General features: G+C 38.9%; 13 protein-coding genes and 1 pseudogene across 19 annotated transcripts; 8 read left to right on the forward strand and 6 right to left on the reverse strand.

Annotated features, from left to right (window-relative positions):
* Positions 1-8,999: 8,999 nt before the first annotated feature.
* LOC121050061 lies at positions 9,000-9,755 on the forward strand. The gene has a single exon (XM_040508630.1). It carries the CDS (start codon positions 9,000-9,002, stop codon positions 9,753-9,755), a length of 756 nt encoding a protein of 251 aa, XP_040364564.1.
* Positions 9,756-13,457: 3,702 nt separating this feature from the next.
* Positions 13,458-17,265, reverse strand: LOC112174489 (annotated as a pseudogene).
* A 19,467-nt stretch (positions 17,266-36,732) lies between these two features.
* On the reverse strand, positions 36,733-38,128 carry LOC112172491. Its single transcript, XM_024309852.2, has 2 exons — positions 38,060-38,128; positions 36,733-37,824 (listed from the first exon to the last, which is right to left on the reverse strand). The coding sequence occupies exon 2, from the start codon at positions 37,587-37,589 to the stop codon at positions 36,918-36,920; it is 672 nt and encodes a 223-aa protein (XP_024165620.1). The 5' UTR covers positions 37,590-37,824; positions 38,060-38,128; the 3' UTR covers positions 36,733-36,917.
* Positions 38,129-38,280: 152 nt separating this feature from the next.
* On the forward strand, positions 38,281-41,561 carry LOC112172492 (peptidyl-tRNA hydrolase 2, mitochondrial). Of its 3 annotated transcripts, XM_024309855.2 has the most exons (9): positions 38,281-38,444; positions 38,736-38,948; positions 39,712-39,772; positions 39,920-39,956; positions 40,280-40,357; positions 40,465-40,537; positions 40,835-40,874; positions 41,144-41,240; positions 41,305-41,561. In XM_024309855.2, exons 1-8 carry the CDS (start codon positions 38,403-38,405, stop codon positions 41,191-41,193), a joined length of 594 nt encoding a protein of 197 aa, XP_024165623.1. In that variant the 5' UTR covers positions 38,281-38,402; the 3' UTR covers positions 41,194-41,240; positions 41,305-41,561. The 3 variants fall into 3 exon arrangements, with proteins under 3 accessions (XP_024165623.1, XP_024165624.1, XP_024165621.1); XM_024309856.2 differs by having other exon boundaries at positions 38,739-38,948; positions 41,144-41,561; XM_024309853.2 differs by having other exon boundaries at positions 38,282-38,444; positions 41,144-41,561.
* A 122-nt stretch (positions 41,562-41,683) lies between these two features.
* On the forward strand, positions 41,684-44,286 carry LOC112172493 (protein NONRESPONDING TO OXYLIPINS 2, mitochondrial). 2 transcript variants are annotated; one of them, XM_024309858.2, is made up of 3 exons: positions 41,684-42,063; positions 42,211-42,329; positions 43,889-44,286. In XM_024309858.2, exons 1-3 carry the CDS (start codon positions 41,942-41,944, stop codon positions 43,912-43,914), a joined length of 267 nt encoding a protein of 88 aa, XP_024165626.1. In that variant the 5' UTR covers positions 41,684-41,941; the 3' UTR covers positions 43,915-44,286. The 2 variants fall into 2 exon arrangements, with proteins under 2 accessions (XP_024165626.1, XP_024165625.1); XM_024309857.2 differs by having other exon boundaries at positions 41,727-42,063; positions 42,211-42,386.
* Positions 44,287-50,458: 6,172 nt separating this feature from the next.
* LOC112172838 (GATA transcription factor 12) lies at positions 50,459-52,186 on the reverse strand. The gene is made up of 2 exons (XM_024310334.2): positions 51,693-52,186; positions 50,459-51,436 (listed from the first exon to the last, which is right to left on the reverse strand). The coding sequence occupies exons 1-2, from the start codon at positions 52,038-52,040 to the stop codon at positions 50,642-50,644; spliced, it is 1,143 nt and encodes a 380-aa protein (XP_024166102.1). The 5' UTR covers positions 52,041-52,186; the 3' UTR covers positions 50,459-50,641.
* Positions 52,187-61,069: 8,883 nt separating this feature from the next.
* Positions 61,070-67,978, reverse strand: LOC112172131 (casein kinase 1-like protein HD16). Of its 4 annotated transcripts, none has more exons than XR_002925233.2 (20): positions 67,454-67,978; positions 66,930-67,040; positions 66,766-66,839; positions 66,588-66,657; positions 66,430-66,485; positions 66,247-66,318; positions 65,759-65,853; positions 65,597-65,663; positions 65,286-65,415; positions 64,988-65,206; positions 64,744-64,886; positions 64,487-64,661; positions 64,213-64,303; positions 63,976-64,133; positions 63,681-63,869; positions 63,397-63,584; positions 62,776-62,848; positions 62,611-62,688; positions 62,390-62,522; positions 61,070-62,015 (listed from the first exon to the last, which is right to left on the reverse strand). XR_002925233.2 is itself a non-coding variant. In XM_024309327.2 (16 exons), the coding sequence occupies exons 1-16, from the start codon at positions 67,724-67,726 to the stop codon at positions 63,525-63,527; spliced, it is 1,983 nt and encodes a 660-aa protein (XP_024165095.1). In that variant the 5' UTR covers positions 67,727-67,978; the 3' UTR covers positions 62,998-63,524. The 4 variants fall into 4 exon arrangements, 1 of the variants encoding a protein (XP_024165095.1); XR_002925232.2 differs by having other exon boundaries at positions 62,776-62,861; XR_002925234.2 differs by having other exon boundaries at positions 62,776-62,887.
* A 1,850-nt stretch (positions 67,979-69,828) lies between these two features.
* LOC112174056 lies at positions 69,829-70,803 on the reverse strand. Its single transcript, XM_024311756.2, has one exon. It carries the CDS (start codon positions 70,715-70,717, stop codon positions 70,130-70,132), a length of 588 nt encoding a protein of 195 aa, XP_024167524.1. The 5' UTR covers positions 70,718-70,803; the 3' UTR covers positions 69,829-70,129.
* Positions 70,804-77,612: 6,809 nt separating this feature from the next.
* Positions 77,613-78,089, forward strand: LOC112171773 (lachrymatory-factor synthase). Its single transcript, XM_024308904.1, has one exon. It carries the CDS (start codon positions 77,613-77,615, stop codon positions 78,087-78,089), a length of 477 nt encoding a protein of 158 aa, XP_024164672.1.
* An 811-nt stretch (positions 78,090-78,900) lies between these two features.
* On the forward strand, positions 78,901-79,644 carry LOC112168860 (lachrymatory-factor synthase). The gene has a single exon (XM_024305779.2). It carries the CDS (start codon positions 78,977-78,979, stop codon positions 79,481-79,483), a length of 507 nt encoding a protein of 168 aa, XP_024161547.1. The 5' UTR covers positions 78,901-78,976; the 3' UTR covers positions 79,484-79,644.
* An 8,369-nt stretch (positions 79,645-88,013) lies between these two features.
* On the forward strand, positions 88,014-88,843 carry LOC112172019 (lachrymatory-factor synthase). The gene has a single exon (XM_024309176.2). It carries the CDS (start codon positions 88,088-88,090, stop codon positions 88,592-88,594), a length of 507 nt encoding a protein of 168 aa, XP_024164944.1. The 5' UTR covers positions 88,014-88,087; the 3' UTR covers positions 88,595-88,843.
* A 758-nt stretch (positions 88,844-89,601) lies between these two features.
* LOC112172018 (monoacylglycerol lipase) lies at positions 89,602-92,263 on the reverse strand. Its single transcript, XM_024309175.2, has 6 exons — positions 91,777-92,263; positions 91,457-91,566; positions 91,047-91,111; positions 90,816-90,905; positions 90,643-90,735; positions 89,602-90,423 (listed from the first exon to the last, which is right to left on the reverse strand). The coding sequence occupies exons 1-6, from the start codon at positions 92,133-92,135 to the stop codon at positions 89,989-89,991; spliced, it is 1,152 nt and encodes a 383-aa protein (XP_024164943.1). The 5' UTR covers positions 92,136-92,263; the 3' UTR covers positions 89,602-89,988.
* A 13,615-nt stretch (positions 92,264-105,878) lies between these two features.
* Positions 105,879-106,798, forward strand: LOC112173434. The gene has a single exon (XM_024311053.2). It carries the CDS (start codon positions 105,981-105,983, stop codon positions 106,593-106,595), a length of 615 nt encoding a protein of 204 aa, XP_024166821.1. The 5' UTR covers positions 105,879-105,980; the 3' UTR covers positions 106,596-106,798.
* A 1,775-nt stretch (positions 106,799-108,573) lies between these two features.
* Positions 108,574-109,272, forward strand: LOC112171774. The gene is made up of 2 exons (XM_024308905.2): positions 108,574-108,662; positions 108,799-109,272. Exons 1-2 carry the CDS (start codon positions 108,636-108,638, stop codon positions 109,270-109,272), a joined length of 501 nt encoding a protein of 166 aa, XP_024164673.1. The 5' UTR covers positions 108,574-108,635.
* The last annotated feature ends 6,185 nt before the right edge of the window (positions 109,273-115,457 follow it).

The raw sequence follows: 115,457 nt of genomic DNA on the forward strand, positions 1-115,457 counted from the left end.
CCTCTTTATTCCATTCCTCTTGCAATATTCATTGAATTCACCTGAAGTGAATTCCCCACCACGATCTGTCCTCAAACACTTAATGGCCAAACCAGTCTCTTTCTCCACACAATTCTTAAAAAACTTGAAAGAAGCAAATGCATTTGATTTTTCAACTAGGAAATTCACCCATGCTTTTCTACTGAAATCATCTATAAAGCAAATCAGATACCTTTTATGACCGTTGGAGATCGGAGAAATCTGTCCACATACATCTGCATGAACAAGTTCCAACTTCTGGGATGCTCTCCATGTGCTCCTTTTAGGAATAAAGTCTCGGTGTTGCTTACCCTTCAAGCAATCAGTGCATACAGTGCTAGATTCAGAGAACTTAGGCAAACCTCTCACCATTTCTTTGAGCTGCAGAGTCTTGAGGCCTTTATAACTTAGATGACCATATCTACGATGCCATAGATGAGCTAGGTCTTGTGCGGTTGCTTGAAGACACACTTCCGTCTTTGTTTGCATCTTAGTGAATTGAGTGTTGGATAGCAGAACGAACATTCTATTTGCAGTCATGTCGGTTTGGATGGTCAAACCTCTTGATGGATGATAAATTCTGCATTTGTTTGACTGAATTAGAATGGCTAGCCCTCTTTCCTGCAGCTGACCTATACTGAGAAGATGATTCTTCAGTTCTGGCACATAAAACACTCCAGTTACTATGTGATTGAGACCATCGAGAGACAATCTCACAGTACCCTTTCCAACTACACTCATCTTCATATTGTTTCCTAGCTTGACCATCTGCTTGAACCCTTCATCCAGCTCACAAAACAATGATCGATCGCCACACATATGGTTACTACAACCTGAGTCAAGAAACCATACGTCATTTCGACTTGCTCCATGCATCTCTACGTAAGCCATGAGAAGCATTTCTTCTGTATCATCCAACACCGCATAATTGGCTTGTTTATCCCACTTTGGACACTCATATTGATAGTGTCCAAGTTGATGACATTTGAAACACTCGACGATGGCTTTGTTGTAGGGTTGACGACCCCCTCCTCTGCCTCTTCCTTCTCTGAACACAGCTCTCCCACGTCCTCTTCCACTATATCTCTCTTCATGTGTTACTTTGAGTGCCTGCTCTTCTCCATGACTCTTATGAAACTTCTGTTCATGCACAATGAGTGAACTTTGCAGTTCGTCAATTGTGAGTGAATCAATATCCTTAGATTCTTCAATCGAGACAACTATATAGTTAAATTTCTCGGTCAAAGTCCTAAGGATCTTCTCCACAATGGTAACTTCTCTCATTTGCTCACCATTACTCCTCATCTTGTCAGCAATAGCCATAACACGAGCAAAATAATCAGTGATAGTCTCACCTACTTTCATCTCCAGAATCTCGAAATCTCTTCTCAACGCTTGTAGAGCCGAACGCTTCACCCTAGCATTTCCCTCGAACTTTTTCTTCATAGAATCCCATATCTGCTTCGAGGTGCGTTTCTCCAGAATTTGCTCAAGAATTGTCCTGTCAATCGCCTGGAACAGGTAATTCTTCACTTTGAGGTCTTTAGCCCTCAACTCCTCCAATTGCTTTTGCTGCATCTCACTCAACGCTGCTCCTGCCTGTGATTCTTCATAACCAGTCTCAACTAGACTCCAATAACCTTTAGATCTCAAAAGGTTTTCCATAATCATGCTCCAATGGTCGTAATGGCCATCAAAGTGTGGTATGGCAGGTTGCAGGAAATTCTTCTCTTCACTCATTCTTCTCTTGTTTGTGAGTCACTCGAAAGACTGCAGCTTTCTTTTCTCAGGCCCCAGTGGGGGGCTCTGATACCAGATTGTTAGGAGTTATTGATCTCACAAGATAGCAATAGATCAAGAACACAAGACCAATCTGAGAGAATGACTTAGTTTATTTGAGATGCAATATGGCTATATATAATAGCCTTACAAGATAAAACAGAAATTCAAATGCAGCCCACGTTATCAGCTAAAAACGTGGTAACTAAACTAAGAAGAATTCAAAGCTGTAACAACATCCTAAGAGCAAGTTCACCCGTTGGGTTACCGGGTCACTTACTATTCACTGCTTTTTAGTGTATATTTTCATTCTCTGGGTCACGAAATACACTGTTCTCGTGACCCAGGGCACGAAATACACTGTGCAGGTCACCATGGTGACCTAGAACACTGTACATGGTGACCCAGGGCACGAAATACACTGTGCTCGTGACCCAGAGAGTGAAATTAACACTAAAAAGCAGTGAATAGTGGGTGACCTGGTGACCTAACGGGTGAACTTGCTCTAAGGACTAGGACATTTGTTAACAGAATAACAAACTCTAAGCCATAACAAGGTAGAACGCTTGGCGAGGAACTGATCAAGGCCTTTATGACACGGGGAAGAAGGAGGCGGCGAAGGCGGTGATTGCGGAGGCAGAGATGGACGAGATGGTGAGAGTTTTGATGGATGCGAATAGGCTTAGGAGTGTTACTGTGGAGATTGTTGGCACCACAAGTTTGTAACAGGTCGCTTTGTTTCTTGAAGGCCTGGCCCAATTTCATGTTCAGAACAAGAAGGATCGGATTTGAAAAAGAAATAGGCAGAGCTCAATAATTAGGGAATACTAGAACTGATGTGCTAGTATTGCACCACTATCTCTGTATCCTAATTTTTGGTGATCATTTGTAAATGATTCTGATACTAATTGATTTAATACAAAGAAGAGAAATGGCCCAATTGGAATTTCTGGTAATGCCATGAATTTTGTTGGAGCATATATGATATTGGTATGCTACTCCCATGAGCAGAACTTCAAATAGAGAAGAAGCATATATACGTTAGTAGCATCTGTCTTTCTGTACTCTTAAACATCAATATAATTGATGACTAATGTAGGAAGGTACATGGTGAAACATATTGCGTATCAGTAAATAATCAGCATGCTCACAAGAAGCAGTGTTCATGAAAAGGCATAGTTGTTTTCAGTATTTACAACATTAATACTCCGAAACTTCTTCTGTGAAGACTTTATAAACCGTGTTACATCCAAAGCAGAATCGCTCCTTCAGTTCAAGAACACAACTTTACACGACTGCAAATTGACCATACACACCAAGTTGCCCACGAGAGTGCTTTTGGCATATGATCGACGATCTTTCCCCAAATTTACAAGTACGTGACAGATTCATAAATTTTGCAGCAATTGACGAGACCTCTAATGAAAAATCACCATCTCTTATCATCATTGTGCCTTTCCTAGTTGCTGAAGCTGGCCCTTTTTGATCATTTGTAACTACTGGTGGTATCTGTAGAATATTGGGCTGATAGCCACTAGCAGATTTCTTTTGATAAAATTTCTCTAAGATCTCAAAGGCCATCTCTTCTGTTTTCACCTGGTTGGTCTTTTCTCTAGTTTTTAGAACACCCATCATACTATTTGCCTATGGAGTAGGAAAACAAATATACATGCAAAATACTCCTCTTAGTACTGCATCAATGGAACCAGCACAATATTTTCCTCCATTCCTTTACAAGCCAATTGAACTCTGTGAAACAACAAATTTACAACGTAAGAAACAATTATAGCCTCATCGGTCTAACTACATATGAAGTTGAAAGCAATTTTTTCTTTCCAGCTCACTGAACTCAAAAGGCATGCACTTTTTATTGACAAGGGTAAGCAGTGATCGCTAGGCCTAAGCAAGGAAGCCTCAAAGAGACATACAATTCTAATTCAACTATCAAACCAAACAATGTACATCCTATTGAAATCAACAACTAACCAAACTAGTAAGTAACAACAGCACAATTGAGAGCACCAACACCCGAACTCTTTTGAGCAAGTTTAGTCCACTCTGTATGAAATGAGCCAGGGCGATCAACTGGGGTATTGAACCCCGCGGCCACAGCCAACCCCACAACTCTTCTCCATGCAGCTTGCCTCCACACCATTTCCATGGCAAAGCAATTAAAATGCCCATATGGAAATCCATGAAAAGACACTTCCCAAACCTCAAAATGATTTGAATTCCAAGAAAATTAACCCACCTCCAAAACCTAAAAATTCCCAGGCTGAAACCAACCCATCTCCATGGTCCCCTTATTCAACTCATATTCATCTCTCCTCTTCACCCCATTCACATGTACACGAGACACTCACAAAAAATTAAGTAATTGAAGAAGATATGAGGTACAACAAAAATTCAGCAAGAAAAAGAGAATACCTTACCGATGATAATGAACTAACATATCGAGAAAGTTTGATAAGTTTGATTTTGGTGAATTTGGAAATGGAAGGGAAGATGATGAATTGGGTGGGAGAAAAGAGACGGCGTTTGTTCTTCCCATATCAAACCACCTAGAAACTCGGCGCGATAATTGAAATTCAACTGAAAATTTAGAGCATTTTCCAGCTATGCTGCCGTGGAAAAAAAAAAAACATACATGTCAATTCCCGAGTGGCTGATCGTATAAGTGACGTGGTGGGGGTGCCCTACCTAAGAACTTCTCATGAAAACTCTGTCCTGCAGTCCGCTCATTGTTCCAGGGCTTTACTCTTCTGAATGAGTTGTGCATGTCTCACTTTGTTTGAGATGCATCGATCACAGCGGCAGCTTCTTCAGGAGTTTCAAACTTTCACCAGCAAGGAACCTATTAAAGCAATTCTCGATTGACCAGCTCGATCGCATCGACGCATCCTTCTCCCATTAACTATTAGGCTGTATAGATGATTACAACTTGAACCAACTGCAACACATTCTATGAACAACATTTCCTTGATGCTCATAGACTCCCAAGCCTTCATGGCATCAATTTATTTGGCTACTTCACAAGGATTATCTTTTGATTGGAAGGGAGATATCCAATTCAATTTCAACATCAAATAAGATGCAATACATGGCTAGCTAGCATATGGTCTCTTTGATTGAAGTCAAAGATACAAATGGTACTTCTTTCCGAGGCAAATTTATGTTGCTGGTGTCAAAATATAGGAAAGTTTTAGCAATGAAAAACCAGTCAGAAATCTTTGGTCTTGCCTAACTATCTCTGCAAGTCGACACTGATTGAGAACCTGAGTTATATATTCAATCATAATATTAGTCAAAAACTAAATATACCACCATATCAGTCTTCTAATTTTAGTAGCGCAAACTAAATTTTTTTTGATCCTAACCTCCTAGATTTCTTGATCTGAATGCTGTTGCAAAGGATCCAGTTTATATCTACCTGATAATGCTAAAGAATGTGTCATTTTCAGCTGGACACTAATCTGGTTGGTAAAGCCGTCACTGGCACAGGAACGTTAAATTGTGTTGAGAATATATACATCCCACATGGGAAAAATGGGACATTGCTTATGAGTTTATAAGGGTTTGGGTCACTCCATCCATTGCCAATTGGTTTTGGATGTGAACCCCAGATTACTTTATCATGGTATCAGAGCTGGTTACCCACGTGTGCATGCCTAATGGCCACACGGGCTCCACGTCACCCAAAAGTTGTCAACGTGTATGGCTTCAAAATTTGCCACACGTGCGGGAGCGTGTTGAGAATATATACATCCCACATGGGAAAAATGAATGGGACATTACCTATGGGTTTATAAGGGTTTGGGTCACTCCATCCATTGCCAATTGGTTTTGGATTAATTGGTTTTGGATGTGAACCTCAGATGTCAACGTGTATGGCTTCAAAATTCGCCACACGTGCGGGAGCGTGTTGAGAATATATACATCTCACGGGAAAAATGAATGGGACATTACCTATGGGTTTATAAGGGTTTGGGTCACTCCATTCATTGCCAATTGGTTTTGGATTAATTGGTTTTGGATGTGAACCCCAGATGTCAACGTGTATGGCTTCAAAATTCGCCACACGTGCGGGAGCGTGTTGAGAATATATACATCTCACATGGGAAAAATGAATGGGACATTACCTATAGGTTTATAAAGGTTTGGGTCACTCTTTTCCACGTATCGTTAATCTGCTCCACATGCAATAAGAACTACGAAACATTTGCATTCATTTGCGACAACTTGGTGCTATGCAATAAGAATTACGAAACATTTGCATTCATTTGCGACAACTTGGTGCTAATTTACGTCATACACAGATCTATGTACAGTTACTGATCATCCCAATCTTTCATCCTTGATGTGATGTTGTACCAATAAAAGCTTTGTCACGTTAGAACACCCTGTCCTAGTCTGTGCATGCACTTCCATCACTATTCATCATTTACACATCTATTTACGGTTTTGAAGAATCGTCCCTAGTCGTCATCCTCCTCATCCTAGTCGTAAGCAGCTAGCTAAATTCAAGTACATGTGCTGCACCTGCTCACGGCTGATTGTGCTGCTCCATTTTGCCTTGCTGAAACCACTGTCGGACACTATCCTCAGCCAGTGATGCGCGCGACATGGGCAGCCCCAACAGCCAGCTCACCTCGCTCGGATGGAGTGAGCTCCTCCTAACACAACGGGTGTCGATATAACACCCAATACTTGGAGATACACAAACAGCAGGTGCTTGTAGGGGTAGACAACGTCAGGGCACGAGCATGTTGAATCGGTGGACAATGTGATAGTGTACACATTTTTGGTGTGTCCTAAAACGAAGAACTTGGAACCAGAGCGGTGCAGGAGGCGGATGTGCTGGTGGATAGCTCGCTCCACCCGGTCTTCGAAAGGTTTGTCCGGGTTGCGCCACCGCGGCATTGGAATTGAAAGACTTAGGCAGCTGTGAACAAGCAAATGTGTTTGAAATGTTCGATTGATTAGGGAATTATGAAGTCGGAAAAATGCAAAACCTTGACTTGCAATCCACAAGATCACTTCTCCTAAAAATACAGAAATGTAATTATAAGAAATCAGTCAACATCGATCGAACAAAAGAAAAGTAAAACTACAATCTATTCCACTTTGAAGCCAAACTAAACGATTGAAAGGGTAAAAAAAGCAGATATAATTGACAAGAATCCAAAGCAAGAAAGAAATCCAGTGGTAGTGCTTCCACTTGACAAGTAAAACAAAACGATACCAACAAACTCTAAGGACTTCTTCACCTTGATAACTGTTCGGAAGCATCTTGGTGCCTTTGCACAGCAGCCGTTTCTCTTCTTTATTAACCTTGTTTGGATCTTCTTCTGTTAGGGTTTTCACTTTTCAGCTTTTATATAGTCATTTATTTGGATCTTCTTGTTTGCCTTGGGCTGGCTTGAACATTTGTGACTCTGTGCTGTTCCTCTTGTGCTCTTTTGGGCTTTGATGAACAGTATGTTGAGAATATATACATCCCACATGGGAAAAATGGGACCTTGCCTATGGGTTTATAAGGGTTTGGGCCACTCCATCCATTGCCAATTGGTTTTGGATGTGAACCCTAGATTACTTTATCATGGTATCAGAGCGGGTAACCCACGTGTGCATGTCTAACGGCCACACGGGCTCCACGTCACCCAAAAATTGTCCACGTGTATGGCTTGAAAATTCGCCACACGTGCGGGGGCGTGTTGAGAATATATACATCCCACATGGGAAAAATGGGACCTTGCCTATGGGTTTATAAGGGTTTGGGCCACTCCATCCATTGCCAATTGGTTTTGGATCTGAACCCCAGATTACTTTATCATAATTGGTTTTGGATGTGAATCTCAGATTACTTTATCATGGTATCAGAGCGGGTTACCCACGTGTGCATGCTTAACGGCCACACGGACTCCACGTCACCCAAAAGTTGTCCACATGTATGGCTTGAAAATTCGCCACATGTGCGGGGGCGTGTTGAGAATATATATCATCCCACATGGGAAAAAGGGACCTTGCCTATGAGTTTATAAGGGTTTGGGCCACCCCATCCATTGCCAATTGGTTTTGGATGTGAACCCCATATTACTTTATCAAGTACACAAAAAGATGATACTTTGATGTTTTACAAAAACTATTATCACAAATACCATCACATTTGGATAATATTTCTATGTAAATTGATAATCCAGTTAGCAGTATCAAGTCGATTTATGTCATTTTTAGTTGACTTGTTATATAGGTTTAGTTGACTTGTTGTATAGGGGTAACTGGAGTAGCATCCGATTTGGATTTGGATTGGTGTCGAAAACAAGCATTCATCTTGCAACTAAACCTGGAAATGGAAGCATTCATTCATTCCACATGAAATTCAGACAAAATTCCCACACTAAGAGCTATGCACTTCTATCATTCCATAGCAAATTTACATCATCTACTACCAATTTATTTACAAGCAAACAGCAAATGCTTGCATGGTGTTACAGGGTCGGGGCAGCTGCATTTAGGGTAACTTGTTATATATATGACAGCAGTGTACACATTGCCAGTGACGCCCAAGATGAAGAAGGTGGCACTGGAGCGGTGCAGGAGGCGAATGTGATGGTTGAGGGCTCGCTCCACACGGTCATTGAAGGGCTTGTAGCTGCTGGACCGCAGTATTGTTGAATTGGGGGAATTAGGAAGCTGTGGTAGATGAGGGTTGGAACAAAATTAGGCGAAGTGTTTTTGGTGTAGGATTTGTAGGTAAAAATGTGGTTGGATTCTTTGTGTGAATTTGAAGAATATACGTGAGGAATAGCGGGAGCGTAAAGTTGGAGTGTTCTGTTCTCGGAGGCAAACCGTCGAACACGTTATGGAGCACAAAGATGAAAATCAAGTTTTTCATTGAATCATTTAATCTCTTCCTCTTGCTGGTGAATTAAACATCACCCTGCATGGATTTGGTACGAAAAATGTTGGGCTCTCTCAATATGATTACTGATATTTATAGGAAATTATTAGAAAGAACAAACTATCTAGATTGAAGCCCAAAAGCCCAAAGGAAAAACACCAGCCCCAAGGCCAGTAGGAAAAGAAAACCTTTTCCTAATAGTAATAAATTTTTTGGTAAAGGTGGTTTCTAGACTCCTGTATAAACACCCCATCGCCGCCCCGCTGAGGAACATAGAAAAGCAGTAGTCCCCAGAGCAAGCATGACCACCATATTTGAGAGACGTGAATTTAACACCGGCGTTTATCAAAGGTATGAAAACAGAATGTTCCGAAGCAAATCCTGCGTGGACGTACTCCCGATCAAATTCTTCCGGTGGAAGACATATGCAGACCATAACCCAGATATCCAAGATTTTGACGCTGAACCAGCAACTTTCTTATTTTCAAAAGTTCTCAAGTTGCGGTTCTCGAGGGAGAGGGCAAGTGGAAATGCAAAGACAACGATGGAGAGACTTGCTAGGTATCAAAGGGTCATAGCTGGGTCTCCCAGGGAAGCAAACAAGTTAGAGAACAAGTTGGGTAGGTACCTTACCACAACTTTGGGAATTCACGAAGATGATCAACCGTTTACTATTGTAAAAATAATGGAAATGCTCCGAAAAGCCGTCCCCGATAAAGTTATTGAAGTACACATGCTGGAAATGACATTTAGAAGTACGAATTGGTCCTTTCTGTGGGGCTTCGACGAGGATGGGGACGATATATACTACAGGGCTAAGCTGGTTCCTGCTCCGAAATCATTCATCGAGTCTCTGGAGGAAGTGAGACTACTTGATGATGATGATAATCTGGAATTGCTTGGATTGGAGTGTCCTATTTGTATGCAGGTGTTTGCAGATACCAGCATTACTCGGTTGCCATGCTCACACTATTACCATCGAGATTGCATTGTCCAGTGGCTCCAGATCAATCATGTCTGTCCCACTTGTCGACACCCTAATGCTCCGATGAGTTGAGTTGATGCCCCAGGCCATCAAGGGAAGGAATCTAGCCACTACCTTGATATTGAATTTATTTCTATGTTTTTGCTGCCTTGATCATCCCATCTTTTGTATAATGAAAAATCCAATGTTAGAACAAATTTCAGAATGTTGCTCGGTTGCTACAATCTACATTACATGTATGCTGTTTAATCTTCCCATATACAGTTAATTCTTATGTTTGCTACTGGGATGTATTTGAAACTGCTTGTCACCATAGCTATGGCGCCATTTTTTTTGAGTTTTTTAAATTCGAAAGCCCACCCTTTTACTTTATATTCAGCATGCTAAATGATGGTTCATAGTCTTGTTAGGAGTGCTAGGAATTTGACTAGGATTGCAACGCAGCTTGGCTTACACCTTGAGTGATTTAGGTATAGCATTTTAGCAAGTCATATCTCTAGCATGGCTGTGGGCTCTATGCATCTCTGCATTCGCTTGATAGCTATAGATTGCTTTGGCATGTTTGTAAATTCTTTTGTATCTAGCAGCAAGCTCATATTTTACAGGGAGTTCACCTTTTGTGGTCATAGCTGTAGGCTATGCTTATTTGGCACTTGCCTGGGTAATTTCCACTTGGGACACCTCTCTGTACATCATTATTAATGCTGTGATTTTGCTTGTGGCTTGACTTTGGCATGGCTTAAGATATACAAGCTTGTGATCTCTATAAGATTGATTTTCTTGTTTGGCTTGAATGAATCTTTTGGCTATATTTTATATGTATATTTTGGGCACAAGCTCGTGGGTTTGTATAAAACTCATTTTAGTTTTGTATTCAACGATTCTTATTTATCTTGTAGCCTTTCTTATTGCTTCTAAGAGAGCGGTATCTTCATATGACTAAGAACGAATCGTCTGTTTGGCACAATGAATCGACATCCCTGGAACATCCAGACAGGCAAGCGTATTGATTCCTTCTTCTTGGATTGGCTGACTGGTTTACTTTATTGTTGTGACTTGATCGGAGGCAGCTAGGGAATAAGTAATCGAGGCTGGTGTACAGATCCTTATAGGCCATATGTAATCAAAATTTAGCAAGGATTGTCAAAGGAGAAGGTCATGTGATATGCTTGCAATAGAAAATTTCTAGTATGAACTAATGTTTTGGGAAGTGGCATGAAAGAGCGGTTGAGTCAGGAAGATTCAAATAGATAAATAAGTGGGTGTACAAAAACAAATAAAAATATATATAGATATTAGGAGTGGTGATGTTTGAAAATGGAGCACCTGGTTGTTGTGAAGATTCTTTTGTGTCTCATTGTGATTCAAGGAATAGTTCATCTTGAGGCCCTTTTCCATATCTTTGCATCATGCCATGAACAATAGATTAAACATTGCGTGATCGTGAGTAGATGAACAAGAAGCAATTTATGCTCGAAAGTTGAATGCACCACAGCGTTTTTGAGGCATTCTTGCCTCCACCATTGATTAACGTGTGGTTTTCACAATATATGCATATAGGCATTTATTTAAGTAGCTTTGGTGGGTTACTGTCTCTAGTGTTTAGTGATACTAATTAGCTAGTGGAACCAACTATAGATAGAGCTAGATATATACCTGCCAATTCCAAAGAGCTGTATGGGACCAATACTGAGGAATGAGCACATCTGTAATGTTAAAGGATGGGTTTTGCATTGCCTGATATGCCTAGTGCACCGCTCCTATATCAAACAAGCTTAACAAAAGCTGAGTAGTTATTCCTGCATTAATCTTAAATAACAGAAATGAAAAGAACAGAAAGAAACAAGAAACATTGAGAAACTTGAGAGAGATTTATATTCTCTATATATCTACCAGGGAAGAAGAGGGTCCAGTTCGAAAGCATTCGGAATTACCAAGCCCAAATAAGGGCCACTCTTGTTGGCTGGTCGATCAAAGAGATTGTGTGAGTCAGGAACCTTGGCATCTGCCTTACACTCCTCCAGAACAAATAAAAGAGATTGTGTGAGTTACTTGTATTTACTTATTTCTTTATATTTCAATATCCTTGGTATTTAAGAAACTTTGGAAGTTATGGTTGCTCTCTATCTATTTATAATCAATTTTAGATTCCAATATGGTATTTCCTCCTAATTTATCTGATCTGGCAGATACGAGGGTCCGTTCAATACATTTGTTGATGAGATTGATGCCATAGCGACTTATCAGTGGTGGGAGGGAGCAATGTACATCATTCTTGCTGTTCTTGCATACCCCCTTGCATTCTCATGGCAACATGCAGTGGCGCCGAAGATTGAAATTGCAACGCCTGCGTGAATTTGTTCGATCGGAATACGACCATGCCTGCTTACGGTCTTGTCGTTCACGTGCTCTTTATGAAGGAATTAAGGTTAGAATGGCAAATTTCTAGTTTCAATTTGCCCTGGTTCATAACACGATGTTGATTACAATGAACTAATATATAAGGATGCTTGAAACTAATTTGATGTGATTAATTCAACTAGAATGTGTAGGGGAAATTGATCTATATGCTCTTCAGTAAGATTATTTATCATTGCTTCCTTCACGAGCTGTTATGTTGTTAATATCTGTTCTTTCCCCTTTCTTTGGAACCTTTTTTTTCCCCCTTTGTATGCTTTGAAACTCTTTCATGGATTGTTTATATGTATCGCATTGTTGATTATTTATATAATCAATAGTAAGCCTTGTAATGTTTTGGTTATAATGCTGTTAGGTAGCTGCCACTTCTGACTTAATGCTAGCTTATGTGGACGTACTTCTTCCTTGGTGGGGATGAAAAGAGAACTGATCTTCCTCCTTGGTGGCCATATGTAATCAAAATTTAGCAAGGATTGTCAAAGGAGAAGGTCATGTGATATGCTTGCAATAGAAAATAATGAACTTTGAAATGCTGGCAGGTTAGGACCAAAATGTGTTGGAATGGACTGGGTAGCAATGGTTAGGGTAAATTGGAAGGGATCCAACAACCTAGGTGTGAGCTAATTTTTTTTTTTGTTGAATGAAAATTCCATTAATAACCAAACAGATTACATGAGCTAATTATTAAGAGATGGCTGGTGAAGCAATTTGTGGCCACGATGAGAGATGTATATGTGTCCTGCCCATATAAATAAAGAAAAATGCAGATTAACGATGAGAGATGTATATGTGTTCTGTCCATATAAATAAATAAAAATGCAGATTTTGCTTAGCTTGATGGGTTTGGTAATGCTAGTCATTGTTTGGTTGATGAGGCTTGCATGTATCTTGATAATAAATTGTTGAAGCATGAATCTGTATATATCTTGGCATGTAGCGTAGGCAGGAATGAATGTTTATAGAAAATTATATTTGGTTATAACTAATTGATGATTACAGTTATTTTCTTGCTACATATTACTTGTGTAACTTTTGTCTGAAATCTGCTTGGCCTGGATTTGATTTGGTTTGTGTAGCTTAGACTTGCTTGATTAACAAAAATTTCTTTGCTCGGCTTGACCTTGTTTGATTTAAGCTGTTCACAGCCATGCTTGGTTGAGATTTGAGCTTGTGTTTGCCCCATTGCTTACGATGATGCATTTAGAATCAAATGGACTACACAATCAGTATGGCTAAAACAATTTTTTTTTTTCTAGTAGTTTAAAAGAAATTTCTCGTATCTATACGAAGCAACACTGAGTTTGAAATATGAACTACTATTTTGAAAAGTGGTATGAAAGAACAGTTGAGTGGGCAGTGACAGAAATTTCTCGTATCTAAACGAATAAAGACATCTCCATGATCATTCGAATTGTGTATATGTGCAATATCAATACAATGATATTATACACACACATGCATTACCTATACTTTTTTTATAGTAGAACTGAGACACTCTTTTACTATCTCCTGAATCCTTTTCTTCAACAGCTTTTCTTTAACACCTTCAAGCATTTTTGATAGAACTTTTCCAACCTTACGAGCTTCGCAGGATCTGCTGACTCTAGCATTCTGTCCCATTCCTTTCCAATGTCATGAATGCCTGAGTTCTGCAAGGAGATCGGAATATCCTGCTCTTCCAAGGGTTTTCCAAATATTGAACCATGAAGTATGCCAGCATATCGTTCCATCACTGCGAGTTTTGATTGAAGAAGTTTCGTTTCTTCAATTGCTGAAGACAAGGCTTTTTCTGTTTTGGTGACTCTTTTAGAATTCTCTTCCGCAATTCTGTCTCCCTCCCCAACACTATTTAGTTCTTCTTGCTTGAAATCCTCTGTAAGTGGAGGCCACAACACAACAGTGGGAGAAAAACAGTCGATTGTCTTGCCATTTCCGAGAACCCCACTTCTTCCTCTCCCCCAAGACCAAAGCTTATATCCATCATTTGCTACAAGAACAGTATGGGCAGCACCACATACAACTTGGACCGGCTCCTGAAATTTAGACCCATTGGATCCGTTACAGAGAATCTGTAAGGGAGAAATGGCATCCCCTGCATCTGTCCCAGTAAAACTAGCATCTGGGCATAGACCGAGACCCTTCTCCATCCCCCATGACCACACATCTCCTGCAGATGAAACTACACTAGTGTGGAATAAGCCACAGTCAACAGAGATCAGATACACATATTGTGGCAATTCTTTCACAGTTTCAGGAGATGAGGCACTTTGGGTGGTTCCATGCCCAAGTTGCCCATTTTCTCCAAGGCCAAACGTCCAGCACATGCTTTCTAATGTCTCACTTGGTCTTTTCTTGTGGGTAAGCAAAGCTGTGTGATAAGCCCCACATGCTACTTCATAAACCGCAAATATGGAGTCCTCGTTAAAATCTTCTACTATTTCAGGACGATTCCGGTTCTCTTTATCCCCAAGGCCTAACTGCCCATGATTGTTACTACCCCAAGAGAAGCATATAAGATCTTCACCTTTATATGTTTCTCCAGCCGTGACTAGGGCTACTACATGCTCATTTCCGCATGCTACCTTCACAACCGTGTGGCCATGGAAATCCCACACTGGGGTTGGAGTGAAACTGCTCACAAGAGAGAACCCACCTTCACTACTGCTGCTTTCTGGTGGACAGTTGCCCCACATCCAAAGGGTACCAAGATTATCTATTGCTAGGGACATCATTCCTTCAGCCTTAACAGAACAAACCTGATGTAGACATAAGTGGCAACAAAAAGACAGCATATATCAGGCTCTTATCTTACTCAGTTCAAGTTGGCAGCGATAATACAATTCTTCCATACCTGTAGTGGCACTTCACTCCTCGTTCCAGAGCCCAACTCAAGGAATCGCTCTAGCAAGCAGGGTACTAGAGAATTTTCTCCATTTACACCAAGTTGGCCATCCGTTCAACAGTCAAGGAATTAAACAATGTAAACAAGGGGGAAAAAAGAGCTTATGATGCCACTTCCAGAACTAAATCCTGTTATGAAGGATACAGATATTGTAACCCCAACACCAAATGGACCCATCATCTGCAACAACAAAAGGACAGAGCATATGAGATCATGTACACCGTTGAATTATTTCATTGTGCTGTCAGTTCAAAAGTAGATAGGCTAAAACCCTTCACAGACATATATTGTTGAGTTCTGATCATTTATCCAATTTCAGCTTAAAAATTGCTCACTTGCTCCCCTAACAGTTTTTTAACCCCATTTACCCAAAACACTCTAAGAGATTATTTCCCTAATACCCAATTAATTCTTTTTTTATTCTTTTTATTTATTTTTGGGGCACTTTTGCCCTCTCCTTCTTTGTCATTTAGAGAGAGAAGTGATAGGAGACCTTGTCGGACTCCGGTGACTAGTGGCCGGCAGCGGACTCCGGCGACCGGTTACCGAAATCCCGAATCCAGCTACCGAACCGGTGACCGGATTCCGGCATCAGATTTTATTACCCCCCAATAATACCCAGTAATCATATTATTGCCTCCCAATAATCGTATTATTGCCCCCCAATAAACATATTATTGCTCCCCAATAACAAGTGTATTGGGGATCAATAATTAGTGAAAATGAATATGTTTTGAATTTTGAAAGCTTTCAGAGGTTTATCCAAATAAATAATCTTATTATTGCCCCAATAAACATTTTATTGCCTCTCAGTAATCTTATTATTGCCTTCCAATAATCTTATTATTGCCAAGCACATCATAATAAAAAAAGCAATCACTACTGGAAAATTTTCATTCCATTCTTAGAGTTCACAGTTTACCACAAAATATAAAATTTGACCAATGTTGTGGGTAGCAAAAAAAATAAAATAAAAATAAATAACTAGAAATTGATTTGGGCACCCAATCACCATCTTCGGCGGCACCAAAATCCAGACTCTGCTTCCCAATTAATCACTCACCGTGGCTTCATCAGCGTAGTTGACGTGAGAGAGAGAGAGAGAGAGAGAGAGAGAGAGAGAGAGAGAGAGAGAGAGAGAGAGAGAGAGAGAGAGTCTGATAGGAGGTGAGAGAGAGAAGTTTGTAATTTATTAATTAGACTAGGAATAAAAAACTCTAAGTGGAGTAAGTGGGCAATTTTTAGGCTAAAATTGGGTAAGTGGTCACGGCCCCTATATATAATCCTGAACGGTGTCAATTAAACCAGTGATTGCATTTACAGTAAGCACAATGCACAAAGGCAAATCACAACACCTAAAAGTAATAATGTAGATGATCTCTATCCACAGGTCATGCAAAGCAGTATAGTAGGCTTGAACTTGATAATCTATAACTCCATTCCTAGGCTCTATAGTTGAATAACTTTCCATGCCATCTAAGCCCAGTAAAAACTTCAGACAGGCAAACTAGCCGGATTTGTGGATGCAAATAGGAGAAAGCTATAAACTTTAACCATCCAGCGGATTCTTCAATAACAATAGAACAAGAAGAAGCCCATAAGTCTTATCTTATGCAACACCACTATCTCATCATCTACTAATTTCAATGTCTGCCACAAACATCTGCTAAAAATTTCAAGAATCAAAGACTCAATAAACTCAGAACAAAGATCATCAAAACAGGTAGTAAAGCCTATTCCAGCAATCACCATGGCTAAAAGATTGATGCTTGTCACTACTCAAAGCTAAAACTGACCAGCCAGAGCAAGACTATGGTAAGCACCAGCAGCAACTCCCACAAATTTGAGCCCCTTTTCAGGTTTAAATTTGACCCGAACCGGACAGAGCTCGTCGGATTGCGAACCGGTTCCGAGCCGCCCAAACATGCCTCTCCCCCATGAATACACATACCCATCACCTGAAAATCAACCCCACAATCATTCAAACTCAAAATTCATGAAATTCTATCATCATGCTCTCTATGTTATAGTCTCTCCTACCTGTGAGCGCCAGAGTGTGAGCTTCTCCGGCAGCCACCGCCACCACTTTACGAGCCAAGTTGCCTCCACTGGAGGGAGACAAGCTGACATCATCGCTCTCCTCCATTAAGAAATGCAGAGCTCTATAGTCTATACTGAAACTGTTTCCGCTCACCTGGTGTTTGACACTACCAATGAGAGACGAAGAGGATATGCTCTGGAAAAATGTAGTCACTCGTATATATACTACTCTGGGAGCATAATAAAAAAATTGTGATATTTTGGCCAAATTTTGGCAAACCATCATGAACCTATGACTAATCGCACCGCATGGTTCTTGTTAATTACGTCTTTAATTTGGTTGATTAAGTATGATATAGCTATGTACCTGATAATGCTAAAGAATGTGTCATTTTCAGCTGCACACTAATCTGGTTGTAAAGTTGTCATTGGCACTTGATCAGAAGCTAAGGGGCCATGTCGTTCAGAAGTTTATCTTAATTGTCTAATTCTGTTCTTCGTCAAATACAAATCATTCACATTGTGACTCAACGCGGAAAACCCTCATACGTATCGTTAATCTGCTCCTCATGCAATGAGAATTACGAGGCAGATGCATTCATTTCCGTGAAGTCGGTGCTAATTTACATCACACACAGGTCTATTTACAGTTACGTACTGATCATCCCGATCCTTCATCCTTGATGTGATGTTGTACCAAAAAAAAAGCTTCGTCGCATTAGATCATCTTGTCCCAGTCTGCGCACTTCCTTCACTTCATTGATAATATATATATTTACCGTTTTGTAGGACTCTATACTGAAAGTGTTTCTGCTTATCTGGTGTTTGATCCAATACAGATGAAGAGGTCTATATGCTCTGGAAAACGTAATTTCACTGATACATGGGAAATATACTACTCTGGGAGCAATTAAATTTTTTTCTTTTTTTGTATTCCTTAATCAAAATTTGTCATACACCTGATTCCATTCATAATTCTCATTCTGAACCACCAGATGCAATGAGAATCTCAGAAATACAAACCTATAGGAGGCAATGACCTGCAAAAAATGGCAGTAAGTAGCTCTAGACCACAAACGACATAGTTGGTGGAACAATCACTTCACATCAGAAAAATTCAGGAGCCAAACCTAGCTTGTGGAACAAAGACTAATTGACCACAGATCAACATCATGGAATGTCCATCAGGAAGTATAGGGGAATTATTTTTTATTTCTATTAATCTCATAATGAGGTTTAAATAGAATTACATCAAGTATACACATGGTAAACATTTAACACCTACACTAATCAATCAACCATCAATCCTAATCGGAACAGCTAGCTCATGCAACAATGTCAAGCTCTATGAACCTCAAGATGAGCAGTTGTTCTTTCTCCTGGAAGATCTCCTCAAGAATTCCGCAACCAACTTCGAAAATGCAGAAGAGTTTTCCTTAATCAGCCGAGCAGGAGAGTCATACTCCACAATCCTACCTGTATGAACCGAAATGTGAACGAAATTCAGTCACTAATGCAAGCCGTATCAAGTTCTAGATGACATATATTCCTACTGCAGTATGTGTACTATATGTCAAAATTTTCTTAAGATGGACCATACAAGTTTTACTGTTTTATTTCTCATAAACTGTTTTCGAAAAATTTTACCGAACACATTCTCAAGTCACAAAAATGCCAAGTACAATTCATTGTTTTTGTTTTGTGAAACAATTTTTCAAAAATCGTTTTGTAAAATGTTACCGAACATGCCCTTAGGTTTTGATATATTGTTTCTAGTAAAATGTTACCGAACATGTCCTTAGGTTTTGATATATTGTTTCTAGAATAATAGTTCAAACACAAGAAATCAAGAATATATTTTTGAAATTGGCAGAGCTGTGCCTCCTACAATTTCCCTTTCTTTTTTACCTTCCTATTTCAATTTAGGTTTAATCATTTGTAGGCTTTTGGGCTTTCTTGTTCAAGGGATGAGTTCTTATTACTTTGTTCTTCCTATTTTGATGAGCGTATCACAGGGTTTCTAGAAAGAAACCAATCAAGAAACAAAGATGAGCGCATTCAATTTCCCTTATTTTACTTCCCTTAATTACGTAGCAAGATTAACACATCATTACTAAGCCTATTGAATATGCAATCAAGGTATAAAACGTTATCCTATCAATAGCACATATGGTGAAACATACTCAATGCATTAAGATTGAATGGAAGTTTGATCGATAAAGCGCACAAGTGTGGAGCACCTACCTTACATGCAATCGGATAAAATACTATTGTATGATATTGAAATTATACCAAATGATTTAAACATCACATGCTGCTTGAATTTGCTCCTAATGGATTATGTTTTCTGATAGGCTGAGGTTGTTCAAGCTGTCCATGAGCCAGTGCAGGGGATTCGAGAGTTTGTTCAAGCTGTCCATGAGCCAGTGCAGGGGAGTCAAGAGCTTTTTCAAGCTGTCCATGAGTCAATGCACGAGATTCATGCACTTGCTGGGGGTCGTAAGTCTATTTTCTAGTTAAGAATTTCTTTGCACAGTATATAACGTAACCATTATTCATAATAACATTTAAACGCTGATAGGCTGTAGTTGTTGGGATTGATTAGTACGCTAATAGTAATTATTTTCTATCAAATAAATAAAATAAAAGGTTGAGAATGAGATTGATTAGAACGAACAAAGACGCCATGGAAAGAAGGAGAACTCATCTCTTGAGCAAGAACGGCAAAAGCCTAAAAACGATTGAATCTAAATTGCAACATGAAGGTACAAAATAAAGGGAAATTTGGCTTTTTAGGTTTATAATATAGGTTATTCTAGCATCAATCTAGCTATGATCGATCTCTTTCATTCTCCAATATTGCTTATAATAGTTATGATACATTGCTCTTGAGTAAATTAGGTTTTTGTTTAAGTATATTGGTATTGAGAGAGATTGATGAGAGAATTGTGTATCATTATAGATAATAGGAGCCCTATATATAGGGATTACAAAGTGCATAATCTAATGTTACAAGGAATACCAATCCGTGTAGGATTGGGAAATCTAGAACCTTCTCTCCTATTCCTATTCCTAGTTTGATAAGGCACACTAAACTTGATTTTCCTTCAACACTCCCCCTTGTGCCGCTCAAACTTGGTGGTGACGCTTCATCCGTTGCCTCGTTAAAAACCTTGCCAGGTAACAAAAACCCTGTGGGACAAAAATAATCCTGGTCGAAGGACAAAAAGAGCACAACACGTCCTTCACTCTTCGAGATCGAACATGTAGACATCATAACTCCCCCTGATGTCGATATCTCCCCCTGATTGCTACAATCGTGGGAGTTCGGATAACTTTCTCAATCCGATGCTCTTCACATGTTTCTCGAAGGTGGATTTAGGTAACGACTTAGTGAATAAGTCCGATACATTATCCTCTGATCGGATTTGATTCACTTCAATCTTTAGAAGTGATTGTTGTTGCTGATTATAAAAGAACTTAGGCGATATATGCTTGGTGTTGTCGCCCTTGATGAAACCTAACTTCATTTGTTCAATACAAGCTGCATTATCCTCATAAATGCATGTAGGTTCATCTGTGGTAGACTTCAAACCACAACTTCCTTGAATGTGTCGAATTACAGACCTTAGCCATACACATTCACGTACAGCTTCATGTAGAGCAATAATCTCTGCATGATTTGAGGAAGTAGCAACAAGGGTTTGTTTCGTAGACCTCCAAGATATCGCAGTGCTTCCCATGGTAAAGACATAACCTGTTTGGGAGCGACCTTTGTGAGGGTCAGAGAGGTACCCTGCATCAGCAAAACCCATCAAGACATCATTGTCGTTTTGATGGAGGGAGATAGGAGGACGCCGGCCACCATGACAGGCGGCGGTGCCGGCGCCGGCAACATGGCCGGCGGCCATTCCATGGACGGGGGCGTTTTGCCTTTTGGGGTCCGATCCCAATTTTCCGTCATTCCTTTTCTCTCTGTAGGGATAGAATAGGCCCATATCAATCGTACCTCTTAGGTATCGAAAGATGGTCTTTACACCAATCCAATGGCGGCGTGTTGGCGCAGAGCTGTGTCGAGCTAACAAGTTCACTGCGAATGAGATGTCCGGTCTTGTGCATTGAGCTAAGTACAATAATGCGCCTATTGCACTTAAATAGGGCACTTCGGCCTCTAGGGGTTCTTCGTCCTCATCCCTTGGACGAAACGGATCTTTTCCGGGCTCAAGACTACGGCCGATCATGGGAGTACTCGTAGGCTTTGCTTTATCTTCATTAAAGCGCCTTAGAATTTTCTGAGTATATGCAGACTGATGGATCAAAATCCCATCACTACGGTGCTCGAGTTCTATACCGAGACAAAACCGTGTTTTCCCAAGATCTTTCATCTCAAATTCGGATTTCAAGTAATTAGCAGTTTCCTTTAACTCATCCAGAGTTCCAATTAGGTTCATGTCATCGACATAAACTGCTACGATTGCAAATCCGGAACTTGTTCTTTTAATGAACACGCATGGGCATATTTCATTGTTAATATATCCCTTCCCAATCAAGTAGTCACTTAGACGGTTATACCACATCCGTCCAGATTGTTTTAATCCATATAGTGAGCGTTTTAATCTTATTGAAAACGCGCTCCGTGGTTTAGAGCCACTTGATTTGGGTAATTGAAGTCCATCTGGAACCTTCATATATATCTCTGAATCTAGATCCCCATAGAGATATGCTGTAACCACATCCATAAGCTGCATGTCAAGTTTTTCGGAAACTACCAAACTGACAAGGTAGCGGAACGTTATAACGTCCATTACGGGAGAATATGTCTCCTCGTAGTCGATTCCAGGGCGTTGTGAGAAACCTTGCGCCACAAGGCGGGCTTTATATCTTACCACCTCATTTTTCTCATTACGCTTTCTAACAAAGACCCATTTATGGCCAACAGGCTTTACACTTGGGGGTGTCTGCGTTACAGGCCCAAATACCTGTCTCTTTGTTAGTGAATCCAATTCAACCTGGATCGCATCTTTCCATTTAGGCCAATCTGCTCTTCGTTGACATTCTTCAACAGAGCGAGGTTCGATATCATCATATTCTATAATCCCTTTCGCAATATGATATGCAAATGCATCATCAATTGCCATAGAATTTCTATCCATCATCTCATGTACACTAGTGTAATTTATGGAGATCTCTCTATTCTCTGGAGTTGGTTCTGACATTGGAGCGTCCCCCAATGATGTCTCTTGGACATAACCATAATCCGGAATATTCTCATGAGATGGATTATTTATATCGATGATTAATGGATTATTCTGTGCCAAACTCGCTTTCTTTCTTGGGCGAGAATCCATCGAACCTATGGGCCTCCCGCGCTTCCTGGCAGGAGCCGTGGGCCTAGCCATAACGTCACCATCATTGAGAGATGGGACGTTGGCGCCATGCTCATGCACTCTTGAGTTGGCGTCATGTCCTCTACTTTTAGGGACATCAATCCTTGCAGGCACGTTTGCAGCAGGTATGTGTGATCTCGTCACTTTAGCGATATCAGAAAACGCATCAGGCATCGATTCTGCTACGTTCTGAAGATCGAGAATTCTCCGCACTTCAATTTCAGACTGTGCAGTTCGGGGATCAAGATGAGACAGAGTGGGGACAGACCACGACAATTCCGGTCGTTCCTGTTGAACATTGATGTTCTTATCTCCCCTAACGATGGGAAGACTGTCTCATCGAAGTGACAATCCGCAAATCTTGCGGTAAAAATATCGCCTGTCAAGGGTTCTATGTAGCGGATAATCGTTGGAGAATCATATCCAACATAAATGCCTAATCGTCTTTGAGGACCCATTTTGGTGCGCTGTGGAGGCGCAATTGGCACATAAACTGCGCACCCAAATATGCGTAAGTGTGAGACATTAGGCTCATACCCAGTCACCATCTGGGACGCAGAAAAGGGTTGAGTGGCAGTGGGCCTCAGACGAATAAGCACAGCTGCATGCAATATTGCATAGCCCCAAGCAGAAATAGGGAGATTGGTGCGCATGACCAATGCCCTAGCGACCATTTGTAGTCGTTTAATGGCGGCTTCTGCGAGACCATTTTGGGTGTGAACATGAGGAACAGGATGTTCAACATCAATCCCAATGGACATGCAATATTCATCAAAAGTCTTTGATGTAAACTCTCCAGCATTGTCTAATCTTATAGACTTAATAGGATGATCAGGGTGGTGAGCCCTTAACTTAATTATTTGTGCTAGGAGTTTAGCAAATGCAGCGTTCCTGGTGGACAATAACATGACATGTGACCAGCGTGTCGATGCATCAACCAATACCATAAAATATCGAAATGGTCCGCATGATGGTTGAATAGGTCCACAAATATCACCTTGGATTCTTTGCAAGAATGGTATATTTTCTTTGGTGTCCTTTGCATAGGATGGTCTCGATCCTAACTTTGCTAAAGAGCAGGCTTTGCAGGACGAATAATGGGCTTTAGAAATAACCAATGAGGATTTTGGTTGAGCCATGAAGTCACTTTTGACTTTAGAAGCAGAAATTGGAGTCAGGGGAGCAGGGGTGGCGTCAAAGCCACCCTGGAGCCGCAGGGGGATGGCGGCGCCGGCTAGTGGTGGCCGGACTTGAAGGGGGAAGGCGCCGTGAGGCGCAGGTGCTCTTCCTTGATCCAAATTTCGACTTTTACTTCCTTTCGTTCTGAAAAAGGGATGTCCGTGTGAAGTCTTTAATATACGGATCATCATGTCACGACCTGGGTGTCCCAAACGGTCGTGCCAAAGCCTATATGTGTCGGAATCCCATAAATCATCTCTCATGACATAGTTGGATTCAATGACTCAAATAGTGGTTGCATACAACCCACTAGAGCGACACATAAGTTTCTCTAAGACTCGTTTATGTCCGTAGTCATTAGAGGTGATGCAAAGGAACTCTTGTCCATTCTCACAATGTGTTTCCACATGAAAACCATTGGCTCTTATATCTTTGAAGCTCAATAGGGTTCTTCCTGCCCTAGGAGCATAAAGAGCTTCGGTGACATTCAAAGTAGTGCCATTAGGCAACATAAATTGAGCTGGTCCTCGACCATGAATCAATTGAGATGGTCCAGCCATCGTAGTCACAGAAGATCGAGTAGGCGCCATCCATAGGAATAGCTGCCTGTTTCGAAGGATGGTATGTGTAGTGGCACTATCCACGAGGCATTCGAGCTCTCCGGGAAACATACTGAAAAATAATAAAGTTCGAATTTAGAATATGTCCAAGACATTTGAATAAAATAAGTCGATACTTTATTAATGATAGCCAATGATTACATCAAAATTTCTTGACTAAAATCTAATCCAATATAAAATCAAATAGTAGACGAATCGTAGTCACTTAATCCGTTCGGTAATTTCAATTTGGTTGTGACCAGGTAAGGTAAGGCGAGATTTTGGTGGAGCGTTGCTCACTTTTTAAAACCGTTCTCTCATATCAAACCTTGCCTAGACATCACAAGTACTCTTGAGTACGCCTAGAGGGAAAAAAATGAATACAATAAGTCATTTTATTGATTTAGGGCATAATTGCCATTACATAATTCTTGGAAAAGTAAAGGACTATACTAATCAAAATCTGCAGCATCTTTGTGCAATTCTTTGTCAGATTTGAAGTCCGCTATGGTGAGGTTGACGTCGGCATCATCACCATTTTCTTCTATATTTTCGGCAAAATTGGCTTCATGCTCTCTGAAGTCTCTAAATGCCTTATAATGCGCAGCCAATTGTTTGCTTGCGTTGCATTGTTTGAACCAGTGCTCACTAGATCCACATCGATGACACATGTCATTGTGATTTCCTCCCTTTAATTGAGGTGCATTGTTTGCACTTGGGTGGCGTCCCCCATAGGAGTTGGCGCCATTCCCACGGCCCTGGGTGGTTCCTCCATGTCCTGGAGCCCCACGGCCTCCTCTCCCACGTTGCCATGTATTGCCACGTGATCGTCCTTCATTCTGACGAGTACCTTCCTTTGTAGGGCGGTTATATGGACCAGAACGTCCGTTGTGTCCCTTATTCTTAGGGTTCCGCTCCTTGCGCCCTCCTTTGGGTGCATTATTATAATTCGCCTCATGAACGCTCTTAGTTCCGATAGGCCTTGAATTATAATTCTTCACGAGGATATTATCATGCTTTTCAGCTACAGACATAATAGTAATGAGCTGATGAAATCTCGTGATCCGTCTAGTATCAAATTCCGTTCGATATTGCTTTGAGAGCAAAATTGCTGAGACGGGGAAGGTGGAGAGAGTTTTCTCAATTAGTTCTTGCTCTGTGATGGGTTGTCCACAGAACCCCAACATGGTTTTGAGGCGTAGAACTTCTGAATTATATTCAGCTACGGACTTGAAGTCGGCGAATCGTAGATTGCCCCATTGAACTTTCAAGTCAGGGAGGAGGGTATCCTTGATATTACCAAATCGCTCTTCTAGCGCGACCCATAATTCTCTAGCATCCTTGATTGCCATGTACTCCAGTCGGAGTGATTTATCCATGTGGCGCCTCATCAAGATGAGGGCGGTGGCATTGTTCGTAGCCGTACGCTCAAATATGAGAGTAGGATTAGGAGCTTGAATTAAGGGTAGGATCCCTTTTGAAGTGAGGTGGTGCTCAACATCCGTGGCCCAACTATGATATTCCGAGCCAGTTGAGGTAAGTGCAGGAAAGTCAAGTTTCGACATCCTGAAATAAGAAGAAGAAATATATTAGTTTCGGAGTTAAAACTTCCACGACAACTAAATATTAAGATTTCCGAGCTATGCTACCAAGAAATCGATTTCCAAGAAAATTGGATTAGACCGAAACAATGATGTTTATAAGGTCATAAATCGATGCTTGCGGACGCTCTTAGTCCGAAGTCTTACGAACGCTCTTAGTTCGTTAATTGCGTGAATCCCCACGATTCCGCATTGAATCGAACCCACGTTCTATGAAAGGTGGGATGAAGAAGAAGGGAGGTTTTTAAGTCCCCGAGAAAAAGAAAGAATTTCAATTTAGGAACTTTAAAACTTACGCTATTGGATACTTACTTGTTGGTTTTGAATCACGCGCGTGTCGATGCAGGCGTGATGGAGCGAAGGTTTGCAGCGGTGTCGGATTGGGGCTGCAGTGATATTGTAGCGGCAACAAGTTGCAGTAGGTGAGAAAAGGAGCTGCTGATGTAGGTGCGCTGTAGGGGCAGCAGGGGCACGACCGAGATGCAGGGGTAGTGATGCAGGGCTGCAGACGCGCGGGCGTGTGGACAAGCAGCAGCGTGCGCAGGGGCGCGGGGCTGCAGGGCAGCGACGCAGGGGCGTGTGGCTGTAGGTGCAGCGCGCAGGGCAGCAGGGGCTGCTACGATGTGGTAGGGCTAGCTCGGGCTAGGTGGCTTCGGCAGATTTTGGTTTTTGCTTTGTGGCTAGAGTCGTGCTGATAACGTGTTTAAGTATATTGGTATTGAGAGAGATTGATGAGAGAATTGTGTATCATTATAGAGAATAGGAGCCCTATATATAGGGATTACAAAGTGCATAATCTAATGTTACAAGGAATACCAATCCGTGTAGGATTGGGAAATCTAGAACCTTCTCTCCTATTCCTATTCCTAGTTTGATAAGGCACACTAAACTTGATTTTCCTTCAACAGTTTTGATATATTGTTTATGGAATAATAGTTCAAACACAAGAAATCAAGAATATATTTTTGAAATTGGGCATTTTCAAAATTAGACTTCAAATGTCCAATTTCAAGAAATCAAATGGGCTAAATTCTTACCCTCTGGTGATGAGTACAAGTGACCTCAGCCAAACCGTCTTGAACAATTGTTGTACGAGTGTGCTGAAAAAAAATTGATTATGAAAGAGGCATTAACAATCATTATGAAAATCTAGAACCTCACAATCAACATCAAAACACCATCATGAAAGTTAAAATTGCTGCAGATATAGACTTCCATAGGCTAACGCCGTGTGTTTATCCAGCCGATACGTTCGTGTGTTATTATAAGTTTAAAAACAATGCTAAATTTTTTTATGAAACTTGTTGAAGGAATATCGATTTAGTGTGCCTTATCAAACTAGGAGTAGCAATAGGAGAGAAGGTTCTAGATTTCCCAATCCTACACGGATTGGTATTCCTTGTAACATTAGAACTAGTACTTTGTAATCCCTATATATAGGGCTCCTATTCTCAATAATATGACACACAATTCTCTCATCAATCTCTCTCAATACACATATCCTTAAACACGTTATCAGCACGACTCTAACCACAAAACAGAAAACCAAAACTCATTCACAAAGCAGCCCCTAGCCCGAGCTAGCCGAGCCTTCGCTGCAGCCCGCGCGCCCGTGCGCTTGCAACCTTGCACAGCAGCCCCTGCTGCCCCCCTTCCTGCAGCCCTGCGTTCCAGCCTGCTGCCATCGAAGCATCACTGCTGCGCAAACAAACCAACGCACACCCACTGCATCTTTTTCCCGTTCCTGTGCACATCCGTCTTCTTGCAAGCCTCGAAACGTCTAGTTCGGAAGCTCAGATCGAAAAACTTTCTTCATCAAAGTTGTTCGTCTCTGTCTCTTCCATCTAACCTCCGAATTTCAGCCTTATCGGAGTTATATTGAGATATGTACACCAATCGAAGTACAAGCTGTTCAAAACAGAATCTGCTCCGAATTTTCAACAAGTAAGTATTCAAAAGAGTAAGTTTTGAAGTTCCTATAATTCGAAATTTAAATATTTCTTCTTTTCTCGGGGACTTGAAAACCTCCCTTCTTCTACATCCCACCTTTCTTATAACGTGGGTTCGATTCTTGAAAAGCGGAATCGTGGGGATTCACGCAATTAACGAACTAAGAGCGTTCGTAAGACTTCGGACTAAGAGCGTCCGTAAGCATCGATTTAACGAACTAAGAGCGTTCGTAAGCTACGGACTAAGAGCGTTCGTGAGCATAGATTTTGACCATTTAAACATCATTGTTTCGGTCTAATCCAAATATTCTTGGAAATCGATTTCTTGGTAGCATTAAGGCTCAGAAATCTTATATTAGTTTTCGTGGAAGCATTGACTCCGAAACTAATACGTTCTTGCTTTCCTTTCAGGATGTAAGACTTGAACGAGTTCGATTTTACTCCATTGGATTCAACGGGCACGGGATATTTATTTGCCTACAATCCAAGAGCCCTGTTCTAAAGGAACCGCTCAAGACTCACAAACTGAGATAGAAAATTCCAGGGCATTTACCCTGATGAAGCGCCACATGAAGATGGCCCTCCAGTTTGAGTACATGAATGAGGATAACGCTAACAACCTTTGGGTTGCGCCTAGTGAACGTTTTAGTAACATTCACAACTTTCCGAACATAGAAGCACGATGGAATAATATCTGCTTCACTATAACTTTGAAAGAGTTATGAAATATTGTTCGGAGGCTCTCTGCATCATATTATTTATGCATGCTTGTGGAAAAACACAAAATAACAAATTGATTGAGAAAACCCTAACATGACCATAGGAGTCATGACGTTGAGGGTATAGGGTTGGACACCATGGCGCCATTTTTGGCCATGATTGCACTATTCCAACGCCATTGGTTCTAGGGACCATATGTATTGTGTCAATACACCTCAATCAAGAGAGCATCCTCTTCATGATATTTTATGGAGTACCTGATCAATGGTAATACATCGAGCTATAAAAGACTTTAAATCTGGCGATGAAGATAGAATGCCGCAGATTTTTATTTAGAATAGTCTTTTAATTTCCAAGAATTATGTAATGGCAATTATGCCTTAATCAATAAAATGACTTATTGGATTATCTCTTTTCTTCTAGGCGTACTCAATTAAGTATGATATCTAGGAAAGTAATTGAGATTAGTGGTACTTAAGAGAGCTTTGCTCCACCGACATCTCTCTCTACTTCCCTGGTCATATTTAATTGGAATTACCGAACGAATTGAGTGACTACAATTTGTCTAATGTTTGATTTTTCTTTGGATTAGATTATGGTCACGAAACTTTGATGTAATCATTGGCTATTATTAATAAAGTATCGATTTATTTTATCTCATGTCATGGACATATTTTTCGAACTTTATTACTTCAAATATATAAGAGCCAATGGTTTTCATGCGGAAACGCATTGTGAGAATGGACAAGAGTTCCTTTGCATCACCTCTAATGACTACGGACGTAAAAGAGTCTTAGAGAAACTTATGTGTCGATCTAGTGGGTTGTATGCAACCACTATTCGCATAATTGAATCCAATCATGTTATGAGAGATGATTTATGGGATTCTGACACATATAGGCTTTGGCATGACCGTCTGGGACTCCTAGGTCGTGATATGATGATCCGTATATTAAAGACTTCACACGGACATCCATTCTTCAGAACGAAGAGAAGTAAAAACCAAAAATTGGTTCGAGGAGATGCACCTGCGCCTCACGGCGCCAAGACTGTGCAAGACCGGCCACTTAGGGCCGGCGCCGTCTACCCCCTACGGCAACAACATGGCATTGACGCCATGGATCATTATTTGACTCCTCCTTCTACTTCTAAAGTCAATTGTGACTTCATGGCTAAACCAAAATCCTCATTGGTTGTCTCTAAAGCCCATCATTCGTTCTGCAAAGCCTGCTCTTTAGCAAAATTAGGATCGAGACCATCCTATGCAAAGGACACTAAAGAAAATATACCATTCTTGCAAAGAATCCACGGTGATATTTGTGGACCTATTCAACCACCATGCGGACCATTTAGATATTTTATGGTGTTGGTTGATGCATCGACACGCTGGTCACATGTCATGCTATTGTCCACAAGGAACGCTGCATTTGCTAAACTCCTAGCACAAATAATTAAGTTAAGGGCTCACCACCCTGATCATCCTATTAAGTCTATAAGGTTAGACAATGCTGGGGAGTTTACATCAAAGACTTTTGATGATTATTGCATGTCCATTGGGATAGAAGTTGAACATCCAGTTCCTCATGTTCACACCCAAAATGGTCTCGCAGAAGCCGCCATTAAACGACTACAAATGGTCGCTAGGGCATTGGTAATGCGCACCAATCTCCCTATTTCTACTTGGGGCTATGCAATATTGCATGCAGCTGTGCTTCTTCGTCTGAGGCCCACTGCCACTCAACCCTTTTCTGCGTCCCAGATGGTGACTGGGTATGAGCCTAATGTCTCACACTTACGCATATTTGGGTGTGCAGTTTATGTGCCTATTGTGCCGCCACAGCGCACCAAAATGGGTCCTCAACGACGATTAGGCATTTATGTTGGATATGATTCTCCAACCATTGTCCGCTATTTAGAACCCTTGACAGGCGATCTCTTTACCGCAAGATTTGTGGATTGTCACTTCGATGAGACAGTCTTCCCGTCGTTAGGGGGAGATAAGAACATAAATGTTCAACAGGAACGACAGGAATTGTCGTGGTCTGTCCCCACTCTGTCTCATCTTGATCCCCGAACCGCACAGTCCGAAATTGAAGTGCGGAGAATTCTCGATCTTCAGAACGTAGCAGAATCGATGCCTGATGCGTTTTCTGATATCGCTAAAGTGACGAGATCACACATACCTGCTGCAAATGTGCCTGCAAGGATTGATGTCCCTAAAATTAGAGGACATGACGCCACCTCAAGGGCACTTGAGCATGGCGCCAACGTCCACAGTGGTAGTGACGTTGTGGCTAGGCCCACGGCTCCTGCCAGGAAGCGCGGGAGGCCAATAGGTTCGATGGATTCTCGCCCAAGAAAGAAAGCGAGTTTGGCACAAAATAATCCATTAATCATCGATGTAAATAATCCATCTCATGAGAACATTCCGGATTATGGTTATGTCCAAGAGACATCATTGGGGGACGCTCCAATGTCAAAACCAACTCCAGAGAATAGAGAGATCTCCATAAATTACACTAGTGTACATGAGATGATGGATAGAAATTCTATGGCAATTGATGATGCATTTGCATATCATATTGCAAAAGGAATCATAGAATATGATGATATCGAACCTCGCTCTGTCGAAGAATGTCGACGAAGAGCGGATTGGCCTAAATGGAAAGATGCGATCCAGGCTGAATTGGATTCACTAGCAAAGAGACAGGTATTTGGGCCTATAACACAGACACCCCCAGATGTAAAACCTGTTGGCCATAAATGGGTCTTTGTTAGAAAGCGTAATGGGAAAAATGAGGTGGTTAGATATAAAGCCCACCTCGTGGCGCAAGGTTTCTCACAACGCCCTGGAATCGACTACGAGGAGACATATTCTCCCGTAATGGACGTTATAACGTTCCGCTACCTTGTCAGTTTGGTAGTTTCCGAAAAACTTGACATGCAGCTTATGGATGTGGTTACAGCATATCTCTATGAGGATCTAGATTCAAAGATATATATGAAGGTTCCAGATGGACTTCAATTACCCAAATCAAGTGGCTCTAAACCACGGAGCGCGTTTTCAATAAGATTAAAACGCTCACTATATGGATTAAAACAATCCGGACGGATGTGGTATAACCGTCTAAGTGACTACTTGATTGGAAAGGGATATATTAATAATGAAATATGCCCATGCGTGTTCATTAAAAGAACAAGTTCCGGATTTGCAATCGTAGCAGTTTATGTTGATGACATGAACCTAATTGGAACTCTAGATGAGTTAAAGGAAACTGCTCAATATTTGAAATCCGAATTTGAGATGAAAGATCTTGGGAAAACACGGTTTTGTCTCGGTTTAGAACTCGAGCACCGTAGTGATGGCATTTTGATCCATCAGTCTGCATATACTCAGAAAATCTTAAGGCGCTTTAATGAAGATAAAGCAAAGCCTGTGAGTACTCCCATGATCGGTCGTAGTCTTGAGCTAGGAAAAGATCCGTTTCGTCCAAAGGATGAGGACGAAGAGCTATTAGAGGCAGAAGTGCCCTATTTAAGTGCAATAGGCGCATTATTGTACTTAGCTCAATGCACAAGACCAGACGTCTCATTCGCAGTGAACTTGTTAGCTAGACATAGCTCTGCGCCTACACGTCGCCATTGGATTGGTGTAAAGACAATCTTTCGATACCTAAGAGGTACGATTGATATGGGCCTATTTTATCCCTACAGAGAGAAGGGGAATGACGGAAGAATGGGATCGGACCCCATTAGGCATGGAGCCACCGTCCACCATGACAAGGTGGCCGGCCATGTTGCCGCCAACGCCGTCATCACCACCAGGGGTGGCTGGCCTCACCCTATCCCCCTTCATCAAACGACAATGATGTCTTGATGGGTTTTGCTGATGCAGGGTACCTCTCTGACCCTCACAAAGGTCGCTCCCAAACGGGTTATGTCTTTACCATGGGAAGCACTGCGATATCTTGGAGGTCTACGAAACAGACCCTTGTTGTTACTTCCTCAAATCATGCAGAGATTATTGCTCTACATGAAGCCGTACGTGAATGTATATGGCTAAGGTCTATAATTAGACATATCCGAGGAAGTTGTGGTTTGAAGTCTACCACAGATGAACCTACATGCATTTATGAGGATAATGCAGCTTATATTGAACAAATGAAGTTAGGTTTCATCAAGGGCGACAACACCAAGCATATATCGCCTAAGTTCTTCTATAATCAGCAACAACAATCACTTCTAAAGATTGAAGTGAATCAAATCCGATCAGAGGATAATGTAGCGGACTTATTCACTAAGTCGCTACCTAAATCCACCTTCGAGAAACATGTGAAGAGCATCGGATTGAGAAAGTTATCCGAACTCCCACGATTGTAGCAATCAGGGGGAGATATCAACATCAGGGGGAGTTATGATGTCTACATGTTCGATCTCGAAGAGTGAAGGACGTGTTGTGCTCTTTTTGTCCTTCGACCAGGGTTATTTTTATCCCACAGGGTTTTTGTTACCTGGCAAGGTTTTTAACGAGGCAACGGATGAAGCGTCACCACCAAGTTTGAGCGGCACAAGGGGGAGTGTTGAAGGAATATCGATTTAGTGTGCCTTATCAAACTAGGAGTAGCAATAGGAGAGAAGGTTCTAGATTTCCCAATCCTACACGGATTGGTATTCCTTGTAACATTAGAACTAGTACTTTGTAATCCCTATATATAGGGCTCCTATTCTCAATAATATGACACACAATTCTCTCATCAATCTCTCTCAATACACATATCCTTAAACAAAACTCACCCTTATATTGTTTGTTTTGAGAGATTACTTCGGCACGAGCAGCCGTGAATTCTTCTAGAAGCACTGTAGCATTTCATATTTTATTACTTGGATTGTAAATTAATTTAATGGATGAAGTTAAAAAATGGGCTAAATTCTTACCCTCTGGTGACGAGTACCAATGACCACGGCTAAACCGTCTTGAAGAGTTGTTCCAGTGTGCTGAATAATGCCCAATTTCAAAAATATATTCTTGATTTCTTGAAATTGCGCATTTGAAGTCCAATTTCGAAATTAGGTCTGATTGTTAATGTGATAATAGGGTGTAGGTCTGATTGTGAATGTGATAATATGCATGTTCACACCTATTTAGGGTTGTAGGATAAGGATGGGGTGGTTTCACCACCAATTTCTTCCATTGACATCCTCGGAAGAAAACTTAAGTTTTCATCCCAACATCCGTAGTTGCGTTCACTTGCCCTTTTTATTTTCCTATGATAAAATAAGGGAAATTCAATGCGTTCATCTTTATTTCTTATTTTCCCAACATTCACGTTCACATTCCCAACATCCGTAGTTGCGTTCACTTGCCTTTTTTTATTTCAGCCACGATCTTCAATGCATCCAGAAACTCAGAGGCATACATTTTCCAAGTATCGGGATTCCTACTGTTGAGAAATCGATCACAAATGTTAATCAACTCTACTTGTACTGAATCCATGGGCGATAACATTTTACGAGTCAGACCACGAGCCAAACGAGTATGAGTGCGACTAGAAGCCTGCAAAAACAGAAACATTAAATTCCAGATAATTTGATTAATATTGCAACTAAATCAAGAATGGGGAGAGAGAATTACCACAAACTTGTGAACAACGTAATAGTGATATATTGCACATCTCATCCTCTGAAATGAAAGCAGATTCGCATCTTCAACCACCTCATTCCTGATTTGCTGCAGATATTGACTTCCACAGGCTAACGCTGTGTGTCTATCCAGCTGATACGTAAGTGTGTTATTATAAGTTTAAAAACAACGCTAAAAAAATTTACGCACGTGTGTTATTCCTGATTCTGGATGCATTCAATTTCTCTTAAGGATATTGGGATGAAAACTTGAATTTTCTTCCGAGAATGTTAATAAAAGATATTGGTGGTAGAACCACCCCATCCTTATCCTTGTGATTCGAATTCTAGGGTTGGTAAATATGTTCAGACGTGTTTAGTGGTTATTAATTGCTTATTTAACTCTTCCATTAATTGATAGATCAATATAGAACGCTATCCTATCAATATCACATATAGTAAAACATGCTCAATGCATTAAGATTGAATGGAAGTTTGATCGATTTTAGAAAAGCATATAAGTGTGGAACGCATATCTTACATGCAATTCTAATTGTTGATTTAACTTTAGTCCAAAAATCTTACTACTTATGAATTAAGATCATGGAACGCTACTTTCTTAAAACTAGAACAATTAACACAAACACATAAAAGATATCTATATGCACGAAATCAACAATAATTCTTAAACATAATTCCTTATTTTGAGAATGATCGACAAATCCTTTTGAGCAACTATAATTCAGTAAATTTCTTCACTGGACTATTTCAAAACTTGTGATATTTTGGTCAAATTTTGGCAAACCATCATGAATCTATGACTAATCGCACCGCATGGTTCTTGTTAATTACGTCTTTAATTTGGTTGATTAAGTATGATATAGATATGTACCTGATAATGCTAAAGAATGTGTCATTTTCAGCTGGACACTAATCTGGTTGTAAAGTCGTCATTGGCACATGTACGTTGAACTGGACTTGATCAGAAGCCAAGGGACCATGTCGTCGAGAAGTTTATCTTATCTAATTCTGTTCTTCGTCAAATACAAATCATTCACATTGTGACTCAACGCGGAAAACCCACGTACGTATCGTTAATCTGCTCCTCATGCAATGAGAATTACGAGGCAGATGCATTCATTTCCGTCAAGTCGGTGCTAATTTACATCACACACAGGTCTATTTACAGTTACGTACTGATCATCCCGATCCTTCATCCTCGATGTGATGTTGTATTGTTGTACCAAAAAAAAAGAAGCTTCGTCACATTAGATCACCTTGTCCTAGTCTGCGCACTTCTATCACTTCATTGATAAGTGTGTGTGTGTATATATATATATATAATATATATGTATTTATACACATCATTTACACATTTATTTACGGTTTTGGAGAATCGTCCCTAGTCGTAAGCAGCTAAATTCAAGCAGCTAAATTCAATGAATCGTCCCTAGTCGTAAGCAGCACATGTACTTGAATTTATCTCTCTTTCTTATCTCATCCAAGCAAACAGGGCAGCAGCTACCATCTTCAATTCGCAGACTTAGGCTTGGCCTCGATGAGAAAGACCTCTCCTGCTGCTGCTGTTTCTTTCCAAGAGGATGGAGCTGATGAAACCACTTTCGGACACTATCCTCAGCCAGTGATGCGCGCGACATGGGCAGCCCCAACAGCCAGCTCACCTCGCTCGGATGGAGTGCACTCCTCCTAACACAACGGGTGTCGATACAAACACCCAATACTTGGCGATACACAAACAGCAGGTGCTTGCAGGGGGAGACAACGTACGTCAGGGCACGAGCATGTTGACTCGGTGGACAATGTGACAGTGTACACATTTTTGGTGTGTCCTAAAACGAAGAACCTGGAACCAGAGCGGTGCAGAAGGCGGATGTGCTGGTGGATGGCTCTCTCCATCCGGTCTTCGAAAGGTTTGTCCGGGTTGCGCCACCGCGGCATTGGAATTGAAAGACTTAGGCAGTTGTGAACAAGCAAATGTGTTTGAATTTTGAAATGTTGGATTCTTTCGTGGGAATTGGAGGACTACTTGAGTAGGGAATTATGAAGTTGGAAAAATGCAAAACCTTGACTTGCAATCCACAAGATCACTTCTCCTAAAATTACAGAAATGTAATTGTAAGAAATCAGTCAACATCGAACAAAAGAAAAGTAAAACTGCAATCTATTCCACTTTGAAGCCAAACAAAACGATTGAAAGGGTAAAAAAAAGCAGATATAATTGACAAGAACCCAAAGAAAGAAAGAAATCTAGTGGTAGTGCTTCCACTTGACAAGTAAAACAAAACGATACCAACGAACTCTAAGGACTTCTTCACCTTGATAACTGTTCGGAAGCATCTTGGTGTTCTTGTTTGCCTTGGGCTGGCTTGAACATTTGACTGTGTGCTGTTCCTCTTGTGCTCTTTTGGGCTTTGATGAACAGTACACAAAAAGTTGACGGTTTGATGTTTTGCAAAAATTATTATCACAAATACCATCACATTTTGATAAAAAAAATTCTATGTAAATTGATAATCCAGTTTGCAGTATCAAGTCGATTTATGTCATTTTTAGTTGACTTGTTGTATAGGTGTAACCGGAGTAGCATCTGATTTGGATTTGGATTTGGATTGGTGCCGAAAACAAGCATTCATCTTGCAATTAAACCTGGAAATGGAAGCATTCATTCATTCCACATGAAATTCAGACAAAATTCCCACACTAAGAGCCACGCACTTCTATCATTCCATAGCAAATTTACATCATCTACTACCAATTTATTTACAATCACCCCACTTTTAACCATCACAGTGCAGATCATCATTCATATTCGTCTTCGTCCTCATCCTCCTCGCTCGTACTAGCGTAAGCCGCCAAGTTCAAGTACTTCTCCTGCTCCTGCTGGATCGACCCCCATCTCGCCCTGCACATCACACAATGAGCTGGCTTCTTCCTCGCGCTCCTCTTCCACTTCAAGAAGCATTCCTCATGTATCGGGTTTCTACACGTCCCACAAGCCACCACTTTGTCTTGCTTCCCCATCTCATCCAAACAAACAGGGCAGCAAGTACCCTCTTCAATCACCACTCTTGGCCTCGACGACGAAGAAGACCCCTGCTGCCTCTGCCTGCCCTGAAAATCATACAGCTGATGAAACCACTGCCGCACGCTTTCCCCGGCCAGCGATTCAGGCAGCGTGTCCCGCCCCAGCATGCACTGCACCTCCCACTGCGAGAACGTGCCGTCCCTGAGAGACTTGTCATTGGCTGAAAGACCCAACACTTGGAGATACACAAACAGCAAATGCTTGCATGGGGTTACAGGGTCAGGGCAGCTGCATTTAGGGTAACTGGTGATGGTCGCAGTGTACACATTTCCGGTGTCGCCCAAGATGAAGAAGGTGGCACCTGAGCGGAGCAGGAGGCGAATGTGCTGGTTGAGGGCTCGCTCCAAGCGGTCATTGAAGGGCTTGTAGCGGCTGGGCCGCGGCATTGTTGAGTTGGGGGAACTAGGAAGCGGTGGCAGATGAGGGTTGGAACAAAATTAGGCAAGGTGTTTGCGAAGTGGGATTTGTAGGTGGGAAATGTGGTTGGATTCTTTGTGTGAATTTGAAGAATACGTGAGGAATGGCGGGAGCGTATAGGAATTTGGTAAAGTTGGAGTGTTCTGTTCTCAAAGGCAAACCATCGAAACACGTTACAGGCAAGAAATGACAGATCAAACTTCCCTGAAAGCACAAAGATAAAAATTACAAAGAGTAACGAAAACTCAAACCAGGAATAAAGTGCAGAGCAATGGTACTAATTTATATGGTGAGAAGGAAAGTAGAATAAAACCACCATCAACAAATTGAAGTCCAAAACTTTTCTTTGGTCAAAAGTTTCTAAAGATCCAAACTTTACTATTGAGAAGGTAACAAAATACAGAAAAAGTAACGGCAGCGTTAAAGAAAAAGTACAAACCGATGCTGATCCGCCATCTCAGACTATGCTCGGCCACTTCTGGTTTTGGATGCGGTGGTTGTTTGTGAGGGTTTTTCACTTTTTACCTTGTGCCTTTTTATTACAGGGTCTTATATTGCTTCTTATGGGCCTACACCCAAAAGCTATTATGGGTCTAAGTGAGTCACAGGCCCAAAAAGGAAACGTTCGTTTTTTTTTTTTGGGTTGAATTTAGGCATTTAGCTTCTGCTGGTTTTAGCACTCACCCTCATCTCCTGCTTGCAAGTTAGAAACCCACCAGAAAAAGAAAAACCAGTCTTCTTCTCTGAGCAAGTTACTATCTGTAAACCACTGAACAATACCCATGTTTGGTTCATTAAGAATTTCTTCCCAGAATCCAAGAAAGGTACTATCTTTCTTTTCATTTTCGTCTCTTTCTCTTACTTTGGTTTCAACTTTGTTCGCCCAGACTGAGTTTGGTTTCCGAGAATTACGGCAAAAAGAAACCATGTTGGAATTCTCATCTACCCAAAAGAAAAAGATTGCATCTTTCTCATATAAAGTGAAGCGTGGAGGGACCATATAGTTGATTTATGAGCTTATTTTATTTGGTTGGAAATTTGTTCTATTTGTTAGGATTTAGATAGCGAAATTAGTTGGATTTCATCAATTTTAGTGTAATGTTTATGATTGACAGCAGCAGCAGAAGCAAGAACGAGAATGGTTAAACTTGAGTTTTAAGCCAGAGAATTTCCTTCCAGGAGTTGTCATTGGCTTCATTCTTGGGTTGTTGTTGGATTTATCACAACCTGGTAAGGGTTCCTTGAAGTTGAAGAGGAAAAATTTCTCAGAGGGTAAGCCCCAACAGCGAAGTTTGGTCTCGACTAATGGTGATGAAGAGCTTAAAATGGTTTGTTTCTTAGTTCCTTGTTAAGTTCTTATTGAATTCTGATGTTATTCATACCTTGAGTTTCAAGTGATATAGCTTGAGATGGTGTTGCTGTTGGTTTGTGGCATGCTTTGGTGTTTGTTAACATGTCGACTTAATCATTGTACTGGTTAAGTGAAGGATAAAGTTGATTCTGACTATTCGGTTTTTGATCATTGAGATAACTTGATGATCATGTGTGTTTCATTGTACTAAATTCTACTTTGTCCAAAACTATATGAACTTTCATGAGGCAACTAAGCATGCTCTTTAGAATTTTAAATCTTGTGCTTTTGTTCTGTTCTTGTGAGTTATAAGAATAAGGTCAAGCGATATAGACAATGAGACTCGGTGATAACTAAGTGGATATATAGTGAACAATTTGCTCTACTGACCGATTTTTTACACAAAAGTGAACAAGTATGAAATAAGGAAGTTAATGCTGCTATTGTTTTTGTTGGGTAACTATGCAGCTGCTCATATTTTCTTTGTTGCCTTTTTAGAAATTGTCAAGTATTAGTCATGCTGGTATCAGATAGGCTGTTAATTTCTTTGTTTGATGGTTGAAATAGTAATGGCCTTCCTTTTTTCTTTTCTTTTTTTAAGTAAAGCAATAACCTTAAATGAGGTTAACAAGAATAACACCCAGATTTGATATCATTAGTCAGGGAATTGAGCTTATTAGTTAGGTTACTTATCTTGGTTAAAATATTTCTAAATTCAAGTGGTGAACTGCTCATGACAGGTTCTTGTAGTTAGACGAGACTTAAAGATTACAACTGGAAAAATCGCATCTCAGTGTGCTCGTAAGTCCCTTAAATTCTACGAAAATTAGTTAATTCTAATATTAATTTCTGTGGTGACTACCCCTTTTCCCAGCCTCAACATTTTATTCTTGATTTTTTTTATTTATTGAATCATTTGGGTAAAATATTTCTTTTGCACACTTGCAGATGCTGCCACCGGCATGTATGCAGAACTGATGCAAAGGTGATTATGGGTGTCTTCCTTTATTTGAAGCCTTTTACTCTTACTGAATGCCCACCTCTCCCTCCCCCCGCCCCCAACCCGCCCTACATAATGTTAAATGTTTTGTATCCATTTTGGACAGTTATATCCTTTGTTAAACAGAGGTTAACATCTGTTGAAAGGGTGCAACAATTAATTTGAAATAATAAAACAAATGAAAAAACAAAGCTGTGCAAAGACATTTGTATAACTGCTAGCTACTTGTGCATCTATATGAATAAAGAAGTGCCATTTAGAATGCTATATTATCTTATCAAAGGTATAACATTAAGTTTTGATTGCAGCCGTAGGTCCCTTTTGAGACAATGGGAGGAAAATGGGCAACCCAAAATTGTGGTTACATGCAAGAATCAACAAGAAATGTAAGCAGGTGATTTTGTTGTATATGTGCTCACTGGACATGTCTTTTTTTGGCTGATTTGTTGGTCTTAGAGTTTGCTTTTTATTTCATTACTCTTTTTTTTATCAGGAATAAGCTGAAAGAAGCAGCTGAGGGCATTGGCCTTCCAACTTTTGTTGTCGCTGATGCAGGGCGAACACAGGTAAGATGTAATCTTGGAATGTACAGTATTAGTCTGAAGTTGGTTGAATCCATATAAACACTTGGCTATTGTGAGGACTATTGGCTTCTTAGCCAAAGCAAAACCTTGAGAGGATTGAACTACAACACCTTAGCTGCTAATGAGTGCAATATTACATGCAGAAACACCTCAGTAATTATAGATCTTTTGTCTTGAAACAAGAGAATAAGATTATAGCTCTTTCTTGGTTCTGGAATTAAGATTGTACATCTGTAGTTGAGAACTTGCAGGTCTTGACAGTTAGTTTGTTTTGCTCAGGTTGTGAGTGGGTCAAAGACAGTTCTTGCCGTTGGACCGGGTTTGTGTCTCACACTTTGCTGTAAAATAGTTTTTGTTGAATGGCTTTGTAGACACATGTGCCATCCTTTTGCTCCATTAATGAAAGTAGTAGATTTAACCCAACATTAAAAGTATTAAAAGATGTCTAGTGAACAATGAACTTACTGCCTATCTTATGGTTATTGGGCTTTCTACATTTCCTGCTCTGAAATCTACCATAATGAAATATATAGATAACCATAATGAAATCTAGCATAGCCCTTTCTTATTACTTGAGTTTCTGTGCAGGACCAAAAGAATTGGTAGATTCAGTGACAGGGAAACAGGGTCTCCTCTGAAGTTCTGTAGAAAGAAAGGGCTATTTCCTGCCACACCAGTGTTCTTACATTTTGTTCTTTCTTCTCTGATTGAGACCTGTAAAATGCAGTCAAGTTGAAGTTTGATTTCACCATTCTGCAAAGCTGTGGCCAAATGCCTTTTTCCTAGTGTTAATAGGAAGAAGCCTTTGTAATTCCGTTAGGTGTCCTGTAGACCTAACCTCACTGCCAGTAGGGGTGATAAGGTAGGAAAGGTGGATATATATCTTGAATTTTCCATTCTTCTGATTCAGATGTATGTTGAACATATTGTAAATTGTGTGTTAATGCGTTAAAAGGAGCATGATTTGTAATTTTGCAAATTGAAACTCACCTATTTTAGATTTTTAGTACCGGTGATTGAGCATGAACTTAACAAGCAAAGATACAGATTTTTGCAGTCATATACTCACTATGATCCACAACCCATTCTATGTCAGCCATTTTTTGCGTTTATTTTTCCCAAAAAAAAAAAACACAGAATTTAAATCCTTCTGAAGCAATCAAGTCCAGAAGTCACAATGTCAAAATGGATCAAAGAAAAAAAATTGTGAACCAATTGGAAAATATTTTCCATACAGGTCTTGACCAGCCTACACGTTGTTTAGTAATATTCCTCTGGGTAGTTTCTGGTAATTTCACCAAGATGCAAAACCCCTCTAGTGCCCAGCATCCCAAATTGCAGCCCCCAAAACCCTAAAACTTGGCCCTTTCTCTCTCGTTCTCTACAATGGCTTCTCGCTGCAGATCTTTTTCGAGACCCGCCTTTTCTTTTCTCAAATCCACCGTCAACAAACCACCTCTCAAGTCCAGACCCATCTCTTCTCTCCCGTCGATCCCATCACTCTCAAGGTAAGCAACCCCCTTCAAAACCCTATTATGAAATCCTCTATCTTTTGCAAAAATGTGAATTGGGGATTGTAATTCAGGTCGTTTTCCACAATGGGTTTGTATCAAACCAGCAAAGTTTTGACCTTTTCGACTTTTCTGAATTTTCAGGCCGGCTCCTCAGTTGGGTTGTCTTCAATCTCTGCTTCCATTTCACACGGCGGTCTCTTCAGCTCGGCTGACGTCATGCCTCGGCATTGACTCGAGGAGCTCGAGGTCGTTGTCTCAGGGTACGCTCGGTGCAAACCCAGGAGTTTGATATCTTCAATCTTTTGTATTTATTATCTGTAAGCAACTTTTTTAACTCTATAATGAGCTAGTATTTGAATCCTGAATTTGCATTCTTGTTTCTTTCGTGCTGAAATTTGCTCAAATGTTATAATTGTGAAACTGATAGGCTGAAAATTGCTAGTCTAGTATATCAGATTGACCCGTTTCATTAGTTAAGCTTAAGTCGATCTGCTTTTGTACAGTGTACACTTAAATGCTGTTGTGATTGATCAAAATTGAGAGTATGACATCTGCGTACCGCTAAAGAAAGTGTTGATACTTGATAATGATCATTTTTGGTTGCTGTCTCGCATTACATGTCACAGCTGCGAATTGGTTTATTAGTCTGTCTTCTCTATGATAATACTTTAGCTTTCGGTTAGAGTTCAATTTTTAGCGCAATCAACACCTCATATACTGGGGACGGTAGGTGTCACGTGCTACTAGTAAAATGTTTGAAATTGATTAGTTTCATGGTTTGTCCTGCTTTTTTTGCTAAAAGTAGATATGTGGAGAGCAAAACGTGGTGGCTGTACCTGAATTTCACACCTTTATACGTTGTACTCTTAACAAAATCAGTATGAAGTCTCTCAAGTGACGAGAGTAGGGAATATCCTGTATACTATACCATTTTTCAATTTTTTATTATTGAGGTTCAGTTTCTTATTGTTTGGACTTTGGAGATCTTGTGAAATTATGAATGGACTTCAGTACATCCTCCAATCATGGAAGTCTTTACTGCTTAAGTACTTAAATGCTTTCCTATTTAAGCTGAAACTAATAAGTTTCATTGACTCGGACAATTTAGTTTGAGTCTAATATCTTATTTTGGAGGGAGGGAGGCCCTTTTCTGTTATAATTAATGCTATATTGTGATCAATATTAAATGCATTAGTGATTTTTATACAATAATGTAAAACGATGGTTCCATGTTGGAAGACCCTGCAATATTACAGGGGCTGTTTCAACCGGCAATATCATTGTATCAATATCTCCTTGGACTCTAGATTAGGTGTATGAATAACTCTTAGCTATAAGATATCAGATCAAGGTTGATGTTTTCCTGTGCGGAACTGAAACAATAGTTAATGTGGTGTTTTTTTTTTTTTTTTGTTCGTGTGGGGGGGGGTGTTTGGGTGTGGCCATGCCATCCTATTTTGAAGACCAAAGAAGGATGTGAAAGGATTGAGCTTGTTTCACGAGTAATCCTTTAGGTCTCTAACTTGAATCTTAAAATTGACGAGTATATTCTTTATAGATAAATGGGGTACTTTGGGAAGCAATGAATTCTGCTTCCTGTATGATGATGTAAGGTTTATTTACCATGTCCGACTTCCAATGGATTGGCACTTACTTTTTCAGTCCAACTTCCTAAAGTTGTTAGCAATGCTTCCAATAGCTTTATCTTCATATTGTAATGCTAATAATCTATCTTAGTTAGTTGATTGATTACTAAGAATCAGCTTACTCGTTTACAGTAACAAATCTTATATATTTTCATTTTCTTGATTATATTCAGAACTAGGTCTCAGTGTGCCGCGATAATGATAAAAGATTGAAGTTGGAAGATAGAAGCCTAGACCGAGTGTCACATCACCTCTGTTATCAGCGTGTCCTTTTCATCACCTACTGGAGTTAATTTTTACAGTTCTGTAAACGGAGGATGTAGCTGCAGGAATTGAATTATCTGATTTGCTGCTATAATTGTTGAGATTGTCCTTCAAATTTGTTTCACCTTCCAGTGGAATTCCCCATGGCACCAATGTAGTACATTGTTGTTTCTTTACTGGAAAAGAAAATAAGCTCAGAGCACTAAGATTTGGCGTGTGTTCTAAGTTCCAGTTAAAGATTCCTTATTCGTTTAGCTCTTTGAAGTTTGAATGAAATAAAAATGGGCAAAAGGACTGTCGCCACGTAGCAGCGTATTTGATAAGATAGAATAAGCTTGAAACAACGTGAAGTGCAGGTTGAGGATACATATTACATGGGCGGTAGGGTGATAATGTCCAATGTCTCCCATTTATTTGAGAAAGAGTCTTGGCCTTAGCGCCAAATGTCTCCATGATCACAGTACACTTGCGTGTTGGATGTGGGTCTCTATCTCTTCCCACAATTCCTTTGCACCTGCACAAAGGTCACTTCCATTTTTTTTTTTTTTTTCGGGAGAATGAAGGTCACTTCTTCCATACGCAACTATACATGAAGCAAGGGTTAAGTAAAATGATCATTGTGTGGTTTTTGATTTAGCGTTCTGTGTTTCCTAAAGATTGCAGGGTTTAGTTAATTTCGATCCCAGATAAGTTAATTGGGTTTAGAAGAAGTGTGTTATCCGCAAACCTTTTGAGATTGTTGTTTCAAATCACACATCTACTTGTCCAATCTCAACTGTTTAACACCCACTGCTATGTGCATGGCTCAAATTGAACAGTAGCACCCACTGTCTTTAGAAGCTAGCCCTTTCTGATTTCTATAAGCACTGGTCCAGAAGAAAACTTAACAACAAGATCTTTCCAATTTGATGGTCTTTGATTCGTTGAATCCAAATATTGATCTGTATCTGGTACCAACTAGTTGTATCACTTGTATGTATGAAAGTTCTACCATGTGTCATTGGTAATCAACTAATGGTGTTTCTTCATTTGGACCCTCACTGGTTACCATGTTAGGGCAATTGAGAAAAGCTTTAGCTCATAAAAAAAAAAACAAAAAAAAAAACTCAAAAGCTACTGTCACCAAGTCACTGTCAGAAGAGAGGTAACAGTGGAAAAGGGAGACAGACCCTTTATAATGAACATGGAAACATATCCCCCATGCATGGAAAGTGGAAACCATTAGTTCGTTAAAATAGGACTAATCTGATGATATTACACCGATATAGCCAATGATCTTAAAATAGACTATGCTTCTCTTTACTTGATTTGATCGTCTCAGAAGTGAGAGTGGAGTTGCTTTTTCTTCCATACAGAATATATTTGATAGAACTCACATTTCATTAATCCCAATACATTAGAATTCGTTTGATACAAGGCATATTTTGATGTAGTGTTTAATACTATTTTGTTGTAGAATTTAGTTTCACAATACATAATGTTAAATCTCGGAAATTTCTTCTTCAAGCAGTCATGGAAATTACAATAAGTAAAAACCTGGATTACATAACTAATACAGCTCGATATCTTCCTGACTTCCTTGATTCTTATATTCCTAGCCTTTGGACCATGATTCTTCTTAGATCTCTATTGTGTAAGTTATCGATCATTTCACCTTCCTCATTCTCTTGCAAGTCACATAACTTACCCTCTTCTTCACACTTTTCATAAGTTTTTTTTTGTTTTGTTTTTTAGTGGAAGACGTCAATAGAACCAACACACACACTTTTCAGAAGTTAAACTGTGAAACACTAATCAATCCGACGTAATTATAAACACAAATCAATCCAAAACAAGAAATGGAGTAATTTCCTTGTCTATGACCCCAATAAATTTAATATAATTTCCTAATTAAGTAATAGAGTGCAGCTTTAGAACAATATTAATATTAATGAACTTAACTGGTGTCTGGTGTCTGTGTCAGTGATGGCATCATAAACCAGAGCAGTGAGTGGTGCATGAGGACATGAAAAAGAGGCATGTGATCGCCGCAAACCTTGCTTCACAAATCACACTAACGTACAAATATATATCGGATCGAATAATTAAGTTCTGGAATTTTGAAATATCATTATTCCCACCACTGTGATGATACGTACTGCCATTAGGTTTGCTGGTTTCCCTCTACATTATCTTTATTCTTTTAACTTAAATATGTTCACTAGCGATAAGATCAAGTAATACTACAGGAAAATATATAGTACATAAGGCATCTTAAATAAAAACTAAATCATATGACATTAATCAATTTATAATGAACTTAACAGACCTTTGGATCAGCGTTGCCTAGGATCTGCATAATTGTTTGCATTGACAACCAGATACCACAATTAATATAATGCACTCCTACAAATCATAAAATTATAAATGCATACTATAATTATCTAATAGCATAACTCCCTCAAACATTGTACAAAGACTGATTCGTCAAGTGACTTATAAGACATTGGCTCTTAATATTTCACGAAAACTAAATCTAAACGCTAAATAGATAACCGAATGATAACATGCCGTTAAGAAGATAGATATGAATTGTATTACTAAAGTCTTTGGCCCTAGACTTATGCTGAAATTCATCCATAGGTAATGAACCCACGTGCAATATTATAAATTGGAGTGAGAGGGTTTTGCGAAATACATGCATGTTCAATCATTTTCTTCTCTTGATTGCAAAATTCTTTTTACTTGATTTTCTCGAAGTCTTAAAAAGTGGTGAGAAAATTTGTGCAAGAATCTAAGTAACAAAATTCGCCAACCGGATTTTGTGCATCAGAAAACGATGTCAAAATATCTGCTACCCAAATCTGCCTTTCTTTTCTAACATTCTCTGCTCCTATGGTTAATCCCCACTGGCCACTACCAGTTTTTTTTTTCACTGAAATTTATGCACATAATAATATATGACATTATTTTCATTTTAAGTACTATTCAATTTCTCCCTCACGTGCTCTTCAATTTCTCAACTAAAATGTCTACACTATTCTGTAATAATAATAAGGATTCAATATTTGTTATTTCATGTACTTTGCTCTAAAAAACAGTTCAGTCCCTCATCTTTTAAATTAAACAAGTTAGTCGTTGTTCTCTTGAATTCTCACATAACAAGTCCAAAAAGACTATTATACCCCTTACTTTTTTTTTCCTCTTTTTTTTTTTTCTAATTTCTCCCTCTCTTTTTTCTCTCTTTTTATTTTTTAATCCTTTTTATTTATTTTCTCTCTCTCTCTCTCTCTGAGCCCAGATCCATGGTGCCTGTCGATCATCCTCGACGACGTCGTCACCGGTAGACAAGACATTTGATCACGCCTTGATCGAGGGCAACCTTAACCCTACCTCTCACCTCGTTCACTCTCTCAAATTCTCATGGAGATTTCCAGAAGCCTCGCTTTTCCGAACACCCATCCCATGCCTAACCTAGCTCAAAAGCTTCCGCCAACGACTCCAATACTGGATCGCTAAAAAGCCCTGCTCAAACAACGGGATGACGACCTGAGGGTCTTGCCCAAGGACAACGAGCCGTCACCGAGCACGAATGAGATTATACAGCTTTACGTCACCGGAGTCACTCCAATTCCTCTTCTCATCACAAATGCCTCGCCGCCGAGGATTTCACCGGAATCGCTATCCTCACCCTCCTTCAAATGTGTTCCTTCTTCTTCTCTTTCTTCCGTGTCAGAAAGACATGACTACCTCTCGCCGGAGATTGGCGAGAGTCAACCCAAGAGGTGTTCTTGATGATCTTCTCTAGGGCTGGAGAAATGACCTGTCGAAGACAGGAATAGGCTTCCGAAGAAGCCATTCCCGGCGATGCCTACGAGTGGTGGCAGTGGCGGGACGGACTCAGTGAGCCTGATATGGAGAAATGGCTAGTGTTTCCGATTGCAAATTGGGAATCGATGTGGCTCGGTGAGTTGACTCAGTGGCGGAGAGAGAGAGAGAGAGAGGTAGAAAAAATAAATAAAAAAGGATTAAAAAAAAAAGAAAAAAATGGAAGTGAGGGGTATAATAGTCATTTTGGACCTATTGTGGACCTGTTGTGCGGGAATTAGAGAGAATAAGGACTATCTAGTTTAATTTAAAAGGCGAGGGACTAAACTGTTTTTCAGGAAAAAGTTTGAGGAGTAACAAGTATTTAATCTTAATGCTACTAAGCAGGCTGTCATTCCCCATACTTCCCAATTGGGTCGTGTGTATGATGACATCATAGAAGGATTGAATTTCATTCCAGGTTCTATATTCAAGCATGCTTATCGTCAAGCCAATTGCGTGGCTCACTGTTTAGCTTCTTCTGCTTCTCTGTCTAGATCTTCTTTAGTTTGGGAAAACATTCCCCCAAATTTTATTCTTAATGTACTTTCTTTTGATTGTAATTTCATTTACGTATTGAATAAAGAGTTGACAATTTCCCCTAAAAAAAAAAAGTATTTAATCCTAATAATAATTACTAATATTGACATGTTGTTGCCTAATTATTTCATGGGAGAGGTCATAATTAACAGAGGTTAGTTTCTGTAAGGTGAAGAATAAAGGACAGTTTTTAGTTTTTACAGAGGTGGAATAATATTTTTGATGTCAAGCAAATTATGATTAGGTTGGGAGACCTTAGCTATCAATCTATCACTTGGAAGATGTTGAGAGTGTTATTTCAGAAGAACAAGATAACATGATTATCTCTCACCAAACACCAGCTCAGTGGGTGCACATTTGGACAACTATATCCTACAAAATATTCACCATTCCATTTCAATCACAACTCACAACTCACAAGGCCCCATAACCATTGCTTGCATGTGCTATGCCATTACTATCTTAATCATATGTAATTAATTTGTACTGAAATGCTAATGTTATGATTGATTCTCAAAATTATGATATCAATTTGTCAATTTAAATTATCAATCATATGAAAATATCTCCTGTTATCGTGTATTTAATAATATCAAACTGTCAATATAAATTATTAATTTAATGAAATACGTTGTTTATAGGGATGGCAAAAATCCCCAGAGGGGCGGAGCTCCATTGGATACCCGCCCCTGATGGGGGGAGAATTCGGGGACAAATGGGGAATGGGGATGGGGATCCCCAATCCCCGCTATCTAACATTGGGGATGGGGCGGGGATGGTATTGTGATCCCCATCCCCAAACCCGCCCCAATAATACATACATATATTTAACTACATATATTTTAATTTATTTTTTATAATATAAATCATAAATATATACATTTACTACTTTACTTTAATGGCTACACTTTTACTTTAATGATGTTTTGACTTTTTCACTCAATGAATTATGATTTATGAATTTAATCATGTTTTAAATTTATTTGTTGTAGATTTTGATTTTAAAAAAGGCAATACGAGAAAAAAATATTTTATTTATTAAATTCTTATTGGGGATTTGGGGCGGGTTTGGAGGTTTAGTCCCCAGTGGGGATGGGGATGGGGAATCCCCAATATAATTTTATTGGGGATTGGGGCGGGGATGGGGGTAGAGAATGACCCCGGGGATGGGGATGGTATTGTGATCCCCATCCCCAACCCGCCCCATTGCCATCCCTAGTTGTTTAACATCGTAGATGTAAGATTCATATAAAAAAAAACATGTTAATAGGTGGAATAAGATCATTTTATCCCGGTTGAAGATGATCTTCAAAATATTAATGAGAATTAACCATTTCAATGATATAATATCTTTACACAGAAAGAACCTTCCCCTATCTTAAATTTTGTAATTTCTAATATCATGTACTCAATCTTTCATCAATTGTAGAAGCAGGTGGTCGGGTTTCTATGTCATTATTCATCACTTAATATTTACGATTTAATTCCACTATAAATATGTGCTAAATCATCACTTTGTGGTTCTACAATTTTTTGGCCATTTTCTCAAAGATCTTGATATTTTATCACGTATTGAGCAATAATTCGCGAGATAAACAACTAGTCGTGATCGTGTATATTTGATACACTTTCACTAAACAAAAATACAAAATAGATAGAAACATTACGCTTCTACTCGGGAAATAAAGATGAGATCATTATTATCAAAACTGAAAATGATCATCCTGTTTGAAACCCATTTGAAGCCTCCAAACGTGGTAGGGGCAAATGAATAATGTCGTATCGATGGTTCTGATTCTGCTTCAAATTCATTTACCTTATGCATGGGACCATGACAACACAAAGACTCATATAGACACAGAGAAGAAGCCACCTTTACTACTATTAAGCTCTCCTCATCTTGTAGTTTTGTGTTAGTTGGCCATCAATCATCAAAACTTACTACTAATTTCACATGAAGTAACTTATGTTTTCATACCATGTATAATTAGCTCAATCCTATTATGCAGAGGAAAAAGCAAGTGAAAAAAGTAACATTTTCTTTCTTTTGTGGGAGAACATTAGTTGTATTCAAATGGAGGAGCCACAATGCATTAACATTAAGGAAGTCTATGATGGAAATTCAAAATTTAAGTTAGGAAAATTTGAGAAAAAATAACATTACGAAATTGTCTAAATTAACCCAACAAAGAAAAAAAGAAGAAGTAGAAGATGAACTGGGGCCGCTAAATTAACCTCGAAAACTTGCCTAGCTTAGCTACTCTAGCATCTCCACACTAGATCAGCTGCCTGAAATCGGGCCCCACGTGTTGGTGAATCAAGTAATCACCGCCATTAACGTCGAAAATCATGTTGGGATTATGGTGGTGGTGGTGGTGCGGCGGTGGCTGGTGATGAATGTACTGGTGCTGAGCTCTCACCATCTCTTTCTGCCGCCGCAGCTCCAGCACCTTACGGTGCGAGTTGGAGTGCTTCGTTAGCACGAAAGTCGGGCTGGCCGCGGGCCTGTACTCAGGCACGAGCCGGCCCGACTTATACCTGACTCCGCAGGCGTTGCAGAGCGTCTTCGGGCCCATGGGCCCTGTCCGCCACTGCGGAGTCTTTTCCGTTGAGCAATGCAGACACTTCCGGCCGTCCCCGGGCAAGGCGGCGCCGCCTTCTGGATTCTCCTTCTTCTTTGGCGCGGCCTTTAGTGTCTTCTTGCCGACACTAGACTCCACCGGAGGCAGCGACGGCGGTTCGGAAATGACGACGTCGGACGACTCCGGAGAGGATTCTTTAGGCGTGAGAAGGAGGAGGCGGGAAGTCCAGTTGCACGGGGCTGCCCGGGACCGTTTACTCCGCGCCTTGGCGGGTACCGAAATATCCGAGTTGAATATCGGGTTGTTATTATTGTGGTTGCTGATGATGTGGTTGTTTGGGTCAGGTTGGAAGTGGCGGGTCTCGGAGGCGGCCTCGTCGGGTCGGGCTTTCATTCCGGATATGAGCTGCAGCTTCTGGAGGTCCTCGCTGGAAAACGACTCCTCCGAGAAACTCGAGAGCTGCCATTCGAGCTCAGCTAAATCGTCGTACTGCCCAAAAAAAAAAAAAAAACAGTTCAAAAATTTTGCATCAGCTAACAATATTCCAAGTCTATGACCGAAATTTTCAATTCAAATTTCGAAATTGAAAGGAGCCCATTTTATCGCCAAGTGCCAAATACGTAACCACCTCGAGAATTCACGTAGCTTTTGTCGTCTTGTTTTTTTTTTGGGATTGAAAAGCATAACAAATTCAAAACCCAACCAGAAAAGAAAAGAATAGAGAATTAAAAATATATAGATATACCGGAACGCAGAGGTCACTGGAGAAGGGGACTTCGTTGAAATTCCGGCTTCCGAAATCGGCGGGGAAATTGGCCGGTTCGCAGCCGGATAAAGAGGAAGAATTGCAGCTGCTGTCGATGACGGTGAGGGTGGAGGAGTCTGTGGAGTTTCCGGTGACGTTATCAAAAGCAGCAGCAGCAGCGTCGGTAATGACAGCGTCGTCGTTAGAAAAGTCAAGAAGGTCCTCCACCATGAAACCGTCGCCTGCACCGGCGCCATTGTTGGCCTTGGTGTTGTCGAAAGAGTGTCGCTGCTTTTCGGTTACGAATTGTGGGCAGAAGCTGTTCTGAAAATATTCGGGTGCCTCCATAGCTCAATCGGATAGAGCGGTGTTGTGGATTTTTGGTTAAGGCAAATGATGAGGATTGAGGAGGAATGAGGAAGGAGAGAGAGAGAGAGAGAGAGAGAGAGATAGTCAGTGAGAAAATAGTGTAGGAAGAGCGAGAAGACGGACACCTAAAATGGTGGGATTTTGACGAGGGCAAAAATAAATGCCCCCGTATAAAATTGATTAAAGTAAAAAAGTAATATTTTTTATTAACTTCTCTACAATTTTAAAGCCTCTTTATTTCCCAGTTCGGAAAGAAATCTCCCCCAAGTTACTTTCCTACCCTTTTTGCTTTACCTACTTTGCCCTTTCCTTTTATTGACCAACTGCTGCTGGTTGTGAAGCGTTAAGGTCATTAAAGTAAAATTAAAGTCCTGGAGGGACCCGCTCTTTGTTTAGGTTATGAAATCAGACGCACGTGGATGCATGATTACGGCCATGATCACCGAGTAGTACAGCAATAATCACGGCATGTACTTCAGGAGTTCAAGTACCGGTAGCTGATTACAGTGCCAGTTAACCGGCAGAAGGGTAGAATTGGAAATTTGCTATCAACTGCCGGTAATAGTTGGAGGGTAAAAGTGGAAAGTGGAGGTGAAATTAAATTGGGTAATTAAGCGGAAATAGAGGTTAAACGTGATTAAAGTGTTAAAATTCAACCCCTTAGGAATCGATCTAGCAGGTTTGTCGCTGAGCTTTGTGCCATTAGCGTCCAAGTTCACAGACCGATTCCTCTGCTTTAATTTTTTTTTTCTGGGGAGACGTGCTTTTTTATTTTATTTTTAATTTTAACCCAATTTTCTAATTGATTGCTTTTATAATAAGGGTTTTAACTAATCCCTGTGCAGGTTGGTTTAATTTATTGAAACCCTTCAGTTGTAAGCACGACGGTTACAGCTCAACTTCATGGAAATGCACGGCGGAGATCTGCCCTAACGTGTCACCCTCTTCTTGGACCCTCCCATTTCGGATTTCACATTTTACCTCACCTTGCCGCGTAGGATTAGGAGCGAGTCTACTGTAAATATATAAACCACGTTCTTTTTACTAGTGACCACAGAACATTAGTTGAGGTGGTAACAATGACTAGTAGCTCAAGTGGCATTAATAGGGGTTGGAAAAGGTTTACCTTATAAGTTCGTATTCGCTCAAGTAATTTTTATATCTCTTCGATTAACAATTAAAAGAGTTCGAACAATAAAAAAATGAAAGATACTAGTAGTTATATATAAATATAAATGAAGAATTATGTGATATTACAACAGTATCATTCAATACTCTTAGTGTTTGTGCGTCAAGTTGGATTATAAATTATATAATATTACTTAATTAAAAATTTATGTACATGCATGGGTGATCAATTTGGTTATCAGAATCTAGCAGTAATGTTCACCTACGTACTCATTTACTGGGCAAAGAACTTGCATCCAATAGTGAAAACTTAAAATAAATCAAATGGTGAAAAAAATTATTTTATTTTGAGTTATTTTATTTTTATTATTAGATCTACTAATTGAAAATCTCCCCAATGGAATAGAGACGAAGTGAAAAATATTACAATGAAGTCCACCATGGCAAAAACATTTGCTAAATAGAGGTGTAACCGTTGCAAAGATATTTGAGTATAATTTCTTTGCTCAACGTACACCAGTGCGTAATCTAGGAAAGAACACCCTAGGTAGCTAGTGTTACTAATTTTCGAACTCTATCCTATATGATTACATATACTTCTAAAAATAAAAAATAAAAAATTACAGCAGTAACTATCAGTCACAGAAGTTACTAGAATATACATGCATGTAATTTTAGACTTTGACGACGTTAATCTAATGGTGAAAATAGAGTTACATGTCGACCATGTCACCACGTGGCAGACATCGAGACGTGAAGGATGATCATTGTGGGCCCGTAATTGATGAGTCATGATCCCGAGGACTCCTCCTCGGTAGGATGAGGCTGTTGTTTATTTATTGCTGCGGAGATATTTATATTTTATATTTTATATTTATCCTTTGGTTTTGATATTTTTACTTTATCTCGCTTTTTTGCGTGAATTAAAAGAAAAGCCTGAAAAAGAGAGGGTACCTGGACCGTTGCTTGGCTTAGAGGGTTTCATTTTTAAGAGATTTTTTTGGGTCTTCAATGTTATTTTTCTTTTTCAGGAAAAAAAATATAAAAAAAGTCAATATAATTCGTGAAATTTTTTTTAAAATATTTGAGGGGGTATTTAGGGTGGGGGTCCAGCAGACACGTGATAGAGTTGGGTGCAGTGTCAGCGAGCCATGTGAGTGGTTTGCTCGTGTCAAAAGCCAAAACCGACGGTGGTCAATGACACGCGGCGGGGGTCTATTGCGCAGTGATGCTTCGACCGGATATGTTAGAAATTTGGGCGTACAATTCTAATCGTATCCCATACATGGTCCCGTCGCATTTTTATATGTATACGATAACGTGAGAGCACGTGTCGGTGGGTGTCACGTGAGGAGTGGCTAATGCACGTGTTTTCCTAATTGAGACTCACAGTCGGCCAGTGAGAGCAAGTCACGTGGTACTTCTGATTCTGCTTTTACCTTCGCGGTTGGGGGTGAATTTGATTACTGTAAAAAAACTAAAAATAACTGTCGAAAAGTGGCAAAGGTGTAGTGTAATGAAGAAAGAGGTTGCATGGCGAAGTTACTTGGGAGCTTTACAGAGTGCATTGCATGTTGAAAGTTACGAACTTTGCCAACCTAGCTCCTTCTGGTGCTATGGGTGTTTCTTCCAGTTTAAGTCTGTTTAAGCCTTTTTAATACTTGCAAGTGAATGCGCTAAAAGCAAGTTCATGATAAAAAGGACGAGAGTGAACCCCCATATATACGTTTAGCCTATGTAGCAATTAATCAATGGGTCATTATGTATAAATGTCGATATCCTACGCATTTTGAGCTTTTTGGTTATAAGAGGATATCTCCGAAAGTTTGTTTAAAGGTCTTGATATCATTATTTGTGGTATTATTAGTATGATCTCGTATAAATATATTAATAACGGTTTAGTTCTCTCATATACGTAGCACACAATATAATTCTAAATGAAGCCACTTTAAACGTTTGGATATATATTACAAGTAGAACTAATAGGAGTCAAGAGGGCCGTACTTGTCGAAACCAGATATTTAACAAAAGCAAATATTTGCTTTTGAATTCCTTTATTTTCAAATGATCTAGTTTTTTATCCTACTCCATGTGATCCAATGTCATAGACGAAAATATAGTACTGCAACAACAGGCCCATAACACCTACCCCAAAACAATATCAGGCCCTTCACACCTACTTATATCTCTGCCTCTGATGTCGAGATCAGATGCAGTTTCCTTGGCCGGATAGTGTGTTGAGAGTTTGAGACTTAAGACTTCAGAGAGAGAGCTACGCACAGAGAGAGTTTTTATTTTAGCCAAAATCACATCAGATGCAGTTTCCTTGGCCGGATAGTGTGTTGAGAGTTTGAGACTTAAGACTTCAGAGAGAGAGTACGCACAGAGAGAGTTTTTATTTTAGCCAAAATCATACTTACACTATTACACAGTTACAATCTTCGTGTTAGCATGAAAAAGATCATATTATCGAGAATGATTTTAGCGCTTCAGGTGTATTGATGTGGTACGTACTACCACAAACTGAAAATTCAATCTCATGCATTTCAAAAAAAAAAAAAAAATTCTCATGATCGAGTACCACCTTACTTATTTTCATTATACATCTCTCACTTAAGAGCATATAAAAGAACATTTCAGATATTTAAATTCGGAATGTAGAACATGCATAAATTAATAACAGAGCAACCCGTGATTGATTTTATTATTTATTTCTTAATGACTACATAGGATTAGAAGATATAGGAGCTTTCAAACTCAATGAAAAAGTATGAGAGGCTCATTTTTATTAAATATAATCTATTGGACGCAATCGCATAAGCCATTAACACAATCAAGATGATATGGTGGAACGCAAGTGTTTGTGTTTGCATTAATCACTAGCACCGGAACACTATACGTTCTCTGGAAAATTAGCAGGTGCTGTTGCAGAGCCATCTTGAATAGTGTGGGATACTTGACACGTGCATACGCCATTAACACACAAAACAAAGCTTCCAGCTCATGAAGTTCTTTTGCAGTCTGAGTTTTTATGGCAAGTCTCCACAGTTTTTGCTTCTGAAAACTGTGAGAATAGGGGTAAACCTGCGCGCACAAAATTAGTGTTAATTTTGTAATCCACACAATTGTTGTGTCATGATCTTTAACATTAAACATTGCGCTATATATTGAAACTTACCAGAAGCAATGACAAAGAGAATGAACATCCAGCTGATAGCCTTCTTGATTTCCATATCACCTAGCTAATCTAATTTTGAGATTTTTTTCTTCTTTTCTTTCTGTAGTATCTGTGAAATCTTCGGAATTTGGGCTATATTTATATAGGGGCTATGGTCTTGATGCCAATTAAATATTTGGAATTTATGATATTTGTGAATAATTATGTTAATAGTAACAAGTTAATGTTGGCAACTGTTTTTTATTGAAAGTAAATAGTAGTGATTAATTTCGTATATACCTTTTACTTATTTGGAGATTCTATTCTAAATTAGTTTTTTTTTTTAAAAACAAATTTGCTTTATATAGTAATGCAGCAAACGAGAGATCCTTGAAATTCATGTATGTGATGACTGAATACATGAATACCATTTTGCTTGAACAGATTTTATATGAAATGGTCACTGTTTTCCTCTTTAATTTTGTTCACTTTGATTTATTGCTTTTAATGTCTTGTTCAATTCAAGAATATAAGCTGTTTGTAATTATGAGAAAATGTTCTAACACCTATGGAAAAAAAAATGAAGCTAAAACTAAAAAGCAACTCTTCCATGACGGTTATGTTTTTTCTTTTTTAAAGGGGGTTAGTCGGCTGCCCTCAAGCCTTGATTTTTTTTTTTCTTTTTCTCAAGCCTTGATTAATAAAATGCATAATACAAGGGGGTGATATAAAGCCTGAACCTCAGATTACAATCATCATCAAGAGAACATCCTGAAATAATACTAGAAGTCTCTACAAAATCTATGTATTCTAACAAGCACCAACTAGCAATAGTGCACGAATGACTATTCCATTTACTTTGACAAAGCGGTGACATACCAGAAAGATAACTCTATCACAAAGAAGCATCATTACAAATAACACAGTTTTCCCACTATGTTGCTGCACGGAAATAAATCCGGCGAGACATGACGGTTATGTTTGAGTTCCCTACTTTTGTTACATAAGACCATTCATTTGAAATTTTGAACCCCAAGATCCTAATTTTATAGTCATTAATTTGGAAACAATTATGAATTATGTGAGCCAAAAAAGATTTTGGAACAATGATGCAGAGAAGTTAATCTACTGTTTGAGATATAAAAATTAATTAGGTGTGCATAGGATCACAAATTGAAGCAGGTGTAAATAAAATGCCTAGCTGCAAACCTGAAAAGCCTAAAAAACGATGTGATGGTAGCTAATACAACATTTCCCTGAATTTCAAATCTGCCTAGTTGATGGTGTGATAAATGGGGTGTGTGTGTTTGGTGGAGTGGTAAGGCTTTGGTCTCATATATATGAGGTCAGGAGTTCGAGCCCCATCAAAGGTGGGAATGGGGTGGGGTTTAAAAAAAAAAAAAAAAAAAAAAGATGGTGTGATAATGTCCTTTTCGAATTCTGATATAGGTGTCCATAGCCTATAGGAAGAACAAGACACTTAGGACGATGAGGCTAGCCTGCCATTTTGCCATAAAGACTTTATGCGGCCATCATTTCCTGTTGTTCAAAGGAATCAAGCAAAGTTTATGTGACCTAGTGAATAAGCAAAGTCGGTCATTATTGGCCTGTGCTATTGGTATCGATCTCTCTTGTAATTTCAACATTTCAAGAAAATTTGTGCGCCTAAAAGAATGTTAGTATTTAAAAGAATTGTGATGCTGTTTGAAGCGTTCAAGATTTTCGATGAGAATGGAGATTGGTTTAGCGGGTGTGGATTGTTTGAGAAAGTGGTGAAGAAGAAAAGCTTGAAGAAGAAGAAAAAATGCAGAGAAAATAGAGAGACTATGCTACTGTATTGATCGAATGAATTGAAAAGGGTTACAACAGCAACTTATATAGTTTCTGGACACATGTACAATAGCTATAGATTTGGTAAAAATGCGGCAAGTTTTACTCTCTCTGTTAACACCCCTCCTCAGCTTGATGGGTGATTTGGAGCATCAAGCTGCTGCAAAGAACACAAACCTTTGGTGAAGATATCAGACTTGATGCTTCAACCAGGAGGAATGATTGGCATGGAAGTACAGAGATTTGGTTGAGCATTCTGAGAGTTGTTATTTGACTTCTGTTTATCTCTGCAAATTTTGGCAATGTGTCCAGGCCTCCTGCATATTTGGCATTCCACATATGAGCGCAAAGCAATATTCTGAGGCTGAGAGTTTCTATGATAACATCTTTGTGCAAAGTTTCTATGATCTTTGAAATTTCCAGCAATCTGAAACTGTCTTGTGTTATTTTGTAAGAAGCTACCATATCGTCGTGATGAGAAGCCCTTATTCAAATTCTGAGAGTTGCCTTGTTGCTGGTGTTGGTGCTGGTGTCGACCATTTTACCTTTGTGCTCCATTGCTAATTCCATTACCATAAGATTTTTGCAGTCCTTCACTTTGTGCAATGAAACCAATAGGTTGAGAGAAACAACAATAAACATTTTGATGTGTGGTACTACTGTATGGTGCAGACAAATAGCCAACTGGAGATGCATTACACACTGATGCACTGTTAATCAAATAAGCAATTGGAGGCACACAAGATCCAGGTTCAGAGACATAGGTACCATTGCTCATCATACCATTATTCATCATTGCATTGGCGTTGAATGCAGATTGATATCCAACATAGGGAGATAAGGCAGGTGCATTTATAAATCCAGGATTGAAGGTCATTGTGGTGCATGAAGGCACATATCCAATTTGAGTAACAGGACTAATAGCAATAGTGTGGGATGCATTATGTACATTAAGATGGGAAAAACCAAAAGGTGTGGAGTGAGCACCAAAAGTAGGACTAAGCACACCTGAATTATATGAAGACTGATGATTTATAGGAACATTTGGAATAGCAAATCCAGAGCTTGACATCATAGTATTTTGTGGTTTGGCAAATCCAAAGTGTGCAGTGGAGGCAGTAGGTGAAGTAATATAGTTATGGACACTTGAAACTCCAGGGATCATATTAACATTATGATAGTACCTGTCACCGACTGTGTGAAAAAGGCCTATGCCTTGATTCCTCTGATGAAAAAGTCTTGTAAAAGGCAACTTGTAGGATCCGTGAGTATGTGTACTGCCATGATGAGATTCAGAAAGTGGACAGGCTTGGTTCCTTACAGCTTTTGATGTCGTAGGAGCAAAGGCAATGATCTTTCGTTCTTGATCAAGATCAGCTTCAACATCTAAGAGTAGTGTACGAAGTTCTGGTAGAGATGTAGCTATTTCTCTAGTACGAATTATCAATCTGATAGTTGCGAATTCAGTAGGTAGCCCATCTAAGATCAAATTCACCATTTCGTCATCAGGAATGAAAACTCCAGCTAATGAAAGTTTATCCCAAATAGCTTTAAACCGTTCCATATACTTGTTAATGCTATCTTTACCTTTCCGAATTTTCTGCATAGAGCTCTGGAGCTCGAAAGTTTTTAACTTTGAAAGTTTAGCATATCTCTCCTCAAGCAAAAACCAAACTTCTTTTGAGGTTTTACTCCCAACAATAAATGAAAGAGCATCAGATGACAATGTAGCAGCTAGTAAAGTAATCAAGGTAGAGTCATTCTTCCTCCAATCCTTATACTCTTGTGTAAGCTCTGGCTCTGGGGTAAAACCAGCGTCATGTGCAACTTTGTATTGTGGCGGACAAGGGACAGACCCATCAATATATCCCATTAGGTCACAACCCACCAACATTGATTCCAACATAAATCTCCAAGATACATAGTTAGAATCATCTAAGCGTACTCTGATTAGATTGGTGAAGTTGGAGAGAAGACAATTCTGTAGCAAAGTGTTCTTATACATGATTCAGGGTAGCACTGAAGCAAAAATGTAGTTTCTTGAATGTAGAAATACAAAAACAATAGTAAAGCCTTGGTCCAAAGCCTGGAAATTCTTAGACACACTCTAGACGAGTCTATTGCAAATCCATGAAACCCTTGTCAATCAACTATGAACAAGCAATAATCTTCCATATCAAGAATCTTCATTAAACAATAGTGGTTCTTCTGTAACTTTTCTATAATGCTTCTTCAAGAAACGAACAAAATTTATCAATTAATCTTGCAGACCAATAGAGTAGACCAACCAAGAATATCGCAATGGATGCTAAGCAATCAGTGTAGAGATAGCAACCAACAATGGAATTTTGTAGACGACAATAAGCTCAACTATCAATGGATGCGACTTGCTACACCTTTCGTGGTATTAATGTTACTGATATTGCAAACTCTAACAACGTACAGCACAACAGAGATGATACTGATCTTGAAATCTTGTTGATTAAACCCTAGGTCACCGATCAACCTGAGCTCGTGATACCATGAAAGCTTGAAGAAGAAGAAGAAGAAAATGCAGAGAAAATAGAGAGACTATGCTACTATATTGATCGAATGAATTGAAAAGGGTTACAACAACAGCTTATATAGTTTCTAGACACGTGTACAATAGCTGTAGATTTGGTAAAAATGCGGCAAATTTTTACTCTCTCTGTTAACAGGTTGTACGTGCATTTGATGAATGGGAAGTTGGATTTTGGTGAGCTTGAATTGTTAATGGGATGAATTCAATGTCATTGGATTTTATTTATTGGAAATGTTTATTTTCTATTGTCTAGCTAGCTATTCATAATCAAATTAATCTGGTGTTCATGGATATTGAAACTCATGAAAGGAATTTAGCACCACAGACTACTAGCTTCAACAGGTCAACTTCAACACTCACATCCATCACAGAGAACAACACTGAATCCCGTACTGAAACCCACTTCCACATAACTCTGAACTTGGCTGTCTCCGGAAACATCAGCTTATGAGGACCTGAGTGCCTGACACTCGTCTTCACCCTAGAAGGTTTTAAAACACTTCTAGTTTTTTTTTTGAAATAAAATGTTGGTACTGCTGTCCTCAGCCTTTATTAATAAACTCAATTTTTTTGACACTTCCATTACGTAGCCATTGATTTGTAACCCGCAGTTTCTCAAAATGGGTGGGTGATTCCGAGGGGCGATTCTGTACATCGCAAGGCTTGCGTTTGGAGCAATTCCGGATGCAACAACTTGGAGCAAAGCCAGCGACTCAGCGAGAAAGGAGGCGTTTGGTACATGTCGTCCAGCAATGGCTGAAGCGGCATCGATGTCGCCCTCGTCTTGGTGAAGATTTGTTTCCCGGTTCCTTTTTTTCACTGTAGATTTGCATTTGTATGGGTCTTGTTGGCAGGCACTCATCGAATGCTTGATTATGAAATATGGATTTCTTTTCTTATTTTCGGACGGCTGTGATGGTGAGGTTTATGATGACTGGTTATAGGGCTTGTAGGTGGTAGACTAGTGGTTTAAACTCACTCGGGCAAGATATACAGACTCAAAAAGGATGCCGGTAAATGTCTGATAACTCCAAGAGTCTTGTGACATTTTGTGTATATGTAAGCTTTTGTTGCATGAATGAAGGCGAGTAGCAATCACAGAAGGGATCTCCATAAAGATGTGTCCACAAATGAGTTAAATTCAATAATATTCAACTGTGAAATAAATAACCAGCTCCCCATTTGACCAAGATGCCTCATGTTCGTCTTGGGTTTGTCTTCTTTAAAGCCATGACCAGTGCAGCCAGATTGAAACTTCCTAGAACCACTTCACGACCTACAACCGGAAGAAAAAGCCCAATGTTTGGGGAGTTAAGGGGAATAACTGTGTACCAACTGCTACACCAGTTATATTTAGAAACTTAAAAATGCATGATCATAATAAGAGCATATAAGCAAATAACGCATCGTTTGCAAGCATGTAAAAGTTGTCTACTGTCTACCACTACACTAGGATATCATTCAGTATCCATTATCCATCATGTCAAAATATTTCACCCAATTTCGACTAGTTAATAGTAAAAAGCAGTAACATCTCCTGTGGCAATTAACAAGGCCAAGCTCCTAAACCCAAAGTTAGAAATGCATCAAATAGTTAAAATAGTTAAGTCAGGACAATGCATCTGATTTCAAGAGAAAGATATGTCATACCTCGTGTTCAAGTTTTAACAACTCTCCAACAGTATCACTAGATGGATATCTAAGAGTCAGAGCTACAAACAAACTTTCAGTGTATAAACTATAAACTTCCCTCACAAAGCCACATTCCAGCTTTTCTTAATACCTGTTAGATATAAGAAATAAATTTGTTTAGAGCATATTGAATGACCAAAATTGCAAAATGAAAGCAGAGAGAGGAAGAAACTGCTTACCAGTTCTAGCATACAAAATTGAACTGAGTGCTGTATTGTCCAGTTAAACCGATAGCCAGTCAATGATGAAACACACAGCTACAAAACCAAGACAGACCAAAGTCACATCTTAAACTGTAAGAAAGAAAAATTTAAAGAAAATTTCCTTGTGACCTTACAACTTACCAGCAGAAAGATAGGTTTTCCCTCTTGGCATCATAAGTCTTGCTTCATACATGTAAACTTCCCTGCTGTGTTTCTGCTTCGAAGACCTTGACCAAATTATCAATTATTCAACCTGTGATACTCATATATTCACTGATAATACAGCATTGCCAACTCTTGTGTAGTGTAAAAAATAATTGTCCAGCAATGTACAGTGGATAGTAATTCAGAAACACACGAACATTTTAAAAGTGGCCGGCCAAAAAAATAATTAGAAACCATTACATACTGATGTTGTAAAGTATACAAATGCTTTCTGTTTTTCAGGTTGAACTGAAACATCCCATCTAAAATTCCATAAAAGGAGCACTTTTCCCCCTCCCCCAAAAAAAGAAAAAGAAAAAAGGAACAAAGCTCAGTACAGACTGGTTCAGAATCACAGCAAATGATAGGTGACATTCCCAAAATTCGATCCCAAATTATGACTTGTGCACATCCCTTCAACCAAGGTTTTATTGCTCAGAATATACAAACTTTTTAACAATAGGTGAGAATAAATAAGCTCAAGAGATTGAAAGACAGTGCACAAGTGCTTCTAACAGATGCTATGTTATGGTGGCAATAAAGAAGAGTTTAGCATACATCAACTCCAAAGGCCAAGACCAATCAATTTGCTGTGAGAGGATCTTTGATTCCAAAGAGGCAGTAAATGTAAAGCTGGTTGTTGTTCATAATCTGTCAAAATTAGATCGATGGCATCCCAATGTTGTTCATGACACAGTTCGACCATAACAAATAGATGCTATGTAAAGGTTTTTTGCCCATTTCTCCTGCACAATTGTCACACAGAAATTTGAGCTCTCAGAAAGAAGAATAACATTGAAAGGACAAGCAGGAAAAAATGATAAATCAAATAATCAATCTACCTTCACATGTGTACTTGGAAAAGCAGAGGTTCGAAGAGTCTCTTGTGTTTCATCAGCAGGTTTTCTCCTTGGAACACTAAGAACAAGAGCTGCCTGATCCCAAGTTGCTGCAGTTGACGTGATGCGGTAACCACTGTCCCACCTTCGATGAATACCTTCACTAGGATACAGAAAATCCAGTTCTACAACCTGAAATTAGTCATTTCAAGGAAGGCAAAACACAATAATCAACACACTTTATTTCATAAGCAAATGGTATTCAAATAGAACAAATATTTGAGAATCCGAATAAGACCTGGTCAGAAAATCCTGCACCCCGAGACATAACAATAGCCCATCTACTCCCTGCAGTGGCCATTGCAGTAACATAAAATCCTTCCCTCCATTTTTTATTAATCCACTTGAAAGGAAATGACTCACTGACTTTATAGGACTGCTGTAAGAATGAGGTCCCTATAAGAAACAATAGAAGAAAAGTTAAGACATGTAAAATTTATAAAGCAATCTGGCTTTCCTGAAACTTAAGACTAACCTTTAGACATTACAACCAAAGAGCTTCCATTGTTAGCTCCTGCTATTGCGCTGATATAGAAATTTTTGTCCCATTGTTCCATGATCCATTCCTTCAAACAATACATAAATGGCATGATATGTTATGTTAATTTGCAAAAGCTCTATGTCTAGTCTACACAGCATTTAGTTAGAAGAAAAATTCAATGCATATAAGCACCGATGCTTGTGCAGTAGTAGTAAGCTGAATATTAAATCTTCAATAGAACACCATTTTACATTAATAGAACACAAACCTTGTGGAGAAAAAATGGAGAGAGTTCATAAACTTGGGAACTGAATCCAGTTCCAGCATCCATAATGAGAGCCCAAAGATTTGAACAGGAAGCCACACTGCTGATAAACAACCCATCTTCATTTCCTTTCTCAATATGTTGGGAAAGCCTCACATCTGCCACATTGTAGTGATATCTACAAGAGATGAAAACATCAACTTAGTCCACTTGGTCAAATTTTGATTTTATAAATCCAAAATGTAACTTCAGGGATATACCTTTGCTTCATAGGCCTACGAGCATTGTAAACACTAATCCATTGTGTTGCCGGCATCCCCATGCGAATTTTCTTCTTTGGCTGCTCGTCGTCCTCTTCCTCCATGGTTAATCGCCCTCTCTTTTGTCCAACCTGACATATAAGCTTTACCATGCAAGACATACATGTTAGATGAACTCTAAACCAATGTACATAGCTAATCATGCATAATATAGGCTATAGAAATGCAAGAACATGGAAAGCACCTTCTGAGCACCATCAGTATTTATTGGTCTAATATCTGGATTTGGACCAACAACTCCATCAAAAAGGGATATATATTTTGCATAGTTCGGTTCTTCATCAAACTTCAAATTCACCACATGCTCAACAAACAGTCTGAATGGTTGAGGGCAAAAGCAACATAGAGTTTCTGGAGAAGTGGCCATCTTTTTCTTGCAGACAAGGAATCCTTTATTTTCTCCCTAACAAAAGAATGTTGTTAGCATGGCATACACCAAGGAGATAGAAGCATAAACCGACTGAATTTTGGAAATTATGAACCTGGTATCCTTGCCAAGGTAACCGCCCACGGAGAAGAAATATCAATGTGTAAGCTAAAGATTCCAAGTCATCTCTCCTGCTACCAGTTCTACCAAGATGAGCATGCACACTTGCATACCGCACAGTTCCCCTGCAACAAATGTATTATCAGGTTCATAATTTCCAAAATTCAGGTTGCATACCGCACAGTTCCCCTGAATGGTAATAACTATATTACTATTGATCATATATATATATATATATATATATATATATATATATATATTAAAAGGACCAAAATATTTTTACAGTAAAACAAATGTTTATTTTACCTGAAAACATCTGGACGTTGATCATAATCTACATGCAGGCCAGTTGAACTATCTCGCCACCTTGTGGCTATTAAGTCAAAAAGGTCATGAGATGATGAGGCATTAGCCACAGTTCTCTGGAAGTAAAGTCAGCTCTAAGGAGAATAAATAACTATAGCATACCTAATCCAAGGTCAACAAGGAATAGCTTCTTCTCCTCAGGAGTTCCAGGCGGACCAAGCAAAAAGTTCTCAGGTTTCACATCTCCATGCACATATCTGCCAAGATCATCATCAGACAAACAATGAAACCATGCAATGATAGCTTGATAAGGCTCCCAGCAACTCAGAATTGTCATTTTGTTTCGTTTATGGGAAACCAGGCTATTGGAAAGTGAAGTCATTGCTTTATAGCACCAGAAACTACAAAGATAAAAGACTAAATAACCCCATGACCTACTAACAACAGTTTCTATACTGGAAATGAGTATCAGGATGTTGTGGATACCGATTCAGCCAACATGCCACATTTATAAAATTTAAATTTAATTGACAATGGGGTTCTATATTCATGGAAGTTATGTCAAAGATGCTCAGCCATAAATGTTTTGTAATTATATTAAAGACTATTGACATGAGAACAAAAGAAAAAAATGCAATAAAAATCATTACCCTCTAGAGTGCATCTTCTCCAATATGGAAATTGCCTCAATGGCAATACATGCAACCATTTCAATTGACATTCTGCAATTCCAAAGGTTAGAAGTGAACGTTACATGGGGAGACAACAGTTACTGTTTCAAAAAAAAAGAATGAAATTTTATTCCTTTAATTGGAAATATAGGAAAAACTTACGTGTGCGAGCTGTTATTCCAGACATCCCACAAACTAGGCCCAAGAATATCCATAACCTGTACGCAAATCAGGCTTATTTGAATATAATTCACAAATCTGGCTAATGAGAAACTATACTTTAATGTCATAAACTCATATGTGCAGCAAACAACTCATACCATGATATAGTAGTCAGCTTGCCGACCCTTATAATGAACTCTTGGAACTCCATGACTACCACCAAGTGCACTGCACGTACATATGATCATGTGAATTAGAAACTTATTATGTAAGACTAAGATAGTGAGAATGTGTTATGCAGAGCTGAAATATACAACAAGATGAGAGTAGCCTTACTTGTAAATTTGCCATTCATATGGTGGGCCATAATTACATCCTTTACTGCTTCTATGCTCAAATTTCAAGGCAACCTAAGGTTGAGATCAATGGAGCACATTAACCATACAAATTCAACATAATGAACTCTGAGTTATTCAACCATAACGAAGATGATCACACACCTCAATAGCTCCAGGGCCGGGTGCAGTGCGCCGGCCAACATATACTTGTCCAAAGCCTCCTTTCCCCAATTTCCTCTCTACTTTGTACAGCGGGGAACCACCAACCTGGACCTGTTTTCAATAACTCCGGTAATCAGCAGCAACTAAAATCAACATAAATATCCCAAACAGTTTCACGACTGACAAGCATTTGCAGAAGGAGACTGCAATGTATTGCCATGCCCGGTATCCATTTAAACAAGATGGAAACAAAATCAGAATCAAAATCCATATATTCACCATCCTAACTCTAAGTAAGAACACAAAAAACTAGCGCATGCAAAACAAACAAACAAACAAACAGAGCTTCATCAAATTCAGATATTAATAACAAGAAACAAAATTCTTCCTAAACACTGCTTAGGTTGCCTAGACTTTGTTGAAAAAAAAAAAGTGTATATAATAACAAGAAAACTCAAGCAACACAGAAAAATCATATAAAAAAAAAAATTGAAAAATCGGAATCAGTGAGAAAAAGAGTGAACCTTGTCGGGAATAGGAGCTGAGATTTCTTCCTCAGCTACCGGACCCTTATCGCCGCTGCGGCCACCGCTATCGTACTCATCCATGGCTCTGAAATCCCTAACCTGGTGTTCCTTCAACTCAAACGACCTCGTTTCGAGTACCGGACCGCTCTTCTTCTTCCGATTATTCCTACTCTTACTAATTTTACCACAATTCGTCTTCCTCAGTGCGGCCCTTCGGGTAATCGGGTTCGGGTTTTTAGGGGTCCGATTTCTGCGGCGCGGCTCAGGCATGGTAAGAAGGTCGGTGGTCCATGAAGACCGGCCGGAAAACGGAGGTTATCGGGAAGAATCTAGATGATCGGCGGAGGAAAATGAAGCGATGGGCGGAGAAATGTGTGGGATAGAAAGAGAGAGGGGGAGTTGGTGAGAAGGAAATTGGAGATCTGTGGAGGGAAACACGGGGATTCTAGATTTTCTAGAGAGAGAGGAACAGATGGATAGAAAGAGAGGAGATGAAGAGGAGGAAGGTAAATTTAAAAAACGCAGCACCCTACAAGAGCCGTTGTTTATTATCAATTTCGTTTTACCGTTATTCCAGTCGGTAATAATACTAGAAAGTAGAAAGTTTTCGGATCAAGATCATATCATTTGGCATGTTGGTTTTTAACGAGGATCATTAAGATGAGGATTTCACGAAGAGTTTATAATCAATGGTTGTGAGACTCACTTTTTAACTATATTTTGGCAAACAATTATTAGATGCATTTTTACTATCTAGATCAGTTCAGTAAATTTTCAACCAAATTGAAAATTATTAAGACGTTCATAAACGTGATTTATTATTTTATTTTATTCTTTTAAAAAAATCATGATTTATTATTTATGAATATGAAACATTCAAATTTGACATATTTGGTAACTATAAGTAATTTGAAACAAAATTTTCAAAAATAATTTACTCATGTATAACTAAACATCTAACGGTTGATTTATCGAAATGTAATCGAAAAATAGGTTTTCTTCACAGATGGGAGATTGTGAGTTTGACTCACAAAAGGTTATTTGTTGTGTATTCTGAGTTGTTGATATAATAAAATAAAATAAAAATAAGTCTAATGTGGAAAGCCTGGAAGGCAATTGAATGATAAAAATCTTGGTAAAACTCTCTTCTATTTTTGTCATGATCATGGAATCTGTTTCGATTAATTTTTTGTGCGGCATATGAATAAGTTATTATACTACATTCTACAGCCTTCTACGGGGGCCAACGGTAACAACCATTTTTGCTCGTGACAATGAGTTGTCCAGAACTAAAATAAATGATGAGTAGGAGCGCGCTGAGCATCCTCCATGCTGTTCGGAATTTGGTGTGAGCTAGAAAACTAGGTGGAGATTGCGCTGCTTGTTATTTTACCAATTTTGTGTCAATTTATGAAATGAATGAATGGCTTAATTGACCAACTCACTCATTCTGGATGCTTCAAGGCAGAAACGTACAGAAAATCTGTTGCCATGTGGAAACAGGTTTTCAAATCTTTTCCGCTCATCTGACCTACAACTCTACTAGTCCTAGAAAATTATGGTCCACTTTTCGAGAAACATCCATCCATTTGAATGTCGATGCATTTAGTGAAACCCATTGACTTAGTCCATAGTGTAGAATTCCAAGCTTCAAAACTTGTTAGGCATTCAGGCCCAACAGAAACAATCCTCATCTCAGAAGACATGACATTTTATTGGATTTGACTTATCAATCGACCGTAATTAATACAAGTCTATTTGGGATTGATTGTATGATGATTAGAAGTGCCTTTGAATTCTTACAAAAAAAATTAATTATAAATCATAATGAAGAAGCACTTAGTTTTCCTTGTAAAAAAATTGTTTTTCTCAAATTTAAAAAATGTTTTTAGATCGCACTTTCAGACAAGGTATTATTATAAGTATATTAATCTCGATCATTCACTCAGTGACTAGTGAATACTGTGGGCTGGCAATTCTGGTTGGATTTTTATCAACTCTAACTAATGATTATATTTGATCTATGAAATTAACGAGCTATCAATTATATCGTACTAATCGGTGAAATTATACTCTTCTAACTTGCAACCATATTCTGATCAAAATTAGATCCATTCACAAGTCTATTCTCAATAATCAAGCTCCTCGTAATTAATTAAGAACGAACCGTTGCCAACCAAAGTGCAGTTTCTACTTTTATAATGTCCCCTCCACTGTTAAATTATTCTCAAGAGTCCCCAAAAGAAATTGCGGATTAAAGCAAAGAAGAAAGAATATTCCAAATTTCCCATCCAATTGCAATTTACACGCCATAGGAATTATAGGTGCTTTATACCGGCCGGCCACATTTCTTTTGTAAACCAGAAACCTCATTAGAAAAAGAAAAGTCTTAGTTATACATATATAAGATAACATGTTAAACATTAATTCTGAAGAATTCCTGCAATATTTCATATTCCATGCAAGGGAATCCTGATGCCTCAGTCTTTACCGTACGCCAGCAGTACAATACTAGAAAAGTAAAAAGTGAAAACTAGGATCTTCTTCTCATGATGCATGCATGGATACATGGTTAAGATTCACTACGTCGTCCCGGCCGGAGTACGTTCCACATAGTAAAAACCCTAACTTCGATCACGTCTCACGAGCCTGTACGTACTGACGCGTCATCAGCTAAAAGCATCGATCTGCTACCGAATTCCACTTTTGCAACATTAGATCCCGATAAAACTTGTCGATGAATTCCTGCGCTGCCTTGTCCACATGCCACTCCTCCTCCTCCTCCTCTTCTTCACTGGTGTTCAACGGAAATAACGGCTCCCACTCCGTTATCCTAACCTTCCTCACCCTCGGCCTCAGCCGCAGCGGCTCCACCACGTCACCGCCGCAGAAGGACACATTCTTACTCCCCAAAACGTCTTCGCACATCATCGGCACGTAAACGGACCGCCGCGAGTGCTGGTGATGATAACGGCCGTTGTAGTAGTTGATGTTGTTGCGCTTGCTGCTGCTAAGGTGGCCGGGTGTACGCGACCGTTGGTGGTGTGGTGGGCTGCTGCTGCAGCTGAACTCGTACTCCATGGGGTACACGAATGACACGTGCACGTCGTCGAGTGAGCGGCAGCGGACTGAGTCGAGGGTGGTGTGGTGGCGGAGTATGAAGTCGTTTACCGACTTGCCTAGGATCTTGCCACGTTTCTTCATTAGACGTAACATGTTGCTTAGCTTCTTTGCTATCTCTGGTGTGGTAGTAGATTCCATTTTTGAGCTTATAGAGAGTAGAACTCAAAGGCTATCAGGCTAAACAACTTGGAGATTTAAGAGAGGGAGAGATAAAGATCACAGAGTTTATGAAACTAGGGAGGAGTTTGAAGCTAGAAGTTGGAACCATTTTAAAGGGCCAAAGAAGGTAGAAATGATGGGGCCCATATTTTTATTGGGCTTTTCTTTCTTGTGGGCTAAAGGTTAAAGACTATTTCTTTAATAATGTTTTTTCTTGTTAAACAAGTTTATAATCAGTGTTGATAAGTATTGCATACCATGTGTAATGATTACTTTTGTTTTGTGCTGTTTCTTTTATTTTTTAAATTATTTTCCAAACCATTCTTACTGGGGTTTCTTCTTTGTTAATTTGCATATGTTGTCCCTACAAAACAAGGGTGCTTCAGTTGAAGGTTTAAATTATTTTCACAAAGGCTAGGTCCCAAAACCATCGAACAGCGCCATGAATTTTCAATCTTTGCGCTTTCATGTCAAAAATTCATGTTACAAAAAATTAAGACCATTTCTCGATAAGTGTCATATTTGTGCAAGAATCATTCTAATCTTAAACCCTTCACTTCATATATATATATATATATATATATATATATATATATATATATATATATTAAAACGAGAGTATTGCTTTAAGCGAGGATCATATATTTTCCTATGAGGATCGGAGAGTGAAATAAGTCAATAAATCAAAAGCTAATTAGACAAATAATAATGGACTAATAATGGTGGAGATAAAGGAGTGCAGAAAGTGAAAACTGAATGGCTACCCGTTTTGTGGAAACTTTAGTTGGGTGTAAGCCTACCTTTAGCCCTACATTATCCCATACTTTGAAATTTATAAATGAAAATGTTTAAGGCAAATCGAAATACTTTAACTATTTTATTGGCGTGTTGGATATCATAATGATGATAGCTAGTAAGTAGCTAGGATCCTATGTAAAATGTTAAGATCAGGGTCAATAATAGAGTTCTTGGAATATTTATCATTTTGGGGTTGAGTAGGCAAACAATATTTTTGGGTTTTCTTGTTGCCAGAAATTCATCTGGATGAATATCCTAGCTGTGGTAGGTTAATTTGAAATGTTATGGTGGTCTTTGTAATTTTGGTTAGGTGAAATTTTACTTTAATTTTATGAGTTGTGTGTATGATGTAACCAACGCAGTAACTCTATTAGTTAATTACACGTCAACTTCTTCCATATGATACATCAATGATGTTGGTCTAGCTTTAAGGGGATGCAATTATTCGATGCATATATGCCTAAAGACTTGTGAGATGAGAAACCTCAGACTCTTAGCTAGGCAACAATTAAACAATAACGTGATCTGGATGATCAGTTACAAATTGGGGAAGTTCAAAGATTCAAACCTTGTGTACTTGATTTCAACTACTTTCTTCTTCTTCCTATAGGTTTGGTCATGATCATGGAATAAATGATACTTTTATGAAGATGCTTTAACACCCAACTGTTTTTCCAACTATCTCTGTCAAGTGTCAATATGTAGTGTTGGTTTTTTTTTTTTTTTTTTACCAAAAAAAAGCCGGATTTTATAACATCAAATCCAAACACTAGAGCACACACAACTTCACAACAGTTGATTTGAGCTTATTCTATTTAGAATGGAAAAGAAAAAGAAAAAGTTTGCCGTCAATTTTTTTTAAGGTAAAGAGTTCATAAATTAATATGATTTTTGATCATGGTCAAAGAATAGTACAAAAGACTACTTCAAATAGACATTATAAGCACTGAGTAGTCTATGCTAACAAAATCAACTCGCCTTATAGGCAATATATTCTATCTTACCCTACTACGCCAAGCACACCATTGACCATTGTGGTACGAGAGAGCCAAATACTTCTACGAAGGCTTTTAGAGAAGCTTCTACTAACATAGACAAAAATCTAAATAACCAACTAGGCTAAAAATCCAATGGCCCAAGACCTAAGACCAAGCCCAAAGGCCGAGTCCCAGGCAAAACCCAAGCACGCAGGAGGATGAAAACCCTGCACCTCCGCTAATCCATCTCCGCCACTGCCACCAAGCTTTCCGATGGCCGGCCTTTCCAGCATTCCATCGAGGCAGGAACCAAAGAGCAGTTTCGCTGCCTCCCTTTGGCAACATAACGGGCAATGAGATCGCCGATCACACCAAATCACTGCACCGCCAACAAGCTGCAGCACCACCCAATTCGCTTACCTTGAATCCGCCTTCCCCAAACCCGAAGCCTTCTACAACCAGCATCGGATGATTACACCAACCCGTTACCTCTTCCAATTTCCACAGATAATATTCGACCTAGAAAAGTGATCCCCAAGAAAGAGATCCCCTCACAACTCCGTCAGCCCCACTCGACCTAGAAGAGGCTCGCTCCTCCCACAAGATTCTCGAAGTCTAGTATCGCTGAACGCAACGGCAGTGAGGCCGGCGCCACTGCTAGACTCGAAACCTAGGGTTTAGGTTTCAATGAGAATAAAGATTTAAAACTTATGGACTATTTTAGTTTATTTCTGTAATTTCCTTGTTTGCCGCCAATTGTGATCAATTAAGTATGAAAAAGCTGCTGTAATTTATATTCTTTAGCTTCTAGATTTTATTACAAATTCTTCACCAATAACCAAAATTCTATCATATTTTTTTTGAAAGTTGTTTCAAGGATACGATAAATTATTACTTATGTCATGAACTTATGGATATGATACATATATACCTTATTATTCTTCTCCTTCTTCTACATTTTTTGACTGGATCCAAAAACACATCTAAATTTCAGATTTAATACTTGGTACGAAATAACGATCAATTTGTAAACCACCATTAGCAAACTGGAGAGAGAATTAAATTTGTAAAACCTCTGAAGAAATAGAAAATTGTACATGCACCTCATGATTTCAAAATAACGATCAATTTGTAAACGACCATTAACAAAATGGAGAGAGAATTGAATTTATAAAACCTCTGAAAAAATAGAAAATTGTACATGCACCTCATGATTTATACATGTTCAAAGTCACATGTTCATATATATGTAACTTTATTTCTAATGTTATGTTTTGATAGGATGAACACATGAAGTACTCGTGTTATGCACTTATGTGAGACATGTCCTTACAACTCGATGATGAGAACAAAAAACTATGTCCATAGTTAAGTCCCTATTAATTAGGGATCCCTCACTGACTATTATAAATCTTACTCTTTGTGATCATCAGGTTTGGTCTTACTTCGTGGAGTTGCAAAAAATTAATGGGAAGGCAAAGTTTCTGCGAGGCTAACAAGGCTAGGGCAAATCACATATGGCCACTGTTCAAAGACTTCTTCAACTTCCAGTCTTCCATAACTGGTTACAAACCCTAGGCACTTGCTATGGGATCCACGGCACCAATGGTGAGTCCGGCTGCATCAGATTCTGCATCTGTTCCTCAATCCCATCCAACGGTGTTAGCTTTCCAAGAAGATATTGTTCGACGCTGAACGTTCGATTGTCTGAGCTACGTTGACTGTAACACCGGGTTCAAGTCGCATGCATCGACGGTTAGGATTGATGACGGTCGTTGAACCGGTGGGTCGGAGGGGTTGGTTTGAAAAGTTCCTTATACTCCATGTCTAAGAGAATGGAGGATGCACTTGGACATTAAGTCATCGGGGTTAATTAGCTTGTAATGATCAATACAATAATAATGAATCAAACATTCTGTTTCTTTTGTTGCTTAGTCAAACACTCAAACTTAACATTTGAACTAAACAAAACCAATGCCATATTGGCCAAAACAAAATAAGTAATACAATATTATTGTAGTTAATTGATGTAAACCCAATCTTTCAATATGCAAGAATGCAAATTAACGCCATTCATGATTTTTGATTAATTAATAATTCTAAAGTCAATATAAACCTTTAATGGGGACGACTGGACGAGTGTACTTGTAGTGTATAATATTAGTTTTTTTTTTCTTTTGAGATAACATTTAAAATCTTTAGCAAACTACCAAAAAAACCTAAACAAATGACCATTTTATTATTACATCCATAAAATTTCATATCATGTTCATAAGGACAAATTTTTACAATTCTAACATTCAGACATGAAATGTTAATCATGGAATGCATCCAAGTTTGGAAAAAAGGGAGGAAAAAACAGGTTTTCGCGTGCGCACTTCTCCCGACCGAACACCTCTAGCGCTCTTGCCGCTGCGTTCCGGTCAGGGAGAGGATGATAGGTTGTGTTAAAGGTGTGATTCCATGGCGGAGGTACGGCTCAGGGATGGAAGCTGGAGGCTCGATCTATGTTTGGGGCAGATCGTGTTGGATCTCTCGTCGGATCGTGACAAGGCGGTTTTGTGGTGGAGGATTTCAGTGCGGCGGCTTTGTGGTGGCAATTGGCGGTCTGCTGCCGGGGGTTGAGTTTTCCTTCTGGGATTTTTCGGACAATGGAGGTTGAAGGATGGAGGTTTGCAGGTCGGTTGCAGATGAAGGGTTGATCGGTGCAGGTTGAATCAGCGCGAGTTCGGAGTCTAATTGGCGGCCTCGAGTCCGTGGTGGTTCGGATAGGATTTGGTTCGGTCTTCATGGATCGAACCTGGTGGTGGATGCGGTGGCCTGGAGGGTTGGTGTTCTAAGTTGGGGTAAGAGGTTGTTGGGCCGGGCTTGCGTGCTTGGGCTACTATCAATAGTGTTTTAGGGCTTGGTTTTTACTTTGTTTCGTTTTGTTGGTAATAAGACACCACCTAGGTTTGGGTCGGTGGTTTTAGATATTAGCTGTTGTTTCAAAGGTACTATAGGGTTTGGCAGAGACAATAATCTTTCTCTTTGGCCTTCTAGTGGGTCGCTCCGATTCTAGTTTTGGGTCAGCAAAAAATTATGCCTGTGGCATAGACGAGCATTAATGGCCTTCTAGTGGAGCGTTTCCTATCTAGTTTTGGGTCAGCAAAAAAGTCTGCCTGTGGCATAGACGAGCATTAATGGTCTTCTAGTGGAGCGTTTCCTATCTAGTTTTGGGTCGGAGGCGATTGTGTGTTAGAGCATTAATGAGTTGACGGTGCTGATGATAGGACGGTGACGGTGTTGGGTGTTCTTTAGTCCTAGGTGACGGTGTTGGGTGTTCTTTTGGTCGGGTTTGAAGCAACGACAAGTGTTGGCTTGGTCGATCAAATGCTGGCTAGGTAGATTATGGGTGGGAGTTAGTGTTCTTAGCTGACGAGCGGTGAAGTGTTATGATTTCTCTGTTCCAACACGTCTTGTTGTTTCTGCCATTTTGTCTGATTCTTGTTTAGTCTTTTTAGTTAAGTCTTTTCTGTAGTGCGTTTTGGAGTCGGGGCCTAGTTTGGCTTCAACAGTGTGTTAGTATAAACGTCCATTGTGACGTCTCAAGTGGGAAAAGTTTCGGTTGAAGGTTTTATTTCTCATTCTCATTGTAATCTTCGTTTTTATTTATGAAGTTCTTATTTGATCAAAAAAAAAAAACCATTTAGACATGGGTAACATTAAAGGAGCTTCTATTCATATATACCTCTAAAATTTGCATTTAATTTTTTTTTTTAAGTGATAGTTGACTTTGTCATCTCATGTCAAATTACTTCAGAGAGAGAAACTACATCATAGAGAGAGAGAGAAAGAGAGAGAGGAAACCCCTGTTTTGGGGTTAGTCCACCTATAGTGGCATCACAATCATTTTTACAAAAATTGTTTTAATTTCGTAACTACACATAAAAGATTAGGGATTAAGCCAGCTCTATTCTCCTTGAGCATAAGGTTCTTGTCCTTATTTGAATGAAACTTATAAAAATTGGGTTTAATGTTTTTCTATAAAATCTTTGATTGCTTGCTTGCAAAAGAGTGATGCTACATACCCCAAATATATTTACCAAAATTTGATCTCAAATGATGTGGCAAGTGATGTGTTAACTGCCACATAATGACCTTAACTCGATAATTTCCAACTTGCTTTATTATTTTCACTTTGTGCCTATTATTTTCATCTATTTTCAGGGAAAAAATTGAAGATCATAAATGCAGCAAATTTCTTTCATATGCAGGCCATTGTTTTCTCTCTTTTCAAACCCTAGAATCGAAGACCATTCTCTTGTAGCAATTAATATTGAAAAAGAAATTCTAATTAATTAGTTCTATATATCTTATCTTCCCAATATGCTCATTCTCTAATTGAATAAATAAAAAATTCTAAACATCTTTAGGTAGAAAATTGATGGGCAGGAGATGCAAAACTACCTCTTCAAAGATCAAGCATCTAGTAAATTAAAAGAACTTGCTCATCTCTAGTTGAGCTAGTCAGCTAGGTTCTATTTTTGTGCAGCATATATAAATGTTATTAAATTGAGAAAAGATGAACGTGCTCTTAGGTTGGATTCATGAATTAATGTTCTGGTAGCTAGAACCCTAAATTTGAACATTGAAGATAAAAATACCAGAATTTCTTTTTTCTTTTTTTTTTCAAATGAAAAGAAATAAATAAAAAATAAAGTGGACATGTCAGAAATTATTGGAATGAAAATGATTACATGGCAACTACCACATCATTTGGGACTCAATTTTGGTAAAAATATTTGGGATGCCAAGCATTTTTCCTTGCAAAAACTTATTTAAAAATCTAATTATTTGTAACATCTGTGAGTTGACTCAATTACTTTATAGCCTTGACGGCTTGACCTGGTCAATCAAAACTGCAGCTTTAAGTAATAAACAACGAAATATAAATATTTTATGGTTGAAATAGTCCTGAATATAATGGGTGAACGAGTACAACCAATTTATATATAGAGGATGTGTTTTGGGTTGTAATGAGAATTCAAAGCCTAGACAGAAATCTATATTTTTCATGCATGTTAGTACCTTGATTTCTAATTTGTATTTCCTTCTCTATGGAAGAACAGGCACAGCCCAAATGGCGAGGCAAGTCCTCTGCTGAGGTGAATGGCCATGCAGCACAAGAGGTGTGGCCTCTCTTGGCTGATTTCTGCAACCTACACAAAGTATTCCCCAAAGTCGAGACATGTTACCAACTAGAGGGAATCGCCGGCCAAACTGGTCTAGTTCGATACTGCGCCGGATTTGCGAGCAATCGTGACGAGTCGACCATCAAGTGGGCCAAAGAGAGGCTACTGATGATCGACCCAATCAAACGGTGCTTAAGCTACGAGGTCATTGATAGTAACATGGGGTTTAAGTCATACGTAGCAATAATGCATGTAGTCCCGATAAACGACGATGGTTCCATGATCGAGTGGTCATTTGTTTGTGATCCGACCGAGGGCAGGAAAATGGAAGACGTTCAATCCTTTGGTGAATCTTCTCTTCAATCTATAGCAAAGAAGATCGAGCATGTTCTTACCATTTGAACCAAGTAATTATTTGGTGTTACTTGTATATATCGTTATATTTCTATATTATGTATTTTCACGATCGTAAGTTTACCTCTATCTATTAGTCCACTGACTCCACTCTATATATCAGTCAAGTGAATAATATAGTTTGATGTTCGAAAAGGACCCATGTGCCATGAGACTGGGAAATGGAAGACGTTCAATCCTTTAGTGAATCTTCCCTTCAATCCATAGCAAAGAAGATCGAGTATGTTCTTACCATTTGGACTAATTAATTATTTAATATTGCCTGTACTGTATATATCGTTATATTTTTATATTGTGTATTTTCGCGATCGTAAGTTTGCATCTAGCTACTAGTCTACTCTATATATCGTAAGTTTGCATCTAGCTACTAGTCTACTCCCTCTATATATCAGTAAAATGAATAATATAGTTTGATATTCGAAAAAGACGCATGTGCCATGAGACTGGGAAAATGGAGTGAAATTGATTACTGGAATCCTTCTGTTACAACTTACAAGAATCCTCAACTTACAACCTGTAATGTAGACCATCCACGGTGCACCATTAGCAGATCTGATCGGAAAAATTCTTGCAGAGTTTTGTTTCATTTCTTTTCCTAACACGTGATCAGTTGACTCAGATCAATTACTAAACAATATTGTTGGTTCATACGTATTCAAATGCATGTATTTTGGCATTTTCGGAATGAATGACTATCAAACCATCCAAAGTGCCCCACTAGCACATTAGAGGTACAGGACGAGGTTGTTTTTGTAAATCCAATATCGCTAGCTCTTTAGCCAAAGCATATATGAAGAAGCTTAATTTATGTGGTTGCAATGAGGTAGAGGTAGCTAGCCTTCTCCCTTTCACATTTCTCTCTCTGCATCTTTCTAATGGGATCAGAAGGTCAAGCACAGCCGAAATGGGAAGGCAAAACCTCAGCCGAGCTCAAAAGCTCACCAGCACAACAGGTCTGGCCTTTCCTAGCCGATTTCTGCAACTTACAAGAAGTCTTACCAGGCCTTGAAACTTGCTACCAAGTCGAGGGAGTCCCCGGTCAGCCGGGCCTGATCCGCTACTGCGCCGGATCGGCTACCGATAACGACGAGACCACCGTTAAGTGGGCCAAAGAGAAGCTGACCGCGATTGATCCGATCAAACGGTGCTTCAGCTACGAGATCGTTGAGAGTAACATGGGGTTCAAGTCGTATGTTGGAACCATACAAGTGGTTCCGGTGGTAAACGACGATGAAGGGTGCATGATCGAGTGGTCGTTTGTTTGTGATCCGATCGAAGGGTGGCGATTGGAGGACTTCCAGTCTTATTTGGAGTCTTCTCTACAAGGGATGGCAAAGAAGATTGAGGATGCTCTTCTGTCTAGTACTAGTGCTACCGTGTGATGATTTACATTTTCTTGCTAATTGTATTGTTGTCTCTGTAATGATTCTAAGAGCACTGTCTCTGATCTGAACGTTTCGTATCAAGTGCTCTTTTACTTGGCCGTTTGCTTGTTCCAATTTTTATCGAAATGCTAGACTGATGAGAAAAGAATCCAATCCTATATATGCTAGCCAAGCATCCAATAGACTATTGACCTTTTGAGTGCTGACATACAACCCTATTTAATTTAGAGAAGTTTTTCATCCCAACAGAAAACAGTATTAGAGTAGTTTTTGTATTCATTTACTCAGTATGCATAACTGGTCAGTCAGTAAAAAGGTACTGCCATTGATCATAACGCCAGTTTACTTTGGTACCCAATTATCAGGTTCCAAATTATCAATTTTCCTTCAAATCTGTGCTTAAAACGCATAACGCGTCGTTTGACTATCCTCAAGTTGGAAGGGTTCGGAAGTTGGTAGGATGTTGGAGTGTGTGGATTGAGTATTCGCTGATGAATATAACATTACCCTAAACTCTTGTGAAAGGCAATTCACTCTAATCTTTTCTGGAACTATACATATACATGGCGTTCAAGGTACCATGTAATTCAAACCTGTTTGTGAACAAAAATCCAACGATGTGATAGTTTGGTGTTTTCCTTCACAGATTATTGAAAGAAGCCACGGACCACATATACAAGATTACTCTGCGCCAACAGTCTCTGTAGTTAGCATACTGCATACAGGCATCTCTCCGCATCTATCGATATCGTCAATTGGGACAAGCATCGCACTAGCCAAAATACAGAAAAGGCCGGATTGGAAGCCTAGGTGATGAAACCCACTAATTAAGTTCAGCCATTTCATGGTTGGGCGTTGATCTATTATCTGTAACGAGAATTTCAAAATACAAGAACAAAATTCGCTAGGACTTCCACTTTTCTAAAGACACCTATATATCATCATCTTCACTCCTAAATGAAAGTGACACACCATTTTTGCAGTTCACAAGCCATACCCTATAAACATTTCAGTCTATAAAATACAAGTTTTCATAATGAGGATGATGATGTGAGCAAATCACATACATTTCAAACAACTTTTTAACATCTAAAAGGACGTGCATGTATATGGCCTAACTGCTTCAAAACTCCCCAATTCTGTTTTTTTTTTTTTGGCCGAAATGGGGTGAGGCAAATTGCTTGTGCAAAGTTGGATACGTCTTCAAGGCCAGCACCCAATCGCTTCTCCATCCTGTCGATTATATCTTGCGCAATCTCTTCAAGTTTAGGCTCAAACAGGAGATCGTGCAAGAAACCATCATAGAGCTCTATGTATTTGAACTCAGACGCTGTATCTTTGTACAGATCCTGAGAGGCTAGAGGATCCATGAATCTAGCTATCAGCAGTCCTATGTGAAAAGAATGATATTTGGCTGAATTGATTTCATTCTATTGATTATAGATATTAAATACAGAATGGTATACTTGTACAACAAGAAGTCTCCAACAATTTAGGAGACTAAGGAAAGACATCCCATACAACCTATTACAATCAAAGCAGAATCCTATACAAACCAAATCTGTTTGATATCCAATTAAGGTCAATATCCTTTCTAATACTCCCCCTCAAGTTGGAGAGTGTATGTTCATAACTCCCAACTTGCATAACAGCGACTTAAACTTTTCTGTTTGATATCCAATTAAGGTCGATATCCTTTCTAATACTCCCCCTCAAGTTGGAGAGTGTATGTTCATAACTCCCAACTTGCATAACAGCGACTTAAACTTTTCTTTTCCCAAAGCCTTAGTAAACACATCTGCCTATTGTTGAGATGAAGTAACATGTCTAGTAACAACCTGACCTTGCAGAATTTTATCCCTAATAAAATGCCAGTCCATTTCAATATGTCTGGTCCTTTCATGAAACACCGGATTTGCAGCAATATGCAATGCCGCTTGATTATCACAATGCAAAACAGCAGGAACCGAAACAGGAAAATGCAAGTCTGCTAACAAATAACGCAACCATGTAAGTTCACAGCATGTACATGCCATAGCCCTATATTCGGCTTCGGCACTAGACAATGAGATTGTTTTCTGTCTTTTCGTCCTCCATGAAATTAAAGAATCACCCAAGAACACACAATATCCAGTGGTCGAACAATGGGTAATCGGACAACCCGCCAAATCTGAATCACAAAAGGCTCTCAATGTTAATGAACTTTTTCTGTGAAGAAGTAAACCTTGGCCTGAAACAGACTTCAAGTAACGCACCACTCTGAGTGCAGCCGCCATATGTTGCTGATGAGGTTCATGCATAAATCGGCTTAGAACATGCACTGAATATGTAATGTCGGGTCTGGTGATGGTCAGATAAATTAATCGGCCAACTAGACGCCGATATGCTGCTAGATCTTTAAGCTGCTCACCCTTATTCGAAAGCTTGCACTCCTCCATGGGAAATTCAACTGGTTTGGCTCCCATGTAATCACTGTCCTTGATAATCTCTAGTGCATACTTTATTTGGGATAAGTTAATTCCCTTCTTTGAACGTGCTATTTCAATGCCCAAAAAATACTTTAAATCACCAAGGTCTTTAATACGAAACTGAGCATGAAAGAACTGTTTGAGGGCATGTATGGACTTCTTGCAATTGCCTGTAATGAGAATATCATCCACGTATATTAACAAAGCAGTAAGAGAATTACCATCTTTGCGAACAAATAAGGAATAATCTGCTTTGGATTGGGAAAAGCCAGCACGAACTACTGCTTCTGTAAATTTCAAAAACCACTGCCTTGAGGCTTGTTTTAAGCCATAGAGGGACTTGTTGAGGCGGCACACAAGGTTCTCCCCCTGTCGCCAAAGTCCAGGAGGAGGAGTCATGTATATTTCTTCAAGGAGGTCACCATTGAGGAAGGCGTTGTTAACGTCTAGCTGATACAAAGACCAACCTTGACTAGCTGCAAGTGCAAGAAGACGGTCACTGTCGGAAGGCGGGGGTGGTGCCGAGGACATCGAATTGGGGGTGGAAGAAGGCGGAAATGACATTTGGGGAAGGCTGGTCGATGTGTAAGGTGCGAAAAGGTATGAGGAAGGAGACAGATCGTGAAGAAGAGGAATGGGAATGGATTGGGCCTGTGAAGTGGGCTTGGCGGGCTGGGAAATATGTGAGGATGCTTTGGGTGAATGATGGAAAGTATCCTCTAGGAATATCACATCCCGATTTGTGAAGATTTTTTTGGTTTCAATGTCGTACAATTTATATGCCTTTTGTCCCATCGGATAACCAACAAAAATGTACTTATGGGCACGGGGAGAAAATTTAGAGGATGGATTGACCGAAGTTGCATAAGCAACGCAGCCAAAAACTCTCATTCTCGAATAATCAGGAAGTTTATTATAAAGTACTTTAAATGAAGTTTTCTTGTGAAGCAATAAAGTGGGAAGACGATTTATATTATAAACGGCAGTAAGAACGCATTCTCCCCAGAAAGAAGGTGGAAGATAAGATTGGAAAAGAAGAGCACGAGCGGTGGCAAGAATGCGTCAATGTTTTCTTTCGACAACACCATTTTGTTGAGGTGTATACACACAGGAGTGTTGAAAAATGACTCCTTGGTCAAGGAAAAAATTATGTAAGGAAAGAAATTCGGCTCCATTATCAGGTGAAATTGTTGCACTTTGGTATCAAATTGAGTAGCAACATAATTGAAAAATTGACGGAGTAAATTTTGCGTCTCACTCTTATGACGCATCAAAAATACCCAAGTAAATCTGGAAAAATCATCAACAATAGTCAAGAAATAATGTGCACCCAAATGAGAAGGAATTTTATAAGGTCCCCAAATGTCGCTATGAATAAGGGAAAAACACTTGCTTGTTGAAATAGAACTAGAAAAAAAAAGGTTGACGAGTTTGTTTCGCCAATGGACAAACGTCACATTTATGACTAGAATAAAAAACAAAATGGAGATTATGATTTGCTAAATGTTGTAGACGAGTAGAGGAGGGATGTCCTAAGCGGCGATGCCAGAGACTGGATGAGATGGTCAAGTTGCAAGCAAAACGATGGGATGGAGGAATGGAAGCCAACGACGCCACAAGATAGTATAGGTCACCACGTCGCTTACCCACACCAATCATCGTCCTCGTAGCCAAGTCCTGCAAAATACACCAAGATGGAAAAAAAAGTCACTGAACAATGCATATCATCAATTGTCTTACCAACAGATAAAAGATCAACTTTAAAACTTGGCACACATAAAACATCATTAAGTTTGAAGGAGTCTGTAAATCGAATAGATCCAGTCATGGTGATGCTAGCTTTATCCCTACTTGGCAGAAGGACTGGTGGTGTAAAAGAAGGATCATTGATATTTGTTAATAATTTAGGAGATGAAGTAATGTGATGGGTTGCTCCGCTATCAATAATCCAGCGGTTAGGTGTAACGGGAAACAAACCTCTAGAAAATTCTGAAACTGAGGCCGATGCAGTGTTGGCTTGAGTGGGATTCAAAGCAGCAATAACTTGAACATATTGTTCTTCTGTGAGGTTTGGTAAGGTCTTTTGCAACTCTTGAAAAGTAGGAACAGATGTATTTGAATCAACAAAATTGGTAAAAGGAGTCAACTTAGACATGTTTCTGTTGTTACCAGATTTGTAGCTTTTGTTTCATTGATATGAGTTGCAACTCTTGTTGCTAGTGTTCCCTTCTTCAGGCTTGTACTTTGGATACCCAGGTGGATAGCCATTTTTCTTCCAACATGTTGCTTCTCTGTGATATTCTCCTCCATAGTAAGTGCACTCAAAAGGCTCCTTGCTACGATTCCCTTGATAGTTTCCCTTTGGTGTCATGTTGTTGTTGTTTCCATGAATCATCATCGCTGCCATGTTTGACGGCACAGGAACAGACAAAGCCAATTCACTATGTTTCTCTTGTTGTGCAATGGCCGCATAGGCTTGACGAACTGAAGGCAAATGATTCATTAATAATATCTGACCACGCGCATCTGAATATGTTTCATTGAGTCCCCATGAGGAAATGCATCAATTTGGTGCGATCATGTTGAGCACCACAAGTACAACTCATTGAGTTGTACGAAGAAAGCTCATCCCATAACCCTATCAACTTCGTATAATACGCAGCAACAGACATTTGGCGTTGCTCAATCCTACATATGTCTCGCTGGATCTGAAAAATATGAGGAGCATTACCAAGGGAAAATCTCACGAAGGTCCTCCCAAATAGCACTAGGAGTATTGCAGGAGAGAACTGAATCTGCCTAGTCTGGTTCTAAGGATTGGATGAATCGAGGGCAGAACTTGAATATTCAACATCGTTCTCAGTCATGATGCTAATGAAGGAATGAAAAAAAGAATCAAAGACACAACAAATGCGTTGAAAAAGAAGAATAAGGAGCTAGGACGTATCTTGCTCTGATACCATGAAAAGAATGATATTTGGTTGAATTGATTTCATTATGTTGATTATAGATATTATATACAGAATGGTATACTTGTACAACATGAAGTCTCCAACAGTTTACGAGACTAAGTAAGGAAAGACATCCTATACAACCTATTACAATCAAAGTAGAATCCTATACAAACCAAATCTGTTTGATATCCAATTAAGGTCGATATCCTTTCTAATACTATGAAGAACAAAGAAGGATACAGTCACAAACTTTAAGTTTCTCGTCAAGCAAGCAGAGATATGCAATATATATATATATATATATATATGATTTTTCTCAGGTGCGGACGTCCGTACCGAAATTTCAGTACGGATTTCTTGTTTTCACTCACTTTTCGATCACATATTTTGATGTTAACCGTTCAGTTTTTAGGTCTTAATGTATAGAGCATCTGAAGGTTGCCGCCGGTTTGCCGCTGAGATTTGTCGCTGGGCAACTAATGGGTTTGCCGTTAAAGGCCAAGGATTGCCGCTCGGCAACTAGCGGTTTGCCGCTGAAGGCCAAGGATTGACGCTGAAATTTGCCGCTGAAGGCCAAGGATTGCCGCTGGGCAACTAGCGGGTTTGCCGCTGAAATTTGAAGCGGGGCTACTAGCTAGTTTGCGGCAGAAATTTGCCACGGGGCTACTAGCGGGTTTGTCAAAAGCTTGACTCGTTAAGTGGCTGCTGCTGTGATTTGATCGTGGCAGATAAATGTTGGCGGGGAGCGCTGACCTTGCCGCTATGGAGGAATGAAGTTGTGGTGGACACTCTCTGGGTGTCCAGAGTAAAATTTTTGTTTTTTTTTGGTATGCTTGCTTTTAGGCAAGGCTTGCACTGGGCAATGGGGCCGATGATTATCTAAGGAGATTGGTAATAAAGGAGATTTGAGTATCAAAGAAGAAATAGAATAATTTTCTTTGAGCTCCGTTAGCATGGAAAATGACGAAGCCTTTGTGTTGGTTTCCCACAGACAGCGCCAATGTTAATGTTTGAAACCGATTGGTCTAATTAATGTAAAAGAGAGAGAGAGTGAGAGAAAAGACACAAGAAGTATAGTGGTTCATCTCCCGCCTTAGCGGGAGACTACGTCCACTTGAAAGTTTAACTATGTGTGTTGGGTCTTACGACCCAAGGCGATGATTACATGAGTTGTAATGGGATGATGTCTAAGTGGGAGGAGGGGTTCCTTTTATAGGTAAGGAAACCCCTCTCATTTACATTTTCTTAGATGTGGGATGCTAAACCACTATTCTAGTCTTAGAAAGCGTGTTTGTGAAGGTAACTTGTCAAGGTCGGGAAGGTTGCTTCCGAAGACGTATTGGCCACCTCAGACCATCGTGGCATAGCTTGAGTGTCGAGGTACGAGATGTATATCGTGGTCGGGTCCCACCATGGATTGTGGGCCCCCTTAAGAGGGAGTTACTTATGCTTGGTAATGTAGCAAATCCTCCATATTGTTGGAGGTATGTACATCCCCTACCTTCTTCCTCGTCAGGCATACACGCCTTTACTTGTCTCCTTCACCGCAGCAGAGTTGCAGACCCCTTCTTCTTCCTCCCCTCGTCGCCTCTTTCCTCTCAGATTCTCCGATGGACATCGCTGACCGTTAAGTTTCCTTCAGCCCTTGCGTTTCTCTGTCTGCATTCTGCTCTGATCTTATTGCATCCCACCTCCTCCGACCTCTCAATTTTCTTGTTTCTCGACGGAGTTTTGATTCGTATGAGAGAGTGAACGTCTTTTTTGGCTGGAAAAAAAAAATCAGAAATCACGAGCGTAAATGGAGCTCAGGATTGTGTGAAGGGCCAATCGTCAACACTAACCGCCGAACGTCGCGATAGTATTATAATAAAGGAAAGTGATTTCTTGTTGGAGATATGGCGCTCTCAGGTCCAAGCCTCCGAGTGCAGAATATTATGTTGCAACTAAGACATGAGATCATTGCAGTGCTCTCTAAACAATATCGGACTATGTGAACAAGAAGTTATTTAATTCTTAGAACGAGAGGCTGCAATTTACATAAAGCACGTAGCAAAAGTTTGTATGTCTATTTGGGATAGGTGGTCGACTGATAATTACTGAGGATGAAACTCATCAGACTGGTGCATTCACTACCCATCAGAGGGTTGAATCATTATATGAAAGTTGTACCTCATATGCTATGTGTTCCAACTTCCAACATATAACCATGATTTCAGTTTCAAGTATCATACCTCACAGGTTTGAATCTTTTGTCTGAAAGATATTCTGAATGTGTATATCTTTTGTTAAAAATACATTGTAAACTTGTATTTTGTTTGATATCAGATCTTCTCTCTTTCTTCTCCATGTATGAGCCCAAGCTGGTTAGAGCTTGGATGAGTATCAATAGACACTTCCCAATCAGTTTTCCAGCTTTCTTTCTACCCTTAGCAACTTTACTTTTTTTTTTTTTTTTTTTTTTTTTTTTTGAGTTATGGGCTCGGAGGCAGGAATGTTTGCAAGACTCGGAGTCGGACTGAGACGAGGTCTCGGTCATTGGGTCAAGGCTGAAAAGATGAGATCAGTGAGTAAGCCGCTGTCAAGGCACCAAAGCAAACTTGCTGCCAACAGATCATGCCTACTCCGAGTGTCTCGATGAAGGAGGTGATTTCTCGAACGCCGGGTCAATGCTCATTGTTCCCAAACCGGTCAAGTTGACTGGTAGTGGTGGAATTTCAAGGCATCGAAGTTTGGAAGTTGCCTCATGTTGCCGGTGGGCTCGGAGGTCGTCGACTGATGTAAGAGAAGCATTTTTGGGTGGTACCCGACAGATCAAAGAGAGGAATTCGCCTAAATCGACATCGTCTTCACCGCCCTCGAATCCATGGCTGTTGGATTTCTTCCAATGGTCTGCAAATGGGTCTCTGTTCTTTAACCTCGCAGCTAGAAAGAGAAACCTAGCTTAAGCTCGTACATGGAGAAGAAAGAGAGAAGATGGTCGTGGTTTTGGAGAAGAGAGAGAGAGGACCCAAAAAGGGGAAGAAAAAAAATTGACTTTTAGGGTGTTTTAGGGTGTTTTAGGGAAGGACCCAAAAAGGGGAAGAAAAAAAATTGACTTTTAAGCTTTATGCGGTTGCAATGAGCTTGATAGCCTTCTCCCTTTGACATTTCTTTCTCTTACTTCTCTCTGCATCTTTCTCATGGCATCAGAGGTTCAAGCAAAGCCGAAATGGGAAGGTAAAACCTCAGCCGAGCTCAAAAGCTCACCAGCACAACAGGTCTGGCCTTTCCTTGCCGATTTCTGCAACTTACACAAAGTCTTCCCAGGCCTTGAAACTTGCTACCAAGTCGAGGGAGTCCCCGGCCAGCCGGGCCTGATCCGCTGCTGCGCCGGACTGGCTAGCAATAACGACGAGAGCACCGTAATGTGGGCCAAAGAGAAGCTGATTGCGGTTGATCCAATCAAACGGTGCTTCAGCTACCAGATGCTTGAGAATAACAAGGGGTACAAGTCGTATGTTGCAACCATGCAAGTGGTTCCGGTGATAAACGACGATGAAGGGTGCATGATTGAGTGGTCCTTTGTTTCTGATCCGGTGGAAGGGTGGGGATTGGAGGAGTTTCAGTCTTATCGTGAGTCGAGTCTACAAGGGATGGCAAAGAAGATTGAGGATGCTCTTCAGCCCAGTACTAGTGCTACCGTGTGATGATTTACGTTGTGTTCTTGCTCATTATATTGTTGTGGTCTCTGTAATGATTCTAAGACCAGAATGTTGTACTTGTTAAGTCTTTTAATTGTTAATTGTTTTGAATAAGCAGAAGTCCTATTCTACGAGGAGTTTGTTGGTGTTTACCAAGTCTTTAGGGAAATCCCATGAACTCAGGATTTGTTAGTCATGGGGTTCCATTGTTCCAATATCTTGCTTTCATATTGTTCAGTTTCTCTGACAATCTATGTCTCCGATCTGAACGTTTCGTATCAAGTTCTCTTTTACTTGGTCGTTTGCTCCTTCCAATTTTCATCGAAATGCTAGACCAATGAGATAAGAATCCAATGCTATATGCTAGCTAAGAATCCAATGCTGTTTGACGATTGACTTTTTGAGTTTGTGCTGATGGCTCATGAGTCGTGACCCCCCGTTCATTGGTTCACCAAAATGGTCTAGACAGAGGAGTTTTGTATGCACTGATTATGCATAACTGATCCGTAAGCAATAAATTACTGCCTTCAACTTTGAGCTTAAAGCTTGCCTTCTTTCGATTGCATACCAGATGGTTAAGGCGCCGTTTTACGGTCCTCAAGTCCTTTTCAAAAGTTGGTGTGGTCACTAATCACTATGGTGTTGGAGTGAGTGGATTGTAATAATTTCACAGTCGCGGATGAAAATAACATTACTCCAAACTGTATTGTGAATAACTTGTTTATACCATGTACGTATGGTCCACAAACACAGGAAGAACACGGCAACCGGCCCCCATGTACGTATGGTATACAATCTAATTCTTTCCTGTACCATGCAAACGCTAACCTCTTTGTAAACAAAAATCCATCTATGTGATAGTTTGATGTACAAGTCTACAAGAGTACCCTGCGCCCACGGTACGTGTGGTTAGCATACAGGCATCTATTGTTATCGTCAATTAGAACAAGGATTGCACAAGCCAAAATACAGAAAAGGATTGATGCAACACACTAATTAATTAAGCTATGTGGTTGTGCATTGATGTATTATATAATATATATAACGAGAAACTCAAAATACAAGAACAAAATCAAGAATGAGCTATGTACTAGGAAGTAGGAACCTTGGAAGTTGAATTTCCTGTTCGAGAGGACTTTCACTTTTCTAAAGACACCTAACATCATCTTCACATCGGCAGGAGCTCCCAAATAAAAGTGACAAACCATTTTGCCGATCACAAGCTATACCCTATAAACATTTCAGTCATCAAGTACAAGTTTTGATGATGATGATGATGAGCAAACCACGTACATTTCAAACAACTTATTAAAATAAAAAAGGACATGCGTGTATATGGCCTAAAAAAACTCCCCCATTTTTTTCTTTTTTTGGGGCAAAAATGGGGTGGGGCAAATAACTTATGCAAAGTTGGTAACGTCTTCAAGGCCAGCACCTAATCGCTTCTCCATCCAGTCAATTATATCCTGCGCAATCTCTTCGCGTTCAGGCTCAAACAGGAGATCGTGCAAGAAACCATCATAGAGCTTTATGTCTTTGAACTCAGACGCTGCCTCTGTGTACAGATCCTGAGAGGCCAGAGGATCCGTGACTCTATCAGCAGTCCCATGAAGAACAAAGAAGGGTACAGTCACAAACTTAAAGTTTCTCGTCAAGTGAGCAGAGATACGCAATATCTCATAGCCTGTTCTGACCCTTATTGGCCCTGTATAGACCAGGGGATCGGAATACTTGGCTACCAGTGCTGCAGGATCTCTAGATACTGGAATTCCCCTTTTGTTTGCACCTTTAAACTGGAACTTGGGAGCGACCAAAGAAACAAGTGGAGCCACAGCCTAGATCAAGACGTCAGAAAAAATATTCTTGAAATGTGACCAACCATGAATCCAACAAGTAAAGCTCAACATCAGATAACACTTAACACTTGAACCACCCAAAACAAGCTGATGGACTGACAGAGCTCAAAGGAGTTCTTAAGGGAAGGATAAACTTGCCTAAAAGTTGAAGCATTCAACATATAGTTAATGTAATCTGGAAGGAAGTGAAGACCTTACCCCAACAATTGGATGTGCAGGCTTAACACGCAAAGCTGGTGAGGTCAGTATTATACCTTCCACCTTTTCTTCAATTTTAGCATAGGTTGCCGCCTACACAAAAGTTCGACAATTTAGATTTTTTAATACAAAGATTAATTAAGCCAAACATAATAGATCTTTCAATGACTTACCTTCAAAACCACAGCTCCTCCAGTTGAGTGACCAAAGAGAAAGCACGGTGCTCCAGGGTTCTCTAATCTAATCTTTTCCAAGAAATCCCCCTATAGAACAGAAACCTCAAAACTGTTAAACTTTGTGATTCTCTATGTAGGTATACTCCAAATTTCTAAGAATGAAGTTATACCAGTGCTGGCTTAAAGATGCAAGATCTGTAATAAACTGGAGATATAGATTGAACTTACAGTATCAGCAACAACATGGTCAAGTGAAGGAACATAGCCATGCAATCCATCACTGCCACCATGACCTGCCACAAAGGAACAAGAAAACACTATAAATACAGTTCTAAGTTCTAACGACTTACGAAATCCTTTAGCATAAAAAAATAACTCATCAAGAGTAACATCGAGAATTAAGTAGCAGCGTTAGCTCATAGCATAACTGTTATTACAAGAATGACAGAAGATTACATCCTTCGTTTGCTGAGTGACAGGTTCTATTCTAGTACAGTAATTAAAGAACAGCTTCCTCAATTTTTTCGACTATACTCAAATCCATTAAACTACTCTCTTTCGAAAGCCAGAACATGATTTTCATTTTAAACTAAAAATTAAAAGAGCTAAAATTAACAATATCTTGAAAAAATAGCTACCTATCCAGTCCATTGCATAAACCCCAAAGTTGCATGAGGTTAGTTGCCTCGCAAAATCAGCATATCTTCCACTGTGTTCATTCAGCCCATGTATGATGACCAAAATAGCCCTGAAATTACAATACATAACTTCTCAGAAGACCATACAGAATCAAAGAAACCGCAAGAACACCAAAAATTTTCCCCAAACAACGATTAAGAAACCCTAAATTAACAAAGACTCCGAACAGTTCGACCTGATTATTCGGTTTAATTACGCCTAAACCAGAACGAGATACACAAAAAAGTGATACTGCGAAATTGGACAAGAAGAGTTCTACCTTGGATTACCGGAGACCGGAAACCATGAGCGGCAGAATAAGGCGCTTTGCCTTACACCGTAGAACAAGAAGGTGTCGCGACGGAACCGGCAGTCTCCGTCTCCGGTGTGGAGTTCCTCGGCCAAAGCTCTCCGTCTGAAAGTGTCCTCCTCCTCTCTCCTCCACGCCGATTTCCGCTTCTTGGCCGTCGACTCCGTGAGCGATTCCGACAGGCAGTGGCGGCGGCGTCGGAAGACGAAGAGGAGCAGCGAGAGGAAGACGGTGTGGACGAAGAGGAGGGAGGTCCTCAGGGCCTTGAGGAGCGGGATGATGCGGTTGCTCGCTCCTGAGGTCAGTTGCTCCATCTCCGCCGTCGACATGGCCGCGGAAATCGACGGTGGAGAGAGAGTGAGAGGAGGTGAGGCACGGCGGCGAAAAACGAAACGGGTTCGGAGAAACGGCAGCGGAAAGATGGAAACAAAAAAAAAAAAAGGGAAGGAAATGATTCTAACGCGTTTGATGGGATTTTATAACGTGTGGGGTATGATTGCTCCGCAATCGCAGCGGTCAATCTGGGCCGTTGACGAGGCGGGTCCCGGAAGTACACGGTTACAGTGCTTCGTGGAGAGAGCGGGAAGGGGAGATTGGTGACGTGGTGTGGTGTGATTGGAGGTTTGTAATGGAGACGGGTGAGATTTTGTTGGGCAAATTTCGGCAGGGAGTAGGTGATTGCGGCTCCTGGCGAGGATGGGCATTATAAATTTTTCGGTAAAGCCGTTGGGAAATTCAAGGTGATGGGATGGTAACATAATTTCAGCGCTGGCTAAAGTCTAAACAGCTTGGCTCGACAACGGCTTTTATTTATTTTCTTCTTACCTTTTTGTAATTTTTTTTTTTGGCTAATAATTATGCAGGTAAGTGTTGTTGAATGTTGATCATTGACGTTCTTACATGGATTCATAACCAAGTGGTTGATATTTGAAAATCATACGTTTAATTTCAAACTTTGACACAAGACTACAGTAAGATGGTTGGGTTAAAGTTTGCCTTGTGTTGGCCATTATAGTTAAAAATCATAGGATTATTACATTTATCAATATAAATTAATTCTTGTACCAAAATGGTTCCTACATTTCATATCTCATTTATTACATTTATGTTATTTTTGTTCAAAAAGTTATTATCCTAAAATTTACAGTATGATGAGAAGAATAAAATGTGGATAAGTAAACTCAAGATGAAAATATTTGTGATTGCTAACCTTGGGCTGTTAGTGCACTGGCGCTAACCTTAGATTGTTGCCGAACTGGGATGGTTGCTACTGTCCTTTGGCTTTCGGGATTGCAGTACTTGTGGCTTTGACGGTGGTTGGGCGGTTTGCTCGGGTTCGGCCCCTTTGAGGTTTGGGTGGTCACGCTCGACAACGGTAACGCTGTCCAGGTTCGGCTTGGCTGTGGCGACGAGGATCTGCTGGAGGATTGGGGCACATGGGATCACGATCTGTTTTGATTTGATCGTGGCTGACGACGCGGTGGTGGTGAGGGTGGTCCAACGTCATTATGGCAGTTCTGTTTTTCAGTGTGCGTGCGACTAGTCAACTCAGAAGGGCGGAAGCTTGAACTGGATCGGGCCAGTCATGTTTGAGCTTTGGGTGCTGTTATTCTTGGGCTATGCTAGGCTGTATTTTAAGTTTTATTTACTTTCTGTTATTTTCCAATAACCCCCTATTTTTTAAAGGAACTATGACACTTTTTTGGTGCCGTTAGGTTAGGCTTGCTAGTTTAGTGAGCATAAGACTACACTGCTATGGTTTCTTTTTACACCAAGTTAATGGATCTGTTAGAGTACCACAATTGAGTGCATTGACGAATGAAGATTCAAGATAGTTTTCTTAGTGTAAGTTGATATTTGTAGTAGTGTAGGCTCTTAAATATTTGAGCAACAATGTACTAGTGGATGATACACTTTTTTCCATTACTTGTTTGACCACTGATGTAGGATACAAACACATGAAGATTATTTGTAAATGTCATTCTGACTTTGAGATCGAGTGAAATCTCTATAACTTTGTCAACAAAACAAAAAAACAAAAAAACATTTGATTACACAATTAAATTCAAAGAAAAAATAAGAAAGTTTATTATTATATTTTTTGATGAATCAGAATAATTGATCTGATAGAAATGATCTTTATAATTTCTTCCTTGTTAATTATAAGGAATTAAATACTTGTACATTAATGGAATTATATTTATGATAGGGGCAGCCGAAAGCTGAGCTGGCTAGGCGAGCTGAGCCCTTTTCATTTAAGAGAGAGGAGAATTAATGAAGGTCATGTCTGTCGTTATACTGATCCATGCTACGAGCGTGCCACGTAAGCATGCAGAAATCTACAAAGTCCAGCCTCTGAATTATCGTCACTGAGTTATCGACGCGTGTCATCTATAACCAATTATAAATAGGAATTATCTGTGTTAATTAATTATTATGACTTGTTTAGATTATCAAGGCTTCATCATATTTTGCACGTTAACTTACCATTTTGTTAGAGAATTTTAATTAGGGTTGATGCTAAGCTCAGACTCATTATGCGTTTGAGTCTGGACTCTGGACACTAATTATTTCTAAGAAAATCTTAGTTAAGAAAAATAATTGAGTTTTAATTAATGGGATCTTCATTTCAAGTTTTATTATTTTAATTGGCACCATCATATTTTCAAAATTAGGAATTATTAAATTTGGATATAGCCCTATATATAACGGTTCTTGCTATTGTCAAGGTCCACGTACAAACAAAATCAAAGATGAGGAAAATGATGGTTCATATTTGGTGAGAACAAGATCGATGATAGGCTTCTTAATTTGGTGCATGTAATTTTCAACAGCGACGTGTTCAATGTCTATACTGTAGAGAAGGAACAAAGATAGGCAAGTGTAAAATAACACTCCAAGTTTTTGAATGGAATAGGCAGTACTTGGTACGCAATATAGTTGAATTATTGGTCAAGGCATAACTTTTTTCGGTGGTATTGGTTCCCTATTCTCATTTCTCAAACGCCATCAAAGATAAAAAACTTGAAGGTTGGAAAAGTTCACAAGTCACGCTTGAAAAGGGAAAGCAAAGACTTGGTGCTATGTACGTTCTCTTTTGTTCGTTTATTGAATGATGGAAAATTGCTTTGATGATATACCCCATGCTTTTGAATTTCTTGCCTTTAAGATTTGAAATATATGGCTATCAACGTAATAGGAAAGAAACCACTCTGTGTTTGGTTGAATTATTATTATTTTTTTTTTGAAAAGGTGTTTGGTTGAATTTTAGAAGAGGCAAATCATTATTTGGCCAATTGGTTTTTTTTTTTTTTAAATAATTTTTAAATTTGGAGTTTTGTTTCGAAATGGATTTTACTTTATTGGGCCTGCTTGACAGGCTAACGGCCCACATGTGCGGCTTGGTGATTTTTCTCTTTTTTTTTTTTTTTTTTTTTGGAGTAAATTTCATTTTATCTCATGATCTTTACATCTAAATCACTTATGCCCTTGAACTTTTAATTTCATTAAGGGTACCCATGTACTTCTCAATTCTAATCAATCTTATACAGCCCTTTGTATGTCGGGCAACTATATTTTATGATTTATCTTGAAATTCTCATCACTTATGACATAATTTTGCATATTATGTTAGTGAATCATAATAAGAAAATGCAACTCACTAGAGCTACGTTTTCAATTTACAAAATACTTAAAGTAAAAGCTAATAATTGAACAATATTGATTAAATTAGAGAGTATATTGGTACATCCAATGAAATTAAAAGTGCAGTGTATAATTAATTTAAGGTGTAAAATGAAATTAAGATATCACAATAGACATTGTATGGTAGTTGCCTCAAATTCGTAGGTTTGGGTAGCTATAGTGATGTTCAAGAGTTGGTACCTCAAATTCATGTTTCAATTTAAGATACCATAATAAACACTAGCATTTCTCCACACATGCTTTCCATGTGCAAGTTTTTTTTTTTTTTTTTTAGAAAATAAAAAGGAAAAGAGTTGGTTATTGTAGAGAAAAGAAAATGGGAGAGAGAAAAATGAGTTGTGGGTATTATTTTTAAAATTTTTTAAATAAAATTACATTTTGGAAATGTCTTAATTATCCTTGTGATTTAATTAATTCTCAAAGTTTTAATCTTCTAGGGTCAATTCTGTCAAAATTTTAAATTTTGACTAACAAATCATCTTCTCTTAATAATAGTATAGATTATATGATAGTTGCCTTGTGATCAAGAGGAATGGAATAAGAATGACAAGTTATCGAATGATAATGATAGAACTGCTTCTACAATCGTTGCCAGTACCATGGCCTGGTATGATAAATTTATTCAAGCTAATAGAGGCATGGTACGAGTACCCTAGCAATGTACAAAAGCCAATTAAGACAGGTTGGTTCCCAGCTATGGTTGGTATGTTGTGTCTGAATGTAGATGGTGCTTATGTTTCTTCTTTGTTGCATGGAGGAATTGGATGTGCTTTTATTCCTGGCTTTGCCTATAGAGTAACCAATGTGTCATTTGCTTATCATTTTGAGTTGCTTGCTATTAAATCTGGGTTGGAGATTGTCCAAGCACTTGGTGTATTCAATGTTGTTCTAATGACTGATTGTTTGGCTACAATCAAGGCTGTTACTGCTGAGGATCAAGACTTTTCTATTATGGGAACTATTGTTGAAGGAATCAAAGCTTTGTTGGAGGATTTGCAATATGTAGATGAATATGTACCTATAGAACTGCAAATCATGTAGCTCATAGACTAGCAGGTTTTGGTTTCGATTTTGACATTCATATGGAATGGTTTTCTCACGTTCCAAAATTTGTTATGGATGCCCTTTAATCCAATTATAATCATATGACTCATTAATAAAATTTCATCTTTACTTAAAAAAGAAGAAGGAATGAAACAAATTCACAAGACATTGTACGATGAATGATCAAATAATGTTACACTATAACGAAATCCAAATAAAATATGTGCAAGGGTAAAAAAGTTGGTTAAGGGTGGAGTCACTGTTTAGATGAGAAATGAAAAAAATAATAATAATAAAAAAAAAAAATAAACTAACGTGCTGTCATATTTTCAAAGGGGATTACAGCATTCACCTATATATGTTAATTATAATATGTTGAGCAAAACTCAAGAACTCAACGAGAGCTTGATATGTACTTACGGGCTTTGGCCTTTAGGAGTTTAGGTGATTGGGTCATCTATACTATTATTAAAAAAAAAACTTTGTTAGCTAAAATTTAAAATTTTGACAGAATTGACCCTAAAAGATTAATAAACTTTGAGAATTAATTAAATCACAAGGATAATTAAGACATTTACAAAATGTATTTTTATTAAAAGAAAATTAAAAATAAGTACCCACAACCCACTTTTCTCTACAATAACCAACTCTTTTCCTTTTGATTTTCTGAAAAAAGAAAAAAAAAAAAACTTGCACATGCAGAGCATGTGTAAAGAAATGCTAGTGTCAATAACCTTAAGATAAATCTTTGTTTACTAGTGAAGTTTTGACTACGAAACAAAATTGTGTGGTATATGATCTAAGTAAGTTACATAATTTTGAGATACCAAATATTTTTCTTTGGTTAGAGAAAAAGGTTGTAACTCATTTTGAAATTTGACGTAAAATTCTAAAACGAGTTCCATGAACATATAAGAGGAGTGCAATTGGTACGTAGAATATATGAGAAGTGAGGAAGACATTGAAACAATCAAATATATGGGGTCACACCTTTTAGAGGTTTGTTTATTTTCATCAAAGTGTTGTTACTACTTCCACGAACTTGACATATCAGCTGGGAGGTCACTTCTTAAAAAGTTTGAAGATCCGATTGTAAGACTTGATATGAACATCTAATGAATGCATATCAAGTGTAATAACTATTGTTTCCTAAAGAGAAAGTAATCTGAGATATATGAGAAAACCTATTCCATGATATTCGTATTTATTTGTGAATCTAATATTTACGATTGGAAATCTAAATGGCTTGGTAACCAAGCAAGAATATATCAGATATATTTTGTTAGATACAATAATAATGATATTAAGTAACCTGTTATGGGCAGGTATTCATTGTTTTGTACAATATAAATACAAGGTCCCTGTGACCTCTCAAACATATACGCAAGCATACAGTTCTAGCCCCATAGATAGTAGCTTCTAAGTTGAGAGGATCACAGAAGACCTTGTTGCAATATCGATGGCTTTCTCCACCACTGCTGGTATTATTCATGTTCATAACTGATTCTGTTATTGTATGCTATATATGTATGATCTTTATCTTGTGTTTATTATTTGTGCAACTTCATGTGTAGTTTATTTTCGCTTACAATTGGTATCAGAGCTTTAGTTGCATGATAATAAACTGGATTAGGCTAATATTTGGTTTTGTGTTGCAAAATTAAAAAAAAAAAAAAAAAAAAAAAAAAAAAAAAAAAAAACGGAACAGGCCTAAAACCTTTTATGGCTTGCTCCTTTTGTTCTTTATTCAAGTCTACTCACAAACCAATATATTCAGGCCTATTTTATAGCCCAAGTGCACAAGTGCACGTATAGTACTCCCAAAAACACCGTTTGTCTGAGAACGGTATCTCCTCTTCCAGTTTCAGTTTTGGGGTTTTAGTTTTTGTGAGAGAAAATTCCAATTTTTGAGAATTTGATGCTTCTGATTGAAAATTCCTTCAAGCTTCGCTACGGGTATGCCTTGATTTGATTATATGAATGTGTATTTGTTTCAATTAACACTCTCTTGCAGCGCAGGAGCGTACCGGTAAGCTTTCGTTTCAAAAACTTGGAATTTTACATATATGTATAATTCTGATGTTGAATGAGAACCTCAGAAGCATTCCCGGCATGCATCTAGGCTACAGTAGATGGTGACCGGATGAAATTTAAATTTTGTTTTGCTTGATCATGAATTATTGATTGTATTGTTGAAATTGTCTTGTGATTGAGTGATGGGTTTTGTGGTTTCACTACTCTGTATCTTATGAACTATATATATATATATATATGTTCTTGATCATGATTTTCTGGTATCTCGACTTTTGCCTGGTATTGATTATGATTGAGAATGATTCTTGTGTTTTGCTTGTCTAGATTGATTTGTATGTTTGAATCAAATTTAGTGAAATATCAATTAACAAGAAAATCTCCCACATTGATTCATTACGTCTTGTTATTTGATTTTCTAATTGACTGGTTGCATAAGATTAAAATCATTCAGTAACAACCATAAGTTCTAGATCACGTAATGGTGTTTTGATGCATGTTGTAATATCAATCTATCACTATACTGTTCTGTTGATCATTAGAATATAACTAAACTTGTGTCTTTTTTTTTTTTTGGGATGTGATTGTATCTTCAACAGAAGGATTGACCTTCACATTCTTAAAATCAAAACAGTGTGATATGAAATTTTAGAGATTAAATTCAGTGATCTGAACTCTTCTTCTTGCTAACATGCGTTGATTGTTCAGTGATGCCTTATTCCCTAAATTTTCAGTTTTACAATTAAGAAAAATAGTATGTTGAATTGTCTTTGTGCCAACAGGTAAAGCCTTTCAATTGAATGTGCATTTTGGGGATCTTTTATGTTTTCTGTGTGAAATTTTTCACTCGTTTGCTTGTTTGAATTTTCTGTGGATTGCTATGAATTTTGCATTCAAAATTTTCAAACAAAGCCTTTAAAATCTCAAACAGAAAACTAAATTTTTTCTTTCTTTTCCTTGTTTTCAGCTATGAACTCTGGCTATTCTCTGCACAACATTGAGCCTCTTAATGGCTCAAATTTTAAAACATGGAAAGAGCGTATTGAGCTTTATCTTGGCCTCCAAGGACTTGATGTGTGTTTGAGGGAGCCTCAACCAGTTTTGAATGAAACTGAGGCGATAATTGTGAAACACAGGGAGTGGCATAGGACCAATAGAATGGCTAAACTAATTATGAAACAAACCATGTCACCTGTGGTGAGGGGTAGTGTCGCTGAACCTGATACGGCTTTGGGATTTATGACTGCTATTGGCCTGAAGTTTAAAGAGAATGAGAAAGCAGAAATTTCAGCCTTACTAGATCAGCTTTTAGGCATGAAGTTTGACACCTCAGAGAGTGTTAGGGAGCATATAATGAAAATTATTCACAAAACCACTAGACTTGGTGAATTGGAGATTGCATTCTCTGATGCCTTCATTGTTCACTTGGCCCTGATCCGTCTTCCTCCTAGTTTTGGCCCACTGAAGACTGCATATTTTTCACAGAAGGAAAAATGGGATTTGAATGAGCTTATAGCAATTTGTGTGCAGGAAGAAGAGCTAATTAAGAGCCATAGGACTGTGTCTGTGAATCTAGTTAACAAGCAGAAATGGAAGGGTAAGGGCAAAGCTGTAGCGTCTAGTGCTGCAAATTCTGGTGAGGGCACAAGCGGGACTAAGCCATATCAACTTGGTCCTAAGAAGGGTGTCAATAAGGGCAAGAAACCTGGGACATTTAAGTGTTTTTTTTGCAAGAAGGAAGGGCACATTAAAAAGAACTGTAAGGGTTTTAAAGATTGGCTGGTGAAAAAGGGTAAGTCTTGGTTTTCAGTGTTTTCTATTGAAGTAAATTTAGTAAATTTTTCCCCTAGTTCCTGGTTTCTTGACACAGGCTCACCTATACATATTGCAAACAATTTGCAGGGCTTCATAACAAGGAGGGCACCAAGGAAAAATGAAGTCAACATCTCTGTGGGAAATGGAATTGGAGTAGCAGTTAAGGCTATAGGAACAGTTAGGCTAGTATTAGGCTCTGGAGCCACTTTTGATTTAGAGAATGTTTTTTATATCCCTTCAATGAAGAGGAATCTTATTTCAGTTTCGTGTTTAGTCAAGAAAAGATGTACTTTTTTCATCGACTTATCAGGAATAAAAGTCTCTTTTGGTTCGAAATCTCTTGCCTTTGCTCCTTTCATTAATGATTATTGGTTGCTTGATTGCTCTCTGCCTAAAGATGTGATGTTGATTGAAAATGGTGAATCAAATTTCAGTAAGAAAAGAAAGTTCAATGAAAATTCTGCATTTTTATGGCATAGAAGGCTTGCTCATATTTCCAAAGAAAGATTGCAGAGAATGGAAAGGGAAAATTTGTTGCCTAAGCTTGACTGGTCAGATTTTGATACTTGTATAGAATGCCTTAAGGGGAAATTTACTAAATCCAGGAATAAAACTTCAATTAGAAACACTGAACCACTTCAGTTGATCCACACTGATATTTGTGGACCATTTGCAAACACCACCATATGTGGAAATAGATACTTCATCACTTTCATAGATGATTTTACCCGTTATTGTCATGTTTTCTTGTTGTCTGAAAAATCTCAAGCTTTAGAGAAATTCATTATCTTTAGAGCTGAAGCAGAAAAAGAATTGGGGAGAGAGATTAAATCAGTTAGATCAGATAGAGGGGGAGAATATTACGGTAGATACACTGAAGCAGGACAACAAAAGGGGCCTTTTGCACCGTATTTAGAAAAACATGGAATCCAAGCTCAATATACTACACCCGGAACACCAGAATCCAATGGAATTTCATAAAGGAGAAACATGTCTCTTTTAAACATGGTTAGGAGCATGATGTGTACCTCTGGACTACCTAGATTTCTTTGGGGTGATGCACTGAAAACGGCAAATTATTTGATAAATAGAACCCCGAGTAAAGCTGTCCCAAAAACACCTTATGAATTGTGGAAGAATAAGAAGCCTAGTGTGAATCACATTCATGTTTGGGGATGCAGAGCTGAAGCTAGACCTTACAACCCTCATATTGGAAAACTAGATCCCAAAACAGTTTCAGCCTATTTTATTGGCTATCCAGAAAGATCTTTTGGTTACAGATTTTATTGTCCTGATCATAGCACCAGAATTTTTGAGACAAATAGAGCTGTTTTCCTTGATGAAAAACATCATTCCCATGCTTTCGAAGATCTTGAGCTTGAGTTTCAAGAATTGCCTAACAATGAAACTGAGATGTCAAGCACACCACTTGACTTCAATATCCCTGCTGAACCTATTCTGCAACCTCAACTTGAAGTTGTGCAACAAGTTCAACAACCAGCTCAAAATGTTGAATTGCCAAATCCAATAGAAATTGAAGTAGAACCTCAAGTTGGTGTTGTGGGGGAGGGACAAAATGAAAACGTAGTTGCAGGAGAAGCTCAAAACGAGCTTGCTGCTGATAACCAGATTTTAAGAAGATCAACAAGAGTTAGAAGACCAACAATTAATACTGCAGAATATGAAGTGTACCTGCAGGAGGCAGATTTGGAGTTTTCTGATGATAACGACCCTTTAAGCTATAAGCAGGCCATTGAAAGTGACCAACGTTTAAAATGGGAGGAAGCAATGAAAGCTGAAATGAAATCGATGGAAGATAATCAAGTCTGGGAATTGGTGGAACCTGTGAAGAATCATAAAGCAATTGGCTGCAAGTGGGTTTACAAAACCAAGAGATGTGCAGATGGCTCCATTGAGAGATAGAAGGCTAGGCTAGTAGCTAAAGGCTTTACACAACAAGAAGGAATAGATTTTAATGAGACTTTTTCACCTGTTTCCACTAAGGATGCTTTCAGAATTATTATGGCCTTAGTGGCACATTTCGACATGGAATTGCACCAAATGGATGTGAAGACTGCCTTCTTGAATGGAGACTTGGATGAGAAGATCTACATGAGACAACCAGAAGGTTTTATTGAGCCTGGAACTGAACACTTAGTTTGCAGACTTAATAAATCAATTTATGGGTTGAAACAAGCCTCACGACAGTGGTACCTTAAGTTTGATGCAGTTGTGTGCTCTTTTGGTTTCGTAGAAAATTTGGTTGATGAATGTGTGTATATGAAAATCAGTGGCAGGAATTTTATTTTTCTTGTGCTTTATGTGGATGATATTTTATTGGCAAGCACTGATAAGGGGCTGCTGCAGGAAACCAAGTATTTCCTTTCACGTAATTTTGATATGAAAGACTTGGGAGAGGCTTCCTATGTTCTGGGAATAGAAATCACTAGAGATAGAACCAAGCAATTGCTAGGACTATCTCAGCAAAATTACATTTCAAAGATATTGAAGAGATTTGAAATGCATAATTGTTCTCCAGGACAAGTGCCTATGTCTAAGGGTGATAAACTAAACAAGAGTCAATGCCCCAAAAATGATATTGAGAAAGAAGACATGAAGAGTAAACCATATTCTAGGCTTGTGGGGAGCTTGATGTATGCTCAAGTCTGTACTAGACCTGATTTGGCTTTTGCAGTAAGTATGTTAGCTAGGTTTCAATCCAATCCAGGACACGAACACTGGATAGCTGGGAAGAAAATCTTAAGATACTTGCAGAAAACCAAAAGTTATAGCTTGGTTTACCGGAGAGTGAATGAGCTTGAAGTTGAGGGCTTTTCGGATGCAGACTTTGCAGGGCAATATTCTAATTCTGGGAAGTCAACTTCCGGCTATGTATTCATGCTTGCTGGAGGAGCTATAGCATGGAAAAGTGTAAAGCAAACGCAGACTGCAACCTCCACTATGATGGCAGAGTACATTGCCATCTATGAAGCAACATGTCAAGGCTTGTGGCTGAAGAATTTCTTGCAGCAGACCAAATTAGTGAGCTCCATTATTTCCAGACCATTGAAAGTACACTGTGACAACTCAGCTGCAGTTTACTTTACCAAGAACAATAAAAGATCAACCAACTCCAAGCATATTGACTTGAAATATTATAGTTTTAGAGAAAGGGTGAAGCATAAGGAGCTTGATATTGTGAAGATTAGTACCCAGAACCAGTTGGCTGATCCATTCACAAAACCCTTATCTGTTGCAGCTTTCCAAACTCATGCACGAAGTATTAGCATTCTGCCTACTTTGGATACTGAAGTCTAGTGGGAGTATTGCTAAATTCAGTGGGAGTTCTGTTTTGTTTTGAGCTGATTTTTAAGTTTTCTGATTAATGTTTCAGTTTTATATTTTGAGTTTTAAGAACTTATCAAGTTGTATTTGACATTTGAATTTTACAAGTCAATAAAATTCAGTTTATCCATGGTTTTAAGTTATATATATTGTTTTGCTGCAGCATTTTGTTTTGATTTCTGTTATGATCCGTTTTGAATTTTACCATATATGTATACATTCAGCAATTGGTTTTGTGGATCGAAATTTTGATAACGTACACATTATGATCAGTTATAATCATTGACTAAGTGTTGAGGTTCTTGCACATTGAACCATTAAGAGGACCATGTACAGATGCATCAAGAGTTGAAATTCACATTCATTGACACTGTACATATTAAGTGATATTTCTAGTGTCTCATGTGATGCATAATCATGGGGTCTTGTAATTGCAGAGGGATCAATTTTTTACAACTTTGAATCTTTTCTGTGGTTCTTCAACATGGTTGTACATTGACAGAGATTTGGTTAGATCAAGGTACTTATTTTATCTCTGTGCACACTTTGGTTGATTACTATGTCTATACTGAGCAATATTCTTATTACATGGTTTCACTAGATGTTCAAGTGGGAGATTGTAAGACTTGATATGAACATCTAATGAATGCATATCAAGTGTAATAACTATTGTTTCCTAAAGAGAAAGTAATCTGAGATATATGAGAAAACCTATTCCATGATATTCGTATTTATTTGTGAATCTAATATTTACGATTGGAAATCTAAATGGCTTGGTAACCAAGCAAGAATATATCGGATATATTTTGTTAGATACAATAATAATGATATTAAGTAACCTGTTATGGGCAGGTATTCATTGTTCTGTACAATATAAATACAAGGTCCCTGTGACCTCTCAAACATATACGCAAGCATACAGTTCTAGCCCCATAGATAGTAACTTCTAAGTTGAGAGGATCACAGAAGACCTTGTTGCAATATCGATGGCTTTCTCCACCACTGCTGGTATTATTCATGTTCATAACTGATTCTGTTATTGTATGCTATTTATGTATGATCTTTATCTTGTGTTTATTATTTGTGCAACTTCATGTGTAGTTTATTTTCGCTTACACCGATCCGATTCTCTTCCTTTTTTCTGATACCAGCCGTTGTTTTCTTACTCTCCGGCCAATAAAAGAGACATTATATACGATCGACATATATAACTGCACTTTCTCTCCAAGATACATGTGACTTCAATATCATCTTTATCACCATTCTGTTAATCTTTACTCTCTTCACCTTTTCACATGCATTTGGTTATATTTGTTGATACTTCTCGTGAAAAAAGTGGAAGTTCTTTCGATCAATCTCCATCTATTTGAGGGACCAACCTAGGTATATTTAGGCATCGACATTAAAATTAGTTTTCCAACATCCTGTTTTGTTTAGTGCTTCTCCGATCCCAGTACACTCCTGAAAACAAAACCCTGATTAAGAATTATATTTAATTGAAGGACATTATTACATCCTTCCCAAGCTATGTTGGTTTAGTACTGGGGTTTACTATAATCTCTCTGCAAAGCTAGAAAAAAATTAACTTTTGATTAGCTGGTTGAGGTTTTCTAATTGTTTCTTTGGCACTTAATAATAAATTATAACCATTTTTGATGATTCAAATTAGCATTTCAAATTTAATTTGATGTGCAACTGATCAGGTATAAGATCTCAGCACTCAAAAACTAAAACAAAAAGAGGTATCAATAACTGTACTATAAACTATAAAAGTACAGTAAAACCATAGAATTTCAAGCAAAATCGGGTGCAAAATCACCTTAAGTTAAGCAAGTTCACCCCGTTGGGTCACTGGGTCACCCATTATTAACTACTTTTTAGTGTTTATTTCCACCTTCTGGGTCACCGGCACAGTTTCCAAACTGACTTGAGTGTGTGCGCGGGACTGACATGGGTATGAGGGAAAGTGAAACCAAAAAGGGGAACAAAGCTGTTAGCTTTCAAAGCTTTATGAAATATCTTGCTTATTCAGGAATCAGGTACATCTCTGTGTGTGCGTGAGTCACACACACATTAATTGCGGCAGCTTACATGTTTGATCATAGTCCACAAACATTTGCCCTCATTCCCTCTACACAAAACAGTTCGAGTTGTTAGAGAGCAATATAAATTAGTTCCCAAGTCCTTGGTTTTTCAAACTCAAATTCCCAAAGCTTCAATGATCTCGAACCCTAATGGCCCCAAACAGAGAAAACCACATGGGTTCCTACTCCAAGAGCAAGCCACCAACACTATCAATGGGAGGTAGTACTATACAAAGAACCAAATCCGACATTTCGATAGAAGTTCTGAGCAAAGAGTTAGCAGCCACCGACATTCATGAAGACGACGAGAAGCTGCTGCCGCCCATATCAGAAGTCGAAGAGGCCAAATGCGAGTGCTGTGGCATGTCCGAGGAGTGCACGGCCGAGTACATAAACCGCGTGCGAAACCAGTTTTCAGGGAAGCTGATTTGCGGGCTGTGCGCTGAAGCTGTGAATGGAGAGATGGACAAGAACGGAGGGAAGAGGGAAGAGGCTGTGAATGAGCATATGAGTGCTTGTGTGAAGTTTAATAGGCTGGAGAGGACAAACCCTGTTCTGTACCAAGCTGAGGCCATCAAAGAGATTTTGAGGAAGAGTGGTTCTACGAGTACTAGCAGGTCCAAATCTATGAGTTACAAGAGTGGTGTTCAGAAGAACAATGGTGGCCTGGCGAGGAGCTCCAGTTGTATTCCTGCTATCACCCCGAAGAAGTTGGTGAGCCGCTACACTAGTAAAACCGAGCTAATAGAATTACGTCTGGAGTAAACTTCTGCTCGATCAGCTTTTCTGTACTAATAATGTCATATTGTACGTGTTTGTGTTCAGACTTCAGAATCACCTATATATTATGGCACGAGAATATTACAGTGGCCCACTATAGTAAAAAGGGCTGCCGGTGCTTGGTATTGTATATAATGCAAGTATAATTAACTATGGTCAGGATTTACCTAAGCTAAAATTTAGTTAAATTTGTAGTTCTTCTTTGTCTAAACATTGCCAACTCCTAATACGATGGTTCATAATGATATTAGTACAGCGTCTTGGACCGTTGCAAATTATGATACATCCAGGAAGAGAAATGTCCTTTCCGAGAGGCGCAGCACAATAGTCTTGGACCTAATGTGGCCGACTTACGAAACCCAATATACTGTTAAGTGGCCCGTACTTGAAGAGTTGAAATGTAAGCCCAAATCATGAATGCCCCAATATTGTAAATCTATCAAAAGTTTTCTTCATAATTCATAGTGTTTCCTACGGAAGAATTTGTTAAACAAGATCGAGTGCAGCTACAAAATGTATTTTGGAAGAGCCAGGGGGGAAATTCTCCACAGTTTATAGAAAACTTCAAGGAGAAATATATGTGAACAGTTGCTTCTTGAGGAAGTATTTAATGAAAGAAAATATTGTGATTGAACATTGAAAGTAACCAAAATTGAAGATCATATATAACTTTTAGAGAATTAACCTTGTTTGGATGCAATTCCGCAATGTTGAATAATAAATGAAAAATTCAATTTAATAATCACACACTAAAAGAAAATGGAAGATCACAACTAGGGAAATCAATAAATCCCGTAGCGACTTGATGGGTTGCATATTTCCTAACATATCAAAAACTCTACTTAAATTTAGATCTTCTCAACACCACTTGAACAGATCTATCAGTGAGTGATTCTCCACGTCTTTGGTTTAGGGTTAGCTTTTGAAATTAAGCTAGTTTCTGTATGTGTGTACGTACGTAGTATCAAGACCTGGGGACCATTCTAATTCCCGAGTAGTCATCTTTTTTCCCTGAGTTGATGGGAAGCTAAGCTTGAGGACCATACTGAGTCTAGTATATATTATCAACTTCCATAATTTACGATGCAGTTCTTCCTTTTTAGGGTTTATATATCGATCATTTTCTGTGCGGTTGGATGAATTAAAAGGATTGACGGACGTGTAACCAAAAGTGATCAAGCTGGGAAGAGTACTCGGACCTACAGATCCTAATAATTTCTAAAGAAGTTGTTATCATTCAACTTCCTTCATGTGGGTTCTTATAAATTACATTTCTGAAGTATTGTGGCCTTACATGGGACATATAATACAGTACTGGATGGTTTTTTGTTTTTTTTTTTTTTTTTTTTTTGAGAATGAAACTGGATGGTTAGGGTTCATGTATGGGTGTATAAAAAAATGCCTGTTACATATTATTGTGAATTATAGTCTCAAAGCACATAAGAGCGCAGCCTATATATAGTGTCTCTTAGAATTCTCCTGGATAAAATTCCGTCACAGATGCATCATATATATGTGTGGCTCTTGAATTCCTCCTCACGAAATTGACAAAACTTCAATTCAAAATGAATCACAAATGCATATAATTATATAACATCATCCTTAGTTACTATTTGTCCTTTTTCTTCTTCTTCATTTTAAATGTTAAACAAGTTAAGATCATCTTCTCGTGCAATTTGCAACACGAGCCCTAGATAACAACTGGCTATGCAATTTGCAAATTAATTTCATGGCAACAAATTAAAGGTTTGCAATTTGCACATTAATTGCATAGAAAAAGTGCAAGAAAAAAGCGAAACTATCTCTTTAAATATAGATATTTCAGTCTGTAAAGTGCTCTCCCAAGCATGAGACGTACTGTAAGAAAAGTTCTCGAAGCGAGGTTTCACACTATAGCAAACATTCATCTATGAAAAAAAGAGATAATCCAAACCTTCATGGCTTCATTTATTATATAAATACACGTACTAGTCATCTACCTTCAACTGAAACCATACCCTCTTTAGTCTTTACCACAACATCATCATGATCAGTTGCGTCGTAGCCAATATGGTAAGGGCCGGGATCAGAGATATCGACCTAGTCTCAACTTACGAGCACAACTACAATATTACTCGTTTGTCTCAGTTCTTTTGGTTTTTATACTGATTATTGAGCTAATCTCTCTGTTCTGTATGCATGCATGCAGAATGAGCAAGGGCTTCTCCGAAGGACGAGTTCTGATGTGTCTGTCGAGATGATAGGCAAGTATAAGAGGGAACTGGAATTTTTTAGCAGCAGCAAGATTAATGGTCTTAGCACAATTGATGAGGTGAAGCAAGTGGAATGCGAATGCTGTGGGATGAAAGAGGAATGCACCCAAGCCTATATAGCCAAAGTCGAGGATTCCTTTTCAGGAAAATGGGTTTGTGGGCTTTGTTCCGAAGCTGTGAAAGAAAGAATGACAAGATCAGCTCAGGAATCAGTTGCCATGGAAGAAGCTGTGAGCTCTCACAGGGATGTGTGCCAGAAATTCAACAGTACCAGACTCAATCCCAAGCTCTCCTTAACATTTGCAATGAGGGACATAGCAAAACGAAGCGAGGAGAGCAGAAATTCCAAGAACTCGTCATGCACGCCCAAGCTTACTCGAAGAAGTAGCTGTGTTCCAAGGATTAACTGATCGGTCTCCAGAGGGGGGGAATCAAGGGGGGCTGGGTATTGCTGCAGCACCCCCACATTTTCTTTTAGTATCAAATATATATGTATTATGTATGCAAAACCAAAAAAATAAATAAATGAACTTGAGGAATCGAAGAACTTGCCAAATAGAAGGTAAATTTAGCACCCCCGAATTTAAATTTCTAGTTCAATGCTTGGTCTCACTTAATGAGATGGGTTTTTAATGCTCTCTAATTGCTAGATATGAAATATTTAATATTGTGAAATTATCATGTTTAGAATGAACTATGTGGTACAAACATTGCATTTACCTGATAGTTTAAACCGCAGGACAATCTGACTATATAAGTAATATAACATAAACAAGTTTTCCATATTTTCACACGCGCGCGCGCACAGGAATATATATATATATTTCAGAATTAAGCAGAATTTATACATTTCTAAAATTAATAGTTTTTTTTAATGTCTTACTTAAAATTACCTCAATCTCATAATCATAAATCTAATTCAATATGAGCACTTGGTCAAATAAGTCATTACCCTGTCACCAAAATATATTAAAGTTCTATATAGCTAAGAAGGCAGAGTTAATACAGGAACTTATTAATAATATATATAGCTAATGGTACTTTTTGTCAAAATATTATGTTCTTTTTGATGTACACTCATAATATAGATAACAAAATAAAAGCATGGGATGAGATTTCAAGTTTAAGCGGGTTCCAAACCCAAAAACCCGCTTCAAAGAAGAAGAGAAAGTTAATTAAACAAAAATGGGCACAATACTCTTTCTTAATTTCTTAAGAAAGTAGTTTATTCCAATATCTCATATCATATAATTACTTCAATGTAATAAATAGTCTTTGTAAAATGGTCCAACAATTCATCTCCATCACCAAAATCTGTAAACTAATTAGCTATGAGAAAATAAAGCTAAACAACAATACTGCACTCCATCTCCTTCTAATACTAGAAACCAAACCTTTGTTATGACAGGGTATTATCATTTTATCTCCATGTCAAGAATTAATCATGCCGAGCATGCCTCATAAGTATTACATGTTGTCCATCAGCTACTAACTGAACCGACTTACAAAACCAAAACTTAACATTAAAACTAACTGACTAACAGTGTAGTAAACCTAACTGAAAAATTAACTGATTGAGCTGTTATCCAGTGTGACACGTTAAAATGGGGTAAGCAAATTGCTTCATGTTAATTATGTATATCCCAAATCACGTATAGTAGTAATGGGATAAGCTACCTAGTCCGAGCAACTAACATAGTCCCAGACTCCAACTGTAAATCCCAAGTACCTGTGCATCCTAACTTAACTACCTAGCAGTTATACATAGTTCGTTTTGGTCTTTGTTATGCATGGGTCTTTAGGCTAGTCGTAGCTAGGACTCATAGTTGATGATGATGTTTCATATACAGAGTTGGTGCAAAATCTCATTTAGCATGTGAATTGCAAACGTGCAATACAATCTACTTTACGATTTGAATGAGACCATGAATCTAATTTGGACCACTTGATCATCATTAACAAGAAAACAAATTAATTTGCCTGTGAAATCATCTCCCGCTTTAAACCGGCCGGTTCCGGTCCATTACCAAAGCATGCACTAGGCCAATTAACTCTTAAATTAAGATTTTATATTTACAAACTAATAATCTTCCAAAAAAAAATCTTGACGGGTTACATGTGGTTACAGAGAGATTAATAATAAGTTGATAATTAACTTTCTGAAAAGTTTGAAGTGATCCAATCTATCACCGGCCACGTACGATCTTTAGGAAACCCGAGCTTATATGTATATGCCTTTTGATGCATATTTTGGATCAAATTTGGCTAAGTGGCTCAATAACCTAGGTTAGAAAAAACCTAGTGGACCATTCTGCCCGACATTTGCAGTCCGTATTACCATATTAAAAGCCTGTTGTTTATAAGGAAAAGAAAGAAAGAACGTACTCAAATTAACAAGTGCAAGCCAAAGTTGTCAATAATAGACATTAATTAGTTAATTACACGAGCAAAGAATGATTAAAGTTCCGGCTAAGTGAATGAACTGGGCCACTAACTATCAGAACATGAAGCCCTACAAATTTCAAAAGAGATTCAGACCCTTATTCAAGGGAAATGGGTCGGCTAACTAGCTCCTCGTCATGCATACCTCAGTTAATCGATCACAAGTTAATTAAGCTCCCTTTAAAAAATTATTAAAACAACTATGAATATGGAAGGTATATGCAATCAAAATTCAAAAGCGGTATACATTTATAATATTTGCATATATAAGTCAAAAATGGAAGCACTAAACCTAGTTTTGGAGTATAATGCATCTCCTTATTAGTCTTTACAGCATAATGGCATAAATGAGCTTTTCAATAATAATATTATCTCCAAAGAGGATTATGAACTGAATTAATAACAAAATATCCTTATATTTTATCATATAAGACCAAACTAACATGGTCACATCCAAGTAGTGGATGAGGGGATTAAGTATATGTATCTGATCAATTAGTGTTGAGTTTGATTATGGGTGCCCATACAGAAGAGGTTTAGAAGCAAATTGTCTTTTTCAGTTGGCTTATGATCTGTGTCTACCAGCTAGCCTAGCACTTACCATTTCTGCCCACTAACCCCGCCTCCTTTCGAGACTAGGTATAGAAAGTGGAGTTTTAGACTCATATTTTCTAGTGGCTTTTTAGGCATGAGAAACATAGTGGAAAGGTCACACCCTCATAGGGTTTTAATGATTTAAAAAAAAAAAAAAACTAATTTTCTGTAATATAATCAGATTAAATGTGTTTATATTCTTATTTTTATAATAATTGATCGCATGATTAATACGTGAGAGAGATAACTAGATACATACTTTGCACTAAACAAGGCATATTAATGCGTCAAAATACACGAGGCCTGTTGTGTTTGGTCATATATGCAAACAATACAGGTAAAGTTTCGCGAAAGAGAAGTGCGGAGAGCTAGCTGGGACTGGAGCGAGTATTGTAAAACCCTAGAAAATGGAGATGAGGAAAGCATGCTGGTAATGACAAAGACCACACACTGTATAATCCTTCGAGAAAGGAGACTCTGGGTCCCCATGCCAAGAGAGAATAGAGAAAGGCATTTGTGCGCACGAGCACGACCACTACCTCCTTACCCTAGCTAGTTTATTATTACTGTGCAAAGACATTCAACTTTCTCTTTTCAACTCATGTCGTCCTTCATTCTTTTCATTTCTGATTTCTCTGCTTTGAATTGCCTTATTCTCTTTTATTCTTATCTCTCAGGCCTCCTTCAGTTTTAGCCCCACTACTGTTGTCTAAATACTTCAATTCCTTGTGTTTGTAAGTACTCTCTCTCACTCTGCAGAGTGCAGAGACTCTCTTTCTTTTTCTGTAGCAAAAAGTTTAATTTCTTTCTCCAAATTATTTTCTCTCGCTCTCTCTAGCAGAAGGAGAATCCTAGATAATTATTAAAAGGTAGAGTCCAAACAAAAGGGTTCCAGAATAATACTGCTTTTTTCATGCAGCGCAACTTCATCATCATTATTATGATCTACTTCTCTCTCTGTAGCCACAAAGTTTACCTTGCTAGCTTCTGCACTAGAACTACTTTTAAGCGCCATTTATTCCAGCATGTGTATACACGCAAAAGTGAGCTAGATAGCTCTTGAAGAATAGTTCTTGATTGTTAATTAATTCTATTTTTGTCATCATTTTGTTTGACAAAAGTGGCAAAGTATTTTAGAAACAATGACAACACAAGCAGCTTAGGTTGATGCAAGTGCAACAATGATTAGTGAAACTCCAACTAAGCCGTTGAATGGATTTGAAGCAAAGAATTATTGTTCTTTGGTTGCCTTAGGAGAGAGAGAAATAGTTCTGAATATATAGTTGTCTATTGGCTGAACTTAACGTACAGAGCTTAAAACTAGAATCATTAATTAACAAATGTTTGTCAAGAAAGCTGGAAGCATTGAACTTTTTAATGGTTTATAAATTTGTCTAAACTATATTATTAATTTGGGAAAATGCTTATTTACCTAATTTTAGCTTAAAATTTGCCCACTTGCTCCACTAACTGTTTTTTAACCCCGTTTATCCAAAACACTCTAAGAGATTATTTCCCCTTTACCCAATTAATTCTTTTTTTCTTCATTTATTTTTGAGACTTTTTTGCCTCCCCCCCCCCCTCTCTCTCTCTCTCTCTCTCTCTCTCTCTCTCTCCAGACGACGTCGGATTTCTCTCTCCCTCCCTCCATCCCTCCAGCAGGTCGCCCACGACGCCTGCTATCGCCATCGCGGTGCCAAAACTCATCATCGTGCTCTCTGTGGCCAGGCTCGACGCCAAGCCAACTTAGAAGCTCGGCGAGGCCGGGGTTGACCTTCTGAAGGAATCGACGACGGACTGAAAACTGCTATCTGGGACTGAAAACTGCTATCTGCTATTATGCAGTCATAACCATAAAAGTTGTTACATTAGTGCCCCCCAGTAGACTTTGTATTGGGGGCCAATGATGACTGCTTTATTTATTGACGGACTGAAAAATGCTATTCCAAAGTAAATGTAGTGTTAAATTGCAGTAGTCGATAAATGAAAAAAATTGTGTGGTTTGTGTCAGTCTAGTGGGGGGCAGTAGACATAATATTGACCCTCAAAATGTGGGTTTTTAGACATTATCTGTTGTTTTGAGTGTGAATAACTTCTATAATCTGTGAAACATAGGAAGCGGTGTAATGTTTGATGGCCTATTGGGGGCAGTAGACACATTGGTGCCACCCAATAATGTCTTACTTAGGAGATAGTAATCATCTCTTGTTGATTTGTTTATGATAAAGTGCAATACACTGTGAATCCTTGAAACTGGTGCAAGTTTTAATGGTTTAGTGGGGGGCAGTAGACACATTACTGCCCCCAAATAATGTCTTCATACGAAGTCAGAACCCTTCACTTAACTGGTGCAAGTTTTAATGGTTTAGTGGGGGGCAGTAGACACATTACTGCCCCCAAATAATGTCTTCGTTTTAAGTCAGAACCCTTCACTTAAATATCATTGACAGATTATTGTACTTTAATAAACTCAAAACAACATAAGACTTATCAAAACTCTAATTTCAGTGATTAATTAACCACAATTAAGAAATTAGTGGGGGGCAATAATCTGTCTATTACCCCCCAATAGACCACAGTTTTGACGTCGTCCGAGACCTGCAAGGGAAGCCCAGACCCGATTCCGGCGTGGAGAGCTTCCCGGACATCTGACGAACAAAACTGGCAAAGCCCAGAGGGGTTGGGATCGTGGAGTTAGATGGCGTCATCTTCTGGTGGTCCAACGGTGGGACGGAGCAGCGACGGTGGAGGCCGACATCGACGGTGGAGTGGTGGGCGTGGTGGCTCAGAGAGAGAGAGAGAGAAAGAGAGCCTGAGACGAGGTTAGAGAAAGAGAGAGAGAGAAAGAGAGAGAGAAATCGATGAGGGGGAGGAGAGAGAGATATGAGTTTAATTTGTTAATTAAAATGAGGGCAATACTGTCAAACACTGTTAGATTGGGTAAATGGGGTTAAAAAACTCTTGGTGGAGTAAGTGGGCAATTTTTAGCCAAAAATTAGGTAAGTGGTCACATCCCCTATTAATTTATCTCCTTTTCAAGTTTTTCTTTTAGGCGGAAGCTTGCATATTCTCTTGTCATGATCACTTTTTTATTTTTTATTATCGATCAATGAAGGAAATCACGAGCTCTTTCATCTCGTTGTTTATTTATAATTTCTTTTTAAGGAAGGATATGTGATTAACATATCAATTGATACGTCTAATTTATATTTCATAGGTAAAACTATATATGTTATGTTAACTTTTCTCATATATGTCTAATTTTATGTAATATTTATCACTTTTAATAACTCATGTTACCACTTTGAAATTTTTTTTAGAATGTCAAGGTCCTCGTTAAAGTAAAATATGTAACTAGAAAAAAGTTCTCATTAAAATAAATAAGGCCTTCATTAGAGTAAAGTAGGTTATTTTTTGAGTAATTAAGTCCTAAAAGATGTAACTAAACCATAAGATGATAGTATTCTTCAAAATGAGAGATTTTTACGTAGGGTAAACGTACCACGTGGCTGGTAGGGCTACCCAATTAGTGAACATGTGAGGGGGTATTTTTGGTATT

The sequence above is a fragment of the Rosa chinensis genome, chromosome 6 (assembly GCF_002994745.2).
Source record: "Rosa chinensis cultivar Old Blush chromosome 6, RchiOBHm-V2, whole genome shotgun sequence".
Lineage (NCBI taxonomy): Eukaryota > Viridiplantae > Streptophyta > Magnoliopsida > Rosales > Rosaceae > Rosa > Rosa chinensis.

Excerpts from the sequence above, each read along its gene's own strand:
- LOC121050061 (XM_040508630.1), top strand. The coding sequence starts at position 9,000 with ATGACCACCATATTTGAGAGACGTGAATTTAACACCGGCGTTTATCAA.
- LOC112172491 (XM_024309852.2), bottom strand. The coding sequence starts at position 37,589 with ATGCCGCGGCCCAGCCGCTACAAGCCCTTCAATGACCGCTTGGAGCGA.
- LOC112172492 (XM_024309855.2), top strand. The coding sequence starts at position 38,403 with ATGTTTGGTTCATTAAGAATTTCTTCCCAGAATCCAAGAAAG. Across the intron at positions 39,773-39,919 it reads AATCGCATCTCAGTGTGCTC|ATGCTGCCACCGGCATGTAT; the intron begins GTAAGTCCCTTA and ends GCACACTTGCAG. Across the intron at positions 40,875-41,143 it reads AGTTCTTGCCGTTGGACCGG|GACCAAAAGAATTGGTAGAT; the intron begins GTTTGTGTCTCA and ends GTTTCTGTGCAG.
- LOC112172493 (XM_024309857.2), top strand. The coding sequence starts at position 41,942 with ATGGCTTCTCGCTGCAGATCTTTTTCGAGACCCGCCTTTTCTTTTCTC. Across the intron at positions 42,064-42,210 it reads TCGATCCCATCACTCTCAAG|GCCGGCTCCTCAGTTGGGTT; the intron begins GTAAGCAACCCC and ends CTGAATTTTCAG.
- LOC112172838 (XM_024310334.2), bottom strand. The coding sequence starts at position 52,040 with ATGGAGGCACCCGAATATTTTCAGAACAGCTTCTGCCCACAATTCGTA. Across the intron at positions 51,437-51,692 it reads CCAGTGACCTCTGCGTTCCG|TACGACGATTTAGCTGAGCT; the intron begins GTATATCTATAT and ends TTTTTTGGGCAG.
- LOC112172131 (XM_024309327.2), bottom strand. The coding sequence starts at position 67,726 with ATGCCTGAGCCGCGCCGCAGAAATCGGACCCCTAAAAACCCGAACCCG. Across the intron at positions 65,664-65,758 it reads CCTTGTTGACCTTGGATTAG|CCACAAGGTGGCGAGATAGT; the intron begins GTATGCTATAGT and ends TTGACTTAATAG. Across the intron at positions 63,870-63,975 it reads GTGCAGGATTTTCTGACCAG|GTTGTAGAACTGGATTTTCT; the intron begins GTCTTATTCGGA and ends GACTAATTTCAG.
- LOC112174056 (XM_024311756.2), bottom strand. The coding sequence starts at position 70,717 with ATGGAATCTACTACCACACCAGAGATAGCAAAGAAGCTAAGCAACATG.
- LOC112171773 (XM_024308904.1), top strand. The coding sequence starts at position 77,613 with ATGGAAGAACAGGCACAGCCCAAATGGCGAGGCAAGTCCTCTGCTGAG.
- LOC112168860 (XM_024305779.2), top strand. The coding sequence starts at position 78,977 with ATGGGATCAGAAGGTCAAGCACAGCCGAAATGGGAAGGCAAAACCTCA.
- LOC112172019 (XM_024309176.2), top strand. The coding sequence starts at position 88,088 with ATGGCATCAGAGGTTCAAGCAAAGCCGAAATGGGAAGGTAAAACCTCA.
- LOC112172018 (XM_024309175.2), bottom strand. The coding sequence starts at position 92,135 with ATGTCGACGGCGGAGATGGAGCAACTGACCTCAGGAGCGAGCAACCGC. Across the intron at positions 90,906-91,046 it reads ACCATGTTGTTGCTGATACT|GGGGATTTCTTGGAAAAGAT; the intron begins GTAAGTTCAATC and ends TCTGTTCTATAG. Across the intron at positions 90,736-90,815 it reads GAGGAGCTGTGGTTTTGAAG|GCGGCAACCTATGCTAAAAT; the intron begins GTAAGTCATTGA and ends ACTTTTGTGTAG.
- LOC112173434 (XM_024311053.2), top strand. The coding sequence starts at position 105,981 with ATGGCCCCAAACAGAGAAAACCACATGGGTTCCTACTCCAAGAGCAAG.
- LOC112171774 (XM_024308905.2), top strand. The coding sequence starts at position 108,636 with ATGATCAGTTGCGTCGTAGCCAATATG. Across the intron at positions 108,663-108,798 it reads GTTGCGTCGTAGCCAATATG|AATGAGCAAGGGCTTCTCCG; the intron begins GTAAGGGCCGGG and ends GCATGCATGCAG.